At 42.8% G+C, this 131937-nt stretch overlaps 7 protein-coding genes across 14 annotated transcripts in view; 4 read left to right on the top strand and 3 right to left on the bottom strand.

Moving 5' to 3' along the window:
- The first annotated feature begins 29229 nt into the window (after positions 1–29229).
- On the top strand, positions 29230–31212 carry LOC121693330 (poly [ADP-ribose] polymerase tankyrase-2). The gene has a single exon (XM_042072688.1). The coding sequence runs from the start codon at positions 29350–29352 to the stop codon at positions 30925–30927; it is 1578 nt and encodes a 525-aa protein (XP_041928622.1). The 5' UTR covers positions 29230–29349; the 3' UTR covers positions 30928–31212.
- A 164-nt stretch (positions 31213–31376) lies between these two features.
- Positions 31377–61528, bottom strand: LOC121693707 (serine/threonine-protein kinase PAK 6). 2 transcript variants are annotated; one of them, XM_042073329.1, is made up of 9 exons: positions 61082–61528; positions 48637–48862; positions 42437–43162; positions 40154–40696; positions 38825–38958; positions 36020–36146; positions 34509–34634; positions 33454–33588; positions 31377–33063 (listed from the first exon to the last, which is right to left on the bottom strand). In XM_042073329.1, exons 1-9 carry the CDS (start codon positions 61360–61362, stop codon positions 32896–32898), a joined length of 2466 nt encoding a protein of 821 aa, XP_041929263.1. In that variant the 5' UTR covers positions 61363–61528; the 3' UTR covers positions 31377–32895. The 2 variants fall into 2 exon arrangements, with proteins under 2 accessions (XP_041929263.1, XP_041929264.1); XM_042073330.1 differs by having other exon boundaries at positions 60863–61177.
- A 4430-nt stretch (positions 61529–65958) lies between these two features.
- On the bottom strand, positions 65959–73527 carry bub1bb (BUB1 mitotic checkpoint serine/threonine kinase Bb). The gene is made up of 9 exons (XM_042073241.1): positions 73170–73527; positions 72346–72511; positions 72052–72111; positions 71810–71954; positions 70750–70946; positions 70303–70472; positions 68036–68220; positions 67102–67202; positions 65959–66859 (listed from the first exon to the last, which is right to left on the bottom strand). The coding sequence occupies exons 2-9, from the start codon at positions 72483–72485 to the stop codon at positions 66502–66504; spliced, it is 1356 nt and encodes a 451-aa protein (XP_041929175.1). The 5' UTR covers positions 72486–72511; positions 73170–73527; the 3' UTR covers positions 65959–66501.
- Positions 73528–73817: 290 nt separating this feature from the next.
- zfyve19 (zinc finger, FYVE domain containing 19) lies at positions 73818–80763 on the top strand. Of its 3 annotated transcripts, XM_042073118.1 has the most exons (12): positions 73825–73943; positions 74173–74179; positions 74316–74437; positions 74530–74586; positions 74665–74822; positions 74917–75059; positions 75534–75639; positions 76102–76320; positions 77198–77274; positions 77951–78052; positions 78713–78894; positions 80177–80763. In XM_042073118.1, the coding sequence occupies exons 5-12, from the start codon at positions 74732–74734 to the stop codon at positions 80256–80258; spliced, it is 1002 nt and encodes a 333-aa protein (XP_041929052.1). In that variant the 5' UTR covers positions 73825–73943; positions 74173–74179; positions 74316–74437; positions 74530–74586; positions 74665–74731; the 3' UTR covers positions 80259–80763. The 3 variants fall into 3 exon arrangements, with proteins under 3 accessions (XP_041929050.1, XP_041929051.1, XP_041929052.1); XM_042073116.1 differs by having other exon boundaries at positions 73818–74179; XM_042073117.1 differs by having other exon boundaries at positions 73823–74179; positions 74533–74586.
- A 5378-nt stretch (positions 80764–86141) lies between these two features.
- ppp1r14d (protein phosphatase 1 regulatory inhibitor subunit 14D) lies at positions 86142–94642 on the bottom strand. The gene is made up of 4 exons (XM_042073371.1): positions 94339–94642; positions 89080–89160; positions 88218–88250; positions 86142–86678 (listed from the first exon to the last, which is right to left on the bottom strand). Exons 1-4 carry the CDS (start codon positions 94510–94512, stop codon positions 86610–86612), a joined length of 357 nt encoding a protein of 118 aa, XP_041929305.1. The 5' UTR covers positions 94513–94642; the 3' UTR covers positions 86142–86609.
- A 4118-nt stretch (positions 94643–98760) lies between these two features.
- On the top strand, positions 98761–126402 carry spint1a (serine peptidase inhibitor, Kunitz type 1 a). 2 transcript variants are annotated; one of them, XM_042072520.1, is made up of 11 exons: positions 98761–98945; positions 99269–99720; positions 100428–100585; positions 101034–101175; positions 112725–112895; positions 115611–115676; positions 116330–116461; positions 117333–117383; positions 124317–124487; positions 124944–125003; positions 125532–126402. In XM_042072520.1, exons 2-11 carry the CDS (start codon positions 99315–99317, stop codon positions 125717–125719), a joined length of 1545 nt encoding a protein of 514 aa, XP_041928454.1. In that variant the 5' UTR covers positions 98761–98945; positions 99269–99314; the 3' UTR covers positions 125720–126402. The 2 variants fall into 2 exon arrangements, with proteins under 2 accessions (XP_041928454.1, XP_041928453.1); XM_042072519.1 differs by having other exon boundaries at positions 98763–98945; positions 100425–100585.
- A 2405-nt stretch (positions 126403–128807) lies between these two features.
- Positions 128808–131937, top strand: part of LOC121693114 (pleckstrin homology domain-containing family G member 3) — a 48974-nt gene continuing 45844 nt past the window's right edge. For all 4 annotated transcript variants that reach the window (XM_042072310.1, XM_042072312.1, XM_042072311.1 and 1 more), the window contains exon 1: positions 128808–128980. The gene's annotated coding sequence lies outside the window, so the exon portion shown is untranslated. The remainder of the gene's footprint in view (positions 128981–131937) is intronic.

Below are 131937 nucleotides of genomic sequence, written 5' to 3'. Positions count from 1 at the left end.
CATATTCAAAACAAGAAACAATTACAGTGCTCTGTATGTGCTTTGAGTTAATAACGATATTAATAATTCATGCTATTAACAATGGGTTGAAATAAACATGTTGGTAATTGAATTTGTCTCTGTGAATCTTGCTGTTTGAATATGGATGTGTACTTGTAGATTTCAGATGCTTTTGTTAATGCATAGTATACACAAACATACGGCATGTTTACAGGTAACAACGTGAAAGCTGAAGCCTACCGGAGTGCAGTTTAATGTGCAGCTAATGTCTTTTTGAATGCCATTTTTACAGGAGGTGCAAAAAGCCTGTTCAGGTTAGAAGGGCTAGTTTGCTATTTCAGGGAACAGTGATAGATGGCAGAAGAGTTTTGATTTGAAGGAGCGAGAGTGCACGACACGTGTAAACAAGCCCTCGTGCTGTCTGTGTGTGTCCAACCACCAGATCCAGTATGTCACGTGATACTCGTGCACACTGACACACACACACACACACACACACACACACACACACACACACACTGCACACTAGGGGCCCTACACTTAGGATACTGTTGTGCTGTTTTGTGGAGTGGAGCAATTCATGACATGATGGAACCTGGCCACATTTTCATAATGTCAGTTAATTACAAAGCTCTTTAACACGGCTTAATGACTGCATCCTGAAAGGCTTCATTCCAGATGACTCAAGGTGATGTGCACTGCACGTGTTTCTGTGCCAAGTGCATGCCTTCTGTAGACAGACACAGGAGAGAAAGAGAGAGGAGAGAAAGGGAGATGAATGGAGAGAGGATGAAGGAGAGAGAGTGTGTTTCTATTCTTTGACACAAAAGAAAGGGAGAGAGGGTAAGTGAAGACCCTGAGATCTTGTCTTGTTTCTCTCAGCAAAATGAGGTCACTGCCGTGATGCACTCACAAAGTCCAAGTGCTGTGATCCCTATGCTCATTTGAACACACTAATCTTTGGGGGAAAGATCCATGTTCTCCATGTTCCAATTCAACTGCTCCAAACAAGCCAGGTGTGAAAGGACCCTTATATTCATCCTCTGGCCAGCAGCTGGACACAGCTTACACTGGATTCGACATGGACACGTTCAGTGGTGCAAAGCTGAGACTGATTTTCACCTTGAGCAGGGAAATGTCATGCATATGGCATTTGTCATATTGGTCATCAGTCCAGATACCCCATGTCCCCATGATACCCCGTGTGTGTCACCTGCCATTCAGTGTGTGTGTGTGTGTGTGTTGTGTCTGTATCAGAAGAAACGGCATGATGGAATAGTTAAGATAGAGAGGACAGGTATCATATCTCAACAGAGACACACACTCATACAGTACATACAGGTACACACTCAACACACAAACACGCACGCATGCATGCACACACACACACACACACACCCGTAGGTTTGCTCAAACACACATAAACACAGCCACACAGACCTTGAGTGGGCATTGAGGGAGGAGGAATAGGGCAGAAACCTGTCATGTGTGGGCAGCAGCCTCACTGTGTGTGTGTGTGTGTGTATATTGTACAAAGATCATTAGGCTGCCTAATAGGGTGTGGTAAGTTGGCTCTGGGGGTGGGATGGGAATGACAGGTGAGATGGGGGTTTATTTTAGCGGGGTCCCATCTCCAGTAACAGAGGGAGAAGAGGAGGATTTCATTAGCATCAGAATTAGCTTTAGCATATTAGCATGGGCTCCTTCTCCCTCAGTGAGTGGGCACAAACACCCAGGGTTTCTCCACACAGAGTCATGCAGGCAGTGCTAAGCTAACAGCACAAGCTCAGCCCACGCATGACACACACACACACACACACACACACACACACACACACAGACATCACTGCTGTCAAGGACACACACAGGCCGCTATGGTGACAGGATGGCTGGGGGATAACTCTCTCTCACACACACACACACTGGTGTTCCACAGTGTCCCAGGGCTGGTGATGATGATGATGGCAAATGTGTTGTCAGAGCACCAGCTGGCATTGGGAACCTCCGCTCTGAAGAGTTGAGTTTCTATGTGCTGCTAGAGAAACACCAACAGCCAGATCCAGATCCAATGTGTGTGTCAACATACTTGGCCAATAAGACATGATTCTGATTCTGCTTTAGCCTTGCAGTCCAGATGGTTAAAATGTCATGTTACTGAGAAATTAGTGAATTATTGAAATTAATTGAAATTCATTTTATTCTCATGATTAAAAGTTAACAAAAACATGAAGACAAAAGTTAACATCAATATCAATGAAATGAATAATGGTCCCTGTTGTCATAATAAAGAGATCGATAGAGGAATTCATAAGTGTTTATTATTAACTTATGAATAGGTTTTAGTTTTGTATCTACTTATGTTACAGTGTTTCACAATTGCTAAAACAAATTTTTTGAAACCTGCCACCCTTTTCTCAAAATATAAACACAAATCCCAATCTCAAACTTCCTAAAACCTTTGCCAACCTCTGCAAAACAATCACCTCAAAACAGTTGTGCTCAAAACAATTCAGATCATGTCACAAAGCAATCTAAATGAAAACACTGACTGAGCAGTCATGATACACATACAGTGTTCAGGGCAGCTCATATAGCTCCAGGAGTTTTTGATTTCATTTAATCTAAAAAACAAAACAAAGCAAAAAGATTTCCTAACTCAGTGGATTCAACATTTACTGTAAATCCAGTTAACATAATATATTGAGAATGGGCGTTTGTGTTTACAGTTTTGAGAAAAGGGTGAAAGGTTTCAAAAAATGTGTTTTAGCCATTGTGAAAAACTGTATACCGGAAAAGACAGGCATTTCAGTACTGTAAATGAGAAGTACATTGCAGTCTACAGTCTAATGCCTCACTGATAGTCTCTGTCCATTGTTGATATGAACCTGCACTGTTTAGAAATCTGTTCAACAATCTGAACTAGCTTATATTGGTTGTGTCAAGTTGTATTTAACGTGACATCTGTGCTCTATTGCCACGTGTGGTTATGCATCACAATGCAAAACGTCTTATTGCATGACAATGTGTTTAGAGTTTTGCCTATGCCTATTTTTGTCTATGAGATCTGCAAATTGTGTTTTATATGTGAAACATGTTTAAGGTTTTGCCAAAAAGGGGATCGATTTAAGAAATGTGTTCAGGCAACTGAGAATTTGGTTCAGAGAATGGAGTTGAGTGTTTTAGCAATTGTGAAAAACTGTAAATGCCATTCTGATACTTATCAGAGACTATAATCCGTGTTTGCTTGACAGAAATGGCCTTCCATGTACATGTGTCTGCCAGTCTGAATGGACCAGCGATATTAATAACAGCTCATTAAGGACAATGGAGCTACCACGTGACTGAGCTGTGACTAAGTTCACTCTGTTTTCCACACATAGTGTTTACGATGGCCAGACCCAGCACGTGTGGCTCATGCACCATTCCAGCGCTTGAGGAGCGCACAACACTGAGCAGAGATGGCCCATGTGGTTGGCATGGAGGGTTGGGCACTGTAGGCCCACCGTACGCTTCATGCCAGTGTCCGTTTCCAGGCCACTGATTAAAAAGAATGCTTGCAATTCAGGAATAAGGAATAGACACAAACAATCCCACATGCCCATGTGTTCTGATTCATCTCCAGTTATCACCCTTATATTCTTATAAAGTTCCAACACCAGCAAAATAATGGTTGCATCTAAACTTTTATCCAGGCCTGTTTAACCTTTCTGTGGAAAATAATTCACATTCTGAAATCCTATTTGTCATGGTATATACATGATGACATACTGTATATAGGTTATCTTATACTCATGTAAGTAACTCAGAAGAATCGAACAGAGGTTTTTACAAAGTCCCAGTGTTTTGAACTGAATGAGTGTAGTCAGGTGGTGAGGACAAGCATGATGTTTGGTGCTCACGTGTCGACTGCCAAGAGGCCAGCCTAGAACTCAGCTGAGGGTCAAATGTGGCTCACACTGAGCGCACAACATGGACACACAGCCTCCAGCGGGGCACACAAGGCCACAACGAGACTAGAATAGAGACACTAGCCCCGTGGAGGGGGGAGAAGGGAGATGGGGGACCGAGGAGCGTCCTTTGTGCCGGATCCTACACACACGCTGCTCTGCTCCACTGCAGTGGCTTTGCTTTGGCTTTCTTTTCTCTGGTGTTTTTCAGCCACAGCCTGACATCTGAGTCACCCGGCATGAGTCCACGGACCTCCGCTGCCACACACACACACACACACACACACACAAACACAAACACACACATACATACTCTCTCACACACACTCACACTTGCAGTCTGCACTTCCTAATGGGTACTCAGTTCCAGAAAATGGACTTGGATTCCAGGTGTGCTGAAGCAAACCTCAGAGGGCTCTCTTGGCAGTACCTAATTCTAATGGACTGGTTTTATCGTTACTGGCTGCCTCGCCAACAGAGGTGTGTGTCATATAGTCTGCTGAGGTGATTAGTGGGTCTAGCTCTCTTTCTCATTCTCTTCTTTGCTTGCTTTCTTTCTCTTGCTAAAACACTAAATCCCTTTCTCTGAACCAAATGCTCAGTTGCCTGAACACAATTCTTGAATCAATCACTCTTTTGGCAAAATCATAAACAGTTTTCACATATAAAACACAATTTGCAGAGCTCATAGACTCTTTTTGCAAGACACTTAACACAATCTCATGCAGTAAAACACAGTTTGCACTTTGATTACTTGTGTTTGTGATGCATAATGGTAATGTAACCCCTTTTCTACCTATATGTTTCAACATACTGTACACTGTCACGCTCATAAAGAAAACAGGATCCTGGGTTTTCAGCTGGTGATGGTGAACTTAGTTGGTGGAATTAGAATAATACAAGGATACAAGGATACAAGGAAGTGTATTGTCACATGCATATAGTTACTGGAAGTAAGAAATGCAGTGAAATTATGTCTGGTGTCAGCCTATTTGTGCATTAAGTATTATACCTAAGTAATAACAAACTAATACAGTATGTTAGCATCAATCAAGTAAATAACTAGCACACTGAAGAATTGCTTTACCAGTGGCCCTGGTATGACGTGTAAATCCTCAGAAATGTGATTAAAAAGTTACTTTTGCATATACTGATAACTTGACCTAAATGAAGTAGGTTACTGTGCAACCACGTAAGGAGACGTAAAAGATCAAACATTTACTGTACTCTTAGTCTTTTAACTTTTTGAATTTTGGTTCAGTATGAAATAGCAAACAGCAAAATAGCAAACAGTTTTTAAAAAGTAGGATATCCTCCCACACTCAAAATTAGAATACAATAGCCTGATGCTATTCCACTAAGCAGATGTCAAATCTATTGCATACTGTACCACATAAATACAATGACAACTTTCTTTAGTCTTTGAATTAGTAGAAAGTAAATAAAACACAAGTTATCTAATCAAATTTAGTTCAAACCCTTTTTTTAAGTCTAACCACTCACTTTCAATGATGCTTCAATTAATTATGACCGCCGCACAGCGAAGCGGCGGTCATATAGGTTTAGTCAGATTTTTTTTTTTTTTTCTTTTTCGCATGTCCAAATTTCCGTCAAGGATTCCAGGGACACTGAAAGACCGGGGTAGACGAAACTTGGTGGGCATGTAACCCCATATGGATAGCATGGAACCATCGTTTTTCGTTAACCACTCATTTCATGTATAGCGCCACCTAGGTAAACACAAAAAAGTAAAAATGAGGTGTTGTAATCGCAGGTATCTGTGACCTAACATAGTCAAAACTGCACGAAATTGGAAGTGTAGGATCATTATGACACCCTGTGAATGCACGCCAAGTTTCGTCATTAATTTATGTTACTATACACCAACTGGCCTGTAGGTGGCCGGAGACAGTTTTCTGTGAATATCTCGAGAACCGTAGGGCCTAGGAGGTCCACCTTTTTTTTGTATGTTGGTCTTAAGGGGGCATGTCAACCCATCCCATTACCACTTATTTCATGTATAGCGCCACCTAGTTAAAAATTAAAAAGCAAAAAATTAGGTGTTTTCACCACAATATCTCTGGCTGACATGGTCAAAACTGCACAAAATTGAAAGTGTAGGATCATTATGACACCCTCCAAATGCATGCCAAGTTTTGTGAACTTTCGTTCATGGGGGGCCTTACAATAAAATAATTTATGTGTACATTTAGTGACCGTACACCAACAAAGATTCCCGGGACACTGAAAGACCGGGGTACACGAAACTTGGTGGGCATGTAACCCCACATGGATAGCATGGAACCATCGGTTTTCGTTTTGATCTGTAGCCCCCCCGCTGTACTGGACCCCCAAAAGGAGGGTAGGGCAGACACAGTTTTCTGTGAATATCTTGAGAACCGTAGGGCCTAGGATGACCAATTTTTTTCGTATGTTTGCCTCCAGGGGTCATGTTAACCCATTCCATGTGCACACATGTGCATAAACAGTTACACACGCACACACATACATTCACAGTAATCATACGTATGACACATACTCACACAGTAGACATATGTACGCATGCATGCACATGCACAAACACACATACGCAGGCAAACACACAAGCACGCACACACACACACACACACACACATAAACATAAACATGTACACGCACACATGCACACAATTCAAGAATTTCTCAGAATTATGAACAGGCAAGATGGGGGTGGGGTTGTATAAAATGAAATTTACATGTGAAATCTATGAACTAATCATGTTTTGGTACTTGTTGTCTAGCAGATACCAGTGAGAATTGAGTGTGGATAATGCAATTTAGTGAGACAGTTAGAATCATATAGACCTTTCAGCGTGATTTATTTTTGTGGAAAAAATGTGCTGGACTGGGCGGCGGTCATATTTTGTATCGCTCTGTGGTACATCTAGTTGGTTTTCACTTTAGTAGCAGAGGCGGACACAGCTTCATTACTTGAGTAAAAGTACAGATACTCTTTGCTAAATTTTACTCAAGTACAAGTAAAAGTACAACAGTCAGATGTCTACTTAAGTAAAAGTACTGAAGTACTTGTTTTTAAAAGTACTTGAGTATCAAGAGTACAAGAGTAGTCTACATTTTCTAAATATTGCATTACTACTGCCACAGTGCTTACATTTATGTACAGAAACGTCCTACATGGAGTTATGAAAAATGTTAATGTTAATGTTGACATGTATAGAAATAAATAAGTATGCCCTCAATTGTATTATAAAATAACTTTTATTTGTGGTTAAGAATGCTGGTGGGTAAGAGCCAATGGTATACTTTAGTAAGGGCACGTGATACGTGAGTATAAAACTGTGCGCAACAATAAACACTTTCTCTTTTGCTGAACTTCCCACAAGTTATGTGTCGAGTGCAGTACTTCCGTCAAGTTGGTTATAGTTTATTATCATAGTTAGTCTTTCTGAGTATGCACGAGTCTCCCTCGTATGAACTCTAACAACAGGTTATGGGCCCAGAGTTACCCAGAGAGATAAACTAAAAGAAAAATCGAAATTAAGTTCCAGGCGTGTTAGCTAACGTGAGCAACGCTTGAAGAACCAAAGATGGCAATCAGGAGTGAAAGGAGGGCCATGGATAGATCAAGTAGCCGTTGGTCCAGGCTAGTTTTCGACGGGGATGAAAAGAAGTACGAACTGTGGGGAAAAAAATTCTTAGGGCATCTAAGATTGCAAGGATTGAAAGATACTATTATTGGGGAACCTACTGATGAATAGTGATGTAGTACTCGAGTCCGGTCTCGGACTCGAGTCCGGTCTCGAGACCAATTTCTGCTTTCTCGGTCTCGTCTCGGACTCGTTCCTTCAAAGACTCGGTCTTGACTCGGTCTCGGACCACAGTGGGAGGAGAAGGACTTGTAATTTCAGACCGAGTCCTCGAGACCAACGCATTTTTTATGTTCATATAAAAAAACAGACAACACATAACAACAACAATAATAAAATGCAATGTTGACCGGCATTATTTGAAAATGACATCCCATGGTGCAATGCAAAGATACTGCCGTCAGAGCCGTTTATTTATCTCTATGGCTCTGCTGCCGGTGAGTGTCTGTAGGTCAGCATAGTCCATATTAAGACGTTAAGACTGCTCCTCTAAACAATTCCCAATCTAGCTTAGTCTGTAGGCAAACTGTTGATTATTAACTGGAGTGATATTAAATTATGAATATTAAAACTGACATTTTTTTATGGTCTTGGTCTCGACTCGGTCTCGACTCCTAAAGGACTCGGTCTCGACTCGGACTTGCTTCCTCAAAGACTCGGTCTTGACTCGGACTCGACTGTATTTGAAAACCAACAGACTCGGTCTCGACTCGGACTCGGCATAGGCGGTCTCGTCCCCATCACTACTGATGAAGAAAGCGAATAGGCAGTAGATGGAGTGAGAAACGCCGAGGCATATGCAGAGCTAATACAGTTTCTGGATGATTAAGAGTTTATCGCTGATTATGCGAGACGCAGTGGACGATGGTCGGAAAGCATTGCAGATTCTAAGAGACTACTACGCGGGCAAGGGACGAATTAGTTCGAAGACACGAATAGTTAGCTATTCGAAGCCACGAATAGTTAGCCTCTACACCGAGCTGACTTCACTGCAGTCGAATGAAGTCGAATAGCGAAAGCGTCACTGAGTACGTTATTCGCGCAGAGACTGTGATAACGGCATTGAGAAACGCTGGTGAAACATTAAGTGATGGATTGCTGGTAGCTATGGTTTTGAAAGGACTACCTGAATCGTTCAAACCATTTACCATTCACGTTACCCAGAACGATGTGACCATGCCTTTTGCCGAATTTAAAACAAAGTTGCGGAGCTATGAAGACACCGAGAAAATGCGTGCAACCGCCACCGACGACAACGTTATGAAGGCGCGAGCACAGCAGAGTTATTCGAGACCGTATGTGGCAAGTGACCGGGGAACCGAGGTGATATCGTGTGCTTCAAGTGTGGGCTGAAAAGACACAAAGCCAGAGCCTGTACACGCAGACAGTGGTGCAGTCATTGTAAGAGCAACACGCATCGGGACATCGACTGCAGAAAGAAACAGCGCAGAGACGACGCGCGGCAAGCTTCTGAGGGGCCAAACAAGTCGTATGCGTTCCTGGCAAGCAACAGGGAGGTGGAACCAGCCAAGGCCTATCAGCTAGGCCGCGGTGTCAAGGAGAAAGGACTGATGGTGGATACAGGGGCGACTTCACACATCATTACGGATACTGCAAAGTTCAAAAGATTCGACGAAAGTTTCCAGTCCGAGACACACTGCGTAGAGTTGGCTGACGGCACGAGGAGCAACGGAATCGCCGAGCACAGAGGAGATGCGGATGTGTGCTTGATCGACAGCGGAGGACGACGCCACAACGCGACGCTGAAGCAAGCGTTGTACATTCCTTCATACCCGCAGGACATCTTTTCTGTGAAGGCCGCTACAGCGAGCGGAGCCACTGTGATCTTCAGGGAGAAGGAAAGTGTGCTACAGGACAGAGACGGTACTGAATTCCACATTCACGAACATAACAGACTTTACTACTTACAGACTGTAAATGGTGAGTGTGATGATCAATGCAATGGGTGTTATGACATGCAGACATGGCACGAGATTTTAGGCCATTGTAATTACGATGATGTGCAAAAATTGCAGAATGTAGTTGATGGCATGACAATTAAGGGAAAGGTGAACAAGTCTGTCTTACGTTGTGATGTGTGCACTCAGGGGAAATTCATTCAGACTAGGAACAGAGAGCCTGGTGCAAGAGCCAAAGCAGCTCTACAGTTAGTACACACAGATCTAGCAGGGCCTATAGACCCAGAATCCAGAGATGGGTATAGGTGGGTTGTATCATTCACAGATGATTATTCCAGTGCAGTGTTAGTGTATTTTCTAAACCATGTGTGACACAATGCAAGCGACTGAGAAATTTCTAGCTGACACAGCCCCATATGGGAGAATTAAATGTATCAGGTCTGACAATGGTACAGAGTTCATGGGAAGAAATTACCGGGCACTACTCAGCAGAAATGGGATTAGGCACGAGACCTCAGCACCAAATTCCCCACACCAGAATGGTACTGCCGAGTGAAATTGGAGAACCTTATTCGACATGGCTAGGTGTATGCTTATTGAGAGTGAGCTACCTAATGGACCTATGGACCTATGCGGCCTATGCGGTACAGACTGCAGCTGTAGTGAGGAACAGATGCTTTAATAACCGCACAAAGCAGACACCCTACTTCATGCTGACGGGGAAGCAACCTAATGTCTCTAGGATGCAGAAGTTTGGGTCAGAGTGTTACACTTACAAACAAGACAAAAGAAAGCTTGACTCAAGGTGTGAGAAAGGGATCTTTGTTGGATACGACAAAATAGTCCAGCTTACATGGCCTAAAACGGGAGTAGAACAACAAACACAGACTGACATGACGCATGATGACGATGACTTTGATATTCAGGAAAGAGCTAACAGAGCCAGACAGGGTACTGATGTTAGTGCAGGACGCACTGAGAACCAAAGTCCAGTAACAGAATCTAAATCGAGCGACCAGACGCAGGATAGTCAGACTGACCAAGAGACTAAGCGATACCCTCCTAGAGAGAGGAAGAAACCAAGCTATCTGACTGAATATGTTACTGATTGATGGTAAGTAGGGGTGTGACTTTTGAAACCGACGTCTCGAATCAGTGTCGAGGCTTCGAAGCACAAGTGTTTCGAAACACTGCTTCGAAACGTGGTTCAAAACAGCCATGTCATGTGACCACTGCTTCGAAACATCGTTCAAAATCCCCATGTCATGTGACCAAAGTTAAGTGAACCTTCGGTGCATTTCACCGGTGTCGGCAGGCGTGCCTGCGCGTTCAATTAACAGTGTAGCTTTCTCTTAAGCAATAACCATGATGGTGTAGTGGTAGTGAGGCTGTTTTTTGCACGGTAGCCCAGGCTGCTCAAATGTGGTTCAATCCCCGTTTGATTTGTAAGGTATTGTTTCAGATCGTATCTGTTTGTGTTTTCTTACTTCACCATTAATCATACAATTTCAACTAAACTCTCAGAATGGTCAAAAATCGAGAGTTTTTATAAGAAGAAAGTGATTTAGAGAACACATAGTGGCAGCAATAAGACTCCCTTTATTGTGACTTCATGTGGTCTCCCATCCAGTAATTGACCAAGGGCATGCTGCTTAGCTTTTCACAAAGACTGAACACAGGTAACACAGCGAGCCACGAACTTTAAAGACTGCATCTCTAATACGAAGCATTTGACAGATTTGTTTCACCCTAAACAGCTCTGAGGTGTCAGAATTGTTTCAAAGCTTCGGAACAATTCGGCACAATTGCTTCGAACGTTTCAGTGTTTCATAAAGCCTCGCTTTGCCCATCCCTAATGGTAAGAAAGATCAAGTTCTGGCGAACATAGATTACTGTTACAGACTAGGGATGACGTCGACGCAAAAAATACGTCGACGCAAAATATGAGCGTCGATTCGTCAAGCATAACGTGTGCTGCTAAATATTTTTAATTTTACACCTTCAGTGTTTTCCATACGTTGACTAATCTGTGGCTGGGCACCACGAAATCAAAACCGGCCACCACACATTGATGTTCTATGTTGTAGGCCTACAATTTAAATTAAAGATAAGAATAATTTCATTGAGCTGCACTTTTTACTCACACAGCCTTTCCTCACCCCGCCCGCTCTCTCTCGTTACGAGCCCGCTGCTCCTCCTCATATACGCTCGTCCTCTGCATGTGCATTTAACAAAATATTCACAATTGTTGTTGCCACATAGAAGCACTGCATAGAACACAGTGGGCTAAATTGCTATTAAATCCGCTTAGCATCGTGACCATGCGGCGCTTGTTCAAAACTGCTGCATTAAAGTTAAAGTAAACTCTGCAACATAGTACATTGAGGAGACTAAACTAAGTTAAGTTACAGTATGCAATCAAGCAGTATCTCAGAGCTAACGTTAGAATACTGTTTGGATGTCAAGTTTAGCATGCTTACTTGCAGCTGCTTGTATTCGTTATTCATGCAGGGCTCATTTTATTGACTCTGAATGTTTGCAAAATCCCAATGTAAATGGAAGTGTTTTCCAAGACTCAAAAGTGCTTGTCCAAAGGAGAAGTACGAACCGTTATTTGAACTAACTACGTTATGAATTGCATCCACACATCAGCAGCCTTTTAACTGTGTTAATGTTAATTGCAAGGATTCCCACACGAACGTCTTAAAATGACAGGCACTCATTTAGACATAGGCCTACACTACTGAACTTTATTGAATGCTACCTCTGACTAAGAATGCATTACTTTGCACTTGTATAGTCTTTTATTTTGGAATCTTAAGAGCAATAAACATATATTGCAATGTTAAAGAATTCATGTTTTTTCATTCAGATATGTAAATAAACATGTATAAGGTGCTATTAGTGAATTAATGGGGAGATAATCGATAATCGAATCGAACTGAAAAAATTAATCGTTAGATTAATCGATGCATCGAAAAAATAATCGCTAGATTAATCGTTTAAAAATTAATCGTTTATCCCAGCCCTATTACAGACTGATGTGTAATGTACCCCTAACATTCAGAGAAGCAGTGACCTCAACTGAATCGAAACAATGGGTTAGCGCGATGGACGAGGAGATGCAATCATTGAGGGAGAATGACACGTTTGCCCTGACCAGTTTACCTGAGGGAATGGCTACAGTGGGGGGTAGATGGGTGTATACAATTAATCACGTTTGAGAGGGAAACAACAAATTAAGGGTTTCCGAGATTTTTTTAGAAGAAGTAGATAGATGATAGACTTTATTGATTCCCAGGGGAAATTCAAGAAATATAAGTAACGGGTACTCACGGTTATGGATAGAAATGCAGTGGAGTAAAGAGTACAATATTTGCCTCTCAAATGTACTTGAGTAAAGTCATGAGTACTCCCCAAAAATGATACTCGAGTAAAGTACAGATCCCTCAAAATTGTACTCAAGTACACTGTACTCAAGTAAATGTACTCCGTTATTGTCCGGCTCTGTTTAGTAGTAATAACGCAACCTCAAGCTGATGCAAAATGGCATGCTCACACAATAGGTACAACTGTTTTGAGGTGATTGTTCAGTTTTGCAGAGGTTGTCAGCGTATGCAAGGTTTCTACGTGTTTGGCTAGTAGTTCGCTAGTTAAGGACCAAAAACTCCATAATGCTTCTCTAAAGAAAACAGGCTCTGAAACAAACTGAAAAAAAAATGTTTTAGTCCTGATTTGAAATAATTACTACATAGACTGCAGAGTGGTGTGCCTTTTAGAAATATCCATGTTGACATGGTAACAGTTTGCTCTGAAACTCCTTCACAAAGACCAGGTGATAATGGGTTAATTTTGGATGATGTAGAAAAATGGTGGGATTCTATGCATGTTCATGTGTGTAAGGGACCGATTAGTGAAGGCATGAGGACACAAGGAGGTTTGGTTCAAAATGGAGGGTTTTTATTACGCAAAAAATGACCAAAGATTGACAAAGTCCACAAACTGACAATTAGGCCTATAAAAGAGATCAACCAAAAGTATAATGACACTAAAGGCACAACTGACGTGACGTAATCTGAACAAAAAACTGACCTGACACAATGAAACAAAAGGGAACATATATATCGGCTTGGCCAAACCAAAGGACACAAAAAGGGGATAAACTAAAAAATAAAAAAGGGGATAAACACAGAGCAAAGTAACTAAGGCCAAATTCCCCCCTCGGGCACATGGCAGACGTGGTACGGTCTAATATGTCGGCACAGAGACTTAGTGTTAGACTTACTCTCAGCCCTCAGCCACGCCTTTGCCCTACCAGGAAGGGAACGCCCCCAACGCTCAGCCCAGGTAACTCAAGACAAAAGAAACACATGATTAGTAACAAACAACTTATATAACCTTACAGTGTTAAAATGTGTGCACCCATATAAAACAATGTAAGGCTAAAGTACAAAAACGAATAAAGTAAATAAATGAAACAAAATGTTGCGTGAGTTATTTCAATAGAATAGCACATGTGACTGCAAACAATAAAATGTGCAGCAAATTCATGATGCACCAAAAGAAACTAATAATGTGCATTTGTGCCCCAGCTGTGGCGCAAGTGGCTGGGGCACCTTCACCATATGCCGGCGACCCGGGTTCGATTCCCGCCCCGTGGTCCTTTCCGGATCCCACCCCTGCTCTCTCTCCCATTCGCTTCCTGTCACTCTCCACTGTCACTATCATTAAAAGCATAAAAAGGCCAAAAAAAATATAAAAAAAAAAAAATTAATAATGTGCATTTGTAGAGTGAGGGCTTGTGTTACCATGTGCAGCTGTGGCCATCACAATGTGAAATTGACATGTATCGAAAACAACCAGACTTTTTGAGGTAAAAACAATTGAGCCCTGCTTTAAAGTTGTAGGTGTTGCCTTTTTTGTCACCTTTCTGTGGCTGACCAGAGGTAGGCTCTAAAAATAAAACAAAACACAAAAACAGTGTTCAGCATCTCTCCACTCACTTTTATCTTCTGTTCTTCCTGGCAGGATTTGACAGGTTGATAGTAACTCAGGACAGAAGAAAATGGCTTTTTCTCCATCACTCAGGCAAAATCCTGCTGAGTGACTTAATTTCCAAGTTCAACCTCCAGAGCAGAGTTGGCAAAAGTAGCCTATAAACTTTCCTCAAGGAGACACACAGATTAAAAACATTTATGAGCTCCGATTCAACTTCTTTGATCCAGTAAGTGCAAAAAGTGCAGACTATAAAAGTAAAAAATGAAAAAGTAAAAAGTATCAAGGACTATTTTACCAGCTGTAGTCTAGAAAGATATTCTAATCTAACAACTGTAATTTCTGAACCACTATGGAATTTCATAAATAAAAAACATATAGGGCAGCATCCAGGGAAGAGAAACACTTTAGCTGCAAAGGTTATAACAGTGCATCAGTGGTAAATATTGTGAGAAACTATGATTAATCTCATCCCAAAAAATTGATAAACTGACCTCCAATATTACCAAGTCAGCTAGTGGCACAGTAGTGGCATGGCATATGAGGAGAAATATGTGAATGGATTAATGCATTTTTTGAAACCTTCCACCATTTTCTCAAAACTGTAAACACAAACTCCACATTTCAATCTACATTCACAAAACCTCTGACAATCTCAACCACAAAAAATATTTCATTACTCAGTGGATTCAACATTTACTGTAATAAGTTTGTGTTTACAGTTTTGAGAAAAGGGTGGAAGGTTTCAAAAAATGTGTTTTAGCATTTGTAAAAACGGTATACTGGAAAAGACAGGCATTTCAGCACTGTAAATGAGAAGTACATTACAGTCTACAATGCACTCTAATGGCTCACTGATAGTTTCTCTGTATTTGTGATATGAACCTGCACTTTCCATCAACTTGTTTGCACTCTGAAATAGCTTATATTGGTTGTGTCACATCATTTTAAAACAAGTGTGATCAATTTTGAGTCGTTGTGTTTAATGTATGACATTTGTGCTTTCTTTGTGTTTACCTGGGTTTGCCACATGTGGTTACCATCATGCATCACAAGTGCATCAAAGTGCATGCAAAATGTGTTTTACTGCATGAGAATGTGTTTTGCAAAGAGTGAGATCTGCAAGTTGTGTTTTATATTTGAAAACTGGTTATGATTTTGCCAAAAGAGTGATCGATTCAAGAAATGTTCTTAAGCATTTGATTCAGAGAATGGCTTCCCACAGCAAAAAAGAATGCAGGATCCCAACAGCCAATCAGATTGCAGGATTCCCACAGCCAATCAGATTACAGGATTCCATCCCCACCCATATTGTAGGATTCTGAGAGCCAATCAGATTCCAGAATTCCAACAGCCAATCAGATTGCACGATTCTGGGAGCCAATCAGATGTCAAGGGTCGTGGAACAGCAGGTGCTCGGGCCCGCCATCGCCGCTTGTGGCTACATTTCTATTTAGAGTTTTGAAGACAGTGACTACAGATTGCACAACAGTATGTTAGTGCATGTTAGTGTTATAAAAAAACTGTAAAATCTTACTGACTCCATACATTTGTTGTTATTCATATGAACCCTCGCCTTTGCTTACATTTACAGTGTCATGTCCTGTGTAATATGTCAGAGCACGCCATTTGAAAATGCCTTGTAAGTATTGTTTGCCCTGCTGTTATAATTAGCCTGCAATGGCACTGGGTGATTGTCTCTAGGAGTGCCGCCATCTCCCTGATGTGTTTGTTTCCAATTGCATCACCTGGTCGCAGTTTTCCCTAAAAACAATTTCACATCAGCGGCTGCAGCAGCAGCTGGCACTGACAAAACAGGAAGAAGGCCGTGGCCGCAGGGCACACAGGTAATGGCATCTAACCACAGCACACAACATTAACATGAGCTGATGGAAAGAGAAAAATGTGAGGGGAAGAGTGAGTGAACAAGGGAGTCAGATAATGAGAGGGACAGTGAAAGGTAAAGGGAACAAGAGAATGAGGGAGAGACAAAAAGTGTGAGAGAGAGAGAGAGAGACCAAATGGACTGCAGAAAAAGTCAGTTTTCAAATGCCACGTCGTCTGTACTAGAAGCACAAGGTCGATTGCTGAGATTTTCAATAGACACTCTACAGAAAAAAACACTATTTATTAAGAGACAGAACACATTATTAAGAAACACACACCTGCCTTTCAGACAGGAAATTAAAAAAATGCAGTGTCATACTGGTGAAAGTCTGTAGCAGCCATATTTTTGTCAGGGTGCTTCTTCATCCTTGAGCACATCCATTAGATTAAGAACTATGCTGTACATTTCAATATTGAAACCCATTCACACCCATGATGCTTTATCCAGCCACATGCCATACAAAGTCGAGCAATAAGTCAATACGTACTCATCGGAGCAGACCTTTTGAATACCATCACATCACATCTGTATGCATGTGATTGCCAAGGCACATTCTAAAGCCTTACAGCCAAAAAGTCAAAAACGTAAAAAACTTTTCAAAAAGGTATTATAGCAAAGTAGCCTAATTATTGGTTGGGTTGGGGGTGGGGGTGCCGTCCATGGTGCTGGCCCGTCTGTAGCATTTGGTGCAGCAGAGGAATAAGGGGCACAAATAAAAGGCTCTGCAGCAACTGGTTTGCAGCACTAAAAGATGTTTTGCCGCAGCTTTGAGATATAGGCAGTGGAGTTGTCCCTGATGCTGCTATGTCTTTTAGTATTGCACAATGTGTTGCAGAGAATAGCATACACATTGGAATTTATCTAACCAAGTTTCTGCAGCAGCTTTGAACAACTGTTCAGCAAAGAGGTATTTGCATTACAGGAGCTTTGAGAAGCATCTGGCTATGAGCAGTAAGACGTGTTCAGATTTCTGTTGCAACTTTGAAGTAAACTGGACTAAAATATATTATCTGTTTAGCCTGGGTGCCAGCCGAACTTAGCCCCGCCCACAACATTTGAGGTTGGGAAGTTCAGTCTGGCATTGCTCCATTGTGGAGCAACTATGCTCGAACCAGAGCTGTTCGGACCAATCAAATCGGGTTTTACGATGATGGACAGGTGAGCAACAGTGCCTCGTCTATCACGTCATCTGAGCATGCTTAGGTTGATTTTGTTTGCAACAAAAACGCTGTGGCTAGAAGGAGACAGATGGCTTCTAAGACCCCATAAGGGAAAATGCATATTATTTAATTTAGGTTTTATCACTGAAAACGATTATTTCTGAAAACTTTGACCAAAGTTGAGATGTGGGAAAACTCATGGTTTCACTTTCATCAAGGGAAAAAAGCATGTTGCATTATTTGCGACAGACTTCCCCAGCTGTTTATAACATGTTTGTAGCATATTGGTGTTTTAGAATTATTTTTAAAAACGGAGGGGAAATATCAGTTTTTCCTAATAGCCTACCCTGCTACATATCTCTTAGATTTCGCTAACAAGTGTTGTAGGAGATATTGATGGTACAATAACTTTTACAAAAAAACAGAAAACAATGTTAAGGCATTTGTGGAGAAGAAGGATGGTTTGTGTGTTCTTCCTACATCTCACCGTAAGCTATTTCGTTGCTCTGATTGGTTAGGTCTATCCAATTGAGTGCAGAGGCATTCCCCCCCTGTATCGGTTGAAACACGCCCCATAATTACATCCCATTGGAGCCGTATCAGACTCATATTCTGACTAGAATTTGAGTATGACAACGTCAGGCTATTATCTGTTAGCTAAGAAGAGAATTACTAGTCACAAATTATGTTAGAATTCTAAAACGCATTGAACTAGAACTAGGTGAAATTACATCTAAAAATGCAACTGTTCCATTCCATTTGATAGATGTTATAGCAAATAACTTTCCTGTTGGAGAGAATTTAAGACTTTAGACACTGGGTGAAGTGTGTATATGTGCTGCTGACACTCTACCGGACATATCCAATGCACTCTTCTTATTTTAAAAAAGCTTTATTAAGTAGACTAGTGTGTGTGTGTGTGTGTGTGTGTGTGTGCGTGTGTGTGTGTGTGTGTGAGTGTGTTTGGGGTGTTGGAATTGGACATCTCCCCCCGCTGTTGTCGCTTCCTGTCTGCATTGTGGCGTGTGTGTGAGAGAGCCAGTGGAGCCACTGTGGGGACCATTACAGGGTCCAGTGGGAGCAGGGGCCCATCCCTCAGCGGTGCAGGCATGAGAGCCACACATTTGTTATCCAATCGTCCAATTTATGGAGCTGTCAGCTGCTCGCAGGAGAGAGCAGCACGCGATGGATGGAGGCTGCGGGGTGTGTGTGTTGGTGTGTGTGTGTGTGTGTGTGTGTGTGTGTGTTGGTTTACGAGTGTGTTTGTGTGTGTGTGTGTGTGTGTGTGTGTGTGTGTGTGTGAGTGTGTGTCTGTGAGATAGATAAATAGATAGATAGAGGAGGAATGGAGGTTTAGGAGAGAGGCAGGTTGCCTGGGGTTGCTTCTGTCGTCCTATTAATCTATTCATCAAAAGGAACCATGTCATTGTGAGCACTGGATTATCTGCAATGACTGTTTTTGCAGAATGTGTTTTTTGTGCATCACTGCATTAATGTGGGGGTTTGCCACCCCCACACCACACAACAGTGATTCACCTGAGTAACCATTTGTTGTTTTTGACTACAAGTAGATATGGAATTATTGACCAAATATGGACAGTGCCAGCGGACACAGGAAGTATCTGTGCTTCATTCAAAGCCGAGGTGTGGGAGATCACTGTCATCCAGCTCCAGCTAGCTTTGTGCCCTTGAACATTTTCGAGGTTTCCCCTGCTCGCACTCATCCCGGCCCCACTGGACAGGGTGCACACAGACAATTATTCTGGTTGCTGGATGGCAGAGCTCAGGCTGTTGTTGCACAGCCAGCCTTGGCAACTGTCTATGTGCAAAGACCTCCTGACAAGCGATGTGCCACCTGGAACCCGAGAGCTGGCGTCTGACTGCCTAGCCTGTGAATGGTGAGATTGCTGAAGGCAGGACTACCAGGCTCAGTCGTTGAACCATACAGAGTGCAAAAACCCTGTCCAGACAGTTCCTCTACTGTACTCTCTATCTACTGACGAGGTAATGTTTCACAATTCTCGCAAGATGTGTCCGGGTCGACAAGAGCTGAAGTTTCAAGGCTGGTTCTCCGGGTCACTAACTAGCTGTGCTCTATGGCTATGCTTTTATAAGTTTGTTTACCATCAAATTGGCTTCAAAGCTGTTATATAACCGTAAAAACGTTGACTTCCCATTGGTTAGCGTCTTGCGCTCTCCCTCAGAGAATCAAGGTTATATTCACATCCTTACGTAATCTTTGGTTCTTTGACTGTCCTTGAGCTCAGTCAGAGCAGGTGGATGGTTGGGCTGGTTATTGGCCTTCAGATTGACAATTACAGTTTTTTCCAGTTGCTGACATGCAAAGCACAATTACATGACCACTTCAATCAGGAAGTAAAGCACTATGAAAAGACCACAGGTGAGCATTGTGGAGCGAGAGGAAGAGGGAGGGTGAGAATGAGAGCGGGAGGAAGAGTGAGAGCTGGTAGAGGAGTTCATGGCCAAAGAAGAACATTTTTCTGCAATTTTCTTTTTTAGTTTACTGCTTTTTGTGAGCATATTTTTGTTGAAACATTAAATATTTCAACAACATGTATGTATATGCCAATATTTGTTTTAGTATTATGGCAAAGCATACTAAAGATGAGAGTGCTTTTCATTATGCCCAACAGTGTGTAGTTGGTTAGACAAAAATCTGGTAATATGACTGAAGTGTGTACCATTTGGTGCAAAAGTTTGATTTCGATAATGCTATACTGTATGTAGTTTTGGTTGCAGTGCTTCATTTTGCAGGCTATATGAGGTATTTTGCAGTTTGGGTGTGTGGTTTTGTGAATTGTGTTAAGTATTTTTATAAAACCACAATAGTTTGCAAAATAGTGTGCAGGATCCTTAATGGCTTGGTTAGATTTTGTCTTCCACGATGGTCTTTTAGGATTGACCATATCAGACTATGCGAGCATAGAACCATAAATTCTTGCCACGTGTCTTGGTCAGGAGACTGGACACATTACATAGTCTATATTTCACGTTGTGTGTCGTCATAAGGGCTACATACACACCGGTGCCGACATGAGTGTGGCCTATTCCACTTTCAACATTCAGTTACATTCCACTGTTCTCAGTACAACTCTGCACACCTTTTTCATGAATTTGGATTGAACTATTTTTGGCACAGTCCTTTTTTCACACTTTGGGGCCGATAAAAGTAATGTTTTCATTAAACTAGATTTCTATTGTTTGCTGCTGCATTCCCACATACATTCCCACAATCCCTTTGCTCTGCACATGGCAAATTCAACATTGCTGCTGTAGAATCACACCACCCCACATGTGCTCTCCTGATGTGTTATAGGAACCATAATTAGGCCAAAAATCAAATACATTGTTGCATGATGTGCGAAGACCGGCCTCCACTGCAGCAGCTCAGTCAGAAATGGCCCTTGGTCCTGTAATTTCCAGTTGTCAGGCTCAGCCACAGTGGAGGCACTAATATTAGACTCACCTAAATTAGAGAAGTCCTGCTCCCTGCTGAACACCATCTGCCCTGATGGGGATGGAGAGGGCTCTGTAATTGATAGGTTGTGGAGAGACAAGTAAGCATTTGGGGAGGCTGACTCTGTGATGGCTACCCTTTTATTATTGACAAGCAGGTCACTGGGGTGGTCCTCTAACAGTCATCTCCTCGTCTTCCACAGACTCTAGCCCATGTGTGCTTTTAAAACACGCAATGCAATGCGGCAAAAAAATACACTAGTGTACAACTAGTTTTCTGTTCATGTAACTGGGTCATACTTATTCTATTTTGTTGTTTCATTTTAGTTCTCTTCTTTTGTAGTGCATTATAGTTTTCTGGTATTTTAAAGTGTCCCCTTTAAAATATCAGAAGACTATAATGGTGTCCAGCAAATTTCTAATTTATTTTGAATGCATAGACTGGATGTCTGGTGTATTAATGTATTAATTGTAATGTTTCTTAATGTCTCACCGTTACTGTTTTGCTGATTTTTATACTGCCGTGTTAAAGTAGTTTTCTGCTACAGTATTTGACATAGCCTTTTTATATTAGTTAAGCACTTCTGTTTTGTGTGCTGTAGCTCCTGCTGCCAGGCATGGAGAGTTTCCCTACATAGAGAGAACAAAAGTATTTTTGTAGTGAGATTATTGGGAAATGTTTTTGTTGGTCTCGTGTGTTTTCTTCACTGCCAACATGTATGTGACGTATATACTATACTGCACATACATATATGTACAGTCTATGTCATCTGGTCTGACGAGCTCCGAAAACTCTTTCTTGCACAGATGCAGGAAAGACACTTTTGACTTCATGTTGAGCACTGCCATCAGTTTGGCTCCATGTTTCCTTTAGGATGTCTAGCAGAGGAAGTGTGATGGCAACCTCCTGTTGCAATGGTGCTGGTGTGAGCTTAGGACGGAAGATCACTCTGCTGATGAAGTACTTCCTGGCAGATACCATTGACCTCAAAAGCCCGGAATGCCTCCTTGTCCTTGGTGGACATGTGGTCCGGCACCGTGACAGTGTTCCAGCTGCTCACACCCATTCATGATGACAAAGTGTGAAACTTTCACTGAACTCAAGCTGTCGTGCGTCCTCACTTGGAAAGCGAAGGGCATTACAGGAAATAGACATAGAGAGAGAGAGAGAGAGAGAGAGAGAGAGAAGAAGAGAGAAAAGAAGAGAGAGGAAGAGAGAGAGAGATTAAGATGGAGGGATGGAGCCAGGAAGTGTGAGAAAGAGATGAGAGAGTGATGGAAAGAGAAGACCAGCAAGTGAGAGAGAGGAAGTGCCAGAGAGATGGAGAGAAAGAGAGGCAGACAGAGAGAGAGAATGAAGGAGGGAGGGAGAGTGACAGGTGAAAAACAAATGTGTGAGGTAGGACCAGACCTCGGGCTGACAGTTGCATACAGAAAGTTCAATCAGGCAAAACCCATTTTAACAGTCATGTCATGTTCCCTGTTCGCCAAGCAGACAAAGCTGGCACTTGACATTATGCAATAGTGGAAAAGCACTGAGTCAAAAGGAGAAATGAATGCAGCGTGAGATGTGAATTTCAGCCATGACAGGCATGAATAATCTCTCAGAGGTGGCGTGTGTGTGTGTGTGTGTGTGTGTGTGTGTGTGTGTGTGCTGCCAGTGATCACAGTACTGTGGTTATCTTGTTTTGAATTCATTTAGAGAAAGCCTCTTTGTTCTAGTCTACCCCACTTTATGGTGATGTTTGCGGGCCTAACATGCAATAATGACCATGACCAACAATCATTAGGGTTTAAAAAGTAAATAACTCTGACCTAAAGAGACTAATGTTTTCTGATTGAAATTTCTAGGGGGATAAGGGTTAAGGCTGCCAGTTGTTGTGTTTCTTAAACATCTCTATGTGAAGTCATACAATCACAATACATGTTAGCAAAGCCTATATATATTTCTGATATGTTGCTGATTGGATCATAAACGGCCACAGCAACGAAGAGGAATGACTGATAATGACTTTTCTCTATTATTGTGTTAGGCCTACATGCTCCAACTGTAAAGCACTTTGAGCTGCATTCTGTGTATGAAAGCAAAGGTGTTATACAAATAAAGCTTATTATTATTATTATTATTATTATTATTATTATTATTATTATAGATAATCTGGAAGTATGTGTTTTACTTTCTTAAAGAAGATGAAGTAACTAGCTGTACTTATTATTCTCCCAATGGAATTTTTAACAATCGCTAATCTTTTCGGTCGAGGGGACTTAAGAGGGACTTAACATTTCGGTCTCTTTACCTCTACCAAAAGAACCGATCACCATCCACTCTGTGATTTCTCAACTCTGAGCTGGGTTTCTGGGGAGAAACCCGTTTCCTCACCTTTGAGTCTGTCATCTTGTGCCAGTCATGGTGGGTGTCGATGTTACTAACGGCTAGTCAGTGGAAGAGATCCCGCTATGACACCTCCCTCGCCTGCCCCTCTCTCTCTCTTTCGGCCTGGCGTACTGTACCATGGAGACACGGCGAGACATGTGAGATAGGTCCTCTCGGCAACTCCTGAGGGGACTCATCTTCTCCAACGCAATGAGGAGGACGATAAGAGCCATCCCCCTGTGGTCAACACACTTCTTCAGAGGCACCCGAGACGAGATGAGGCATTAGTGCCAAACGAACTCAAATTTGAAATCATTTATTCTGCGAAGGCATCGTCTTTAATGACACTGAGCGAGGGGAACGTGAATATTTGTGTCCATCTCTCTCTCTCTCTCTCTCTCTGTATAGGTGTGTGCATACATCTGTGCAATTATAAGGCATGGCCACCAGTGGCATTCGATTCATTTGCCATTCATGACGATTGTTTGCATAATTCAGCGCTTATTTTTAAACCTCTATTAAGACGGTCACTTCACACTTTCAAAATGGGTGAAACTAATGGGTGATAATGGCGGCGAGTCCTATGCCCATGCTTTTTAATTAAGTCTCCTTTTCTGCTGTCACATGCTGGCCATGCTCATGCTGAGAGGCCCTCATTGCAGGTCCTATTTACAGAAAAGGATCTAACACCGTGGTGGTCAACTAACTAGATTTTTTCTCTTTGTCTCTTTTTAAAATAAAGAGTCCTTCAGAAGTTCCTTCTGACATGACTTGTAAGTCTTATGTAATACCATTTACACAGGCTGAAGTCTATGTGTTAAACAAAGCAGCGAGATCGCATTGACTGGAGGGAATTGAGCTCTTTAGACTATGCACAGATGGTATATATTGCAGGGCCAGTGCTATAGAGGAGGCATAGAATGCAGATGCAACCGGGCCCAGTGTAAGGAGGCGCAAAAAATGAAATTATATTGCATGACCTTAGGCAAGCTCTCCGTGTTCTCTCCACAAAATAAACCTATTCAGTGCTTTTAATCGGTGATGGGAAATGTGGCTTGAACTATCTAATAGCAGTGTTCACTGTTTCTTAGGCCTATTCCAGTGGGCCACATGGTTCAGGGCTCGTTCTCATCAAAACACATAATTGACACTGCACAGTTTACAACATACTGTATGTGCCGCCCCTATTGGAGCACTATCCTCTATCAGTTCTGAGCAAATAGGGTGTCTGACAGGAGGATCGCAAATGGCCTTGATATATTGTGAATTAGCAAAGATTCACAGAGAAAGAAGGATTCACTGCTTTCCATGCATCAGTATTGAAGACAGATTAAGGACGGAAGCACTGGGACCAGAGCTGTTTATTGTATTTTTTGTTGACAAAAGCCAGTAGCAGTAAATTATTGTTGTGCATTTGTAAAATATACCATTGTGCTGTAGCAGGTCTGAGTTCCACAATATCCACAACTTACATTAAACAATTCAAAAATTCCAAAACATATCCAAAAGAAAATATTCACAGCATGTATATATAAACACAAACATACACACACACACACACCCCTGTATCTCTGTAAGTAGAAATATTACAGTGTGTCAACCCAAACTCCTGCTCCCTAAAAATAGCAACTGGAGCATCCCTTAAGCTAGCACAGTCAAGCAAGGATAATCTTCCGTCACCAAAAAGCGACCGAAGCGGCACAATAACTCATCCAGAGCCCGGAGACAGGCTGAGAGGATTCTGGAGTCTATTTCTAGAGCGGCCGCTGTCTCTCTTAAGTCCCCTCGGCCAAAGCCTTTTCACTGCAAAACCAGATAGCGACAATGGATAGTTGATGTCGCTATCTGGTTTTGATCCCCCCCCCCCCAACGTAATTAAAAGTACTCTAATTCAGTTTTTTCTTTCTCTGACAATGCTGTTTATGGGCTTTGCTGTTGGGGAAAAAACACACCACTGCAGCCCCATGGCTGCTTGTCTATAGGTCAACTTGCCATTACTGACATTGACACGACAAAAATGGCTGTCCTGATCTTATCCAGCCTGACCTCATCGTACCCAGTTTAGATGAAAGTCATTACAAGTCATTATGTTGGCACATGAACGATTAGCTGGCGGGGGCAGCAGGGGTTTGACTGGGAGCCGTTGCTGGATGAGCGAGCGAGCAGATTTTGCACTGCCCTGATTAGGGCTGTAATGAATCAGACATTGGCATGATGGCTGCTGGATCACAAACACACTGCCACTGAATCAGACGGCAAATCCATTGTAGTAATTAGGGCGTGGGGCCAAAAATGCAGGACGGACTGGTGACTGTCCTGAGGAAGGAAGAGTAATTAACTGGGCCGAAGCAACAATCTCATGTCAAGGACTTTCAACCCATAACATGAAGCCAAGTAAAGCTCCATTTCACCACTTGTCATTTCTACAGTGTGATCAAATAAGCCATAAAGATGACTTTGTCAAGGGAATATGCATCACCAAACAGACACAGACAATCTGAATTTCACATGTCTGCTTCTGCCTAGAAGTCCTTTGCCCATTTTGCTAGCTGTATGACACCACAGTCAAAGGTTTGGCAGCATCAGGCCCCAGCCTTCAAACAAATTCCAGTGCATAGTGCAAAAAGGCATATTCAGGTCCTTAGTCTGCTCAGTGTCTTCAGAATAAGATTTTGCGTTCTTGGATCTTTTTACCATTGGATGTTTTCCAATGTTCTTTTAACTGTTTTAATGCTCTTTGCCATTTATATTCCTTTGTCTGCTCATTTGTAAAGCCCCTTGAGTTAATAATATGTGTGAACTGTGCTAAAAATCGGTTAGGTCTAGAGTTTTTTTCACATGCATGCACACAAACGCACATAAACACACACACACACACACCCCATTACCCCCACACACATTCACAAGCAAACAAACACACACACACAGAGAAGCACACATGTGCATAAAAGCAAACACACACATGCACACACTCATTTACACACACAAAAGTTGCAAGAGTAGGGGATGGAGTCGGAGATGGAGACAAATTGACAAGCGTGATTCATTTTTGCAGAGAGAATGTGCAGGACTGAGCGATGATCATATTTTGTACCACTATGCGGTACATCTAGTTAAAGGTGCTCTACCTTGCTTTGCTGATGAAGCCGAGACATTCTTTACTCATCTAACTTTAGGGGGCAACTGTGCATCTTAACAGTTCTGACCTCTAGCCCCCTCTAGCCTTCTGTAATGGGATGATAGATGTGGCCTCTGTGGACCCCTGCTGTGGCGTTTATTAAAGAGACATGTCCGAGACAAGGTACAAGGCACTTAGCAACAGCCGGGCACCAACTCTGCCAACGTTTCCTCGCCCCTACTCCACCTGCTTTTTTCTTATTAAGCAATTAAAATCTAATTAAAACAAAACCGCAAGGCAAAGATGACAATGTGACAATGTAACCACATGGCGTAATGGACAGTCTGAGTTGAGATGAAAGCATCGTGTAACCTATTATGTCACTTTCAAAACTCCGTGTTTATGGGACACTTTGACATTACAGGAACTCTGTGCATTAGCTGGAGCAAAATGAGATTACATCAATTGCAGTCATGAGAGAAAAGGACAAAAGGTGTTACTTTGCAAAAATTGTGTCATCCCTGAGAATTTGTGAAAATGCTTGTGATTTGCAAATGTAGGTCATGTGCAAAACATATCACAATTGAGCAGCATCTCTCTCACACACACAGACACACACACACACACACACACACACACACACTCAAGTCATTACGAGCTGAATTTGTTTCGGTGGTCAGATTCATATTGACAAACAGCATGTGAGAGCTGCTGGCAGGAAAGCAGAAGGGTACAAAGGTTACGTCCCTTTTACTTTGTTCTCACTTTCTCCTTTAGTGTGTGTGTGTGTGTACTGTATTTATGTGTGTGTGTGCTTCTAAGTATATACATATTATTCACGGGATCAAAAGAGTATACTTATACTTACTTACTTATACATAGGTCTTGGTTTATATAAAACAGTATGCTGTACATACAGTATGTCTCTCTCTCTCTCTCTCTCTCTCTCTGTGTACAATTTTAAATCAGCAGGCCTGTGTTTAGATTAGTATGATCTTCTGGACTGCTCTAACTACCAAGGGAATACTGAGGGATTAGCATGATCTTCTGGACTGCTCTAACTACCAAGCGAATACTGAGGGACGCAGGAGCGGCAGGAGATTATTTCATTACTTTGGAGGAGGGCAGCTTTGGCCCTCGCCTGTTATTCAGTGCCAATGCCATTCTCACCTGCTGTGCACTGAATGACTGTGTAGCTTCCACAGCAGTTTGCACCAGTGACACATCGTGAAAGGGACAGCTTAGGTGAACATTAAACGAAGACGTGTTACTTGTTGTAAAAAAGAAATAGAAAATATAATAAAAAAATAAGAAATATAAAATTGAATATTGACATAAAAATGGAAACAACTGTTAAGTAATTTAATCTATTCCCCTAAAATGTCACCTTCACCTAAAATTTCATCATGAAATACAATGATGTTTAAATGCAGTTCCACAGGTGATTCTACAGCTTCAATCACTTTAAAATAGTTGCTTTACTTCGACACACATCTTTCCAAATCACTTGAAAAAAGAAAAAAATCAGTAATTTTTAAATACAAATAGAGAATGTTTCATTTTGTCATGTAACTATTTATAAAACTATTATTTTGGGCATGGTGGAGCAGCGGTAATGTAAATTGTCACTGACTGACAATTACTGTACCCAGGTTTGATTCCCACCCTTGCAAGTCTGTGTGGATTTGGATAAAAGTATCTGCTAAATATCAGTACACTTTAACTCTTAACTTTAAGTAGCTTATAGTATTTACTTAGTCTCAGAAAGAAAAGAATCCATGACCTTGGGACACTAGTAGCGTATCCAGCACCTTATGACAACTAATTAAATAATCAGTCCAAATCAATCAATCAATCAATCAATCAATCAATCTATCTATCTATCTATCTATCTCAATACAGTAGCATATTTAATTCATTAATAAATGTAACATGACACAGCCTCAAGAATAAGAGTGATATGGACCTTTTAGAGTAAACTGTTGAGAACAGGGATTAATGCTGCAGAGTGCTGACTGACATTTCACAACAGAAAGACTGAAAATGGAAATTTCACCACATGCTCATTCCTTCTGCACGTGCCTCCTTGGGACGGCTAAACGAGTTCGGAGAGTGAATGAATGGTCACCTGGGTAACAGAGAGAAGACAAAAAGAGATATGGAGAGAGGAAGAGCAGAGGAGTGAGTGAGACATTGAAAAAAGGCAGCAAGAGTGAAACAGACAAAGAGAAGGAAACAGATGCAAAGACAAAAATGTGAAGGTGTTTTACTGTTTTTCTCTTGGTAAAGTTTGTTTTCCTATGAAGAGATTCAAATGATCAAACCCATGTTTACGATGTTCAATTTTCATTGAATAATTATCCACCTGTAAGTATGCTGTATGTATTAAACAGCATATTTCTTCTCTCGGAGAGAGAGGTAATGTTGAATAGAAGCTGAGAGCAGCATCACGGTCCTCAGATGACTGTTTCCTTGGCAACAAAGAGCAAACGCATGTGTGTGTATGTGTGTGTGTGAGAGAGTGTGTGTGTGTGTGTGTGTGTGTTTGTACGGAGGGAGGGTAGCGGAGAAAGGGAGGTATAAAACCAATGAGCGCTCCTCAGCCAGGCTCACAATTCCAAGCTCACTGCCAACTCTCTGAGAGAGAGTAACAGAGATAGAGAGACAGAGAAAGAGATAGAAAGAGAGAGAGAGAGAGGAGAAAAGAAACAGAGATAGAGAGCTAGAGAACTGTGAAAGAGACACCAATCAGAGAAAGAACTCAATTTACTCTGAGCACAAACCTTCCCGCTCCAAGGCTGCTCTGCTGTTGAGGTGGTTCAGTATGCTCCGACCAAAGGATCTGTGCCAGGGATCTGGCACCAAGACCTTCCTGGATGCCATGCACAGTGGCAAGCTGCACCTGGCCCGCTTCGTGCTGGACGCTCTGGACGGCCGCATCATCAACTCCAAGACAGAGAGCGGCCGCACACCGCTAATGTTCGCTGCCAGCTTGCAGGAGTCCGCCGGCAGGTCAAAGTTCATCCAGATGCTGCTGGAGAAAGGGGCAGATGTGAACGCGCGTGACGAGCAAGGGCGCACTGCCCTCAGCCTCGCCTGTGAGCTTGGACACCTGGATGTGGTCAAGCTGCTGGTCCAGTTCAACGCTGACCCTGAGATCATGGACACCTGGGGGAACAGCGCACTGATGTATGCCGCCTTTGCCGGGCACAACCAGGTGCTTGAGTTTCTGGTCCGGGCTTTCAAGAGGCTGGGGCTGCAGCTGGACCACACAAACCGGGCTGGACATTCTGCTATACAGGTGGCCGACTACTTTGGACACAGTCAGTGTGTCCAGGCTCTGAATGGTCCTGGAAAGAAAGAGGTGGGGTTGAGTTTGGGGAACTCTTGGAAAGACCAAGATGGAGAGTCACAACATCCAAACAAACTCCCTAAACAGATCCTTGAAAGGTTCTCCAAGCCGTTTCACAGTAAGAATGAGGAATCACTGCCAGCTCTGTTCCAGAGACAGGTATGTGTCGGGGACACCCGATTCAAGCGCCAGCCCCCTTCCCCTGAGAGAATGACTAATGGACAGTGCCCCTCCAAAAACAATTTTGGGGAAGAAGATGAAAACACTTTATTTAATACCAAACAGATCCAGAACTCTATGCTGAGGGATACCAGAGTCAGGAAAACCATAGACTTCAGTCCAGAGAAAGGCACAAGACATGACATAGGGGGCAGGCAGGAGGTGAACGGACACGTTCCCCTCTGGGGCAAAGCAAAGTCATTTAACCTAGAGCTCCTAACTGGCAGAAAACAGTCCTATCAGGGTGATGTCCAGGATTTGCGCCATTCCGCCAGGCAATTCAAGAGAGCCTCACTGCAGGACGAAAAAACTTTGATGAAGATCGACTACCTTGAAAAGATACATAGAACTCGGCAGTTGGCGAATAATAAGGACAATCCTATCAAACTTGCGCCACTTTCAAACGGCACCAGTCACTTTCAGGAGGAAAACAGCAGTGACGACGAGTCAAAAACCGTCGGGGGCAAAGGCGGGTGTTTTTTGGTGAGAAGAGACGCACTCAAACGTGGTAGCATTCCACAGGTCGCGCGACAGAACAAGCTTCTCCTCCACCGAGAAGAAATCCAGCCGGAAAAAATTACAGTCCGTCCACCCGGCTACCCCGGTCTGGGGACCAGGTTACTGAGGCGCTTCACTGCCCCAGAATTCATGAAATTCGTCAGAGACTGTCCTTTGGGAAATGGCAAAGGGAAGATTGCCCGGTCGGAGACCTTTCCACTGACACACACGCACCAGAGAGTCAGCAGTCAGCCGAGCGTTGACAGCATCAGTGGCGTGAGGTGTGAATTTGAGGGCAGCCCTCGTTGTATGTCTAATAATAATGCGAATTAATCTGTCACGTTAGCAATGCGAGTGCTTTCAGTAGGCTACAATACATGCAATATCGTGATTATGAATGAATAACTTTTTTGTAGAATGATGTCTTTTGCTTTGATAATTTACATTGAATTGAGTCGTTGAAGAATGATCCAATGCCAGCTTAATGCGCTCCAATGACTATTCTTTCGTACAGGATGAATATGTATAGGTGTGCCTATGTATAGTGCAATACATATCATGTGATTATATGCATACTGCAGTTTGCAATGTGTTTGGCTGTGCTTTGGTCGATCAAGAGACGTGATACACTACACAATAAACTCAATCATAAAAAAACGTGTCTGCTCAACTGGTGAAACTGGCTCACTGAATGAAAAATATGTATAATTACTTGATTTAGACAGGAAGATAATGGGTTGGGGATGGGCAGAAGGACAGAGTAGTGGTCTGACTCAGTGAAAATTAAGTTACTTACCAAATAGCCCTTGTTGAATATTCAATATGCATAATTTATTCATTTTTACAAAATTAAAATAATGCTTTTCTCTTCATGAATGACCTACATACAAATACAACCATGAAATGTATTCTGAAAAGAATACCAAGATGATGAACACTGTGATCTCAGCTGGTGAGGTCCTTTAGAATCATGTACCAAGCCCGTGTGCTTTGTCTAGATGCAAACCAAATGCAGAAAACAGTCTCACAATGTATTTTTTGTCGTTGTTCCAGTAGCAATACACACATCCTGGGAAAAAAGCTATCACAGTACCACTGATAGGATGCTCACCTAACAACATTAACAAAATGCATCCCCAACGTAAACACTCACACTTTCCAATTAAACTAAATTAAAATAACATAATAGTGATAGTGATAATAAATTGGGTTTTTGTTATCTCATAATTTGACTACAGCCATCTTGCAGACACATACAGGTTTATATTGATTTTGAAATATACATCACTTGACCTTCAGCTAGGATTTTGAGTCACAATTTCAAAATTAAATCACTGAGAGATCAAAGTGCCATATTTAAAATATCACATATTACAAACATCTTGTTTTGGAAAAGTATAGGGACCACTTTTAGGGAATAATTCTAACAATAATATCAACTCAGTAATCTCATTTGAAAAAGTCTGTCACCACAGCTGAAAACACCATTATGGTTGGTGACAACAAAGCATAATCATTTTTTTCTTAAAACATGGGAAGCTTTTATGCGCATTCAGATTCAAGCTAAATGTGCCCCTGATTTAATCATGCATATCATATGCAGAGGAAGTCCCAATCGAGCGCACAGTGTTCAGAGGAACACAAGGAAAGCGCTGCTCTTCATGACCCACGGCAGAGCAGAGCGAGAGTCACTTTAAAAAGTTTGCAGTTGGAAATAAAATAAAAAACAGCCTAAAAAGCATGATCAACTGAAGAACAATGGGGGCTCAGTAGAGCATTTGAAAAGAGAGAACCCTTTTAAAAAAACAAAACAAGTTTGGACCGATCAGTAGTTCAGGAATTTCCAGGGGGGACCTTCCACCACCACAGAGGTTCACTTGGTGAGGAACCAGTCTGGGAATCAAGTTCTCCTCGGTCTTACGCTTGTCACAATTACAAGGGAAAATTACTGTCTCTGAAGCGTAGCCCACAGACGCATAAAGTGCTTTCCTTCTCTCGTGTCATTGCATTGGATAACTCTGATGTGGTTACTCCGTACTTCAACCAACCAGGAGGGACCCATTCACGGAACCATGCAGGGAACCATTTTCTCTCCCCCTGCAAGATGCCATCCTAGAATTCCCACATGGGCACAAACTCGCCAGTGGAGCCGGACGTGATGACTTGGCATGTCAGAGGATGCCTGGCTGGTGAGCAGTGTGTGTGTGTGTGTGTGTGTGTGTGTGTGTGGCAGGCAGGCAGGGGGGTCTGACAGGACTCCAGCAGCACATTGTGAGGGTAGTGTAAGAGGGTGTTCCAGCCTCAGCATCGGGACATGCGCTTGCGGTACTGCTCCACCAGGGGGACCAGGCACTGCGGCGAGCTGCTCTTCAGCAGGAATGGGTGCTCCAGAAGGTCCGTGGCCGTGGCCCGGTCCAGTGGGTCCCGCGTCAGCATGCGGTCCAGGAAGTCCCTCAGAACTGGTGAGATCTGTGGAGAAAAAGGCCACAGAAGAAAGCATGCATAAACTGTCTTCAGAGGTGCAGAGCTGTACACACAGTATGTGTATAAGCCTTTCACTGTGGATGAAGCAAGTTGGTGTGTATATGTGTCCCTGCACTTGTCCCTTCATTAAACTTCTACATGTGAATACATTTGCTAATAGGCCTATATAATTATATAATAATTATTTGCTAATAGGCCTATATCATTTTGTGTGAGTGTGTGTGTGTCTCTCTGTGTGTATTTGTGTATTTAGGTATGTATGTACTGTATGTATGTATGTATGTTCGCATATATGTTTGAACATGTGCTTGTGAGCATACAGTATGTGTTTGAACATGTGCTTGCAGCCTGTGGTCCACATGTGTGTCCACTGACCTGATTGATGTTGCGTACGGTGGGAGCCGGCTCATCCCGTAGCCTCTTCATGGCTGCCACCGGTGTCTCGCTGAAGTATGGAGGCTCACCGTCCACCATCTCCACCACCATGATGCCCAGAGACCAAACATCCACCTGCCAAGAGCACATTCATCAACAAAGGGCACTGGCTACACACCCATCGGCCAACATAATACAGAGTTACGAACAAAGTATGAGGACAAAACCTTTACTTCTACCACTTCTACCTTCAGTTCTAAAAATGACTGTTACAGAAATGGCAAAGAATAACACAGGGAAAATATCATAATCTCATTTTCCCTTTTTAAGTGGATTACTTAAATGCCCAAGGACCACTGTGTCCACCTGCCCAAAGCAGTTACCTAACGTGAGTTACCTAAAGCCTCACACCAGACACCGCACACCTCTATACAAATCAAAACTGTTGTGCAGAGATAACACTCAGACTGATCTCGTTGAGATCAAAAGCAAGCCTGTGACACATATCTACACAACAGTTGCTATTCAGTGTTGTTCTGAGCAGTTATTTAATATGGTTGAGGGCCACTTTTGGAGAGGTCATTTAAGTCTATTTTTAAAACTATAACCACAAGGAGCTCAGTCATGGCTAAATGGATTTTTAATGTGTTATGAAAGTCAGCTGTTGGACATTGGGCACTTCATTCTGAATACATAGTGCTTTTCACAAAAACGTGTTACAAAATATCTTAAACACAATACAAGAAGCTTATGCAAGCACCGTGCACTCTACTTGACATAAGACTAACTTATAAAGTATACCTTACACATATAGGGCCAGTTTCCACTACATGGGTTAATTTTAGTTCGTAAAGCTTTTGTCAAAGGACATTTTCACTGATGTTCTCTTTTAGTTTAGGACTAGGCTTAAGCCATGTACAGGAAATCAGCCCACACTGTGTAGAGAGAGAGCAAAAGAGAGAGAGAGAGAGATAGAGAAAGAAATATAATTTCCTTTAAAGAAAATAAAAGAACTGTAGTAGAAATGTAGCAATGTAAAGCAAAGTAGTGTTTACCTCAGTGCCATAGGGTGATTTAGAGATCACCTCAGGTGCCATCCAGTAGGGCGTCCCCACTAGAGACTTCCTCTTAGGGATATCTTTACTGATCTGGGCACAGAACCCAAAGTCTGACAGCTTAACCTAGAGAAGAAAAGCACAAAGTACATTTGTGACACCTTAAAATAGCATGAACAACAACAGTATTACATAGCCTCACCGGCCAATATAAAACATTAACATGAGCTAACATAACAAGTTGACGACAATTGACGAGCCTTGAGATATTTTTTTACATTTATTTTATTTAAGTATTGGCGATTATAATATATAATTGAGAAACAATCGGCAAGCTAACCATTTTTTTTTTTTTTATCAAAATATGCTTTAATGGTGATCAACATTCATCTTTAATGCCATACTGATGCTAGCCCTGTCGCCTAATGTCTATGGTCCCCTTAATTCTCAGAACCAAACCTGGTGAAGTAGAGTTTAGCTGCTATGCGGTTCAGCTCTGGAACCAATTTCCAGATGATATAAAAATGTTAATAAAGAAATAATTTACTAGTATTTGCTATTCTCTGTTTCTGTCTATGTAAAGCACATTGGCTTGCCTTGCTGTATGAAATATGCCATATAAATTCATGTGTGTGTTAATAAATGAAAAAGACAAAAACATGACATCTAGATGTTGACAGCTCTTCTTAAGAGCTGTAAGTCTCTTGCTCATCGCGAAACAGCAGTGATGCACACTGTGTTTGTCAGTGTCACAGTTAAGACAACTGATGATTCATGTATAGTGGGTAACAGGCAATTGCCTCTGGCTTCCGAACAGCTTCACTAAATGCAGAGCAGAAGAGAACCATGGGACAGAAAGTCAGAGAGATAGACAACTTAATGGTTTCATTTGACACAATCCTTATGGTAGGGCCATTATCCCAACACAGTTCCTGCTAAACACATGTCCCGTGTCATTTCTGGGTGGAATGTCATTTGTGTCTTAATTGCTTTATCTGCTTTGCTTCCTCCTTCTCTATGTCATTAACCTGTCATGGTAACTTTGTTCAAATGCTTTAATGACCTGTCATGGCTTTGTTGGAACTTAGTCGCAAAGCCTGCTGATTTTATTCATTTAGTAAGGTTTGCAAAGGTTACTGTTGTACAGTACTATGTACTATACAGAAATACAATTTTATTGTAATATATTGCGCCAATGTCCTAGATGCACTGGGAAATATAAAAACCATTGCATACACTACACAATATAGCAAATAAATAACACTTTACAATTATTTTTACATCCTAGGACAGGATTTCTAATCTGGTGTGAGGTCTGGTGACTAGGTTATAGGCACAGGTAGATGTACACAGACATAGGGAGGCTAAATCATCCTAAAACTGGTTTAAAAACAGTTAAATTGTTGAATTGCATAATATATGATATATGCCACAGTATTTATATAACTTGAGCATTTTGTATTTCTAGTCTGTTCTCTCCTCTGCTGTTATACGCAAGAGAGCACGCTCACCCTGCCGTCCAGTGTGAGGAGGATGGAGTCACTCTTGATGTCTCTGTGGATGACGCCCTGTGAGTGCAGATAGGCCAGGGCTTGCAGCACCGCCTCGCACACTGTGGCTATCTGCTCCTCACTCAGCCTGGACACAACAGACACACAGGGAGACAAAACCATCATGGGACAAAGGAAACAATATGGAAAAGGTTTATGAAACCAAAAATAGGAATCACATTTCAGAACAACTGCATGATTAATCTGTTAATTACTTAAATTGTAAAAAACCCTGGTAGGTCAGATATACATTTAAACTTATATATTTTCTACTGGTATGTGTAATATATAATGTAAAAATGTATTTCATGGATTTTTTTCCATATATGAATACAACCCCTAATCAAAAAAAGTTGGGTTGTTGTGTAAATGTGAAAAAAAACAAAATGTAATAATCTGCAAATCTCATAAACTCATATTTAGTTGCAAAAAGGACACAGACAACATATCAAATGTTGATAATGACAAATTTGATTATTTCATAAAATATGTTAAATTTGATACCAGCAACACGTTGGGACGGAGGTAACAAAATGCTGGAATAGTTGTGTAATGATAAAGAAAACCAAAGGAGGAATATTTCACAACTAATTAGGGTCACTGGCAACATGATTGGGTATGAAAAAGAGCATCCCATAGAGGCAGAATCTCTTAGAAATAAAGATGTAGGGGTATTCATCACACTGTGCAAATCTGTGTGGACAAATGATGAAACAATGCAATTTAAATGCCTCTGAACATGAAATTGTGAAGTATTTGGGGAGTTCATCATCTACAGTACATAATATCATTAACATATTCAGAGAATCCAGGGAAATCTTTGCAAACAAGGGATAGAGCTGAAAAACAATATTGGATGGCCGTGGTCTTTTGGACCTCAGATGACACTGCATTAAAACCAGACCTGTTTCTCTAAAGAAAATCATTGTATGGGCACAGGAGAATATCTGATAACCATTGTCTATGAGCACAGTTTGATACTCAATTAAGAAATGCTAGTGCAAACCTTACCATGCAACAGCCAAAATTGTATTTAGACATGAGTCAGAAATACCACCATCTTATCTGGGCCTGAGCTTGTTTAAAATGGACTGAGGTAAAATGAAATAAGGTCCTGTGGTTAGACCAATCAAAATTTGCAATTCTTTTTGGAAATCATGGACTCATCTGGGCTAAAGAGGAGAGGGCCTATCCAAGTATCCAACCTATCCAACTTGTTTCAGTACTCAGTTCAAAACCCAACATCTATGACGGTGTGCAGGTGCTTTAGTGACTACAGCATGGGCATCTTGCACATCTGGCAAGGCACAATCAATTCTGAATGATGTATACATGTTTTGAGCTATGTATACTTCTATCCAGGCAATGTCTTTTCCAGGGAAGAAGACATCGGGCAGGAATGGGACAACATTCTCACTCTAGCAGCTGGTCCATTCAGTTCCTAAACATTTATAGAATTTTGTTAAATGAAGAGGTGAAGCAGCACAGTAGTAAATATTCCTTGTTCCAACTGTTTTTTTTAAATATTATCACATTCTGTTTTTATTTGCATTTTACATAACGTCCCAACATTTTCTGATTGTACATCTATAGTTACATTTCTATACTGTATTTACATTCATTCACACTTTTATCAATTAATCACATTGTCTGAGCTTTTCCAAGAACATAAACTTAGTTTGAAAATTTTCTGTGAATAAACATCTTTAGTCACATTAAAATGCCAGCAATATAGGGTTGCTGCATATTTAATGCCAGCCAATGCACACAAATTGCAAACGCTGCAAAATGGAAGAACCAGTTTTTAATTATCAGTCTACGAACCCAGCTTGGAGACTGGTCAGGACTGAGGACAACTTCATCTACATTCTGCTAAATAAATCATAGGATTGATTTCTTTTTTTAGTCTTTTTTTTCTATATCTCCATGGGGATTGCGAGCTTATGATTAAATAATAAAACTTGTGGTCACTCTTTCCGTGTGTCTGCAGTTTGACTTTCTGACACAGACAGACCCTGACACGTAACACAAACTGAATCTGCCCCCAGCTGTCATGTCAACTGTCCACTGTCTTAGAAAAAAAATCTGGCATCTCTTTCAATATAATCTTTCAATACTCCACCCTTAGGTCAATGCTTGTCTCCAATGCCAAAGCCATTTCTCACTCAATCGTAAACAGCAGTGAAAGGCTAAGATAATTTATGCAGTGTTAGCTGTTTACTTTCAGCACTGTTGAATAGGCTATTTTTAGGGGAGTGAATTTAGCCTGCAGAATAGAGACCGCAGAGGTCCGAGGTTTGAGATACTGACCCAGAATAAAAGGATCTCTTTTTTTGCATGACAACCTAACTCAATTTTTCCATGTCATTTCAAAATGTAATAATGCAATTATGTAATTAAATTTGCTAGGTTCCCATAGGAACAGAGGCTGACAGTGAGTGTAGTCTGTCAGAGAGTGCAAAGAAGACCATGCAGTGCACTCCACGACCCCTTCTAACACACAACGTTATAGTGTCCTCTAGTGGTGATGAAAGCACTCACAGAAAAAAAAATAATCCTGGCAGCAGAGTGGTCTTTTTTACTGATGGGAGGGGTATTTATTTACTGATTCCAGAAATCAATGAATTATAACAGTCTAATGAACAACTTATGAAGGCATGGAAGACATTGCCTATAATATCAAAAAGGAATGGACATAATTCCTACTGCAAATCCCTGTAATTGAATGTATTCAACTATCCATGGTGTTAACAGATGGACGTGTACCTGGTCTCGGAGACAATGTTGGTCAGAGCTCCACCCTGCAGGTACTCCATGATGACCCAAAGCTCCTCCTCGACCAGAGCGCTCTTGAACATCTCCACCACGTTCTTGTGCTGGTAGTCCCTCATGATCACCACCTGAGAGGCACAGCAAAGAAACACGCCCTGAAACAGCCTGCTTTAATACTATTGCTCTGTTACACTGTTTTACTATGCAGCAATTACAATGTTGTTATGGTTCATTTGGGGAGCTGCCAACGGTTTTACACAACTCATATAGTGAAGAGAATGTGCTGAGAATGAGGATTAAACATCTCTTGTGAACAACTCATCTCTTGAGTAGAGAATGGGAAATGATACTGCTAAGTGTGCTGTTAAGTGATTGGAACGAGACTTGGAGTGTGACAGAGAGGAATTCTAAAGAATTTTACACAGCTTCCAGGAATCTTTCCTAAGGGTCAAATAAAAGATAACATTTATTCATTATGAATCTTTCTATCTAAAGTGGATTTAAATGTAATTATTTTTCAGGACACATATTTAATGTTCTCTTAGCTGATGCATATTGTAGGGGAGCTAGATGTAACATTGCACACCAATAGTATTTTAGATATAATATTTAAGCCCTTATTATGTCTGGCTAGGGCAAGAACATATTTTACACTCCAATTCTACCAAAGCCATGCAGCATTATACTTGACACAGTGCCCTTTTGAAATTCACTGACTGGGTCACCAAGGCCCATTTCCATTTAGAAACCTTAAGGGTTATGAGCCAGTAAATTGCATTACATTACATGTAGATGCATTACAAAAGAATCCATTAGGTATTAAGGAATTTTTAGATATTTACTTCTTTCTTTTACTTCTTCATTCTTTTACATTACATTCTTAGATGGAAATAATATATCCTGCAAACTAATCTGTCAAAACATTACATTCAAATATGAAATCATCATATAAATATTTTTACAAAGAACCACAAAGTTACAGCTTTAGTGTTATACACATACTGTATTCATTTCAATGATTTATGAGTGAAGTATTGCATTCCAGGATGCAATCTCAGAATGGCAGATCTAAACCTGGCTCTGTCTCATTGCAACCGTTCTGTTGGGGTTTAAGCCTCAGTGACTCTGTCTTCGCTTTTTTACCACATGACAAATTGAATAGCATCCACTCTCCTCCCGTCAAAGGTGAGACATTTCAAATCTCCCTAAGGGACAGGGCTCTCTAGTCTGCATGCCACCATCAGCAGGTGGGGCATATATAGGGACGAGAGGGTTTGATTTTATTGCATTTTCCCCATTTTTTTAATCATTGGGGCGTTCTACCTCATTAAACAGCAGCTCCCTTCGCTGCTGCCTGCGCAGGTCCATCATCTTGACGGCCACCTGTCGGCCGCTGTGCTTCTCACACGCGATGCACACCACCCCTGTCGAGCCCTCGCCAATCTTCACAAAGTTGTCCAGGTAGGAGCGTGGGTCGCCCTTGTCCACCACCATCTGCAGTGCCGCCTTGAACTGCTCGTGGGTCACCTTGGGCGGGTCAGGCGGTGGCCGTGGCGACGGGTGCTGGGGCGGCCGGAAGGCGGGCGAGCAGGTGCCTGGCGGACTGGTGGCCAGCGAGCCCGTGGGCGAGGGCCGAGGCTGGGACGGACTGTCCTGCCGCGGGTAGAAGCCTGGGTTGGTGCTGGCCGAGTGGCGCAGGTAGGGCTCGGGCCCGCCGGGCCGCAGGCTGATGTTGGGTGACAGGCCGATGGTGTAGCTGGACGAGGAGCGCACGGTCCGGTGAGGTGGACGGGCGCCGCTGCTCATCATAGGGCTGTTGGTGCAGCTGGCGAAGAGACCAGGCTGGTGCCTAAAGACAGCGTCGGCCTGGGAGACAGACAGGAGAGAGGGAGGGAGGGAGGGAGGGAGAGAGAGAGGGAGAGAGTGAATATATGTAAATTTAAGTTAGATTGGGAAGAGGGAAGGAGAGGAAGAGAAACACAGAACATGTCAATCAGAGAGAAAGAGAGAGAGAGAGAGAGAGAAAGAGAGAGAGAGAGAGAGAGAAAGAGAGAGAGAGAGAAAGAGAGAGAGAGAGAGAGAGAGAGAGAAAGAGTGCAGAGAAAGCAAATACACACAGACAGACCTAAAGAGAGCAGACAAGAGAGAGAGACAGAGAGAGGGAGAACATGCAGAGGGATGCAGAGGGCATAGACAGAAAGAGAGAGAGTGAGAGAGAGAGAGTAAATGAAAGAAAAAGAGAGTTAGAGATAAAAAAGGACAAGCGTTGGCACATCTCCCAGAGGTCTTTGCCCTCCCCGGCTACGTCGCTGCATGCTAATGGAGGCTAGACACCTTGCCACCTCCGCAACCCCCCTGCCCCCCATGCTAGCACGCCACTGTGCCCTCTCATGCCAGCCCCACGGGACTCTGGGTACACTCGGAGACACTGCCAAAGGCTAGTGTCGTAATGTTTACAGCCCCACTGCCCTCCCCAGCCTGTGAAGCCTTTAGCTCCCAAATCATGTTTTATCACCTTGAAAAACTAACAGCTTTAATTGAGCAAACCTGCCGCAGTGAGAGAGGGAGGAAGGGAGGGGGAGAGAGGGAGGAAGGGAGGGGGAGAGTGGGAGTGTGCCTTTAGGGAGGGAAGGAGTGGGGATTGCATCAACACATCCTGAGATCCAGCAGAAACTTGTTTTCAGGAAGGATGGAGCAATGGGTCCTGGCATCAGAGTTAGCACGCAAAGCTGCGAGTCAGTGCCTGCAGTTCTTTTCAAGGCAAATCAATACAGATATGTTGCCATTAAGTAAAGAAATTTCATCATCTGGACTTCACCTGAGTTAGACTAGTGAGGCAATAACTTGATTTAGTGTCTTCACATCTGAGCCTCCCACATACATATTTGTACCATCAGAAAAAAGTGCTGGTAACGCTCAAAAGTATGCTTAAAGGAGCCTCTCAGAACCAAGGAGGTGAAATTAAACACTATCCTTATATTACACTATATAACTTCCTAACATTTACAACAGATGTGAAAACACAGTATTTTGTACCAGAAATGCATAAGTAATCATTTCCTGTGTCAGTGATGTCAGTTTTGCAAGAGATCTCAATTTGTACACAAGAGCTCTCATGTACGCCTACAAGAGTACAAGGGATACAAAGAGCTAAATGACACTTGTATCTCCATATCATTGGTATTCACCAGATGCAACATGCTGGATCAATAGTCACATTCCGTCTAATTTGAAGTTAAAGTTCTTTTCTTTGTTTATTTGTAACATTCTTTGTAAGTTTCTGTATCAAGCTAATTGCCTGTAAAATAGTTCTACAAGAACACCCTCATTAATAGATTCTAACTAGGATCTGCAAAGTCCTGCCAAATAACTTTATTTCCCCCGATTAGTGCACAGGAACGCTGTTTCCATCCTTCTGACCTCATTACACCATGGCTATTCCACTTGTCTGTCAAAAGTAGCCGTGCCCCCACACTGCGTTATATTCACCCTGTGAGTCACTCACATGAAAAACTGCAGTATGACGCAGCTGGGCAGAAAGAGAGAGAGAGAGAAAGAGAGAGAGAGAGAGAGAGAGAGAGAGAGAGAGAGAGAGAAGAGGTTCACCTTCAGGTCGTAGGACGAGTACGGCCTCCCAGGGCTGTTCTGTGAGTGGATGAGGAATCGTTCAGGGGGATGTCCACCAGGCTCCCCCATTGGTGGTGGCAGTGGTGGTGGCGGTGGCTGGACATGTCCGGCAGGGGTGTAGAAGCACGACATGGGCCTCTGGCCTGGGGGTGGCAGTGGCCGGGATGGCGGTGGTGCCACATCCCTCCGTGCCATCAGGCGCTCGGTGGGGCTGCCCATCTCGCCACCGCCTCCGCCGCCACAAAGGTACATGGGTGGAGGGTAGGGCACAGGGATGGGCGGAGGGGGCAGCGGAGGTGGGAATGGCGGGGGCCCGATGGCCTCCAGTGACGTGATGCTGACCTCGTGCGTGGACTTGGCGCGGGGCAGCATTCCATTGGGCTGCAGCGTCACGCTCTTCTTCATGCCCATGTGTGGCGTGCCACTCTCGCTGTGCACGATCCGCGCCCGCTCGCGTTCCCGCCAGCGCCCCTGTCCGCTGTCCGCGCACTCGCCGCCGTGTGGGTCAGCAAGCGCCAGGTCCTCGTACTGGTAGGGCTCGCCCTCGCGCTCCTCGCCCAGGCGGCCCAGCGACTGCGCCCGCTTGCGTGCCGACGGGCTGCTCTTGCGCAGGGAGTTGGAACTGCTGACCGACAGGCGGCTCATGTCGGACAGCATGGCGGAGATGTAGTCCCCATGGCCAATGAAACTCCCACGCACTATGGTCTGAGAGGAGGGAAGGAAGAGGGAGAAAGAGAGACACAATTAGAGAGAGCATGTCTGTCTGTCTGTCTGAGCGCATGTCTGTCTGTCTGTCTGAGTGCATGTCTGTCTGTCTGAGCGCATGTCTGTCTGTCTGAGAGCATGTCATGTCTGTCTGTCTGAGCGCATGTCTGTCTGTCTGAGCGCATGTCATGTCTGTCTGTCTGAGCGCATGCGCATGTCTGTCTGTCTAAGAGCATGTCTGTCTGTCTGAGAGCATGTCTGTCAGTCTGAGAGCATGTCATGTCTGTCTGTCTGAGCGCATGTCTGTCTGTCTAAGAGCATGTCATGTCTGTCTGTCTGAGCGCATGTCTGTCAGGGAAGGAAAGAGAGAGCCTAAGATGAAAAAACTAAATGGAGGCAGAGTCACAGAGATAGGGAAGTGAGAGAGAGAGACAGAAAGTGAGAGAGCCTGTCCGACAGATGGAGAGACAGAAAGAGAGAGTGAAGGAGTGCTTTCTTGAGATTTGCGTGCCACTTTGAGTGCAGTCGGAGCAGACCTTTGGGCTTTGGGCTTATGAGAGCAGATCTGAAGACATTGCTCTTCAAAGGGGAGCTAATTTGGGAACTCTGAAATAACCTCTTCAAACTCGTTCTGATAATCTGTGCCTCTGTTGAATCCAACCGTAAAAGTCTGAAATACTGGAGGTTACAACGGCGGCTCTGATACATGACCTGTGTGTGTGCATTTGTGGACGGACATATCACCTTTTACATCCCACATGACAACAGAAAATGCCCAATTCTGATACACAGATAATAACTGAAAGCATATGAGAAAACAAAAGCAGTGAAAAGGATCCAACTGACTGAAATCTGTTTGGCAGTTGACATTTGACACTGTTGGCAATAAACAGTGCAAATAAGATTAGATTTGCTCTGAGTCATCTCATCATAGTTCACGTTTGTTGACAGTTTCATTATGTGGTAAATAGATAAGCATCCATTTGGGATCATTAAATAAACCATTAAGAAATTACATGAATACAAAAATGAAAATAGCAGAAGAAAACAAATAAAGACTGATGCATTAACTACATAAAAAAATAAATAAATAAAGTCTTTTAAGTCTTGTATGAATGCAGACATCTTTTAAAAAAAGTGTTAGCCTAAAATGTGTTTTCTTTTTTCATAGTTTTATTTTCAAAGGCACCAGAGCTAGAAGCACACAAAAGCGGCTCCTCAGGCTAAAGAGGTAGAGCACTGTGCTGGGGATGGGAAGGTCACCATCATCTAGAGCTTACTAGACAGCTCTGCACTTCACTTTCAATAAAAAGCTGCTAACCCTTCCTTTTACAGTCCCCAAAAAATACTCAGCACTTAGTAAATACTCAGCACTAGTAAATACTAAGTAATTAGTGGACTGTAAAGGGAAGGGTTAAAAGCTCTATAAATATGTATCAACATGCATACTCTGTATTTTGGCAGTAAGGATGAATCTGTTCTGAATTTGTGTCTTTAGGGCATTTATTCAGGCGTACAAGGACGGATAACCTGCTGTGGCCTGCTACGTTCAAGAATTTTATTGCAACAGTATTTTGCTCAATGTGAGAAAACAGAGCATTTCTGTGCTTACATGTAGTATCTGTCAGGCACCGATGCTTCAGAGGGGACCAATCATGCACACGAGAATGTCCTGACGTTCCAATACTCCCCACGTCTGATGCAACACCATTCTGTCTCGAGGATGTTTTGGTGTGCTGTCACCTCCAGCTCACATCAGGGTGACACAAAAAGAATTGTGTGGCACATAGCTGTGACGCATGGCACACAACTACACTAGGGGGGAGGGGGTAATGAAACCCTTGGCATGACGCTGTGCTTGCTTAACTTCTCCACAAAAGTTTCCAACAGCCAGTTAATCAGACTCACAGTGAGGCCATGCTCCACTTAAATCTTGTGGAATATTCTATCCTTAATATACATTACGTACAATACGTTTTTCAAAACTCTTAACACAGCAACCCACATACAGTACATCGTGAAATTAGCCAAAGAGTTAGTTGTTTACTGTATTGTTTACTCAAATTGTTTCTCCTAGATCATTCTGTGAATGCATAAAATGATACACTGTAATATTGTCCTACAGGAAAGTTGAAATTGATGGCAGGGATCAACAACATACATAGCATTTGGACATTTGAGATTTTCATGTCTAGCATGCTGTGTGTAAGCATTTGCAAATTAGACCAGAAAGATTCATAATTTTGGTATTGGGTAAACTTGTATGCAAAGAAAATGTAAGTGTTCATTGCCTGCATATTGCGTGAAAACAACATGACGTGTGTTAATGGTATGGCCAAAACAGTAGGCCTTTGTGGTAACTGAGTTAGAGTTTTGAAAATGAATACAGATTGGTCAAAAGCTAGCCTGGATGCCAGCCAAATTTAGCCCCGCCCACAACATTTTGGGGACGGGAAATTCGGTCTGGTCTTGTTCCGTTGTGGGGCAACTATGCCCAAGATGTTCAGAGTCACGGTTTGGACCAGAACTCCTGACCGGTTTTGTTCAGAGCTGAATGCAACTGTGTTTGACAGAGGACAGATGTTGCTAGTGACAAAATATTAACTTTCAGTATGGTACGATGTCTTTGTAAGTGACATTTAAATAAAAAGCGTCTCATTCTTCCTAACAACATTCTTCCTAATGTCTGTGGTACAAGATATTGACAGCGCAATAACCAGAAAACAATGTTAAGGCATTTGTGGAGAAGAAGAACCCCTGTTGAAAAACACACCATAATCACATCCCAATGGAGCAGTATCAGACTCAAATTCTGACTAAGATTGAGTATGACGACGTCAGGCTAGTCAAAAGAATGTTAGCGATTGTAAAAAAAACATTAATTCTCAATAAACTGATTGATGTATTGATTGATTGAATAGTTGAATGATTGTGAATCAAAGTATTCTTTTTATATTAATAACATTTACAAAACGTACTTAGGTGTTAGTGTTACTGTTTTTAACTTATCTAAACATTAGCACATAAGCAAAAGTGCATTTAGTACATTTCAGAATACATTTAAGTGCACTATTTATAGAGTGCACACCTGACTTTTCTGCATCAGTGTCTGTCTTTCTGTCCGTCCCTGTTCTTGTCCTGTGCGACACAGATGCTCAGGTGCCGTGGCCACATTTCACATCTCACCTTGTCCTCTAACTGAGACACACTTGCACTGACGATGCGAATATAAACATGTTTCTAAACCAAAACACCACACTGAACTAAAACACAAGGTGCTCCTGCTCCACTGATGCTGCTTTTAAATCACTAGTGCTGCTGTACGGAGCTGTTCTGCTCCACTCCGGAGTGCTGCCGTGTAATATTGGTGCTTGTTTACCCTTTACTGTTTCCCCTCAGGACACTGCAGCACTTCTCAGCACGGCAGCAGATTATCCCACATAGTGCTGCAAATCCACATCTTATATCACAGCTCACAGCCATATGCCGCCGCACACATGGCCCCGAGCTGACAAGGCCGTTTCAGAACGCACACCCCGCACCCGTCCAATGTGCCGATGGAAACACATGAACTGATTTCCCCCACTTTGCTCTGTGTTGCGTGGTTGTAGACGTTCCAGGAGGAAACCCCAGGACCTGGAAGGTGAATCTCTCATTGTCTCTATCTCTCTTTTCCTCTCTTGCTCTCTTCTCACACACATACAGTAGGCTACAGTATACATACTGTACATTCAAAAGCACAGAAAATACACACTCTCATACACTAATACATATATTTCTTCCTTCAAACTCTTTCTTTCTCTCTGTCTTCCTTTCTTTCTTCTGTTCACTGTCCCCTACCCTCTCTCTTTCTCACCCTTTGTCTCTCCTCTCTCTTAATCCATATCTCTTTCTATCTCTCTTTATCTTCTCTCTCAACTCCATTTCTCTCTCACACATACTCCCATTCTCTCTCCTTCCTATTGTCTCTCTCTCCCTCCCTCCCTCCCTCTCTTCCTCTCTCTCTCTGCTGCTCCTGCAGTTTTTGGTGGCTGGGCCTGCTGTGGGTGGGTAGGCAGTAGGCACGGCGGATCGTTATTAATTGCCGTCGAGGAGTAATAAATCTTGCAGCCCCTCTAAGGACTGGCGTTGTACAGTCAGTGTACACAGCAGGGTCGTTAGCCCAGCCTCATGATAGATAAGAAAGCAATATGACAGCAAGTGGAGAGAGGGAGGGATGGGAGGAGAGGGGGAGAAAGGGAGAGAGAGGGGAGGGGAGCAGAAAGGGGGTGTTTGCATATGTGTGTGTATTTGTGAGTGTGGTTAATGTGCGCAAGTTTGTGTGTGTGTGTGTGTGTGTGTGTGTTTGTGTGTGTGTGTGTGTGTGAGAGAGAGAGAAATAGAGGAAATAGAGAGAGAGAAAGAGAGAGGGGGAAGGGGGGAGAGAGAGGGAGAGAGAGAGGGAGAGATGCTGTCCTCAGTGCTGTTTTCTGATCTCGCTTTTAAGTGAGACAATGGAGAGCGTTCAGCTGCAATGTCCTGGCGTGTACTCATATGTCACTGGATTGCACCATCCAGGGGTAGTGCCTGCTAATCAACGTGCCAGCCTGCCTCCTCTTAACTGGTAGCCTGCACCTTAAGTGTAATTGGAACAAGACAACAAAGTGTCCTTACAACATACTACAACTTACTCCTGACCTAAGAAAACACATAGAAACATGAACGGAACAGGCACAGCAGTAATCAGTGGGGAGGTAAATAAAAACGTCATTCTATTTCTAGGTAGTTAACTAAGAAAAAAGGCCTAATTGAGAGACAGGCATGACTACACACAACAGGCACTCTGCACCTCCAGACACCTGTGCAGTTACATAAAAACAATCTGGGCTTCATCGCCTACTCCATCCACCAGCTGATGCTAGAACAGATTCACAGTCTCTCACACGCTCACTAAGTAAAACACTTCTACACTGAAAGCATTCTAGCTCAATTTGATGAATACATAGAATGCTATATTTATAGATTGTATGGGGAAATTTGAAAAAAAATGGCAAAAAGCCATTTTTTCTAACAGATAAAAATGTCTAATGCAATGCAATGTATGTTTATGGCAATGTATGCATGACAGTAAAACTGTATGCTAGTAAAAAAAGAGAGACATTTATAGTGTAATTACATAAATATGACTTATATGTATAATCAAACACAGGAGGTAAGGAGTGGCTTCACCAATGCACTGGCATAAATGACATTAATATACTTCTGATTAGATAAGCAGTGAGATTAGAATGTCTCAGTTAACCTTTGCCCTACCAGGCAGATCAGTAGAGATTAAAAATGTCTCTCTCAGGAGACATGACCCATAAAGTCACATAAGAACATGAATGTACTGTACAGGCCAGGCAATCAAAGCATAACAGCCTCTCTACAGTACAGATACTCAGGACCAGGACACGTGATCCCAGCCATACGTGACCAGAGCCGTGCTGAGGTACCTTCTTTGGTTTGAGCTCCACCGGCGTTATCCTGGATGGGTCCACCATGGGCCGGGGCCTGCGCAGGTTCTCTATGATGCTCTGCCATTGGGTTGGCAGGCCCACGAAGCAACCACGCTTGGCATCGAACGACGTGTGGACCCGGTGCTCAAAGTTCTTTGGCGCTGATATTTCCGGTCTCTTCTTTTTCTTCTTGCGGAACATCGTCAGCTCTATACACGGAAACCTGTCAGGATAATAAAAAAAAGCGGTCTGTTAATCGAAGACACGCAATGTGACTTTGTTGTTCTTTCTCTGTTTGGTTTTGGGTTTTTTTTCAGTGCAGGTGCCACATATAGACACTTTTAATATATCTGCGCCGGATGCTTCGGGAAAAGATGAAAGGCACCTTGTGGGCTTAGAAGCAGGCTCATGTACCCTGATCAAGCATGGTCAAAATCCACAAACGCTGTCACGAGCTCGCTCCCTTGGCGCACAAGCACACCAAACACACAGCTATAAATGTTAGTCTAAAATTACACCAGTGCTGATTTCAAGCTTGCTTATGTTCCCTGGATTAGAACCTCCAGTGCTGCGCTTCTGCCTCTTGCAAGGCTACGCAATGAGCATTTTCTATCCCTCATCTAAAATGCTTAAGTCGGGTCGGACAAGCTTTTTCCTGTCTCCCTTAGTGGCATCTGAGCCTCTCTACTTGCCTGGGAGCAGGATGGAGGGTGGGGGGGGGCGGTGGGGATGGGTGTGTGTGCCCACACGAAATGAAGGATATCTGCTCAATTAGGGCTCGCTCTTCCTCTCATGGCCTTTATCTGACAGGCTGAGCAGAGCGCACTTGAGTGAGCCGCTGGACCAGGCCTGAGGGTTAGCAGTGCATTAGCCGAGGAGAGGAAAGGGAGAGAAAAGGCCCATGCCACAAAGACACGACATCGCCGTAACCTCAGACTTGCCATGCAACTGCTCCCAAGGGTACCCTGCCCACCAAGCGTCCACTTTCCTTATTTCCAGGGAAAATAGTCATTCAGGACATCTTGTGTTTTGTGCTGTTTTATCTTTTTAACCCCGTTTCCCTCTCCTCGTAGTTTCCCTCTCCTCGTAGTTTCCCTCTCCTCGTAGTTTGTCCTCTTACTCTGGAGGGCATTCAATGAGTCTTCTCCCTCCCCGCCTCACCTTTTCTCTCCCTCCCTCTCTATCCCTCTCTCTCTTTATCTCTCCCCACTCCTCTATCTGTCTATCCCTCTCTCTCTCTCTTTCTCCCTCTTTCTCTCTCCCCACTCCATAGTGATGAAGGGCCGAGTCAAGCACTTGTGCAAACACTCATCCTAGAAAGGGCCTCCTTTGATGGTTAATGTGACGCACAGTCTTGCTGACTTAGTGTTCGGCTGGACTTAATGGACGATGTAATCATAAATATTGATGAGGCGACGCAGCGTGGGTCCTGGGGACGGAGCGAGAGTGAGCACGAGTGTGAGTGTGAGTGTGAGTGTGAGTGTGAGCGCGACCGTGAGCGTCAGCGTGCCCGCGACGTCGCCTCCCACCCATGGAGCCAGCGCCCCTGTAGTGGGCGTTTGATGCGCCGCTCTTGTTATGATACGGCCCAAGAACTTGGACGCGACACCAAGCAGCTGAGCAGATGCTCGATTTTGAGATGGATGCGGAAACATGAGCCGAGGCCCCGGCCGGCCCTGGAGGACAGATCGAACGCCGACGCCAAGAAAGAATTTAACAGATAAGATGAGACGCTGAATAAATGAATGAGCACTGCCTCTCTTTTCCCCCTTTCACTCTTCATATTCATGTCTCTATCCCCAATTCTCTCACTCTCCTTTCGTCCCCTGAAGCCCCTTCTTCATCAGCGCTCTCTCTCTCTCCTCTCTTTTCCACTCTCTCTCTCTCTCTCCCCCCCTCCTCCTGCTCTGCCATGTCACAGTGCTTTGGCCCTCAGACACTGTGTAATCAGCTGTAATGGGGCCTGTTATGAGTTGTATCAGTGACTGAGCAGGCCGCCGGCCCCCAGCCTCCTCTCTGCCTCACAGGGGGGAGCACGGAGCAGAGAGATGGAGCCCGCATCCATGTGCAGGATCAGCCTGACTCACTGGGACAGGCCAGAGGAAGAAGAGAGAGGGAGAAAGAGAGAGAAAGGGAGAGAGAGAGGGGGGAGGGGGGGTGAAGGGGGAGTTCAATATAAGCATTCACATGATTGAGACACATACACACACAACTGAGACAAGTTATGAAAGAAGACACATACACACACGCAATGACATGCATGCAAGGGCACCCTACTCATATCTATAGATGTGATCTTTAAGACGCCCTTGCACTAACGTTAAACAATGGATCACATGCATGCGAGGCATGTAGGCTATAGCATGCGTGCACACACACACACACACACACACACACACATACACACACACACACAAATTGAATCACATGCAAGCAGGATAAGACTGAAACCCACACATAGGAGTGTCCCTTGGTCACACACACACACATACAACGTCAGACTCCCTAGTCCTTCATGGATAACTCAATAAGTGCTCTAATATGCTGCATACTGTATGCATGTCCTGTGGTCTCCCCATGGACCCACCCTAATACAGGACGGACAAACTGAACTGACCCCTTTAAGGATGGTATGATAAAATGATTTTGTATGCAATATTCTATGTGTGTGTGTGTGTGTGTGTGTGTGTGTGTGTGTGTGTGTGTGTGCATGTGCATGTGAATGTGAATGTGAATGTGAATGTGAATGTGAATGTAAATGAATGTATGTACATGTGTATAAAGGTTTTTTTGTGGTTGTTTTTGTGTGCGTGTGTGTGTGTGTGTGTGTGTGTGTGCGTGTGTCTGTGTGTGTATGTGTGTGTGGGTGGGTGGTTGATAACAAATGTGGGCAACAGTGTGTATGTGGTGGAGTGGTGCATTTCTGTGACAGGAACCTTGTTTTTTTTCTATTGGCCTAAAACACAGAAAGGCTTTTTGCCATCCTCAGCCCTGTGATTCAGACAGTTAATCCTGAACAACATGTTCGCAAAGTACTGTAAGTACCAGGAAAACTTAGTGATAAAAAATTATCGCATTGGAGAGAATAATCACCAACAGTTTACAATTTACATGAACACAACTCTCTCCCTGTTCAATATATGAAAGGCATGGGTCCCCATATGGACAGTGACCCATGCAATTCCCTAAAGCCAATTTAAGAGCAAGCTGTGTATTCCTAAGGTTAAATGTTTCAGATCCACACAACCCTGTCTATTTGTAAAACACTGCAATACAGCCCAGTCCCGAGAGACTGTGTGACTTACTTTAGCAATATCCTTCAGCTCCCTTCTCTCCCTATGGAGTGGGCTTCATGCTATCACACTGAAACGTCATATTGTATTTCTGTGAAGAGCTGTACTGATACTATCAACAGGAGCCTAAATATTTACTAGCAAAGCTTTTGTTTGTCCAACCCAAACAGATCGATAGGTGTTTATGGGGGGAGTGAAACTTGAGCCTGCCCCCTGAACCCTGGGTGCAAACCATAAGAGTATTGCCAACCGCTATCGCAAACACAATCTGTGTATACTGCATCAGTGGCCGCAACATTACAGACACTTCAACAGCAGTTAGATAGCCTGGTACATATAGATATATATAGCTATATTAGCAGAGGACGTAGCTCTCTATTGCTATTGCTTTCTATTGCTCTGCTATACTAGGTCCATTGCTTCTAAAGCCATTTTTCAAAGGATTTTTAACAGCAAAGATTCAGTCTTCAGTATGTTTGTTTGTGATTGTGTGTGGCTCTTCTCTCATGTATGCCCCCATTTTAGTTTTAGCTTTAAAGGGGGAAAGCTCCCTCTGGTCCCTCCACTTCCTCTAAAGCCTGCCCGGCTTCCTGTTTCAGAGGACTCGTCAATGACAGATTTGTGCATCAAGGAGCTGAAATCGGATTATAAAAAAGCATCTGAATGCCATGCTCTGCAGAATAAATTGAAAATTAGATATCATTATTAATTTACATCTTTTAATCGCAAGCACATGCCCTGCTATCGACCCCAGATAATCCACTAAGCTTATGGTGTGGCTGATAACAACAGATAATTGATTTTTTCATTCTGTAGGAAAGACAAGAATAACAGAACCACGGTAGTAAACTCAACCAGCAAAGGCATTAGTTACAAGTCCTATTTACTTATGAAGACAAAGCAACTTGACTAGATAGGTGCTATTGCCCTATGACATTCTCATAACAACATTCTTTCAGGAAATAACATCATTTAGCTATAGCATCTCTTGCTATAGTAGCAGTGACATTTTCTGTAACAATAATAAATAAAAAATCACTGAAATCCAGAAATTATGCCTGATGTGGTTAATTCTCCATTAACCAGATGAATAGTCAAATGAATTTTCCATTAAAGTACTGAGCAATACAACGTAACACAAAGCCTCTCCAACACAAGGTTTCTGTAGTCCTGTAAAGGACAGAAAAGATCTGAAGGTTAAATAAAAAATAATTTTAAAAGGTAGGTCATTATGGCATTATACTAAGAGCCTTGTCACTGGGTGCTTTGAGCGGAAACTGAAAAGCTACTCACTGTGAAACATATAAATGAGTAAATATTAAAAAATGAAATGAAATAAATAAACTTATCCAAATTATTGTCCAAACCATTAGCCACATGCAACATTAAACCAAGGCTTCACATTGCATCCCTGGAAAGAGCTATCTTGTAAGAACTTCCCTGTCAATCCTGACCTGGGGGATGAATGAGTGAAAGTGTGTGTAAGAGTGAGTAAGTGAGCCTGTGTGTATGTGTGTGTGTGTTTGAGTAAGTGAGTGAGAGAGTCAGTGAATGAGTGAGTGAGGGAGGGGGAGAACATAGAGGAAGGTGGTGAAATTAACCTCCATCTCACATTCAGAGAGCGAGAGAGAGCAAATGAGACAGAAATAGAGACAGACAGGCAGGCAGAGAGTGAAATAGACTGTATGTGAGACAGAGGGGGCTGAAGGAGATAGATAATACATACATACATGGACAAAAGAGACAGCCATACAGGGAGAAAATAGAGACTACTGAAAAGAGAGAGGAGGAGGAGAGATTTGCTATTAAGTCCTCTTTGCTGAAGACCAGAAAAAGAGGGGGGGTGATGTTATAATGATATAACTGATGGAACGTCTGCTAACGCAAGCAGGCACGCCACACAAGCACACAAAGAGCAGGCAGGTAGTGATAGCGATGCTAGTGAGGGATTAGCGCCGAGCCCGCCCGCCCGCCTTGCCCTGTGCTGATCCAATTTTGGGCTCGCGTTCACAGTTTCCGTCCTGGATCCGTGTCACATTGGGAGGTGTGGGTGGGAGAGAGACGCTCCGTAATCCTCTTTTTTTGTACTCGCCCGTGCACAAATAAGCATAATCCCGTCCAAATTACACACATAGATTTTGTTTGGCGGCAGAGATAGTGACCGGGTCGGAACAGCTGTTTTTCAGTGTGTGTGTGTGTGTGTGTGTGTGAGTGTGTGAGTGTGTGTGTTTGTGTTGGTGCACTGGTGTGGTGGCCGCACAAGCACAGACTGGTCCTCTGTCAGCTTCATCACAGTGACCGGTTTGACCTTTGAGTATAATGAGACTGCATCACCTCTCAAAGTGTGTGTGTGTGTGATAGGGATGTTTCTGTCCCTTTGTACACACACACACAAACATTTTCTGCCTCTTTTTCACTCACTCACACACACACACGGTATCAAAGGACAGGAGGGTGATACACTTAAACAGCAGTCCTATTTCCTATGATGGTTACATCTACACACATACGGTATGTACTACATATTTATCTGTGTAAAAAATTCTTGGTACAGAAACGTTACATGGTACAAAATCACAAGGAACAAGTACTGTAAACACCATAAGATCCTATTGTATGTGGTGTTGTTGCTGATCTGCCCGTGAAATCGATAGCTGGTTTACTAGAAGAGGAGACATTACTGAGAGCACTAAATTCTGCATTGGACTAAAATGTTAATTGGAGATGCACCATCTTATTTGAGAATCCATCCCATGAATGCAAGTGCAGTCAAAAAGCTGAGCAGTGTTATGATGAAGGTTACTGAGGTGAGGAAGTCACACTTCCTGACGCATAGCGTCATCATAAGACGTTGAGCCCATTTCCTGCAGAATATCAGAAGTTGAACAATTCCATCCTGACTAACATACAGTACTCCAATCCCATTAAAACCTGCCTGGTAGACCTGAAGGATCAGATTGGTGTCATCTGCTGCAGATCATCCTCTTGGCTGTATTTAAAACCTCCTGGTTTAGCTCTATGGGCTTGCCAAGTGAACGCGTTTTGTTGTGTGGTGGAGAAATGACCCATCTGACATCAATGTGTTTTGTGCTTGCGCTGAGGCGGCCCGAGACTCACTCTTCCACCCCATTTTGTTCGGGCGCAGTTATTGCCATCTCATCTTGCCCTGTCAGATGTGTCATTCTGTTAAATAAGCAAAAAAAAATTCAGAGGGCGCAGCATCATCCTTGATGCCCTTCTGAATCCCTCGCTCTCTCTCTCCCTCCCCATCACCCCTCCCCCTTATCCCAGCCCATGCTCTCATCCTCTAGCCTTTCAGAGACATTTCTTTCTTCCCTTTCTCAGGAGATCTCTTGCCATCTTAATGAAAGGAATCGCCTCAGGTGAGGCAGTGTACAGCGAGTAACTTTTACTCCGACACACTCGGCACAGCTGTCTGATGTTCAAGGGCAGACGATGAGGGTAGGAACACACACACACACACACACACACACACACACACACACTAACACAGGCCCTCCTCTCTGTTGTGTTTACAGAGACGTGGGCCGGGGCAGAAAAGCCCAAAAAGACAGAGAAAAACAAAGACTGAAAAAAAGAAAGATGGACAGAAAGCAAGAGAGGCAGGTAGAAAGAAGAAAAACAAATTCAGAGGATAGAAGAAAAAAAATGATACAAAGTAAGCCAGGCCAAAAGACAGAAATAAAGAGGAAAGAACAAATGAAAGAAAGGGGGGAAGAAGAAAGAAAGAACAGTCTGTCAGCAGGGCTTTTACTGGCTGCTGATGTCGTCATCTCTCTTACTCGTTTATTGTGTGCATTTGTGTGTGTGGTGTGGTGTGTGTCACTCTCCCTCTGTGTTTGCATGTTGTTTTCTTTCATGGGGACAATGTTGTTTCCTTGCACAAAACAAGGACAGCTGGAGTGGCAACCTCAAACCGACAATTTTTTTTATCTGGAAGCTGATTTGATAAAAAAAAGGACAACAAAACTACAACTGCAAACATCCCTGCACCTAGATCACACTGACACAGATACCAGGCAAACAAGCACAAGAAAAAGATGGGCTACAACAAATGTGTCCATCCCCAAAGCAGGACAGAGAAGCGGTGTTGTTGTGCTGTGCTGAGGACCTAATCTCCTGCAGGAGACGGGCAACGCTGGCACGCCTTCAGGGCCAATCACAGCCGCTTACACCCGGCAAACACACAGCCTCCACGCATGCACTGCTGGGAGGGCTTTACTCCACACTTTGCTCATATTTGTATTATTTATAAAAGAGCTAGTGACAGACTGAACTGAGGTCAGTGCCATGCGGGGTGGGAGAAGTCATAATGCCCATAGGAGAAAGTTTATTTCTGTGCTCCTGTGCTGAAATTATTTTAATTAAAGATGCCTCTTCGCCTCAACATCATATCCCCCTCAGCTAAACTCCCCAAACTCGTTCTCTATGGGCAGATGAAGAGGTATCATCTGCCCGGTCCAATCAGACAGGCCAAATGGCCTCTCAGGGGCCTAATTTATTGATGTGATGAGGCTTCCTCCAGAGCTTTACTACACCGGCCCCTTTAGAGAACCATCTCCCACTCTCTCACTCCGCCCTTCACTTACTCTCACTCTCTCACACACTCAGCCATTCACATACTCTCTCACACACTCAGCCATTCACATACTCTCTCTCTCTCACACACTCAGCAATTCACATACTCTCTCACTCTCTCACACACTCAGCCATTCACATACTCTCTCACTCTCACACACTCAGTCATTCGCTCATTCTCCTGCTCAAAGGCTCAGTCATTCCCTTTCTCTCACACACACTCACTCTCCTACATACTCACATACTGTCACTCACTCACACTCACTAATGTGCTCGCTTGTTCACTCATTCACTCACTCACTCACACACTAACTAACTCACTCACTCTCTCTCCCTCTCTCCAGTGGTCACCCCATCACTGTACAATGTCCAGTGAAGCCCAACTTTACCAGACACTGCCCTATTTTTAGTTCCCCCTGTCTGTTTTGACACTGGTTAATCCAAAAATGTTTCACATTTGGTGGCGCTTAGCCCCTGTAAGCTGTTAATGCAGGTTACCACCACTCCCGGTTTGATTATGGCTACATGGTGAATGTTCTCTCTCTCTTTGTCTCTGAATGTCCAGGTCTCCCATTCTCTCTTTTCTCTCCATTCTTTCATCATCTGTTTCTCCTTTCTCCATGCGTTCTTTCTCCCTCTATCCCCACATACCTCCTTGTTTGAGGTGACACATGGGACTTCTGACTCAAACAGCTGTGTGTGTGTGTGTGTGTGTGTGTGTGTGTGTGTGTGTGTGTGTGTGTGTGTGTGTCCATGCGCGTTTCACTGGGTCTGCTGCCCTGTGACAAGATGTGTCATTTGTCATTGGGGTGACAGTGGCATCTTTGTGGCTAAGGCAGGGTAACTAGACCGTGAAGACTGAGGATGCTCTGAGGGCAACAAGACACAGGGGTATCGAGTGTGTGCGTGTGTGTGTGTGTGTGTGTGTGTGTGTGTGTGTGTGTGTATGTGTATGTGTGTGTGTGTGTGTGTGTGTGTGTGTGTGTGTGTGTGTGTGTGTGTACATGTCTGTGATGTTTCCCTTGTGTGCATATTGCCCCCACTCTATCCTCCACGCTGCCATATGCCACTAGTTGAACTATAACATGTGTCCATTTTCTCCTTGTTTGACTGTCTCTGTCACCCTCTTCAATCTGTGTGTGTCTGACACAGTCATGTCATCTCCTACACAAACAGGACGTGAAATCTGAGAAACAAATATGAAAATATACAGCCAGCCTGAAGAATTGAAGAAACCTGAACACTGATTACAGTTTTTCTCGATTGCTTTTACCTGCTTAAGTAAACTAGAACCCACTTGGTCTTCATGACTACTTTCTTTGCACAGCAGAAGTCATCTCTTGCGAATGTGTTCACACATTTTCTTTGGGTTCACACATTTCTCACACCCTTTTGCAAAACAGTTAACACAGGTGTCATTCAAAAGCCCCAAACTCTATTGGTTTTCCCATGCTAAACAAAAGGAAAACATCTTTTCACAGGTGGTATAGATTCCTTGCATAAGTCTGAATTTCTGATACACCTGTGTGAAACTCCTTTGCACAATTCTTCAATCAGCAATCATTCATTCTACATAAGAGATGTCTGTTCTGTGTTGCTATTTGCAAGTATGAATCTAATGCACATTTAGACAAAGTACTGTATTGCCTATTTGGTGGAGAAAACAGTACAAAAGGTCTTTACTGTATGTCTATTTCGATGAAAGTTGTAATTCAATGAAATGTACAGTATCTTGCTAGGTGTTTGCTGTATGTCTTACATGTCAATGACAGTTACATCTTGGGAGGAATGAATCATTTGTTTTATTCAGTACATTTTGTCTTTTCAGAGTTTTTTTCTGATACCAGAAAAATGAGAAAGTAATGAAACAGACATAGCAAAAATGCTCATTTTGAGAACTAGATTTCGCATTTTGTTGCCCAGTGTGTAATGATTGATTAAAGAGTGTTTTTGAATTGGCAACAAGTTGTAGTGTTTGAAGGCAAGATTTGCTTTTGCTGCATGTTTTAAGTGTTTTGAGAGAGTAACAGCCTTTTGCAAGCAAAATGTGTCATTTTGTCCAGAGTGCTTTTGTTCAGACACAGGTGTTAACTGTTTTGAGAATGTGATGTCAGAGTTGACACAGGTATCAAAACGATCGAGAAAAACTGTAAATAAAGCCATTTAAAAACTGTTAAACGCTTAAACCAATTTTGACAGGATATCAATGGGGTGAAATATCCCCCAAATTCTGACAGTTTTAGCGAAGATATACAGTATGCAGAACAGAAGGAGATCCTTTTGTTAAGAAGACCAAATTCTGGTCCTACACACCTGTATGTATGTCATATACTTATCTTGGAAGTACACACTCACACTAATTTTACCCTTAAACCGAACCACAGCCACTATGTAAAACATGATAAAACACTAATGTTGACACTCATGCACCATGCTAATCAGTTAGACTCATATGCATAATACCTAATGTCACACAATATGGCCTATGTTTTACAATGACTTCTAAATCCTCGCAACTGATGCTTTAAAGGTGTCTGTTCAAACATGACCCCCACCCACCCCTCACCCCAACCCCACTCCTCTTCATAGGTGATTACCGTAGTTTCCTGATTACGAAGTAGTAACCTCTTCAATCAATTAATCTGAGCTAATGAACGTGTGGAGAGAAGGGGGTTTATTTCAGTACAAGTCCATTAGCTGCACCGCTAGTGTCAAATGTCTGTCACAGACCCCAGTGGACCGAATTCAAATGTCTGTCACAGACCACAGTGGACCGAATTAGCAGCTAACACGCGCGCCACACGCAGACAAACTACATGTTTGACATTCCCAGCAGAGACCTTGCGTCTGCATGTATTGAACTACTGGATGCAGTAAGTGTCCCTGTGCGGAGCAGTCACTGTCATCAGCTTACACTGAACAGTCCAACAGGTCAACATGCATGCTAATGGCTGGTTTCTGCAGTCTCTGTAACATGTCATTACCAGAGTGGTGCAGACAGGTGGTTCTCTGGGTTGCCTTAAGTATGGCACACATTCTGAAAGAGCATTCATAAGGAAAACTGACAAGATATATATATATATATATGTTAGTGTCAATATTATGATTTACCTGATATGTTTTAAAAAGGAACAGACTATTAGGCTCTTTGTACTTCTGGGTATTGTGCTGGGTATTGTGCTCCAGTAACATATTATCATCTCTAAGCACACATTTTGGTTACTTGGAATAAGAAAAGACTTTTGCACTAGCATAACCTCTGCTGTAGGCTTGCATTGACAACACAGCACTTTGTGTAGTGTTACCCAAAGGTGCACTCTGCTTTACCGATAAGCGAAAACTTGCGTGAACATACACACACACACACACACACACATTCACAAAGAGAAGAGTACAAAGGGGCAGGGAAAAGTGTTTTCGCCCTGAAGAACCTTGCGTGTCGGCCTGCTTCAAGTGAGTCACTTTTCCTCCACCTTCAGCGGCACACTTCCAGAGCATCTGGATAATTCTGGCTCCGGTTCAGTTCAGTGCACGTCTGATAAGATCGGCTCTGCCAAGCGCTCTCACTCTCTCACACGTACACTCACACTCATCTTCACACACATACACACACACACACACACACACACACACATACAGTACACACACGCATAAGATGACGGCAAATACTCAATGACAGTGCTAGCTGCCCCAGTTCCCAGAGGCTGAATCTGCAAAGCTGTGTCAGTGTATGCTTTATGTGCCTCGGCATCCCAAACGCACTGGCCTTGGCTACAGGCCGGCTGCTTGGACCGCCTCCATGCAATGGAAGGTAAGGATAGACAGACACAGTCAAACACAGACAGGAGGAGAGAAAAAGAAAGAGACAGAGGGGGTGGGGGAATAGGAGTCAGAAAGATGAGTAGGTGAAGGAGAACCCCGACAATCTACCAGAATCTGCTAGCTGCCTCTCCACCCCCACTACCACTACTGCCGCTGCCCCCTGAAGCTCAACTGCCTCCATCTAAAGCCCCTTCCTTTCATTAGCACCTGAGCTTTGCGCATTCACTCCTCTGTCAAGCCCCCACGATGCAACGCTGCTAGCACACCCCCGTCACCTCTGTATGCCTTCTGCCTCGGTACACTACCCGCTACTCATCAATGAAGCTCAGCCTTCTTTCTCTTTTTACTATAGACCCTCCTCACACACACACGCACACACACACACGCACTCCTTCTGTCCTCTCCAACCCCCACCGCACTGGCTCAATATCTTTTGTTCCCGGGAGGAGGAGAGCGGAGGGGGGTCTAGCAGGATAAATTAGCAGACAAAAAAACACAGGCCTCCTTACCTTGTGCTGAGAGCCGCGAGGAGGAGAAAGAGAAGGAGGAGGTGGAGATGGAGGAGGTGGTGGTGTCGGGGGCGAACGGGGGAGCGAGCGCAAGAGAGAGCAAGCCTCTCCTATGGGAGGAAGAGGCTTTCTTTTTGCGAGCGAATGTGTGCATACACACACAGACTCTTGAAGACTCACACACACACACACACACCACACACACACACACACACTCACTCGCAGATGAGGAAGGCTGGCTGGGCTGTGCTTTCAGGCAGAGGCAGCAGCAGCAGCAGCAGCAGTGGAGGCTGAGTGTGAGTCTGAGGTGGCAGCAGCAGCAGCAGCAGCCCAGGCGGAGGAGGTGGAGGAGGAGGTGGTGGAGGCAGAGGCTTGGGCGGACTGCAGGCTGCCGCTTGCCCGGGAAAGCCTGATGCGTAGCTCCCTCCAGGCAGACGCTCCGCGCTCGGCCATCTCAGAGGCTTCTGGTTGGGGGGGATCGGCACGGCATGCTTCCACATCCACGCCCGCTACGGCAGCTGCCCGCTAGTAGCCCCCGCGTGGGGGCCGGCTCCTGGCAAGGCGACTGGGCAGCTGACGGAAGGGAGTGAGCCATGCTGGAGGTGTGCTAGCATCCAGGTTTGATTGGGTTTATCCTAGCCTGACAGAGAGCTTCGCCGCCTTGCCCCTCTCTCCCTCCCTCCCTCTTTCTCTCTCCCTCCCTTTCTATCTTTCTTGTTTTGTCTCTCTCTCTTTCTTGCGCGCACGCTCACTCTCTATCATACTGATAGCTCTCTCTCTCTCTCGCTCTCTCTCTGTCCCTCTCATACACACTGCCTCCCCCTTTCTCAACCCTCTGTCTCTTTCTCACTCGCTCGCTCACTCGCTCTCGTTACGTCTGTCTATTACCACTCTCACCCCTCCCTCTCGCCCTCTCACTTTCCCCTCCTCCTCCCTTTCTCTCCCTCTCTCTCTCTCTCTCCCGTGGGCTGTCTTTGCAAAGACCCTGTAAGCAGCAGCCAGCATGTGTACTATACATGTCTGTATAGGCTGGATTCCAGAAGAAGAGGCCACCCCTATATCACCTGAAATCCCACCATCCACCTGTGCCCCAGCAAACCCACAACCCCCAACACACCAGGGTTGTGCACAATTCGAATTGCAATTCTGCTTCCTGTTTGCAACCTCAATTGAAATGCAAGTGAAATTCAAGAATTGAATTGGAATTTAAGAGCCAGTTTCAATTAAATTCTGGAATTTTGCACAAGCCTGCAACACACACACACTTCCCCATCATCATGTTTGGAAGGAGCCCTTTCACATGCACTGGAAACATGAGACAGCAGGTAGTATGTTCTATGAGGTGTAGCTACTGGCTATCTCTTTTCCTCATGTATTATCCATGCACGACAAGGGTCCAGGATCAGACTGGCTTTTTTATCTCTCTTTATTCTAAGTTACTTAGTCAGGATAGTGTGACATTTTGCCATATAATAATATAGGGCTTAATGCATAATTAATTCATAACATGAATAAAATCATACATGTTGTGTGTCATTAGAACATAATGGTGAAAAAATAGTTGAATCCTTATATTTTACGCATAAATGTTTCATCAACAGCCGGAGAGATGTCTTTCGTATTTCTGATTGCATGTATAGGGGACAAACACTGTCTCCTCATTTGCAGACATGGACATGGGTAAAGTGTTGAAGGACAGCCTAAGCCATTTCTTCATTTCGTGTCAGCTCACACGCAGCTCGCACCACTTCCCTCCAGGCTTCCCTCCAAATCCTTACCCCTTCTTCCATCAAACACAAATGCACCCAAAAGGAGAAGAAAATAAACACACACACACACACACACAAACAAACAAACACGAGAACATGAGAAAAAACCCTCGGCCTCGACCTATTTGCATTTCAATAATAGAAAAAAAAATTGCGCTGGCGGGGGAGCATGGCAGATGTGACCCCCCACCCCCACCCACCCCACACACACGCACACACGCACACACACACACGCACACACCATCTCTCCCCTATCCCTCTTCTTTTCTTGCCGTGGCTAATATTGATGACCCCACACGTGCCTGCCCCTGCCCCTTCCTCTCAGCTGAGTGCACTCAATGGGCTCAATGCTGCTGCATGGGATTACTCCTCTACTGCTCCACCCCCCCCCCTCTCTCCTGTGATGGCTGAGGGAGGCCTGGCCCAGTGAGGGCCCCGGGGCCTCGTTTGCATGTGACATACATATCACACTTGAGTAGCCATGTTGGGTTCTTCCATAGAAATAATCTCTCACACACACTATTGCATGCCTGTACAAGCATAGTACATACATCTCTCTCCCACACACACATACACACACACACAGGAACATAGGTGTGCATACTCACATTCACACAAGCACATAAGTAAGTTTATAAAACTCACACAAATACACTCACTCACTCATTCTGACACACACAGCAGTGAGTCTTTCAGAGCCACGAGTGTGTGTTGACCTTATACCAAGAGTTGCTTCAACGCACTCCCTGTAAAGGACGACTCCGCGGCAGAAATTCCATGACAATGGGCTTTGTCATCCCAGGATAAAGGGCTCCTGAATACCAAAGAGTGTAATTGGAAGCCCTAATGGCCAGTGTTTCATTCGCATTTTGCATGTCAACAGAGAAACCCAAAGTTAATCATGCAAGCTGACCGAATGAGATAATTCTCTTGATCCCCAAGAGAGATCCCTTCACACAGCAGTTCAACAACAAGCAAAAGTATTCAATAACAGTTTCTTTCCTCCAGAGCATGGCACTGACATTCATTTCTAAATATGTGGCACAGACATTTGAAGAACATTGGCCTCTGGCACTTGTTTGCTACTGGCCTGTTAATGTAAAGCCAGCCAACGCATGATGACATTTATGTTTACTTAATTAGTGCAGATAGCACTTTATCCACGCCAGATTCCATGGTTGGCAACCCACTAAAGTAAGCAGCTGACTCTGAAGCGGCTACGGCCTTGCCCAGAACAGTGGCACACCTGAACCAGATCAGCACCAGGTCGGGGTCAGAGCCATGCCAAGTCCTCACCAGCAACAGCCGCTATAAGGAAAGTGCTACACTCTATCAGTTGTCACAGGATGCATTAGTGATGTATACAACATGACATTTTTACATCTTTAGGTCCGATCTGAACAAGATCATCACTAGATTGGGGTCTGATCGGAGCCAAATCCTTACCAGCACAAGTAACCCAACACAACGCTCCATCAGTTGATACAAAATGAAGGTATACAGCATGAGATTTTTACATGTATGTGGGTCTGATTCTGTGTTTTCTCCCTGAATCTTAAAATGCACCTTGAGCTTCAATGTCATGTAAATTGTCCTAGATGTGGCCCCGTGGCTCTTTGACCTGTTACACTGCACCACCAAGCCTCCTCTGGCCATTACTGCAGTGGCTCTGATATTTCAGCGAGAATGAATGGATGGGCTTTTGGCTTCGTCATTTTGGCTGCTGGTCCCAGTGAGAACAACTGACAGAATGTTACAGGCAAAGACAGGAGCAACACTGGAACCCTTTCTGTCTATTTAAGTCAAAAGAAACTAAGCCAGGACAGCAGAGAAATGGTCCATGGCAAGTCTGTATGAAAACCTGTTAAGCACGCACACACACACATCAATACTCCTATTGAATGAGAGTGCTATTGATTTCCTGTCTATGGATATATTTATCTGAATCGGTTACTGGTTGCCTCTTAGCCTACAGGTGAGAAATGATCTGTCTTCATAGTCTTCACACAGTGATCAAAAAAACAATATAACTTAGGTTTTGTAGCCTATATTTTCACAAAACATTGAATAAATGTAAATAGGCCTGTAAGTACTCACTCCTTGTCGAGAGAAGAGAAAAAGCCGACAATAGCCTACCATTAACTTCTTCAGTGATGACAGGTCAGTTGATTAAAGTTCTCCGTATAGCTTAAGCCGTGAATGACGACTGGATGAAATGCAGTTCTCTCTCCTGCTGCTAAACACATCTGCTGTGGGGTTAGGTCCCAGGGGTACCATCAAGCCAGCCCTCTCCACAATGACCCCAAAGAGACTGCTTTTGACGTGCTAACAGCCAAAGATGCGCGGCACCTGGGTCTCTGCAGCCTAAGATGCTGGATTTGCAATCACTCAATTTCTCTCACCACCAACGCCAGCAACACACGGTTTAACATTCTACTTGGAGGACATTTGTTGAAGGGAAAAAAAGATTCACATAAACTTTACACCTACAGAATAAACGCGTAAGCTGCTGCCTGGCGTTATAACAGATTGGCAAAGTAAACACCCTCTTATGAGGAGCGGTAGGGTCGAACGCTGCTGTCAGAATTAGAGAGCGAAGCAAGAGAGAGCGTCGTATCTCTGCGCATTTACCATGCAAGACCGTAAGCCGAGTTTTCATATCATTAACCTAATTAGGACATGAGGGCAGAAGTGGATGCATTAGCCTATAGCCTACGCCAAACTGCCCAGTGTTCGTCTGACAGAAGTCCGCTTGCATCGCGACCTGAACGGTCAAATTGTTCTTCTCTGGGGAGCATATTCATTGAATAGGGTAGCACACTTCCTCTTCTTATCCAATTAAAGATTCAAATGTCATTAGTAGCCAAGGTACAATAAGTATCCATTCATAGGACTATGCTCTAATGAACCCAGGGCTGTTCGGTTCTTTCCCGCTCTTGCGCCCTCTGCTGTCAATCTAAGGAAACTCAGGCAGGCCACAAATCCAGAGCAGTGGTGGACATTGTGTCTACACATCATAATCAAAGCCTCCTGCCTCAGGGAAATTGTTTTATCAATACAGGCGACCAATAAAGTGTTCAAGCTCATCACTGAGACAAACCCTATTTTACACACACTGTGATGGCAAACGTAAAGGATGTTTTGCGAGACATTTAAACGATCACTTATGAATAGCTGCTGAATCATACAGTCAGTAAAAAAATGACTAGACACACCCACTGCTCCAGCTCTTGAAATGGAGATTAACAGCTAAAACTAAACAATGTTAAATCAAGGGACCCCATTTTCATTATTAACATCTAGGAAACAAAATAACCAAGTTAGAGCTTTGGGTGTCTGAACAACTGCTTTATTTGGGGATCTGAATGAAGGCATACAAAACTAGCGAAATATTGTGGTTCAGGAAATCGTGCAATTCTTTTTTTTTTTTAATTCTTCAAATTGCATTTGTTTCTGTTGAATTCTTCACAATGCATATGTTTCTTTAAGAGTACAAACAATGTATAGAAATGTCCCCTTAATTTACAGTAATTGTGTAACTGGGAAACCTCAGGACAATCTCATCTCAAACTCATTGCTGGGAAGGTGAAGCTGAATATGTAAATGCCCCTGTATCTGATTATGCACCAAACTGCAGCTTGATGCCAGATGGAGGAGTGTGAAGGTTGGTACAAAAAGTAAATGAGTACTTAATCCTGCTGCTTATATTTACAGTATCTCGGTCATCGCTCACTTTTAGACACACAGAGAGACAGAAGGAATAAAGGAGGAAGATCACATACAAAAGTAAAAAAAAAAAAAAAATGAGTTGCATTTACTGTAACACAGTAAGTGCACACGCACACGCACACACACCCTTCCTGAGGCCATTCACTGTGAGGGACCAGAGCTGGACTGTCCTGCACAGCAGCTCTCAGAAGCCGCAGATGTTGCTGCTGCGGCGCTCTGGCCGCTGCCGCTGGCTACCAGTCTCTGGGCGTGCTTTTGGCGGTAGCGCTCGGCGTGCAGCTCCTCGAAGCAGAACTCGGAGGCGCCGCTGAACAGGAGCTCCTTGCAGTACATGCTCTGCTCGCGGGGCTTGCCGTTGGTGCCGGGGGCCTGAGACCCTCCGGCCTGCTGCTGCTGCTGCTCCTTCCAGTCCTGCAGGCGCTTCAGTGGCGTCTCCTCGCGGTGCGGCTTACGCGCAGACAGTACACAGTTCACCGCCGGGTTGATCTTACACGGCGTCCTGGACACAACACAGGGAAAAGCAGCAGATTTTAATACAGAAATATAAATCCCAAATTACGACACCTACTATTAGTAGTGTTAATAGAAATACCATCTCCAGATCTGCTGACAGGGGGTAATTCTGTGTATTGGGACACCTATGAAGTAGATCTGGTAAATGAGTTTAAGCAAGTCTATGTGCGTGTGCAAGCTGCTTTAGCTAAACCCATTCAGTAAATCAGCAGAAAGATGTGCACTCACACAGCCGGAGTCTGCTCACACTCCTCCACAAACGGCTGGAAGGAAGGCTTGGCTGGGGCGGGCATCACCACCGGGAGGCCAGCCCTCGTCTTCTGGGGCAGCTACAAACAGTCGAGGGAAAATGAATAAATGAATAAATAAATGAATAAATGAATGAATGAATAAATAAATAAATAAATAAATAAATAAATAAAACGACTGGGATCCACCATTTCTCAGGACCTAAAGTGGACTTCCCACTGGTCACTGTACACAAGGCAGAGGTTATAGTTCCTGCCACAGCTCAGGAAGTGCAACCTGCCACAGGAGCTGCTGATCATGCTCTACTCAGCCATCATTCAGCTCTGCACTTCCATCACCGTCTGGTTTGGTTCAGCCACCAAACAGGACAAGACCAGACTGCAATGGACAATCAGGGTTGCAGAGAGGCTCATTGACGCTGACCTTCCCTCCATCCATGACCTGTACCGGTCCAGGGTCAGGAAACAGGCAACAAACATCTCTGCTGACCCCGTTACACCCTGGACACAAACTGTTCAAACTCCTTCCCTCTAGTAGGCGCTACAGGGCACTGTTTGCCAAAACCAGCCGACACAAAGACAGCCCTTTTCCCCAGGCAGTCGCTCTGATGTAGCATGTAGTCACAGAGCATGAGGGAAACCACTGTGCAATACGGTCCACTACATATTCGTTGTTATTTATATTCTTATTTGCTTAAAAGCCCCGCCTTATATTTAAAAATGTAATTCCTTTTATTTTAAAAATGTGATATTCTCTTTTAGTCTATTTCTTAAATTCTTTATGTATGTACACTGAGAGCAAAGCTTAACCAGAGTTAAATTTCTTGTTGTATACACAACTTGGCCAATAAAGCTGATTCACAATGGTGTTGAAATGACCAGAAATGACCATTTTGTTTTCTAGCGTGCGCTACCTTGGCCTTGGTCCACTTGTCTGGTTTTTGCTCATTCTCCTTGTGGCGGGCGCTGGGTGGACCCATCCAGCTCTCCAGCTTGGGCTCCTGAGACTCGGCCAGTCCCTTGTTCTCGTCGAACACCATCAGGCGGCTGTTCCTGACGGGAGCCATGGGGGCCTTCATCTGCAGCCCACGAGGTTGAGCTGACCACGAGAGAGAGAGAGCGAGAGAGAGAGAGAGACAAGAGAATGATGGTCTGCCTAGATTGTATCGTTCATTTACAACTAAACAAAGCCCACATGACAGAACTCATAGGGAATGTTCTTCCATCAGGAAACTTGCATGTTACTACATGATGTGGACTTCAAATGCAAATAATATATAGTACTCCAACAAAGCTTGAGTACACGAGAGCCACAATGCTTGCAGGCCGCTTCTGAATCTAGCAAAACGACCAACCGATGCAACAATTCAATCACTTAATAAATCAAAATTCAGTTTATGTATCTGTATGCCCAATGACCCTTACATTAGGCATAAAAAAAAAAAGTTTTGGTTCCTGTTGGTTGTCAGTTGAGGCCATGGGTCGTTTTTTGAGACTGTTACGACCTAAAATGCCTGGATGGAAGTTGCAGTGTTTTTAGCTGTTTCTTGAGGAGAAATTGCGGGAGGAAGTGAAAATTGACTGAGGTAATTCACAAAGCAGTATAACCTTTCGTAGAACTGTCCAAAAAAGACAGTCACCTAAAGAGATGGCATCATGTCATATGTTTCAATACATTCATATATTTTGTAATTCATATTAAGTTCATATCTTTTTAATAATTCATAGTCTGTGGCCTGCATAATTACTAATAGCCAAGTAAGTATCTAGTAATTTCATACTGATTTAAACTATTTGACTACACTTCTGTTTAATGTCATTACATTGGTGGTGTACGTCTAATTGACTGCCTGCCCCTTTAAGGACGTGAGAGTAGCCTAATTACATTTCTGAGTGGATTGGAAGGCTTGCATCTTACTGTGTTCGGCTACCAGTGTAAATCACTTTTTGCATAGTGCATTACGATATGTGGATGCAATTGGGAATGTCTTCTATGTCATTAGTTAAAATAAATGTTAAAAAAAAAAAAACAACTCGAATGAAATCATTCTTGGATCATAGAAGAGGTAAATGTCTTGCAATTTTATTAATTTCTATGATTTTGGTAGCACTACTCAAACTAAGCCCACAAGCTAGCAAACATGACATAAGCTAAAAGGACATATCCAGGTAACTTTTGCCAATGGGTTGCATAGCCTACTCAAATGTCAGTAAACCAAGTAGGCCTTAATTAACTTACTTTCATAGCCTAGGTAGGTTAGCAACACCAGGTTGAGAGATGCAAGTAAGCAGATCATTAACGTTAGCCTTCTATTTATTGTCATCAAAACTGTAGAGGAACGAACACGTTAGGGCAGTCTTTGGTGTCATATGCAGAAGGTGCAGAAGTAAGTGTGCCATATCTGGCTCAATATTCTGCGCGAGGGACTGTTGTGGTAGGTGAAATTTCACGGTGAAACTACGATGATTGGTCAAATTTGCGAAAAAGTTGCGGTGTTTGGACAAAATTGCGATTGCCTTGGTAAGTGACGAAAACAATCGTCTTCGTGAACAGCTGTGCATAGGCTACTTTGTAAAAGAGAGAATACGCTCATCCCTATACATAACGCAAGGGGTAATTAATGTAATTATAGTTCGCCTTTTATTTGTGGATTTATTTAATGTATTTAGTGTTATTTCTTCCCCAAGCTCATAAAATAAATTTGGGTCGCACATAAATTGACAGGGTCGGTCGGAAACCGGAACCCAAGAATTTTTTTTTATGCCTTACCATAAATCGGACAATCTTAACACAAGTGCACTCAAAAACAAAAACTTTCACTTTTAAAAGTGGTTGGTAAGAGGTTAATGAGCATCAATAACGCTGATGCTTCAAAAACAGTATTGCAACCAAAGAAAGATTTATAATTATGGCAATTCTATGAAATATGCTTAAATATACACATGTACCAGCCAGAGCTTTATTCAGAGCTGTAGAAATGACCCTAAGTGTGTTTACTAATGTTAATGACAAGAGTGTGATGACAAAATAGGTGACATACTCGTTCATGCTAATCTTAAGAGTGGCGGCTCCACTGAAGTGTAATTTTTACCGCCACTGGTTTCAGACCTGTGGGAAACGCTTAAGTGTTAATGTAAAGACATCATTAGGTCACGATGAGGAGGCCCTGGTTTCTCTTACTGTTAACGATGCTGCTCCCTCTGCTGATTGGTGCCACGGCCTTTTTCTTCCCCAAGGCTTTCAGTTCTGCCAGTGTCTTCCTGTTAGGCTCCTCCATCTCCATAGTGTCGTCATCACTTTCTTGACCCATTCCCAACATCACATGGCGAGTCACACGTGCCTGCAAAGCCCTGTGGACATACAGACACAACTTTATCTTGTGGTACTGTATAAGAGAAAGCAGAGTAAAAATTGGTTGATAAAAAAACAAAAAAGCAAAACATGCTTTTAAGGTGCACCGGCGAAGTCTTTGAATACACACACACTGAATTTTACCCCACTTCACAAAACGCTTTAGTGGTTTATTATAAAGGAACGCACCTTTAACAGAACTGCTAGCTGCTCCATACAGAAAGCATAAGAGCATAACTATGCTGGAGGACAGTGACGAGCTCATTAGGGACTTACTTGTGGAACTGTTTAAGTCGATCTCGAGGTTCTGCCCCACATTTCAGCCCGTCCTGCAATGTGGTGTCAGCGTTCCGGAAGTTTCCCCTCTTCTCATACTCCTCAGACCAGGCTATGTAGAACGCAGACAACATCAGCCCAATCCCCTGAGCGTGCATGTACCGGTAGATGTCCAAAGGCTCTGAACAGCTGTCCGCCTGAGGAAGGACAGAAGTGTTTAAGTCAACAGCATGCCTCAGGGATTTCAGATTAGTGAAACCTATTCTGACAACAGGATGGAGCACTTTTGAATCTGTCCATATCGAGTCAAAGGGGCCCAATTTAAATGCTGGGCAAAGTACAAGGTCAGTCTATGACTGCGTTTACATGCAATTCAGTGTCCCGGTTATGGGGCTTATCCCAATTTTGATCATACTCAGGATATGGTGTTTACATGAACAGAGAAACCCGGTTATTAATATCCCTGTATACATGATCAATACTTGTATTACGGTTACCAACAATAAAGTTCTATTAACACACATCGTCCCGGTTTATAATGCAATCACACATTTGCAAGACAAACCGGGATAAGGTGTATGGAACAGTATCCCGGTTCCTTTCGGAGTACTCCACCAAGCATAAAGTGCATGTAAATGCATTCTATGAGCAAAGTTCTCCTGCATGAACTAACGACATCATGTGGCATGAGGCAGCTTTTAGCTGACCCACCGCTGTTCATGCTTAGGATCTCTCTCAAGGTATTGAATTTGCAAACAGGTTTTGCCACTTATTTAAATACCGGGCAAAGTCAGTCAATGAGCAGACATGTGAGAGCTTTCAGTTGATTAACTGATGTTAGCACTTAAGTGTCTCATGCAGGATCCAAAGCAATCTTGTGGCGTGTGAGAACTTTTAGCTGATTAACTGATGTTAGTGCTTAAGATCTTGCTGATGATAGTTGTTGCCATTAACTAGATATAAAATTAGTTTTAATTCGATTTTGCGCTTTGTCCAGCATTAGGGCCCATACTGTCTACCAATCAATCAAATAAAAGTCAGCTACAGCGTTGTCACTTACAAACTTAATCCAAAGGTCAACATAACGGACATCATTGTAGTACTTCTTCTCTTCAGTAAACTTCATGACTGCTCTTTCCAAAAGCACAGAGAAGTTGCTTTCTTTCCCTCCTTGAGGGAAGGTCTGTTCTGTCCACTTGATGTACCTGTCAGAGACACAATTAATACTTGCAGGGACATAGAATGGGTAAATGAGCCAATATACACAATTTTCTTTCACCAAACAGTCGAAAGGAATCTCACCTATCCCATACATCTAGTGGATCGTCGCCTTCATATATGCGCAGCTCTGATTCAAATGCCCTGTAGACAGAAAACAGTATGACATTATGTTCAATGAACTTTTACCACATAGAAAATTCTCACTTTTTAATTTACCCGACCTCCATATCACTATGCTTTGCAAAGAATTCAGTAATGTAGGGTCACAAGATGAAGGGGGGGGGGGGTAGATGACACCATTCAGAGAGCATAGAGCACTGTTGCCCCTCCCCAGCATCTGTCCAAAACATCCCATTTATAAATGCAGCCTCTTACTGCTGGGTGCGCTGTGTGATGGCTGAGCTGCCCTCCTGCTGCAGACTGAGGGCCTCTGTCAGTGTTGAGATGGCGCGGCCTCGCCTCAGCGGCTGGATGTTCTCCTTGCAGAGCTCCCACTCTGCTTCTGCCTCGGCCATTGCAGGGGGGCGGGTAGCTGACCAGACTGGATAGGTGGCATTGCAAATGAAGTTAGTTAATAGTCAATACATAATATTTAGCATGTGTTTATCCACTGAAATAGTGTATTGTTGTGAGAATAATTGTCATTAGAAAATTGCATGAGAATCCACAAAAAATTAAAACAAGTTAATATAGCTCTTTACTGCAAAATGATCAATATCAGCATGAACTAAATTCTGTTTCAGTATCATCCAAATTATGCCTACACTCATACATATGCACGAAGACGTTCACTTGTCAACAAGTGGTTGACAGGCTACTGTAAACAGCAAACATTCAAAAGAAATCCTGGCATTCATTGGCCAAAGGCCTTCGCCTGTTAGCCAAGCCTGATCTTGCCCAAACCACTGTCTCAAGATTATCATTATCAAGGTAACCTAACATAATTGAGTTTGCAAAGTGACATTGTTAGCAAGCTTATTGCTATATTTCCACCACAGATCTATGATATCTACTGTTACCAGAGAACAGCCATCATTAACGTTATGCTATGTTGCACTGACAGGCTGGCTAGCTAGCTATCCCTACTAGCTAGCAGCTACCTGCAGTTGAAGACCTCACAATGAAACAAATCTAAACTGACTTGTAAACATAGATATCAACACAATAGATATACAACCACACAGATAAACACGTTTTACCTTGTTTCGCCTAAGAGATCAAGGAATTCGTCTCGAAAACCGTATACAATGTAAAATATCACAGTAACAGCAAAAAAGCTCAATTTTAACGTGGTTAGAAGACGTTGTTCCAAGTCTGTCTCCTCCCTTTTCTCATGCCTGGCTGTCTGACCCCCACAAGGCAACACATTCAAACGAAAACCGCCATCCCTTTTCACGAAGCTGATTGGCTAATCGCGGTAGCCACTGGTGGATAGCCACTAGATTTAAAGCAACTTTAGATAATATCTGGTTGAAAGTATGATTAAAAACAGATTGATATGTGACGTTTTAGTGACATGGAGACTTAGAGGCTGCTTGATTCCCTAATTTCTATGTATGTATTATTTTGAGCAACTTCCCTACAACAATTCTGGCCACGCCCATAATGGTGTTCGACGGGAAATCGTGTTTGACACTTTTCGGGTATAGTTCATTATTTGCTTACAACTGAGGATTTGACGAGTGATTAAATCATATTTATGCACAAGATAGCATATCAATATAGACAGAAACCTTAGACAATTTTACATTGCAAACAGTACAAGATATTTACTAGAATATGTTCCCTGAAAACTACATTTACCAGTGTTCCAATTTCCTGACAAACTTCCTGTGTTTTTCCTGATGTACATGAAGTGCTGCTTTGGCATTAGTAATGCACTCATAAGTTGGAAGTATTCACCTTCTTCAGAGTGATCTCTCTGTTCAAATTATATTTCATGTTCAACAAAGTGCCGTACATCTCATCTGAAGGTATCTCTGCAGGTCATGTTAGATATAAGTCCTGTCTGGCAGTTTTACAGCTGACAGAAATGTGAGAGTTTGCTATTTCTGTAGACCTAACGTTAGCAAACATATCTCAACGTGTAGTATAACTTAACCTATCATTGTTATTAAATTATCAATTATTTGGATCAGAGTCATTATTTATCGACATGGATAATCGCTGCTATGGCTGTGCTTCAAAATTCACCCTCTTCAGAAAAGAGGTAAGCATGCATGCTCCATTTCATTTTATGTGTTATGAAATGTCCCTGGCACACTAGATAGGTGGGTAATATACGTTTGAAATAATACCCCATTAAGGCAGTGTGAAAACCCTCACTGTTACTTATTATTTTTCAGATAGGCTGTAAAAATTGTGGACGGGGATTTTGCTCTGGATGTCTCACCTTCAACGCTCTGGTGCCACGCTGCGGCAACACTCAGCAAAAAGTCTGCAAGCAATGTCACGGGAATCTCACAAGGTGGTAGAGTAGACTTAGCATAGGATATGGCAATGCAGTAGCCTACTTGTGCCATGTGGCATTATTAACCAGTGACGCATTACTTTTTGCAGCAGTGGTGTCCCCAAAAATGATGCTGCAAATTGGTCACCACCTGAGAACTACAAGAAGTAAGCATATTTTTGTACACTGGTCTTGATTTTCTTGTCTTAGTATCTTTGTGGGTGGACAATTTATCGTCTTTACAGGCGGGTTGCTGCACTGGAAGCAAAACAGGCCCAACACCCTACTAGACCTGGTCAAAGTAAAAACAGCATGGTAGGAAATATCCCCACCAAAGGCTTAAGCAAGGAGGACCATGCCCTGGTGGAGAGGCTTGAGAAGCTGAAAGAGGACACTAAACTAAGTGAGGGCAACATTTTAACAGCATACCTTATGTAAAATGTGATGTTTAACCTCTGTGTGAACCTATCTCAGTATATACTGTCCATCCTCCATAGAGTCTTTACCATCAGACAAAGAGATTGAGGCACGACTAGCCGCTCTGAGGGCCCCTGTGAAGCCGGTGCCTTCTTCTGAGGAAATGGAGGATCGCCTTGCTGCTCTACAGGGCAGACCACCATCATCAAAGGCTCCCCCACCAGTAGGCTTATACAACAACTTTGTTTGTGTCCTCACATTTACCGTATTTCATTTGGTTTCAGAGATCTGTTCAAATCCAGTGCAATTTAGTTTTAAAGTAGCTGTAAGGGATACTTTTCACATATAATACAGCTCTGTAGATACAGTTAGACTAAAAAGGTGATTGTTTATCATAATCACTTGGGCATGGTAACTTGGAAGGCTATGTTCAGGTTGTAAAAAACAATCCAAAAAATTACATTCCACGGGTATTCCACTGCCAGCCATTTTTTCTGTGTGTTCATTGCATATTGATATGGGAGGTTATGGGAGATTAGGGAGGGGCTAGACTGTGGTAACTGCTAGTTTACTTCTGTTGGATCAGCAGCAAGAACTGATAACGTAACTGACTGTATAATTCAGCTGAGTCATCACAGCTCAGTACCTCTGTGGCTCTTCTGGTGGCTAGCCTACATCTGAGTCTTTTCTTGTGCAGGTGCATCAGCCACCTGATACTCGCACACAGACAGAACAGGCCAATGACCTCATGAAGCAGTTGTCTGAGGAAGTGGCCATTGACGGCCAACAGCCAGCAGCTGAAGGTATAATGCTTGTGGCTTGGAACAAGAGCTTGCTGAAATGTTACCACAAATCACAAAGTGACTGAGAACTTTGTGTTTAGTTTATAAAAACTTACTCAGCCATAAAGTCCTCGCATCAGACGATTTCTTCACATAGTGGCATACTTTGTGTAATATTATTTTTTCTTCTTTTTTGTAAAGACCATCATTTATATAGCTACATCCCAGATGTGTCTGTGTGGAAAGTCAATATCAAAGCTATTTGGCTTTTTCAATTACGTCTATGAGATGCTACGAAATATGTGCATGTTTTTAAAATGCACAATTTGAACCAAGTGCACTGTCCTCCTGACAAATTCATTCATCCACTGTCACATCCAGTAGCACATTTATCTGTGTATTTAACCATGCCTCAGTGCATTACTATGGTTACCGTTTTTCTCTTATTCTTCAGCTCTTTTTAATAGTTTTCCTTTTCCACAGCAAGTGCAGATGTTCTGAACGACCTGAACAAGCCCAAGGATGAGCTACTGGACGAGAACCTGGAAGATGTGCAGCAGGTGGCCAAACAGCTGGAGGCGGAGAGGAGCCGCGTGCTGGCCGAGGCCATGATGGAGCTGGAGAGGGACCAGCAGAGCCAGGAGCAGATCCTGCACATGGCCAAGAGACTGGCCCAGCTCAAGGGGCAGGACCCTGACAAAGGTGCTTATTAGTACCCCTCACTGCCAGTAGGGGGCAAGGGATATGCTCTCTCTCTCTCTCACTTACTCACTCACTCTCTCACACTCTCTCTCTCTATCTAACTCTCTCTCTCTATCTATCTATCTCTCTCTCACTCTCTCTCTCTCACTCTGTCTCTGTGTATGTATTTGTGTGTGTCGGCTCATATAACTTCAAATCTACTCTGCACTCTACACTTTTCATTGTGAGATACTGTATAGGCAGAGAAGAAGAGCAAGAGCGCTAAAGGAGAAATGAGCAATATGAGCGGATCCTCTAGAGGAGTTGTTAGACTGTACCTGCAGCACACTCTGGTTACTGGAAAAATGCAGCATTATTGACCACTTTTCTAAGGTTATGCAGCATGCAAAGTGCTTTTCAGATAGATCGCAGTAGTGTAAGAACCTGAATAATACATACTGCATGCAGACACAAGTAAGAGATGAAAATCCAATCTATTGAGAGAAATCCCTGTAAATGCATTAGTAAAAGTAATTACACTATGTAAAGCGACCCTGGGTTTGAGAAATGCGCTATATAAATGCAACTTATAATTTATAATTATTTAATTAGTGTATCCAACAGAGATAATAATTCAGCTTTTAATCCTAGTCCAAGGGTGTCTCAACAAATTCGAAAGTTTTATACAAATTAAATCTTCAAAACCTGAAGTTCCATCTATGTGAAAGGCCATTTATATAAGGGTTTTCAGCAGTTCCCAGCTGGGCTGTGAATGGATTCAGTGTTTTGACACGCTTGTGTTGGTCAGGCTTGGCCAGGCAGATGACCAGTGTGTATGTCATCCACACTTCCACTTTGTTGTGTGCTCTATCAAACTGTGTGCTCTGTTAAACCCTAGTCTCAAAGGAGGACTTCCAGCAGCCAGACAGTGATGAGGAGACAGAGGAAGAGGCCATGCAGAGGATACTGAAGAAGGTAGGTAATACACATGTGCCCACGCATTTACATGTAGTCACAACAACTTACAGTACAGATGCACATATTCATTGGTTGTTTCCAGTCTCCCAAGTACCCATGAACTTGGTGTTTGTGCCACAGCAGCATGTGATGGCATAGTTGAACAGGATATCATCAATCCAAAGTTTTAATTTCTATTTCTAGTTCTTATTTCTACGGAAGTAAGTAGAATCATTAGACCATGATCTGAGATTATTACATGTGGTTTAAAGAGACATCTGGCATATTAAAGCTCAGTAGACCAATCACTAAGTATTTTACTCTGACAATCATCCTAAACAAGGACCGTAAACAGAAAAAAGAAGAATGTGAAACCAACACTTCTCTCTGACCCTGTCCAGCTTTGTGAACGTTCCCTCGTAATTTGCACATCAATGTCCCCTTGAAGAGAACAATTTGCACATCGTCTGGCTTTCACATTTAAGCAAATAAAGAACACGATACTTGAAGGGGGGTCAAGGCTGTACCAATGACTCACTCTTTTTTTGGAGTGTCATTGGAGTGAAATTTTGTAAAGGGTTGCTTTCATCCCTGGCAATTAAGGTATTCAAATGTGCTTGTGTAAGTGAATGCAGATCTTGCACTTGCAGATCTAGTTTCATAACAGTTTTTTTCAATTATGTTTTCTTTCCAGCTTTCAGAAGAGGCGGCACTGGACGAAGCGAGTGGTTACAACATCCCCCCTGAGCGCAGCGGCCCTCGAAACATAGAGAGCACCAAGACCAGCAAGACAAAGGTGACTGAACAGGACCCACTTCAAGAGGAGTTGGAATTGTTTGTTGATGACTACCGTATATAAATCAAGTGTATTATTCTTTTCATCAGTCAGGCGCCATTATATCCTACGTTTGTTTTCGTGTTTTGCTGTATTACCAGAGTTAGATTATTACAAAATGACAAAAAGCAAAATTTGGAAGCATCTGTACAAGACCATGAAATACTGATCTCATGGCTGAGTTTCCAGGCTGCTTTATGGATGATCAATATTTGACTTGTAGATCTCTTCCTGGTTCAGTACTTTATAATAGTTTACATTTCTGAGGCTGTTCTATTTGAGTGTGTTAATGTAGTGTCTCTAAGTGTTGATATTGCAATTAATGGACATCCATTCCAATTGGAATTTCACACATTAAAGTAAAACTTGATGAATGATTGCAAGGTACAGAAATCAAGAAGCTTAGAAGTACTCTTGTTTTATCTTAGCGGTCCAGTATTTAGAAACTGACACCACTGTAAAATGCAGTTACTCAATATATTACTGATTACAGTTTTTTGTGACATACAGAAGATGTGATTGGTGACAGGCTATTATTATTCTGGACAAAGTAGAATTTTATGATGAAGTAGTCTGTAATGGCCACTGCTGGTTTTAAAACACACACACATCCTCTTGCAGGTCCCTGCTCAAGGACCGGCCCTTTCATCCAAGTCCAGGCCAGCTGCGACTGCCTCTGCTCTTCGGCGCTCAGACAGTGAGGATGACGAGGATGAGCTGCCCTGGTGCTGCATCTGTAACCATGACGCCACCATCCGTTGCCATGGCTGTGATGGGGACCTATACTGCAGTCACTGTTTCAGGTGGATGGTTGCTTCTACATTACTGCTACACACAGGAGTTATAGATATTAGCATTGAGTTTCAACTGATGTTTACTATCATTCATCTCTCTTGAGCTGCATCTGATTAGCTAATAGATAGTGGTCCTATACTGAGAAATGTTGATGAATATTTTACAGCTTAGAGAGAACTTTACCCTGATAATCAGTCACGTTGGAGCGTTTCCAGTTTCAGAATCACTCAGACTGCATAGTTTTACATGGTAGTCAGCTGGATTAGTTCATGATCAATACCCTAATGAACAATTAGGTGTGTGTCGGTCATGGGTTGTTTCTACATTTGAAACAACTGACATTATCTTGTAATATTACGAATGATGTGATTCAGTTGCGGTTTTAACTAATCCAATGTATGTCAGAGACTGAACCTGTCTGGTGTAGGTGTTGTCCAGGCATGCCATGCAGAACACAGCCTACAAATACAAAGATCAACACCAGTGTTGACAGTTAGTGTTCAAAACGTTTTGTTGGTTGGTTTGTGATTATTTGTGATTGTTTGTAATTCTATTACTTCATCACTACAGAGCTTGTTTGCTATCCCGGCCAGAGACTTTGAGAACAGGTCTCAGAGAGCTAGCTGCCTTCTCCGTCTTCTTTTCCTCTCCTGTGTCTACAGCAATTCCCACCGCGTTGCTCACATAGACTGGAATCGGTTTCCCTTAATGTGTGATAACAGAGCAGTTAATGCAACGCGTTTAATGTAGAACTATTAATAGCACTTAATGCAGCAGTCCCAATAAGTAGGTCAAGGAGGAATCAGCAAATCAGAAAGTGACTGAAAACATTTAGAAAATAGTCACACTGGTCTAGAACATAACAGCATGCACTGGTAATTATATTGCACTGGTGGTGTAATCACTGGTTGGAGGAGAGGGACAAAAGATCATGGATGGAGCCAGGTGACCCACAAACAACAACAAACGACATTGGAACCTCAGGAGCCATGGGTCACCTACATCTTAGAGTAGCGTTTAGAGTTGTGTAGAGGTCAGATAGATTAAGACATAAAGGACACTCATTTCTAAATTCTGACTAATCCTTTATATTGATATGTTGTGAATTGTTTAAACAACATGTTGTTGAACTGCCCAATAGAACAGCATTGTGCAATGGGGCGGTAAAAGCATTCATTTATATTTAGTCGTTAAATATTTATGAATGATTATATGTGTCTGTGTCTGTGTTATATGTCACTGATAATCATCAGTGGAATTCACCAGTCTCCCATTTTCATTCATTAACAGGGAAGGGCATGATGAATATGACAGGAAAGACCATCGCACATCCAAATACTCGGCACCAAAAAAGGCCAAGAGGAAGTCTTGAGAAGAACAGGGTTGGGCAGCAATTAGCGACTATCAACCAGCATTCTCAGAAACCTGGAGCTGTTAGTCAGTCAAGTGTCAACTTCAGGTATTGGCACATAGACTTTGTTGTAGACTGTAAATCACGCCGTTGCCAGTGTCATGCGAAAGGCAGCAGTCTTTGTACTGTAGCCGCCCACTGCACCACAGCCACTGTTGTGTCTAACAGAGTAGATTCCATAGTAGCACTTCAGCTGGTCTAGACAGTTTATTCATTGATTTTTAGCTTGGTAGGAGCCTTAACTACATGCTACAGTCTTAATAGGGTTCTAAAGCTTTTCATTTTATATTTTAATTGTGCAATATTTCATGTACTGCCTTAAATGATAATAATTGTTATAATGGTAAAAATGTCTGTGTCCCTTTTAAAACGAGCCATATACTGTAAGTATCAAATCCAGATAGGGCAAATAACACTCCTGAATGTTATTTCAGTCCTCAATGAAATAAACTCTTAAGCACCGAAACTGCCTCCTTGAACATGTGATATAACACAGGAATTCGTTAAAGATGGGTGTGAGTGCCAAGGCATGTGGGTGCATTTGCATGTTATCGAGACCTCAGAAGCCCCATCTGCTGTCATCTATTGCCTGGGGCAGAACTGACTCATTTGGCAAAACACAACAAATATATACACACACACACACACACACACACATATACACACACACACACACACACACACACACATACACACACACACACACACACACACACACACACACACACACACACAAGTGCACGCATATACACATTTCTCCAGCATGAATCGACTTCCCTGATATGGTGTGCATGTTTGTGTCCTTTTATGATCATCTAGTGTGTGACAACAACATAATGCTGATCTAAGCCAGGCATCACTGAATTAACTAACCATCTCTTTAACATGTGTCCACACAAGCACTATCTGATCCATGTTTGTAGGATTATCAGTGCTCAACAACACAATTTTATTTTATTTTTATTTTGGAACATCACATTCAGCTGTGGTATTTTATGAAACTGCCCTTATGTAGTGGGATACCTGAACTGACCCAGACTTAAGCACACGCACACACACACCTCCCAGTGGGGTTTTTTGATACGGGGAGATGGAGCAGGTGACGTGATGGGATTAGTGGATTTCAGTTGGCAGGCATCACAGTGGGAGCTCTGAGCCCTTTTGGGCCGCTTGTCTGAACTGTGCGCATTGGGCATTTAAACCCTTTATTTGGATGACTCACCTGCATGTAATAGTGTGGCCAGTCCGTCATGTCTCTCGTCTGTCTGATTAGTCCGAGCGAAACCCTCACTGTGACAAGTAATGCTTGTATTAGCATAGTTTACAGTACTGCAGACCTTTCACACAAACCCTTTCAGGAGCTTGCCAGTCTGAGCGATCGGAGGAAGACCAGTGGATCAGTGATGTCCAGTCAATCTAATGGAAATATGCCACTTACTACACAAGCAAACTGAAGGGTGATGGTAATTTTGATACCACAGATGAATAGATGCAGAACATTAAACCACATATTGGAATATTGGACATAATGTTCTATTCCACATTCTGTCAAGGGATACAACTGAAACATGCATAGCAACATTGTAACACTCATTTTAACCTTAGAGTACTATCAGAAATCAGACTATAATGAAGATTTCGCACAACTCATGTCTGGACTACATACAGACTATGAGTTGTTTTGGAATCACTGGAAATGTTACATTGTTTTTTCTCCCTTTGAACAGAAATCAGAAGTGGGCAATTGTATAAACTCTGAAGGAATGCCTAGACTCATATTCATGCTAGATGAAGTTACTGTATGCCATTAAAGGGAGACGTCATGTTTTTTATTGATTGCGAGCATAAGGGTAAGAGTGTTTACAATTCGCTGGAATGATGAGCTTGCAGAGCAGTGGCCCTGTTATAGATTTTTCCGCCTGCTGTTTAAAAACAATTAAGATCCAATCAGTGGCGTGGGGATGATGTTGCACAGAGGCGTGGACAGCAGCACTCTCAGGTCACCGGGGGTACCCACAAGAGGATGAGGAGTCAGGAAGAGCGCTGTCGCCAACTAGTCTGTCAGAGACACTGATGGAGAGGGAGGGAGGGAGATTGCCACGGAATGGGAGAGAGAGAGAGAGAGGAGGAAGAGGAGAGTGCCAGAGAAAGAGTAAGTGCCTCCACATTAGTGAACATTACTGTCAGTCATTCCCAGTGGGGACATAATGAAGATTGCCCAGAGGACAGGAGGGGGCCATTATGGGCCAGATGGACACTCTCGGTGCCCACACACCCCTCCACCCCCACTGCTCCTGTAGTGGACTACCTCTTGAAATACCCCTGAACACAGCCAACAGGAAATGCATCTTGCTAATGGACTTCCTCATTGCAATGTGGATGCCTGTCAGATATTGCTAAAGCACACTCCTACTGTGAACTGCGAATTAACTAAAGCTGCATTTGTCACATTCCACCACACACAGCTAATTCGAGCTTCAGTTTAGTGTTGACCGCATACAATGTAATGTGGGGAGAGAAACACGCAGACACACAAACACTGACATCTGACCGCTCATCTGTCTTAGATGTCTGCCATGCTCAGTCTCAATGAGTAAGACTCAAATGAGTAAGTCCAACAGTGCAACAATGCAGAAATAAAGTAAAGTAAAGTCTATATATCTATATATTTAACTATTTAAGAAAATGTGTGGCCACAGTTCGGCTGTGGCATGGAGGGGGGGGGGGGGGGTATACATATGTGCTAATGTGCTAATATAGCACGCAAACAGTGAGGCATAAAGACAGTGGTAAAAGTGGCTAGTGGACAGACAGTATCCAAACATGGAGGGGGTGAAGAGGCAGACAGACTATGCAGAGAAGTCTATCTCTCCTCTTCCCTTAAGTGAGGCATTGAACAGTTCAATGGCCCTGGGGACAAATTAATTTCTCAGTCTCAGTCTGTCAGTTGTGCAAGGCAGTGAGCGAAGTCTCCAGCTGATCAGGCTCTTCTGCTTAACAATAGTGCTGTGGAGTGGGTGACACTCATTGTCCAAGATGTTGATCAGTTTGTTCAGGGTCCTTTTGTCAGACAGTGAAGTGATGCACTCCAGTTCAGCTCCCACTACAGAGCCAGCTTTCCTTACCAGCCTGTCAATTCGCCCCGCATCCTTCTTCCTTGTGCTTCCTCCCCAACATACTACTGCATAGAAGAGGACGCTGGCAACAACAGACTGGTAAAACATCCTGAGGAGCTTACTGCACACATTGAAGGACCGCAGCCTCCTCAGGAAGTACAGCCTGCTCTGCCCTTTCTTGTAGAGTGCATCAGTGTTGGCTGACCAGTCCAGTTTATTGTCCAGGTGGAGACCCAGATACTTGTAGGTGCTAACCACCTCCACATTGACCCCATCAATGTAGACTGGTAGCAGAGTGGGCTTAGACCTGCGGAAATCCACCACCATCTCCTTGGTCTTTGAAGTGTTAAGTTGAAGATGATTGAGTTTGCACCATTGCACAAAGTCCTCCACCAGGCTCCTGTACTCCTCCTCCTGCCCGTTCCTGATACACCCCACAATTGCAGTATCATCAGAAAACTTCTGCATGTGGCATGACTCGGTGTTGTAGCAGAAGTCAGATGTGTACAGGGTGAACAGGACTGGAGAGAGCACAGTTCCCTGTGGCGCTCCGGTGCTGCAGATCACAGTGTCAGAGAGACAGCTCTTCAGTCTGACGAACTGTGGTCGCTCGGTCAGGTAATCTGTAATCCAGGTTACCAGGTGAGTGTCCACACCCATCTGCAAGAGCTTGTCTCCCAATCTGAGGGGCTGGATGGTGTGAACATGATTCTCACAGCACTTTTCCCCTTGTCTAGGTGAGAATGTGTCCTGTGTAGAAGATAAGTGATGGCGTCGTCCACGCCCACTTTCTCCTGGTATGCAAACTGTAACGGGTCTAGTGCATGGCGTACCTGGGGTCTGAGCATGCCTAAGACCAATCGCTCCATTGTCTTCATCACATGTGATGTAAGAGCGACAGGTCTGTAGTCATAGGCTGTTGGCTGTTTACCAAATGTATAACCCAATATAATGTTAGAGGTATTTTCCTCACAGACCCAAGAGTTGGCCTTCCGCATTCTCCCCATCTTCAGATTGTTTTTTTGGCCCTGCTTTAGAAATCATGTTTTGGAACAAGTCTAAGCTGTAAAAAGGGTTAATGACTAAACTATATAATAAAGATAACAAGGTTAAACATCTACATCCTGAAAATGTTTCTTTTTTATTGTTATTATATTGACATACAACACTGGTCAGAACAAAAAAATATATAAATAGGCAACCAAAAATTTGTCGTCATTCACAGGTCACTGAAAAAAAATCATACATTTAGAATAATAGACATTTCCCATTCCCAACGATACTGACGTCTGCCAGAGAGAGGTGATTCTGTTCAACATGTCCTTAAATAATAAAACCATTCCTGGAATCTGTCGTTAGCAGAGACCATTATTGACCCACAGAGCATAGGGAAGAGGGACATGTACTTTTTATGTTCCACATTACAGGGTTTCTAGATACAGGTTACTATGTGTGTGTGTGTGTGTGTGTGTGTGTGTGTGTGTGTGTGTGTGTGTGTTGAGCGAGGAAAAGAGCAAGGGAGCTGGGGGTGTTAAACTACATTTGGATATTGACCTAATCCTCATTTCTTCAAGGGTCCAGACATCTTGCGGAGGCCCTTCATTCGGTAAAGCAGGCCGTTGATGAAGTCCTGAGATGAGAGGAGAAGAGGAGATTTTTAGCCAGTCCAGGCGAGCCCATCTTAAAGGAGAATTCCGGTGTGATATTGACCTAAAGTGTATTGAAACATGATACCGAGCTTACTGCACACATTGAAGGACCGCAGCCTCCTCAGGAAGTACAGCCTGCTCTGCCCTTTCTTGTAGAGTGCATCAGTGTTGGCTGACCAGTCCAGTTTATTGTCCAGGTGGAGACCCAGATACTTGTAGGTGCTAACCACCTCCACATTGACCCCATCAATGTAGACTGGTAGCAGAGTGGGCTTAGACCTGCGGAAATCCACCACCATCTCCTTGGTCTTTGAAGTGTTAAGTTGAAGATGATTGAGTTTGCACCATTGCACAAAGTCCTCCACCAGGCTCCTGTACTCCTCCTCCTGCCCGTTCCTGATACACCCCACAATTGCAGTATCATCAGAAAACTTCTGCATGTGGCATGACTCGGTGTTGTAGCAGAAGTCAGATGTGTACAGGGTGAACAGGACTGGAGAGAGCACAGTTCCCTGTGGCGCTCCGGTGCTGCAGATCACAGTGTCAGAGAGACAGCTCTTCAGTCTGACGAACTGTGGTCGCTCGGTCAGGTAATCTGTAATCCAGGTTACCAGGTGAGTGTCCACACCCATCTGCAAGAGCTTGTCTCCCAATCTGAGGGGCTGGATGGTGTGAACATGATTCTCACAGCACTTTTCCCCTTGTCTAGGTGAGAATGTGTCCTGTGTAGAAGATAAGTGATGGCGTCGTCCACGCCCACTTTCTCCTGGTATGCAAACTGTAACGGGTCTAGTGCATGGCGTACCTGGGGTCTGAGCATGCCTAAGACCAATCGCTCCATTGTCTTCATCACATGTGATGTAAGAGCGACAGGTCTGTAGTCATAGGCTGTTGGCTGTTTACCAAATGTATAACCCAATATAATGTTAGAGGTATTTTCCTCACAGACCCAAGAGTTGGCCTTCCGCATTCTCCCCATCTTCAGATTGTTTTTTTGGCCCTGCTTTAGAAATCATGTTTTGGAACAAGTCTAAGCTGTAAAAAGGGTTAATGACTAAACTATATAATAAAGATAACAAGGTTAAACATCTACATCCTGAAAATGTTTCTTTTTTATTGTTATTATATTGACATACAACACTGGTCAGAACAAAAAAATATATAAATAGGCAACCAAAAATTTGTCGTCATTCACAGGTCACTGAAAAAAAATCATACATTTAGAATAATAGACATTTCCCATTCCCAACGATACTGACGTCTGCCAGAGAGACGTGATTCTGTTCAACATGTCCTTAAATAATAAAACCATTCCTGGAATCTGTCGTTAGCAGAGACCATTATTGACCCACAGAGCATAGGGAAGAGGGACATGTACTTTTTATGTTCCACATTACAGGGTTTCTAGATACAGGTTACTATGTGTGTGTGTGTGTGTGTGTGTGTGTGTGTGTGTGTGTGTGTGTGTGTGTGTGTGTGTGTGTTGAGCGAGGAAAAGAGCAAGGGAGCTGGGGGTGTTAAACTACATTTGGATATTGACCTAATCCTCATTTCTTCAAGGGTCCAGACATCTTGCGGAGGCCCTTCATTCGGTAAAGCAGGCCGTTGATGAAGTCCTGAGATGAGAGGAGAAGAGGAGATTTTTAGCCAGTCCAGGCGAGCCCATCTTAAAGGAGAATTCCGGTGTGATATTGACCTAAAGTGTATTGAAACATGATACCGAGTGTGAACGTATGTCTCATAGCCCATCTCGACTTGTCCCCTGCACTCCAAAATCTGGCGCTAGTTAGCCGATGCTACCAACAACTTTTTCAGTAGTGGTGCTTCGGCATCGGGCTAGCCATGCAAATAAATCACTGTTTTACACCCATTTACGAGGCTCAATGTATCTCCACACTTCATTGGTAGACTTCCTAGGGCCCTGACATTTAAAACGAGACATTGAGAACTTTGAAAAAGCACTGGTAGTTTACTTACAAGACGATTTATACAGACAGTATCTTCACGAAGTTTAACGTTTGCAGCCATCTTGAATTTAGTCACGATAAGTCGAGCAACGAGTAAGAATGAACAGGTATGATAAGGGATCAGATTCCAAAAATAATTCAGTGGAAATGCATGGATTCCAGTTTCTTCCAGTAGCAGCAACTGGAATCCATGCATTTCCACTGAATTATTTTTGGAATCTGATCCCTTATCATAGCTGTTCATTCTTACTCGTTGCTCGACTTATCGTGACTAAATTCAAGATGGCTGCAAACGCTAAACTTCGTGAAGATACTGTCTGTATAAATCGTCTTGTAAGTAAACTACCAGTGCCTTTTCAAAGTTCTCAATGTCTCGTTTTAAATGTCAGGGCCCTCGGAAGTCTACCAATGAAGTGTGGAGATACATTGAGCCTCGTAAATGGGTGTAAAACAGTGATTTATTTGCATGGCTAGCCCGATGCCGAAGCACCACTATTGAAAAAGATGTTGGTAGCATCGGCTAACTAGCGCCAGATTTTGGAGTGCAGGGGACAAGCCGAGATGGGCTATGAGACATACGTTCACACTCGGTATCATGTTTCGATACACTTTAGGTCAATATCACACCGGAATTCTCCTTTAAGTCTATAGCTGCACCAATACCACTCTCTTCAAACCAAGTGTGAGTGCAAGTACTTACATTTGTGTGCTCACATACCACAACTTAATAAGGCAGATAAGGAGGGCTACTTGATAAGGGAGTATTTCTACCATAAAAATATCACTATCAAAGTGCCATGAATTTGATTTGAATGTTTGCTGTATTTTCATCAGATTCACTCTGGTTGACATAAAATGAAATAAAATGAATTTCAAATTGATTAATTCAATTAAGTAATTTTACCACAAAGTGGTATCAGTGCATTCATTGTGCTGAGGGAACACAGCACTAAAAGCTTCAGCTTGCTTGAATCCCTGACACACACCTTGTTCAACTTCTAAGCCACCACATGGCCTCAATAAGAGAGAGAGAGACTCAAAGCAAATGCAGTTTTATAGTCCTGGGCAGTGAAGACTTGCGTAACAGTGCTAAAATAATTCAAGAAGTTATGCAATAAGTTTGTATTATCTTAAATCTACAAGCTGTGTCACAGGGCATGGGAAAATAAAACCTTATTCGTATCTTACCTCTTTTGGCTTGCCACATTCCTGTAGTAAGTCCTGCAAAATAACAAATGTTTGAAAATGAGCAAGGTGGACAGTAAGTAACCATTATGCCTGTATCATTATGTATAGTCTAACATGGGAATTATAGGGTAGCATAACACCACAATGATAGGCTGCTCTGTAGGTAAATATATCTTAACGATCCCAAATCCTGTTCGATCCCAAATCCTAACCTAAACAATATGTAAATAGAAGGTATCAGTGTGCTGTACATCACTGTATTACACCATGAACCCTAATTTAAAAGGGCAAAGTCTTAAGTCTTAACTAGCTCATTTAAAAATGAGGCAAAATGATTTTGCTAATTTAATATGATGTGCAAGATCTTAAGCTTTAACATTGGTGGATCAATTCAATCCTCCCACAGCCAATGCAATAGCTTTAAGTCCTGCATGAGACATGAGTATTGTTGTTACATTATGACAAGGACACAATAACATGACGTGTGACCAGACAGGGATGTAGAAAAAAAGATTCAAGGAAGAGGTGAATCTGTGAGGGTGTGTTTGGGGGGAATCTCTCAGGAAGACTGAATGGCAGTGGCACTTTTTTGCAGTAGGAGCACTCAAATATCGATTACTGCTGTCAGTGTGATGCATCGCTCCCCAGCACTTCACTCGATTGGTCGGGTGGCCTTGCCATGATTCATTCATCGTGTCGCACATCCATAGAGGCAGCTCTCTCTCACACACACAAACACACACACACACACACACACACACACACACACACACACACACACACACACACACACACACACACACACACACACACACACTAGAGTGTGTGGTGGTGACGGGATGCGAGTATCAAGGTGACTCACCTGTAGCCGTGATCTCTGCTCTGCATCAGGAAGCTCGAGGAGCTCATCAATGTCGATTTCCAGTTCAGGAATCTCCTCTTCCTACACACACACACACACACACACACACACACACACACACACACACACACACACACACACACACACACACACACAGCAACAAGGGGGATCAACTCAACATGCCCACTCCATACTAAACAGACATTTTTGATATTTGTCTACCTGTCATATTTCTTTTGCTCAATTTAGGTTTAGCTCAAACTGCAGTTCATGCCAATACTGGTAATATGCAAAAAGGTGTGCCAAAGCTAGAAAATCAAATGAACAATAAGGGGAAACATAGTTGAATAGTATCAACTTCCTCATCACTCTCACAATCTGTGTCCATTTTCCTCTCTCTCCATCTCTCCACAATTCATTAGCATTGCTCACATCCATCGCCACTTCCTAATGTTTTACTAAATATACTTCATGGAACATTTGTGTCTGTCTCTGTCTCAAGACATCCATGAAAGTTCTCTGGGTAATCAGGCCTGGCAGGAAAGAGCAACATCTCAGTGATGACTCACCTCATCTGCCTCCCTCTCCCTCACTAGGGAGACAGAGTGAGAGAGTCACACAGCAGCTCCAGCTGCACATTTGGATGTGTTGGCCTCCTGTGCTAATGATAGTGATCGTTTTTCTGTGATAGAAATCTCTGGATGGATTTAACTAGAGTATGTGTCATCTCATCTGTCCACTCTTTCTTGCCCTGATATGATTTGTATACTTCATGGGGCAATTTGTGTGTGCAACCTCTTAAGGGGTTAGTAGAGCAAAATTAAATGTCAAACTTGGCCTTGCGACCTCCAAGTGAATGAGTAAACGACTTCTATATTCACCTACCATCTGATCACCTGGGAACGCTACAAAACTGTGTTAAGAAAATCCAATGCAAAGCCAGCCCTTCAAGGCGTTAATGAGTAACCATCTACAACTAGCAATAACAACAGTCCTCTAGCAAATCAGTGCTGCACTCCTCTCCTCAGCTCCTCAGCAGAGCTGCTATGCACAGAGACTGATGTGGCCGACGGAGGAGACATATCCTGGCTGTGGTTTTAGTGAGATTTTAATGGTCGATTTCCTCCTTGCTGAGGGCTGCAGGCTGCAGTGCAAGTGTTGATGAGCAGTGTCACTGTCAGCACAGGGCTATTTTTAGCCAACTCATTTTGGGAGAGTGTTTTTTTCCCACTCGGTGGGTTTTTAATGCTGGCTGGAGAAAAAAAAAGAATCTGTCAGGCCCACACATACATCAGTGTCTCTTTTGTCCTCCTTTAGTGGCAGAGGTGACAGGAGTCTAATCAGCTACGCTGACAACTGACAGGGAGGATGCACAGATGTGTTTCTCTCTCTCTCCTGCTTTCTCTAGTTCTCTCTCTCTCTTTCGTCTTCACTCTGTTTCTCTCTCTCTCTCTCTCTGTCTGTCTCTGTCTCTCAGCGGTGTTGGGTCTATGAGCCCCTTCACTGATGAGTGATCATTTGTGGCGCAGTGGCCTGCATCTCTCGCCCGCTGAGACTAAGAGATTTATCTCTGGGGGAGGAAACAGTCGCTGATGCACCAAATCCACCCTCTTACGTCCACATCTCCTCCCCAAACAAGTAGCACACTATTAGAGCTGTCCATCCACCTGTGTGTTTGTCCCAGTCTCCCTCACCCACGCCCTCTCTCCCTCTATCTATCTACTGTATCTATCTATCTATCTATCTATATATACAAATAAAGTGATAGATGATATGCATAACCCAATTCAAACACATGTACTCAAATGAAGACATTTTTTTCCAAGTATTTTTTTGAATTCTGGAGAACTATGGAGAACTTGACTTTGAAATAAGATATCCCCCACTGCATGACTATCTGAGCAACACGGGGAACAAAATAATGTTTTAGATCTACACTGCTGCAAGAATATTGCAAGAATGCTGTAAGAACAGCCCAACCCCATTATGGAAAATAATACTGGGAATGTAGTTTCCTCAAAGCAATATATATTCATTTTTTATCACTCTAGAGTAATATTCTGGTGTAGACTCTATAGGTTATAACTTGAAAACTCACTGAATGGTGTGAGGAAGATGATTGTTCTTTGTCTTCTATATTGTACTAGTGGGCCTGTGGGTCAGGCAGACAGTATTATTGTTTGATGGGGAGCAGGGATGTGTGGTCAGGACAGGATCCCTGCTCAGTGTCAGCACAGAGAATGCGGGAAGTCGGACAAAGGCCGCTCGCTCACTCACTCACTCGTGTGTGTCTACCACTAATCAGATTTCCCTCTCCTCGCTTCCTGCACTGCGCTGCTGAAGCGCCTACTCATCCAATCGTAACAAGGCGAGAGGTGACAGGCCAACCTCCCTAATGTTGTTCTAACCCCATGGATGTGTAGGAATGTGCGTGCTTATGGCCAAGCGTTCACACTGTGTACGTGCTCTGAGCCCTTCACAGACCCTGGAGGGCCTTTGGATCTACCTCATCCACATCTCCCCATGGATGTGCATGCAGAGATGGACTCCCACATCTCAGAAGCTTTGACCAAGGCACATAAGTACTTTCATATTTCTGTGCTCAGTAATATGTGAATCGGTTGGTATAGTATTATAGACCTGTGCCTCATACACTGATATTGTTAACAATGAAGAGGAAGGTGAGATGTCAGGTTTTGGGGATAGAGGGAACTCATTCCGACCCAGCATCAGCATGGCCCTGCTGCATACGTATGAATTAGAAATGGAGCTAAATTATTAAGCACTTGACACAGGGGGCTGGCTGCACCTGCTTCCACACGGAAGAGTCAGGATACCCACAGCGTAACCTTTCCTGCGCCGCCTATGCAACATTTATGGCCTTTGCCCAACACGTGGTGGTGGTGGTGCTGCTGAGTCCTGGTCCACTCCTACAGTAAGTAGGCATTTGCCCCCGCACCCCAACACACAGGACAACTCTTGTTAGTTTGATTTTCAGAATTTGGGCTCTCTTAATGGACATGGTGGTTTTGATATCCCCAGATAAGGAGAAATATTTCATTTGCAAGCATGTTAAGTCATATGTATGAATCTGCACTTCTGTACAGTTAAGCCTAATTTCCTATTTCCTCTTTATCATTATGTCTACAGTATGTCCATTAAAATGCAATCAGCCTTAGTCTAGATGTGTGGCTGATTGACCAGCATCAGTATGTGGTCAGCTTGTGTGCATACACTCAAGGAGAAACTCAACAAAGACTCTGTTGTACCCCCAGCAAACAAGACACAGTTTGTCTGAAATAAAGGCTTTTCAAATAGAAGAATACATTATCAAATAAATTAATAAATAAGTGTTTAAATAAATATCATGTTGTTTTGCTGTTGCTCACATTATCATACCACAACCTCGGTACGAGTCTTCAAAAGTCACCTTACATAATATTTTTTTCTTATTATTAAACGTATTAAGTAAGTAACAAAAGTAAGATGTGTCCTGTTCTGAATTGGGTGCCCCATTCCCTTGCTGGGTGTGGAAAACAAGGGCTTTCACAGCAATCAAGATCATATATTACCTCATATTCCACGACTGTCATTGGCCAGTCCTGTGGGGAATCTTGTCAAGACTAACCCAAGAATTCAATTTGCTGTTGTACCAATGAAACAATCTAATTTGAACTAATTTAAACAAATCTATTTGTCTTTGTGTCTTGACACAGTGTATATAATTGTGGTGTACTAAAGAGATCTATAAGTCTACCAAACCTCCAACCAAGAAAAGTAAATCGCTAGAGAGTCCAATTAGAGCTGACCATGAACTGACCTCAGCCCACACTTCCCCACTACATTCATCTCTGATCCAAAACCAGTTCATGTCACACTTGACTTGTCCATGATATGGCCAGGCTCAGAGGGGAGAAGGTCATCTCTCTCCAGGTCTGTGTCATCGGGTTCTTGCTGTTTGAACACATGCCTTTTATTCCTGCTCTAGAATCCTGTTGCCATGACATCCCCAGAGATGGCTCAGTGCATCAATAGAGCTCATACACCTCACCCCCCACCACCACCCAAGTCATCAACACACACACACACACACACACACACACACACACATAACCCTTCCTGATATAATTGGATTTCCCATGGTCGGATAAGAACACAGGGACAACACAAGCGAGGCGCTTGCCAGCTAAACCTCATGGTCATCCCTTAAGTCGTCCGGCGTCCAAAATCAATCAGTTGGCCTTAGAAGTCAGAGGGTGCAGCCCTGGCTGGAGGCAATCACTCAGACAGCCACCCTGCGGGGCCCCTAAACCTCTCAAGTTCTTAGATGTGCTCAGACAACAAACTGTAGGGAGAGCAAAGATTTACGATCTGTCTGAACCCCCCCCCCCCCACAGCAGGAGATATATTTACATCTTTTGCATAAAGAGGCTTTCTGAGGTTGCTTGTTTGGGGTGGGGTGGTGGGGTTCTCTGTGAATTGCAATTGAGGGAATTCACTCCTCCATGTGCTCCTGATAAGGCACAGAGAGAGTAGTGTTGTGAACAGTGCCTTCTGCATACAGGACATGCTGTCATTGTTTTCTGGCTACTTTCTTATGCAAGATTCAATTAGCAATCCTACGCTGAAAACGTCCCATTCAAATACCAGCCCCTCTCATATGGGAATTATTAATGTTGGGAAAGTCCTTTCATTTCAAATAATGATCATAATAATCTGGACCACAGATTCCCGGCAGGTTCTTATCTTATCGCCCACGAGGTCCCAACGACGCCCCAGAGCAAAATACAGCGCCGCTGATACCGTGACCAGGGCTGAGCAGTACAAACACCCCTGAGAAACAGAGACGGCCGTGAGACGCTCCATAAAAAACAAGAGCTGCACAAGGCAGTTAAACACAGAGCAAGCCCAGACGTGTGGCTGCTCTCCCACCCCTCTACCCATGAACAGCTCTCTCTAGTCTGCTCTGCTGCTTTCCCCCTCGCATGTGAAGAATGCACTAAGAAGGCACACACTAGAGACACACGCACTAGAGAACAGCGAAGAGACAGATGTTGTTATCCACCTGCTGTGAGCCCACACCGTTACATGTGTGTACATGTATGTGTGTGTGTCAGTGTGTGTGTGTGTGTGTGAGTGTGTGTGTGTGTGTGTGTGTGTGTTTGTGCATGTGTGTGTGTGTGTGTGTGTGTGTGTGTGTGCACATGAGAAGGAGAGGAGACAGAGAGGGAGAGATGATGCGTGCATGTCTCCGCTTACCTCACAGTCGAACAGCAGGTGCAGCTGGCCGTCAATCCACTCCTCAATGTCCAGCCTGCGCTGCAGGTCCTTGCGGTTGTATTTGACCGTCAGCTTTCCCAGTTTACGGTGAGGGGGCTCTTCCTCTTTGGTCTGGAACATCACCCTGGTCTGGGTGCCGGCCTCCGACGCCATGCCTGCCACGGCCGCGGTGAAGCACTGGATGGCCGTGTCTCTCCGTCTCGCACTCGCTCTCTCTCTGTTTGCCTCCCTCCCTCTCTCTCTTTCTCTCTCTCTCTCTCTATCTCCGTGGTAAGTCTGTTCCTCCCTCCCTCCCTGTCTGAGTATCTCTGTCTCTCTCCCTCTGCCTCTATCAGCTGCTGTTCCAGTCTGAAGGTCCCTCTCTATTTCTCTCTCTCTCTTTTGCTTGCTCCCTCCCCCTCTCTCTCTCTCTCTTTTTCTCTCTCTCTCTCCTCCCCCTCTATCTCTCTACTGTTCACTCCCTCCTCTGTGGTAGCTTGCTCACTACCAGCATTCTGGGAAGGATTGCAATAAAAATTGCTTTTTTGTTGTGTGCGTGAGTGTTTGAGCGGATTTCTTTGATCAGTCTAAAGCAAAACAAACACATTGTTTACCCATTGCTTTTCCCTGTAATCTGTCCTGAAAAAAAATACTACCTCATCAGATCATTTTGTTTTCCCTGCTATTGTGAAAAGGGAGTAAACATTTTCTCAATAAATCAAATCAACCAGGTATGCACTGTAAGTATAAAAAAACTATGGGATTAGGATTTTATTAATCGGATCACAAGACACTGAGGAGCTGATTTCAACATAGTCGAGCACCTTTTCCTTCCTAATGGAGTTTTCTGTTGTATCCCATACCAGGAAACAGCTGAGAGTAATGGATGGTATCGACCCCAGATTCTCTAATTAAGAGTGAGACTAGAGTAATAGCATATATGCTGAGGATTGGAACCAGGCATATTCATTTGATATGCTGACTTTGCCAAACGTTGCCTCAGATTGAAGCTCTGTTGTTGCCAAAGTATTTATTATGCTGTTGTCATTATTCTCCCTGCTCAGATAATCCTGCTCTAAGAACAGTGCTATACTTCTCTGTAGTAGTCTGAATGAGGGGATTAGTACTTATAGAACAGACGATTAATCTGAACTGCTGAGAAGAAGAGCCTGATGCTTGTTGGTGAGGTGACTAGAAGAAAGGTGTGGTTTTGATTTCATGTCTGCAAACTGGCCCAGGCTCATTCCAGTCTGAACAGCCAATTAAACCAGAAACCAGAATTGTCTGTGATGCAGGATGCCTTTGCATATACATGTTGGCTTCCTGCAGAAACCTGAAAGCCACCACACATTGGGGAACCCTCTGATACTTGTAGTATTGATCTGCTGCATCTGCTTTGACTCTCTGATTAGTCATCATCCATCACGATGTACTTCGCCATGAGTACATGAGACACCAAGCGTGTCCTTTATAAGCCGCCATTATCAGGTGTGCGTTTAATAAGCCTTGAAGCTAAATTGGCAGCCTGGGTTACATGTCAATAAAAGATGGATGAGAAAAGGTGCACAACCAGTTACTGCCATTAACACTCAGGGGGTGATAAACATGACAAAGACTTCAGATAGGACAAATGAATGGAACCATTTTACCCAAACATCACTACGAGCAACATAAAATACAATAATGTCCAAAGCGTGTGGCAAACTATTACTAGCCAGAAGAGTGTCTTACAAGGGTAAGCCATGGAGTTTCCAGGGATCCAGTTACTGATCATAACAATGGCTTCCCTTCTCTTTTTGTGTGTGTTTTGGCAGAGTGTGTCAATCACCTACAGCCCTGTCCGCTGGGTAGCTGATGCACCGTCTGTTAGCAGTGCTGAATTATTAAGCACCTTGGCAGCTCACCTTTCTCAGACAACAAATTCATTCTGCCCGGCCCCTTACGATCAGTTCTACTCCATCTGTTTCCGTGAATGGGCCTAGTTTGTGTATATCCATCATTATGTTAATTTACATAATTATGCAAATTAGGATGGAGTGGAAATTCTCCTGTAGATGCACTGGCAGAGCAAGGTAACAGGTCATCGGCTCATGTGTCTCGATCAGCATATCGGCTCTAACTTAAATGTGCCATGCTGTTGTTTTTTTGGAAATTGTTGGTGAGTAATATGAAGGTAGGCCTGGAATTGGAGGAATAGGAGTGTGTCCTGTCAGGAATTCTAATTCACTTCTCCATTACTGTGTATTGATGAGATATACAGTTAGTTGCTTTTAGAATTGCACATTGCAAACTTTGAGTCAAGGGTAACCCCATGCTTTACAGATACAGACACATTTAGCATATTTATGTGGATGTGCTACTTTTTTCACTTTAACAGCGTGAAGATAGAAATCTTGAATGAAGTGAACTGCCTCAGTGCATGGGTGCAGCAACAAACATGACTGTGTCACAGAATATTCTTCTTCTGCAGTGATGAAGATGTTTTATGTTTTAGTATAGGCCTATGTTTATGTTTATGATATTTAGCAGACACTTTTGTCCAAAGCGACAAAAAATATATAACAAAAATATAACAATTCAATAGTAACAATACAAAATGAACAAAACACAGTTTTAAAAATTAGATTACATTAAGTAAAATAATAATAATAACAATAATGTCAATGCAATATGATAATGATCTCTGATATGTTTGCTTGTCTAAAAAACATAGAGCTATATATACCAATCCACTCATATATGCTGCAACCTTTTTGTATTGTACAACACATGTTTTTTTAGATGAATTTAGTCTAGTCTTTATGTAGGTCATTTTGTCTTGTTCTCCACCTTCTCAATTAAGTATAGTAACCTTGGGTGGGTTAAAATTGTCTACATTGGCTACATTTACATTTAATGATTTAGAAATACAATATGGAACAAGGTTTTCAGGAGCAGGCCTAATACTCTTTTGGTTTAATTGATTATTATTGAGCTCCAGTAACTGCTGTAACCTACTGAAATAGACAAGAGGTTCAAAGTCTCCATTTCTTAAAACTGTGTAGTTCACTCAAACATCATATCTTCATTAATTACATACATGAGAGGGTGTGTAGTGTATAGTCAAACTAGTCTTTGCAAACATTTGGTTGTCTGGAGCACGGGAAATTCAAGGGAAATTCAGCCCTTAAACTATCCACAGGCAACTCTCAATTTATGCCCCCCTCTACTGTGAATGACAGTGCCATCTTGTGGTTGATGAAATCAAAAAGCACATTGCTGATTGAGGTTTATTTTTGAATGAATAAAGAATGTTGGGTCTTGGGTCATAGACTCCCTTACAAAAAAGAACTATAGTAATACTATAAGATCTATAGTAGTCCTATAGTGATGCTTCTATTTTGTAATACCTCTATAATATCCTTGCCCTCTGTAGAGTTCCTAGTCTTATAGGATTCTTCTATGTCCCAAAATACATTATATATAAAGTGCTGTACATAGGTTAAGACACCCATGCTAAAGTTGACTAAAAAGAGGAATAAAAAATCTTTTGGAAATGGATCTGGGGCAGCCGGTTAGCCTACTGGTTAGCATTTTGGACTTGAATTAGTGTGTGCTTCACCTCACTGTGTGTTCACTGTGCTCAGTGTGTTTCACTAATTCACAGATTGGGATAAATGCAGAGACCAAATTTCCCTCACGGGATCAAAAGAGTATATATACTTATACTTAATGACTGTCTTAATTAAAAGAAAAAATCCAACCTATTTTCTTGCCATGGTTTTATTTCAGCCTTATTTTGCATTGATTAGCATTGAGAGATGATCTTATGGAAAGTACCCCATGCCAATCTCTAGGTATGGTGAAGGGTAGGCCTATGTGATGATGTGGGGCTATTTATTTTATTTTATGATTCATTCAAAAAGAAAATTGGTTCGAAAATTGGTTTATTCCTCTTTTTAGTCAACTTTAGTGTAGGTGTCTTAACTTATGTACACCACTGTATATACAGTACCAGTACATACACACACACACACACACATTTTATTGGAATATATATATTCCAATAAAATGTTTTTTCATAAGTCTGCAAATCAGGTAGTTCCATTAGATGAGTGTTGGTTGTTTAACTGGTATAATAGAAATGATTGTGTCACTTTCCCCATCAACTATGTGTGGATATATTTGTGGATGTCTTTCTCTGAGAGGCTTAATCTGGGTTGCTCTGTTCCCTTTTAAAAACAAGGTAGGCTAGGCTTATCAATGTAGTAGACATATGCATAGTAGGCCTATGGCGCATTTGTTGTAGTGATTCCATATTTTCCTTTTTTTTCATAAGTCAAAGATGGCAAAGATACGAGAAAATTTCATAGGAACTACGTCCCAAGTGCAACAGCCATGGTCGTGAATCACAGTGGGCGTGGTCGAATAGAATTTCACTTCCTGGATATCACAGGTATCCGGACACACCTGTACCTATACACAAGAGCGTAGTAGTCGCAATCAGTCGTTTTACCTTGGTTGATAGACCTTTTATTTCGAAATCGGGCATTTTGGTGGATTTCATACACATTTAGCAGATGCGAATCTCCAGAACGCGTGAGACTTGAACAAGTTTGATTTAAATGGTAAGCGTGAAATGTCTTTTCTTTCGTCTCTGGCAATCGGTAGCCTAACCCATTTTCACACTCAGCGCCATAGTGCTGCGGAAATAGATCTAGACGGCTACTTCACATCCTCATTTAGGCTACACTTTATTTTAAGCAGATTGACTTTCAGGAATTATTATTAGGCTATGTTATTATTATGCCCTATAAGGGAAATAGCTAGGCGTAGGCCTACTGAAAAGTATGGATAATAGACAATCGATACAGATTAGCCTAATGTTGATATTGAATGTCCACTCACTCATTTAGCTTTATAAAGTTGCGTGTGTTTACGGTTTTCACAGGTCCTCATCTGAGAAGTATTTGATCAAAGAACTGTCTATAAGAAGGATGACACTTTCCCGGATAGAACTCTTGTTCGGCACCGTGGTGTTGCTTCAGGTATTTACGGGGAGCACAAAGGCCCAATCATCCGGTGAACAATGTCTGACGACGTTCAAGCAAGGGAAGATAGATTTTGTCCTGGACACCGAGGAATCTCTGAAAGATGGCGCGACATTCATCTCATCTCCGCCTGTGACGGTCGTTAATGACTGCATAGTGTCCTGCTGCAAACACCAATACTGCAACCTGGCTTTGGTGGAGAACGGCGACACAGAAGGATCAATCAAGACATGTTATCTGTTCAATTGTTTGTACAAACAGAAGAAGGTTTGTCGATTTTGGAGGAAGGAAGGATTCAATAATTATGTTTTAACCTCAGTCTTCGGGAATTACCTGGATGATCCAAATCCAGGTAAGAGCACAACCCTATTGTATCTTGCAAATAGCCTGTTTGTGTGTGTTAGTGTATCTGTCTGAGCATGTGTTTAACAGACAGTCAAATTCAGCATACATTCAAATAGGCTGGTGTTTGTGATGAAGATATGAAGTTCTAACTAAAAATATGCAAACACTGATAGTTGAGTAGCCTATAGCCTGATGATTTGTCTCCCTGTTTGGTTTGTCTCTCTAATGATTTGTCTCCCTGTTTAATGTTTGGAGTTCTCAGAGGCCTGCATAGTGGCCTTGGTAAGGCTTCACAACAAAACATTATCAGGCATGTCCTCACACGAACATCCTCCTCAAGTAACCCCCTCGCATATAAGGTTTCGTTTGTAGGCTACTTCAGTTTTCCCACTTTGAGTTCCTTACGGGACTTTGACCACTGCAGTGCCCATTTTTTCCAGCGATTGAAGTGTCCTCCTCAACAGTGTCTATTGAGCATAAGCTATTCTTAATAAATCTGAGCCATGCTTTTTCCGTATTAGTGTTGATCTGCTTTGTGGTGAAGGTGAAGTATGTCACTAGAAATTTGGCAGTTCTCATAAGATGAGTGTTGGCTTGGTATCACAAAAATGATGCAACTTTCCCTATCAGCAATGAATCTCTGAACATATTTGTATCGGTGCCATATTTCCTGTCACACAACTGAGATCACATTATTTTATCACACCTCAGAAGATGAGGATGACCACCCCCCGATTGCCAACGGTGGCCAGGACCGAGTCATCCAGCCTCAAGAAACAGTGACCCTCGATGGCTTTCAGAGCAAAGACGACAAAAAAATTGTCAGTTACCAGTGGCGTATGGTATCAGGACAACCATCTGCTGTTATAGAGGTGCGTGAGTTCATTAAGAAGACCTGGGTAAACCCCTAAACACAGTCACAGATTTGGTCTTTTCCAAATCCATTATACTTTTGTGTTTTGTGTGATGATGAACTTTATCAAAAATCTTTGGTATTACAAAAGGATGGAGGGGTTTGTTAGTGTGTTTAGGGACCATCGAACCTAGCGACACTTTCACTGTATTTGAATAGGAAATGCCATTGAGAGATAATCCAATGTGTTTTGCACAGGTTACATGAAATTAAAAAAAAAAAAAAAAAATAGATAATAGATTGTAGATGTCAAACGTTAACATTTAGCGTTATTGTTTAATCTTCTGAAACAAATATTGGTTTATTTAAAGCAGTGACCGTACTGAGAAATCTGTGTAAACCTTAGTTAATGTGGTGGTCAAAAAAAAATTGAAGTGAGGCATAATCCATTTTTCATATCTCCACAGAAAACAAACTTTGAGGATCAAGTGAGTGTGTCCAACCTGTCCTCTGGTGTGTACAAGTTCCAGCTGACAGTCACAGATTCTATCGGCCAGTCCGACTCTACTCAAGTCACCGTCCTAGTGCTTACCCTTGAACAGTCCAACCGTAAGTCCACTGTGGTCGCAAGTGCTTTAAAGAAATGCATTTGTACATTTGCTACATAATGAGACACTGCACTTAATATAAACAATGCTTTGACAGTAACAACCATCAAAAGGGGGAAACAATCCCAAAATGAAAAGGAAAATGTCAAATGAAATCACTATATTTACCTATAGCATGGAGTGTTTTGCATGTTTATTACTGTGCATGAAAATGCACTGTACTGTTCTTCCTAGGCTTCTTTTTCTTATTATTCTGCTGACCACTTTTCCCGTAAGCTACACCCTAGCAACCATCTTAATTATTGTAGCAACAACCTAGTAATCACCACTATAATGTCATCCTAGAAACTACCATAGCAACCAACATGATTACCCTAACAACCATCATAGCAACCACTTTATTTAACATAGCAACCGCCATGTCTACCTAGCAACACCATAGTAACTATCTCTGCATACTTTATGGTATTTTACATTACCGTTTTTGCATTTTCATGCACTGGTAATTCCCTTGGAATTTCATCTCTAGTTTAAAAAAGTCTAGTTAAATAGATGGACTACAAGGACTTACTTCTGCTACCCAACAGCCTAAGTTAGGTTAGAAGTTGTTAAAGGGACTGTGATTTCCAGTCAACTGGTTATTGTTTAGTGTGAGTCTGGTCCTGTAAGTGCTGATGACAACAGACCAACTGTTTCCTTCTCCATTTATGGAAGTAATGTTACTTCAGAAGACTTTTTGGTTTTGCTTAACATTGATACTGCCATACAATAGTGTGATTTCATTTTTTATAAACATAGTTTAAACATGCTAAAAACGTAGTTGCAAATGTGTTTTCTTTTGAAAAATGCTGTCCACTTTCCGTTTTGGTTTTGATCATCCTGTCCAAATAACTTGTTTGGGCTGGACTTCTGTTCTCTAGATAAAATCTGCTTACCATATTCTAGCAATGTTCTCAAGACTGTGTTGTTAGAACGTCCTTATTTCTGACGTCAATTCATGCATGATTTTTAAATCTGGGATGCAGACAGCCTATTATTGCCACAATATATTTCACTTCTTGTAGGTGTGAATATGAATGGACTTATAGTTGTTATTAACAATTGCTTTGTCGTTGTAATTACAATTACTTTGTCGTGTGTATTCAATCACACGCAGGGATTAAGATGTCTCTGTGAATAAGTAAGTAAGAAGACTACCTTTTTCGGTAGAACTCCTTCACCCCTCCCCTACCGTCTCAGAACTGGTTTGGTGAGTTTGTAGGCAGTTTCACATACAAGGTAAACCACTGATACCCTTGGTGGGTAACATTGTCGTCACTCTCTAGCTCATGAAACCCTCTCTGGTTGGCCTTTTTGTGTACACGCCTTCACAGACATGCACATTGCTCAGGCCTACCTCATTTCCTCAATGGCAAAATTCATGTGAAGGTTTTTCAGCTATCTCTGCTATAACACAACCACACAGAAAGAAACAGCTGTCTGGTTTAGTCAGTTAATCTTCTGTGGTATTGGTGGGAATGTATTGCAGTGCCAAGGCACGCTCCCATGACGCCAGACAGAAAAGCGTGTTCTTAACACCAATGAAGCTCTGTGTAAACGGAACGGCACTTTCAACAGTTTAAGGCGGACTGGTTAGACAGAGGATGTTTGTTATTTTAAAACGGTCACAGTGCCTTGGAAAAGTATTCACCCCATGCTAAATCATCTTTTTGGAAATTGATCTAATTAAAAAATAAAATAAAATCCAACCTTTAAGGACACCAATTTTATTTGCGTATGAATAATGTATAGTAAATAAGGGCAGCCGTGGCCCACTGGTTAGCACTCTGGACTTGTAACCGGAGGGTTGCCGGTTCGAGCCCCGACCAGTGGGCCGCGGCTGAAGTGCCCTTGAGCAAGGCACCTAACCCCTCACTGCTCCCCGAGCGCCGCCGTTAAAGCAGGCAGCTCACTGCGCCGGGATTAGTGTGTGCTTCACCTCACTGTGTGTTCACTGTGTGCAGTGTGTTTCACTAATTCACCGATTGGGTTAAATGCAGAGACCAAATTTCCCTCACGGGATCAAAAAAGTATATATACTTATACTTAAAATAAATCAATGTTCTTCATTAAAATGCAGGGTGCATAAGTATTCACCCCCTATGTTGAATTCCTATAAAGGCAAGCAGATTTTTATTTTTAAAGGCCGGTTATTTAATGGATCCAGGATACTATGCATCCTGATAAAGTTCCCTTGGCCTTTGGAATTAAAATAGCCCTACATCATCACATACCCTTCACCATACCTAGAGATTGGCATGGTGTTATTTCAGTTAGCCTATTAGCTGGTTTGATTTGCATTAAGCTCAAGCCTAACCAGCCTACTCCAAGACCGCTCCCACCATCACACCAGCAATCACACATGTAATTAACACTTCTCTGGCTTCTAGTACATTCCCAACTGCTTTCAAACTGGTTCAGGTAACTCCTTTGCTTAAAATCTTCTCTTGCTTCCACCCAGGTGGAGAACTATCGTCCTGTCTCACTCCTACCTTTTCTCTCTGAGGCTATAGAAAGGGCAGCCTCCAAACAAATCACAGAATGTCGCTCACAGAACAACCTCCTTGATCCCAACCAGTCTGGGTTCAAAAGTGGCCACTCCACTGAAATGGCTCTGTTGTCTGTGACCTGAAGCCTTAAAATCTGCCAGAGCAGCTACTCAGTTTTCAGTCCTCAGTCTTCATCTTGCTTGACCTATCAGCTGCTTTTGAGACAGTCAACCACCGCATCCTATCCATACTCTCAAACATGGGAATTACAGGCAAAGTGCTCTCCTGGTTTGAATCCTACTTGACCGGGCGTTCGTTCAATGTGTCATGGCTAGGAGACAAGTCTGCATCTCATAGCCTTGCCATAGGAGTGCCCCAAGGCTCAGTGCTGGGGACCCTTCTTGCTGTGTGCACTACCTCATTGGGCCCAATCATCCACTCACATGCCCTCTCATATCACTGCTACGCAGATGATGCATAACTTTATCCTTCCCATCTGATGCCACAGTATCGGCACGGATCTCGAACTGTTTCTCTGGTGTATCTGCTTGGATGAAACATCACCTCCAGCTAAACCTGTCTAAGACTGAACTACCATTCTTCCCAGCCAAACAAACCATACATCACATCAACATCAAAACTGACACCCTCTCTCTTGCACCTACCAAAGCGACAAGAAACTTAGGGATCATGATGGACCAACTAACCTTAGTCTGGACCAAACATTGAAAAAAGGCCTCAGAAAAGAGGCAGTAGGCATTTTTGAGGAAAAGTTGTTATACAGCATTTTTAGATAGTTCAAAGGGTCCTTAATACAAATCCACCATATAACATTTTGTTTAGTTCCCAAGTTTCTCAGAATTTTCCTTCAAAAATGGATGCCTTAGTCTCAGGCGAGAAAATACTGGTAGATAGGGTAAAAATTTAAACCTTTATGGATCACCACAAAACGTTCCCAGTTTGTCACGTACATTAAGACAAGTATTTTTTGTATTACAAGTTTTCTGAAATGTAATGTTTTAAATATGCAAATGAGGCTTAATCTACTGAAATATGCGCTAATATGCACAAATTTCCAAACTTGACATGTACACATTGGATGAAGCATCAATTGCATTTTTGAGGAAAAATTGTTATACAGCATTTTTAGTTCAAAGGGTCCTAAATACAAATCCACCGTATAACATTTTTTTAGGTCCCCAGTTTCTCGGAATTTTCATTTAAAAATGGATGCCTTGCTCTCAGACGAGAAAATACTGGTAGATAGGGAAAAAAATGTAACTTCTATGTATCACCACAAAACTTTCCCAGTTGGTGTCTTACATTAAGATAAGTATTTTTGGTATTACATGTTTTCTGAAATGTAATGTTTAAATATGCAAACAAGGCTTAATCTACTGAAATATGCACTAATATGCACACATTTCCAAACTTAGGCTAGGGTACAACTATGATCGCATCAAAATGGCTAGTTTTAAAATACTAAGGCGGCTTGACACAACTTGACACTTTGCTTGTACTATTATCAGGCTTCCTACATATGAACTCGAGCATTGATAACATGGTTTGTTGCAAAGAGTTTACTTTAAAGACGTTTTTGTTAGCACAGGACCTACATCGCCTTGTCTTCCGGTTGTTGCCATAGGTAAGGTCCAGTGTTGTTATTTTAAGGAAACTTCTTCTAGGCTACACAAACAATATTCCCAATGCTTGAGTTGATGCTATTATAGCAGTGCCCCTAGCGCTCCCAATCAAAAAGCGAATAGTTTGGCCAGGGACCAGATGATGACTACATCCATAGTGAAAAGACAAAAGGCAGAATGAAACGGGACAATGTAGATGAAGATGCTTTGCTTGCAGTCTTGCAGAGGTTTGGCCTTTTCTCTGCCAACCTGTCCCAGACCCTGCAAAACATTGCAAACAAAGACTTGGCCACGCAGGATATTGAAAGCGAGCTGTTGACAGCACCACAGAAAGGTCAAAGTCAATTAGATACATTTGTTGTTGAGAGGCTTGTTGCCATCTGGGGGGGGGGGGAGGAGTCTCGTTCAGGGACAAACTTAAAAAGAACAAGTATTTAACGTTTGCGTCTTTGTTTGAAGTTAAGAAGTCAGATCCAAAAACCGGAAAGGTGAAAACTGTCAAGGCAGACCGAAACATTCTGCAATGCCTCATTGCTGCATATGATGCAGGGCGCCCAGTCAATCTTGACAGCATTATGATGCATGAACTATTTGTTGTGCCCTTGTCTCTGGCAGATGTAAATAGACAGCTTCGTTCAGGTTCAAAGGCAGTGTTTACTAAGATTCTAGCTGCTGGCATTCCATGTCCCAACCACCTTGATAACAGAGACCTTTGGGATGAACCAATGCTCATCATTGATGGTCAAGCTCTGGTCATTGCCATTGGAAATCCACAAGCAGCAAAGAGTTTTGGGGACCTTGCTGACGTTTTTGTGGAATCAGAAGTGGAGCACAATTCCAGCGAATTGATGTTTTGTTTGATCACTACCACACACATTCTATCAAAAGTGGAACACGAAAGCGCCGTGGAAGAGGCTTGGTGGCAATCAGAAGACCAATTGAGAGCAGAGATTTGCCTCTTCCTGCAAAGTGGGAGAACTTTATTGCTCATGCAGACAACAAGGCTGATCTTGCACACTTTTTATCCCAACAGCTGATTGTTGGAGCTCCAGCAAATAAGATCATAGTTGCTGCAGGTGGCTTCAGTGATGAATAGAGAGTTGAAGCCTCTAATTCAACCTTTAACACTGACTGCTTGGAAGCCAAGCATGAAGAAGCAGACATAAGAATTGTTCTTCACTGCATTAGAAGCAATGCATCAAACATTGTTGTCTCAGCGAGAGGCATCGACATCTTGGTACTGCCGATTGCCCATTTCCACATGTCGTCATGCCAAAAGATCTGGATGAAGGCACGTACAGCAAAGGACAGAAAGTACATTCCACTTCATGCCATAGTGGAACATTTGCAGATGGAACCACAGGTCCTCGATCTGCTTTCAGGTTTTCATGCGCTGACTGGAAGTGACTCAACTTGAATGTTGACCACATCAGTGATGTTCGAGTAATCATGTTTGTGAAGGGCATGACAATAGAAAAACTGCCACCCACCAGAGATTCTCTCTACTTCCACATTCAGCGTTCTCACTTCCAGGCTTTGGTCTGGCAGCAGGCCCACATGCAGCAGCCAATTCTGCCACCCCCTGAGACCATGGGATGGAAAATGGAGGAAAGTTCACTTGTTCCTCAACTCATGTCACTACCTCCGGTTCCGGATGCTTGTAAGGAGTTTATCTCCTGTGGTTGCACCAAAGAATGCAAGACAGCTAGATGCAGTTGTAAGCCTAACCCATGTACTGCTGCTTGCAAACGCAGAATGTCATGTGATACTTGTATGAATCAATAATAAGTAAAAATAACATTTCAGAAAACTGAGTTTTATGGTGGTATCTCTTAGTTTTTTTCCCCCCATTCATACGGTGGTGTTTTGAAAGTGTCTGAGACGCATATTGTTTCAGTACAAAATATTAAGAACTGGTACCCTAATGAATATGTTATATAGTGGATTTATATTCAGGAGACATTGAACCTTAATATCAAAATATCATGTATAACAACTTTCCCCCTCAAATGGCTTCATCCAATGTGTACGTGTCAAATTTGGAAATTTGTGCATATTAGCTCATATTTCAGTAGATTAAGCCTCATTTGCATATTTAAACATTACATTTCAGAAAACTTGTAATACAAAATATACTTGTCTTAATGTAAGTGACAAACTGGGAAAGTTTTGTGGTGATTTATGTCCCTCTTAAAAAGTCAGATGCTTACAGTATTAAGCCATTGCTAGAGTGCCTACATGACATTAAAGGCGAATTCCGGTGTGATATTGACCTAAAGTGTGTTGAAACATGATACCGAGTGTGAACGTATGTCTCATTGCTGGTATGATACAGGGATCAGATTCCAAAAATAATTCCGTGGAAATGCATGGATTCCAGTTTCTTCCAGTAGCAGCAACTGGAATCCATGCATTTCCACGGAATTATTTTTGGAATCTGATCCCTTATCATACCTGTTCATTCTTACTCGTCGCTCGACTTATCGTGACTAAATTCAAGATGGCTGCAAACGCTAAAATTCGTGAAGATACTGTTTGTATAAATCGTCTTGTAAGTAAACTACCAGTGCTTTTTTAAAGTTCTCAATGTCTCGTTTTAAATGTCAGGGCCCTCGGAAGTCTACCAATGAAGTGTGGAGATGCATTGAGCCTCGTAAATTGTGTAAAACAGTGATTTATTTGCATGGCTAGCCCGATGCCGAAGCACCACCATTGAAAAAGCTGTTGGTAGCATCGGCTAACTAGCGCCAGATTTTGGAGTGCAGGGGACAAGCAGAGATGGGCTATGAGACATACGTTCACACTCGGTATCATGTTTCAACACACTTTAGGTCAATATCACACCGGAATTCTCCTTTAAAGCCTGGATGTCTCTTAACTTTTTTAAATTTTAATGAAAAAAAGACTGAAGTCATGGTCTTTGGTGGCACTTCTGTGACCCCCCTGGTTGTTTTGGGTTTGTTAGCACAGTACCACAAGCCAATCATGACAAATTTGGGGGTAAAAGTGGACTCTGACCTTATATTTGACAGCCAGATTAAATCTGTGGTAAAATCAAGCTTTTTCCAGTTGAGGCAGCTGGCAAAAATTAAACCAGTCCTTCAAAAACAGCACTTTGAAACAGTAATCCATGCCTTTGTGACCACCCGGCTGGATTACGGCAATGCACTTTATATTGGGGTTAGCGGGTCCTCCATTGCTCGTCTGCAACTGGTACAAAATGCTGCTGCCCGTCTTTTAACTAGCACACGAAAGTATGAGCACATCTCACCTATTTTAGCTTCACTCCACTGGTTGCCAGTCCATTTTAGAATTCATTTCAAAACTCTTTTATTTGCTTTTAAAGCCGTGCATGGCCGTGCCCCACCTTACCTTTCTGAGCTGCTCCACCCATACACTCCCAGCCGCTCTCTCAGGGCCTGTCCACACGGAGACGCTTTTTAGGTTAAACGCAGAGGTTTTGCTTCGTCTTGGCCGAGCGTCCAAACGAATCCTGTAAACGCACTGCCCGAAACCGCACTTTTCTGAAACCTGGTCCCAGAGTGGAAAAATCTGAAACCGTAGCCCGTTTGAATTAGTTTAGACAGCGAAACCGCACATCCTGCTTGTGTATCGATGATGTCATCGCCACACCTCAGCTGCCCTGGACTTGCACTTATAGTATTGCCTAACAATACTAGTTTTCATACACGACATTACCTACGATTACACTCCGTAAGATAAATATCACAACTGGTGCTGCGCAGCGCCGATAGCTTATGACTTGCTGGACTGAACACTGTTTTTCCCGGTGTTTTTTTATGCATTCTAGCTACTGTCAGTGACGCGAGAGAACTTAAGTTATTAGGTAAGTGCGGTGTAAGTTTAGGCTACATTAATTTGTGCGTAGTGCCAGTGTCATTCATTTATGTCTTACAACAAATATACATGCATTCACAGTCGAGTGAAATCAGATATAAGCATACAAAGACGCTTAGAACTCACGTTAAGCCGATGGTAGCACACTGAATGCAAATGCGCGATTTGATGCAGGCAAACGTATTGACTGTTACTAACGAAGGTTTTATAGCAATATTATAAATGTGGCGACAGAATAGCCTAGAACTTGGGTAAGCCTTGCGTTTAGTAGCCTAATTGCTGTGATAGCCAAAACTAATGTGAATCACGGACTATCCTACAACCAAAGGAAGTAAAGGTGATTAGTAGGCCTACCTGCGTTAGCCAAATAAAGGACGGGACTGCACCCTTCACAAACCGTAAAATAAAGTTTATTAGTTTTGCAGTTGGCTACAGTTGACAGTTCACCATCAGTCCACACAAACAATTCTGGTTTCCTTGCACTAGCCATTTCGTCGTAGCCTATTCTGTCTGTTTGTAAAGCGCAAGTTTTGGTCAATTTCTGTAAAGAAACAGTGCCACCTATAGGCCTGGGGTATGAAGTAACGTCTTGAGTCGTGTTGAGATGGATCCGTTTGGACGCAAATATTCTTGATACGGTTCCAGGGAAGACGGAGGAAAAAAAGATCGGTTTGGTACGTGTGGACGGCCTCAGGTCAGCTGACCAGCTGCTCCTGACAGAGCCCAGAGCCAGGCTAAAATCTAGAGGGGAACGAGCTTTTGCCGTTGCAGCTCCAAAACTATGGAACGATCTGCCCCTTCACATCAGACAGGCCCCTTCACTGTCTCTTTTTAAGTCCCATCTTAAAACTCACCTCTCTTCTCTGGCTTTTAACCCCAGGTAGTGTGTTGATGGTATGTAGATGTGTTATGTGGGCAGTATATTTTATTTATTTTATTTTATTTTATTTATTGGATTTGAGTTGGTTTTTAATCTCTTTTTACTTTTATTTTAGTTTTTATGTCTTTTTACTTTTATTTTTTTACATTTATTTTAGTTAGTTTTTATCTCTTAATTTTAATACTTTATCCTGACTACCTTCTCCGACCATGTCGCCTCTGTTGTATTATTGGGCTTCTGTGGTGTCTTGTGTTTCTTATCTTGCTGTACAGCACTTTGGGAACCTTGTGTTTGGGAACCTTGTTTAGATAGGGTAACATTTTTAACTTTTATGCATCACCAATCCAATCCAATCCACTTCATTTATATAGCACAGTTTAAACAAACACAAGGTTCCCAAAGTGCTGTACAGCAAGATAAGAAACACAAGACACCACAGAAGCCCAATAATACAACAGAGGCGACATGGTCGGAGAAGGTAGTCAGGACCAGATTTCAGGATTCTGAAACCATGTAGGCATTTTTGAGGAAAAGTTGTTATACAGCATTTTTAGATATTTTTAGATATTCTTAATATGTAGGCACTGCTATCCTCTAGTACTAGTGTTGATAGATACAGCGATACCTCGCTAGCTATATTCTCCTCTGCACTGTAGTTATTCTGCTGTAGCTGAAGCCCAGTAGTTTAAAAGTTTAAATGTTAAAATGATTATATGTTAAAGGCACCTTTAACAAGATTTGCTCTCAGGGTCCCCCTCTGGTTGAGAAGTGCAATTATAAACAAACTAAATATATTTTTTTTGAAACAAAGTATGAACATAACTCCGATATAAGTATATACTCTTTTGATCCCGTGAGGGAAATTTGTCTCTGCATTTATCCCAATCCGTGAATTAGTGAAACACACACAGTGAACACACAGTGAGGTGAAGCACACACTAATCCCGGCGCAGTAAGCTACCTGCAACAACAGCGGCGCTCGGGGAGCAGTGAGGGGTTAGGTGCCTTGCTCAAGGGCACTTCAGCTGTGCCTACTGGTCGGGGTTCGAACCGGCAACCCTCCGGTTACAAGTCCGAAGCGCTATAACCAGTAGGCCACGGCTGCCCCCAAAGGTAAAGCACACACTAATCCCGGTGCAGTGAGCTTCCTGCAACAACAGCGGCGCTCGGGGAGCAGTGAGGGGTTAGGTGCCTTGCTCAAGGGCACTTCAGCCGGATAGAGGGAATGCACTGACACCAGTGTAGAAATATCTCATAATTCCTGTAGCATAGCAACTCTTTTGCGTTTAGATTTCCTACCCAAAACTAGAATGTCTGTAGGTCAGTAATCGCCTACAGAGGGACAATGGCAGAAGTGCTGTTCGTCATGTTATGATGTTATGCCATCAAAATGATTTTTTGGAAATGTTATATTAAGGCCTTTAATGGCTTACATTTCATTCTATTGCTGTAGTGTAGCTCTGTAGCTTAAATCTAAAAATGCAAATGCGTTAATAACCTAAATGTTCTATTGCTGTAAGTCACTTTGGACAAATTCGTCCGCCAAATGAATAAATCTAAATATGGTAAATATCATATTTTGAGCATATGTCATAAGTAAAATGCTATACACAATTCAAGGCTTACTAGACTATTGCTCAGAAGTGTTTTTTCTTCCTGATGACACCTGAATGCTGAATGCTGGTGATGCATGCTGGACTTCTGTACATTGTAAACATGCCTTGTGTGAAGTCCATCAAGTTCAGCCAGATCTGCGCAGTGATGCATGAAGTCTAATGAGCCTATTATTTTAGCAGGCCAAACCCTACTAGTGTTTGTCAGTAGCCTATATGTCACTTCCTCTCAGAGAAGCTGTTGATGCTTTTATAGTACACATCTGATCCATACAGGACCAGGTGTTATCATGGATATAAATAGAATGGGAAGAACACATGAAAGCCACGCTTTCCCCCTCACCTTCACACCTTCACACATTCACACACTATCCCACACATGACCGACACTACCACTGTCCAGACATTCAGTGCGGCCACTGGTTTGTGTTGGAGTGCTATAAATATTTGCACTTCCCCCTTAAGAAATGACTGATATTTTGTGAACTCGGCACTTCATGAGCATTAATAATGTATTTGTTAACGGTGTGATGGGCAGTTTTCGTCACCATATTATAGTTAATCAAAGGTAGTGGATGAAAAAGTAAGCATTCTGAATGGTAACATTATTGTTGTCTTTAACGACAGTAAATGGTTCCCAGTGCATATTGAGCAATCCTGGAAGAAGATAATAAGCACCTGATTCCCAATTCAGTCGGGGTAGATTATTCATTTTACACTGAACTCCAGAGTGCGTGGATTTCTGCGGACATCAGCACAGGCTCCAGCTCTCACACAAGGCAAACGCTGGAAGTTGCGGTCACTTTATAGTGGGATACAGCATCAATGCTAAATGGACTGTGTACACTCTTCTACTCCTCAAAGTGCTTCAGAGATAAATGCTTCACAATAACACATTCATACACAGACATCAGAGGCAGCCATGCAAGATGCCGACCTACACATTGGACCCCCCAATGACCCCCCCCCACCCCCCACACACACACACAACATACAACATGCATTCATTTACAATCCTTTTCTTGCAGACCACTGCCTAGTGCCCATGAAGGTGGGCCCCTGTCGAGGCTCATTCCCCCGCTGGCACTACAACGCTGTCACAGAGAAGTGTGAGGAGTTCCGCTTCGGAGGATGCAAGGAGAACAGCAACAACTACCTGTCCGACGCTGAGTGTCAGGCCGCATGCGATGGAGTATCAGGTATGAAGAAGAGGGGCAGGGGCAACACAAGACATTAGTACCGTAAATCCTCAAATTATGGCTGGGATTCTATTTATAGCCGGGCCTCGGAAAATAGACAGGGGCGTGGTCGATTCAGACAAATAAATGTCGGTCCCCAAATGCAAGCCGGGGTAATAATTGCCTACCAGTATCAGTCCAATAATTGCCTACCAGGGCTATTGGTCCTCGAGCACTAGAAGGCATTGTTTCGATTTAAAGGTGCTCTAAGCAATGCCACACGTTTTTTAGGCTAAAACATTTTATGTCACTTACTGCAAACATCACCTAACCAACCGCTAGCTATCTGTGTCCTGAATACACTATAAAAAACGTGATCTCTGTGGACAGCCCAGGCTCCAAGAACAGCAACAAAAACAACCTGGGCAAACCTAGCCCATTAAAACATAAACTGTTCCAGCAAATCACAGACGAGATGCGCGTTTAGGAGAGTTTTAATTGCACGGGAGCAGCACGGGAGGGAGGGAGAGGAAGTAGCGAGCTAGCTCTCTATTTTGTTTGAAAGTCAACAGAAGTGTCGTTGCCCAGCATCACTTAGGGCACCTTTAACTCAGTGAAATAAAAGAGTTCTTCTTAATATTTTATTTTGTTGGTTGGTTTAATAGCCAATGAAAAGTCGTTGTCCTACACCATGGTCTCCAACACGTCGCTCTCAAGCTACCCGTCGCTAGCCGCCCCCTTTTGAGCTTGCCAGAGGCTGAAGTAGTACTACATTTAAGCAATATTGAGAGTGGGGTTGGTCATGGATATTCCCACGGGTGTTGTTCGGCCGTAGCCACGAGGCCGGAGGCCGAGTGGCGCAGGCAACAACAGCCGTGGGAATATCCATGACCAATCCCACGATCACGAGTGCTATATTGCTTTTATACAACAATTCTACCACAAACTAAATCTGAAAACATCCCGTTATTGTTTAAAAATGTTAATTTCGACATCGTTCTTACGCACCAAAAAATAGTTCCCTTTTCAATAGACAGCGTCTTGGTTGCTAGGTAACCAACATTCCAGATCCCTCATTACGGGTCTTTGTGGTTTACGCAGAGACGGTTGATAAAGCGAGACGATTCATAAGAGGGTAAATTCTGGCACGTTGTGACGTGGGGTTCGAAGCAGTCACGCCCATTTAGGAGTCTAGCGGGAGGTCCAGTGTCTATGTATTCCTATGGGAGAAATGAACATTTTCACGGAATATGACCAATCCCTTAGCCCTACATTCAGCGATGTAAGTTTTGAACCCATTTTCTAGAAGCCACATGTCTCCCTAACATTCCGACATTGAAATTGTATTTTCCAACGAAACAAATAAAGACAAAAATAGCTTTGTTCGTGATCTGTCACTGTCTCCTCAAAGCTCTGGTGCACAGCCACCTGTTCTCAGAGGCTCTAGACTCAGAGATGGTTGATAAACTAACCTAACATATTTTTTGCTAGAACTAGTAGACTACCACAAAGTTGCTGAACATATGTTATTTCAGGTTTGTTTGCAACAATATATAAGTTTAACCAAAGTTCTTAGCTGCTAGCTAGCTAGCGAACATTCCCATTCACTTTCCGTTTACTATGCTAACGTTAGCTAGCTAGCTCGGTTAACGGGGCAAAATGAAATTATTCATTCCGTGTCCGAAAGAGTGTTTCATTGGCATCACACACAAACAATGACTGTAAAATAGTATACAAAATTATATGTATATGTTATTATTGCTTATTCAGAGAAAAGTTTATGTTTTGACACGCCTATTTAGGAGTCCGGAACTAGTGCCATTTCGTTCCATTGATGAATCGTCTTATGATTCATCTTAGTTAACTATAGAATCTTTGGTTTACGTGTCTTCTTGAAAGAAATGTTGAAAGTCGGGCTGAAATCACATTCATATCTGGAACGTCTCTGGGCCAATCAGAAACAAATAAATAGTTCCATAGAACCCAATTGTTGTATAATTAAATACAATTGTTGCCGCGAGGCATTCTAGCCTACGAATTTAATAAAAAGTAGTTAATTAAAAAATAACTCAATTTAGGCTACTTGGCTTCGCAATAAGGTTTCCATTAGCACAGCGCACGTTCATGAGTGAATGAAAGCGGCTGCCTTGTCTCGCAATAAACAACGGGCGGAAATCCTGACACTCTTTCAACTACATGAAACTTATTAGTGAACCATCAAATACCCCCCAGATTTTAGTGCCCATCAGTCCCAACATTTAGCAATATAATCAAACAGTCCAAGAGTAAATTAAATCCCAAACCAAACCGAAAGTCTGCTTTTGATAGCCTACGGGTATGCCACTCCAAACGAAACACGTCTCATAATAAAATGCCCAATGTAAGAAATAAAGGCCTGCCTCGAATACAAGCCTGCCCCAAATAAAGGTCTGTGCTTGGTGCAGCCTAAGTAAATAAAAGACCCCCATAATTTGAGAATTTACAGTATTAGCCTTTCGCAGTACAGCATGATGTGGACTTTCAGAATTGTGGTGATTTGGCAACACAAGGCAAAATCAGTCCTATTGCTTTGTCTAATATCTATATTTTGACTTGGTGTTGTGAAGCACTAAGCAGTCTTATTCCCAATATAGATTATACAGATAACAGTAGTATTAGTCTTTCGCAGTACAGCATGATGTGTAGACTTTTGCGATATCAGAATTGTGGTGATTTGTTTTGTTTTCTGTTGTGCAGTTATGCCAAGCGGGACAGGGACAGGAACATCAACAGGAAGAAGAGTGCCTGCTCCAGTCCCTACAGGTAAGCAGTGAGAGGGTTCTGCATTTGAAATGGTGAAGGCTACTGTTTGTGTGCCTGAAGAAAAAAAATTGTTTTAAAAAAAAAAAAAAAAAAGACCTGTGCTTCTCTAATTTTACCAACTACTAGTTCTCAGTTTTGGTTGTGTGGATATAAGGCAATGTCTGCCAGGGATGCAGGAGATATTTTCAAAGTGAGGGGGACTAAATTGTCAGCAAAAACCCAGATCGTGAACTCAGGCTTCCAGATATTATTTAGCGTGTAAGGCTTTTTTTCCTTATCAAAGGTGAGAGGGATGATTGCTTTCGCTTAAAAAAACTGTGTCATATCTCTGTGCCGCCGGTGTGCCTGCTAATGGCAAATGGGCGGGCATGTCTGACCTTTATATAGGGCAATGTCTGCTATAGGCAAATGGGCAGGTGTCAGGTCAGAATTTCAGACTATTTGATCAAAATCCTAAAGGAAATGACGACTAAGATATATAGATTCATTTCAATTGTTTACTGCACTTTTTCATGGTTCACACTTAACGTTTAAATTGACGTGATTGCGTGATTGCTGTGCTTACACTGTACGTTTGACTGCTCACATTGTATACATTACACATGCCACCCTTTCACTGTTGTTTGTGTGTGTATGCACGTGCATGTGTTCAGTGGAGATGTGTGGGCAATCCTGCCATTCTGATCAGTTCACATGCGCTAATGGCTGCTGCCTGCACCCGGGGCTGGAGTGTGATGGAGAAAAACAGTGCAGCGATGGCTCAGATGAGAACTCTTGCGCAGAGTGTGAGTGTCTCTCTCTCTCTCTCTCTCTCTCTCTCTCTCTCTCTCTCTCTCTCTCTCTCTCTCTCTCTCTCTCTCTCTCTCTCTCCGCACAGCTTCTCCAACACACATCCCCAACATACTTACAGCACACTGCCCCCCCTCCCCCCCCCCCCCAATACACAGCACATTGTCTCATGAGGAAGCTTCCCCAACACACATATTGCACACTGCCCTCTCCCCACATACACAGCACACTATCCCATCTCCCCTGTCATCCCCCCAACACACACACCAAGACCCCTGGCAGTTGGGTTAGCCCCTTGAGCCGTGGATCTGCCCAAGGTTTCTTCCTTGGTAAGGGAGTTTTTCCTTGCCCCTGTTGCTCTTGGGTGCTCCTTGTTGGTGCCCCCCACCCAATCCCAATCCTCCCCCATCTTTTTTATGCAGCCCTTGCCACTTAATCTACTAAACCCCTCTTCTACTGCACTCTTTACCCCCCCCCCCCCCCATTAATGCACAAATAGGCTGACACCAGACATAATTTCACATAATTTCATTTCTTACTTCCAGTAACTATATGCATGTGACGATAAACTTCCTTGTATCCTTGTGTGCGGTTTGTTGCCTCTATTTCTGTAATTATTGATCTTCCTATCTGTCTCTTAATGTCTGAGTGTATATTTGTGTATCTGTCTTGGTTCCGAAAATACATATCCGCTTGCATATTGTTGATGTATGATATATTGTTATTATTATTAGATAAACATTCATTTTAATCATTTATTTCTTAATTAAGAAATACAGTATGCCTAGCTGTGCAGAGTAATAGTTTGATGGCTGTCCATTCAGAGGATAAGTTTCCTCTCTCTGTTTCTTTTGTTTTTCTCATCAGTGAAGGATCACCTCACAAGGCTTCTCGACATCAAAGTGAATGAGGGGAAAGGTAGTATATGTAGTTTTTTCCCTTAATCTTTCATTCATCCTTTCTCTAGTTACCGACCCTCCTCAACCAAGTGTGAGAGGTTGCCTTGCCTACATTAATTATTGTTTTATTTTCAAATTCTGTAATTAAGGTTATACTGTTAAAGGTTACACTGTAAAAGTTAATGATTAAATATTTCAAATTGAAAAGTAGCTCGAGATATTGTAATTAAATTATATATAAGCCTATTCTTCTTCATTTGACATTGATCCGAAACATATTTGACGGGGTCATTGCCCGATTATGGGTAACACTAAACTATTCGGTTGTTACGTCCGACGTCTAGGGCCCAGCAGCTTTTTTTTTTAACCAAAAAAAAACATTTACTAGCACAGCCAGCTGGTTTTCACAACTTGTAAACCTTGTCACCATAACCTCCGTTTAAGTGAGGGTAAAACTAAATCACTTAACTTTAACAGAGTAATCAGTGTAGCTGTGCAGCTAATAGCCGATGCAGATGATCTAATTAAGGGTAACGTCCAGGCTTCCGCGTAACATAGGATTTTATTAGGTTGAGGCAACAAGTGAGTAGTAGGATGACAATTTTCTGAATAGCTTTAGTTTAATAATAGTTTATTTTACTGTTTATGGATATTCACAAGTATGGAACCTGAACATGATCCCCTGCCTGTCTGTGTGCTGTGTTAACCTGTGTTAACCTGTGCTCTAGTTCTTCACTCTCTCTGTGTGCTGTGTTAACCTGTGCTCTAGTTCTTCACTCTCTCTGTGTGCTGTGTTAACCTGTGCTCTAGTTCTTCATTCTCTCTGGGGTCATTCCACGTCAATTTAACCAGGGCCCACGCACTTAGGTCTCAAAAAATTCTGAAAAAATTACCAGGTGTACCTATGTTATCCAGGAGACACTGTAAAATTACTTTTATGTAAGATCAATACTTTCCAAGATACAGCCAGTTTTTCAGGGGGAGAGGGGTGTCGATTTTGTTCAGCCTCTTTTTTTTTTGTCAAAGTTCACAAGCCCATAGCACAAGAACTAAACCATGTAGGAGGCTCAAATTTTGCATGCTGGTACATACATAGGAATAGTAGGTATCAAAATCATCACATTTGGTCTGGATGATCCTGCATGGTCATAACTGTCCCTCAAAGTTGATCAAAATGTTATTGGAGTTTTTGGCTGGGCTCTGTTTAGGCCTTCAGAAGACATATTTGTACTCAACATAGGGTCTTGATTTATTTTCCCTATTGAGATAAGTAGAAACACTCTCACAAAAAGCAATGAACAGAACATGCATTCCTTCAGGGTATGAACAGCAGACCTCACAAGTTCACAATGAAAAATAATTTTGGATCTCATTTTCAGAGCGCCTTAACACCTTGTGGGAATATACAAAGATTTTTTTATATTGTTTCCTTCACTCCATGATCCCTTCTTTTTAAAAACACCAGTTTGACTTGTCTTATGCAAATCGTTCTTTTTTATTTTCCACCCTGAACATGGGAAAAATGCACCATTGAGATCAATATGTTTTGTGTAGAGTTGCCACAGTGCCACCTGTGGTTGTATAGAGTAACCTGTGGTAACTGCATGTAGTGCTAGCAGAGGAGGTACCCTCGAAAGAGTTGGGTCTTCAGGAGGTTATTGAAGATAGTACAGCACCCATCTGGGTGATGCACGGCAGCCATTATGCACCAGAACGCTCACCACACACCAGCTTGAGGTGGAGAGTGAGGGAGTGTATGAGCCAATTACAGTGGGGGATGATTAGGGGGCCAGATTGAATGAGCCAGGTTGGTAATTTAGCCAGGACACCGGGGAATCCCCTACTCTTTGCGATAAGTGCCATTGGATCTTTAATGACCACAGTGAGTCAGGACCTCGGTTTAACGTCTCATCCGAAGGACAGCATCTCTAACTGTACAGTGTCCCCGTCACTGCACTGGGGCGTTGGGATTGATCTTTTTGGCCAGAGGGAAGAGTGCCACCTACTGACCACCCACCAACACCAACCTAGTTTTCCAAGGAGGTCTCCCATCCAAGTACTAACCAGGCCCACACCTGCTTAGCTTCAGTAATTCAGCTAAGACAAGGTATCCGTTGGTCTGGCTGCTGGCACGTTTAACAAGTGTCCTGTGAGGTAGGATTCAAACCAGTAAAGTGTTGAGCCAGAGCTGCCCATGTTTGAGAGTATGGAGAGAAGGAATACAGTGGCTAACCATACCATAGGCTGCTGATAAGTCAAGCAGGATGAGGACTGAGCACTGATCTGTTGCTCTGGCTTCTTTTTTAAGGCTTCTGTCACAGAATACACAATGGCTAGCAGAGCTAAGGGCTGAACACAGCCACAGCATGAAGAACTGGACAGCACCTGGACTAGACATGGTCCATAGCTGCTAGAGATTAACCTCCCTACATGAGCGTCTGGCCACACATATGAACCAAATACTGAGTGATAGAACCCACCCTGGATGGCTGACTGAAGGGTAAACAGTCCTGATCCTGAATGACCCCCAGAAGTGGGCAACCCCATCCAACTACAGACCAATAACATGCCTCTGTACAATGTGGAGGCTCCTCTCAGGCATCATAGTGGATGTGTGGTAGACTACCAGAGTGGTGAAGGAGAAATCAGGCAGAGACAGCAGGTTAAAGGTCTCTTATGGCTAGGCTACATACCACTATATAAAGCAGACCTGACCGCATGACTCACACCAGCCCCTTACCGTGCGTCACAAAACTTTGAACCCTGCATAGAGAAAAGCCGGCGTTCAAATGGCCAATTAACGAATTACTTCCGCCGACACCGGTGAAGTCTAAACACCCAAAACGGGCACACCGCCCCTACCTGGCGGACATCTAAAGCAAACGTCATGACATCAAAAATGACCATAGCACACCCCCAAAAACACACATGATCAAATATTAAAGCAACACCAAAGAATTTTTGTATCTTAAAATAATGTTTCCAAAGTTGTTTCCGTGGTTCATCAACTCGTAACAGGGTGAACGGCACTTCTGCATTTGCTTCGCGGCCCTCTATCGGCTATAACCGCACTATGTAAGTTTGCCAGATCGGGTAGCGGATCTGTAGTTCGATGGAATGAGACATAAGAAACTACAAATTTGATTTGCATGATGTTGCAATACATCGTAATTTCATAAAATCATGCAACATATTCTACCTTGTCTATGGACATCGTTATTTGCAAAGCAGTTGCTGGATAAACAAATAGCGTGCGTGCGACAGAGGAAAAGTTCTTTGGTGTTGCTTTAAGCAATGCTCCTCGCGCGCAAAGGAACGCACCCAACACATTGAACACGCACAAATAATAAAGTCATGAAATTGACATAACATACATCATTAATTAAATAATAATGAAAGAACCATAGTGCGATGTGCTGCTGAGGCGGCACATCATCACAGGATATGATGAGTGGGCACATCAGAAAATACATGAGTAGAGCACAGAAAGGGATTGGCAATAACACCATAGGAGCCAAGCAACCGCTACTGGTGGATAAAGCGGTCTCCAGAGACTGCCAGGGTAGACAGACCAACCTGTGCACTGCCTGGATTGACTACAAGAAAGCCTTTGACTCAATACCGCACACATGGATCCTGGAATGCTTGGAACTCTACAACATCAAAATGAGAAGAGCCTTAATCAAGAACTCCATGGTGCTGTGGAAGACAACCCAAGGCCAACTCTTGAGTCCATTGCAAGGTCACCATCAAGTGTGATATATACCAAGGGGATGCTCTGTCACCACTACTGTTCTGCATAGGCCTAAACCCCCTGAGCCAGATCAATGACAAGAGTGGCTATGGCTACAAACTGCAGAATGGATCCACAGGATCTACAGTAGTGACATCAGAATGACATTCAGGCTAGACAAGTGTGGCAGGATGGTAACAAAGAGAGGTGGTCAGAACAGAGGGGATAACACTACCAGAGGGCAACCTAGCAAATGTGGGGGACAGCTACAAATACCTTGGAATGCCACAGGCCAATGGGAACCAAGTGGACTTAGCAAGGAAAGGTGCTTCTGCCAAGTATGTACAGTGTGTGAGATAGGTCCTGAATAGCCAGCTGAATGGGAAGAACAAGATGCAGGCCATCAACCTTACCTGTCATCAGGTACCCTGCAGGCATAATAACCTGGCCAAAGGAAGAGATAGATGCCATTGACATCACAACAAGAAAGCTCTTCACAATGCATGGAGGGTTTCACCCCAAGTCCAGCGTCCTGAGGCTGTACACTAAGAGGACTAATGGGGGCCGAGGACTAGTGAGTGTCCAGGATGAAACAACTAAGATCCACCAATACATCCAAAAGATGGCCCCATGTGATTGGATACTTAGTGAATACTTCAGGCAGCAAACACCTGAAAAAGAGGAGTGTGAGGAGGAACCATCATGCAAAGACTCAACCCTGTACGGTATGTACCACCAACAGATAGAGGAGGTAGCTGACATTGAGAAATCCTACCAGTGGCTCCATACAGCTGGACTGACCGATAGCAAAGAGACACTGATCATGGCAGCACAAGAGTAGGCCCTGAGTACAAGATAAATAGAGGCTAGGGTCTACCATGCAAGGCAAGATCAAAGGTGCACACTGTGTAAGGAAGCCCCTGAGACAGTCCAACACATAACAGCATGATGCAAGATGCTGGCAGGCAAGGCATACATCAGGTGGCTGGGATAGTATATAGGAACATCTGTGCTAAGTATGGGCTGCAGTCAAAATGGGATACACCTCCAAGGTGGTCAAGAATGACCAATACTGTGGGACTTGAAGATATTACCTTGAATTTCCCCTTGGGGATCAATAAAGTATCCATCCATCCATCCATCCATCCATCCATCCAGAAAACACTACATTTGAATTAAATCTAATAGCAAAAAAAATTTGTTTTGTTTTGTTTTGAAAGCAATTTAAAATAAACATGGTTATGTCATATTTCGTATTACCTTTTCAATGTCCGCCTACATTCCATGTATGTTGAAGGGTATGTTTTTGCTACATACTCATAAAAAATAGTTAATTTATCACATTTTATGGGCCAACTACCTGGGAACATACAGTCCAAATTTGGTGAGTTTCTGATCATTACTTCCAAAGATATATGTAACAAAGCAAATAATGTCCTTCCTGCAGAATCCTAAATTTTCACAAGATCCGGTTTTGGGGAGGATTCAAATACCATCCAAAAAGCTAGTTGTGCAGTAAAATATTTTTATACAACAATCCATTTCATAAACTAGACATATCAAAGATATAAAAAAACATGATTGGGTGGAGGTATCTCAAAAAATAGGGCCATTTGGCCATTTGGCCCTGGACTAATAGGGTATTCTATTTGTCCATTCTATTGGCTCCATTCTATTTTGAAGACTTGTGCTGGCTACACAAGTCTAAAAAAAGGCTCTCACAAATAAATAGTATGGCTATATTGTATATATTGTACATTTTCTGAATCATCAGAGTGCCTTGAGTATTGAAGTTGTTGAGTTTTGTGTCCCTGGTGTTCTTTCAAGCCACAGGGATAAAAGAAAGCATACAGTTTAGGCGGAAATTGTGAGAAAATGTGTGTTATTTCTGGTTTAAAGAAGTCATGTGACGTCTGTGTTTGTCAGACAGATTCAGCACTGGCCTTAAATGAAAGGTCCCCTTTCCAATGATACCAAGCACCATATTATAGAATATTGACAATATCCCTACCACCACCGTGATTTCGCTACCACCCCTGCACTGCTATCGTGATTTTTCTAGTACTAGGGGTGTATACCTTGCCAAAAATCACTATGAGAATTAGTCCCCCCAGATGATACCGATGGCCCAAATTTGGGGCCCTGGCTCATGGACTATATGACCATGCAGGATCATCCAGTCCAAATGTGACAATTTTGCTACAAACTATTCCTATTGATGTACCAGCATGCAAAATTTGAGCCTCCTACATGGTTTAGTTCTTGTGCTTTGGGCTTGTGAACTTTGACAAAAGAGGCCGAACAAAATCGACTCCCCCCCCCCCCCCCCCCCCCTCCCCCTGTAAAACTGGCTGTATCTTGGAAAGTATTGATCTTACATAAAAGTAATTTTACAGTGTCTCTGTAAATTACACCTGGTAATTTTTTCAGAATTATTTGAGACCTAAGTGCGTGGGTCCTGGTTGAATTGACGTGGAATGACCCTCTGTCTCCTCTCCCTCCTTTCCTCTTTTACTTTTTCCCTCTCTCTGGCCCCCTCTCACATTCCTAATGTCTCTCTCTCACTCTCACTCACTCACTCACTCACTCTTTCTCTTTCTCTCTCTCTCAATTAAATTTTTCAATTCAATTTAAAAAAGCTTCATTGGCATGAACGGTTCAGGAACATTATTGCCAAATCTCAATTACATGTACACGTAAGAGGTTGAAAAAAACAATAAATATAAGAGGACATAAAAGTAGACATAGAAGACAAAAAAGTAAAATGACAATTCTGATAATAAAAACAAATATACAACATTGTTGGTGGTCGTGGCCTCACCGGCTGTCCCTCAGGTTGTGGCAAGCTGCTACAAATTTTGCAGCCAGAATGGCCACATCCTCATTCTCTCCGAGGATGTAGGGCAATTTTGCCTCATTTGTCCAGGTTTGAAACTCAGGCAGGGTTGAATTTTTAATTTATTGAATGATATAATATCCGTATCCATATAATATCCGGGGTTACTCATTTTAATGTGTCGCTAGAATGTAAGGGCTCTTTTTCGAATGTTGATAATAAGGGGGTATTGGCCTAATTCTGCCCTGCATGCGTTGTGCATCTACATCTACATACACATACACATACATACTGTACATAATGCAGTCTGTTGTTCCTTTTCTGTACATAATACAGTCTGTTGTTCCTTTTCTGTAATGCAGTCTGTTGTTCCTTTTCTCCAGCGCGTTGCACTGAGCCCCCGGTCACTGGACCCTGTAGGGCTAGCTTCAGCAAGTGGTTCTACGACCCTTATAGCCAGTCCTGCTCTCGCTTCAACTACGGTGGCTGTAGTGGAAACGACAACCAGTTTGAAAAAGAGGAGGTCTGCTTGAAAGCCTGTCAAGGAGTAACTGGTGAGAGTAACTAGCGTTTCATGATTATAAGAACACGGTTTTAGCAGTAGGCCTATGCTACAATTCTCCCCCTTTTGCTATCATTGTAAAATTTATTTTGATGGTATATGGACACATGAAAGACAAGATGACAAGATACCGGCTATTCCCACTAGCTATCCTGATGTCCTATATGTCTGTGAGTCTCAGAATGGACCACAGTGTAAAAACATTAGAAAAACGTTCTCTACAGGCTTTTGCCATCCATATTGCCAAAAGACACCAGTTATATTTGTATGACATTTGTCCCCATTGTGCTGTTGGTAGTGTGTGTAGGGTTTTAGGTGCTTTTAGACCACAGCTCTCTCTACTGCTACATACTTCACACGAGACTCCAGAGACAGAATCTAGTCACCATGGAAAAGAGGTTGCATTTGCTAAATGGCATTTTTGTCTGTTTTGTTCTAACTTGAACAGACAGGGATGTGTTTGAACGAAAGGGGCAATTCCAACCCCTGGAAGGTGACAGTGATAAAGGTATTTTTTTCTCTATCTTGCACCACTTTTCTTTATTTTATGGCATGTTATGTCATATTAGTACCATAAGAAAAAAGGAAGAAAGCGCTCGCTCTGTTTCTAGATGCAGTACACATTTTGCCAATGTTTTGGCTGTGCTCCCCAAGCGCCGCTGTTGATGCAGGCAGCTCACTGCGCCGGGATTAGTGTGTGCTTCACCTCACTGTGTGTTCACTGTGTGCTGAGTGTGTTTCACTAATTCACGGATTGGGATAAATGCAGAGACCAAATTTCCCTCACAGTATCAAAAGAGTATATATACTTACTTACTTATACTTACTTTTGCCATGCCATATTAAAGCACATCATACTAAATATTAGCATTGTTGCTACAACAAACTACACCATGTCATACCATGCCATACCTTACATTATTACTGGTGCTCCATGTCATTACATAACAAAACATAACAAAATACACCATTTAGAAGCGCCCCATTCCACCCCATGCCATCGCAGTACCTAACTGCTGTTGTGGTCTCTACTCAGGCCCCATGATTATCGCTGTCCTGCTGGGTGTGGCCATCCTGGTCCTGCTGATCGTGTTGGGCTACTGCTTCCTGAAGGGCAAGAAGAAGAACCAGTCACACCACCAGCGAGTGGGGGTCAACGGTACACATGGCACTGCTGAGTACACCGAGAAGCTTGTCTACAACAGCACCACCAAGCCCATCTGATGGGGTTGGTCAACACCAGCACCACTACCTGATGACCTACCTGATGCCACCACTGCCTTTCAATTTCCCTCTCTTACGTGTGTGGACATTAGGAAGGCTAGGAGGTAGCTTTCTGTACACAAACTCTGGCTATATATATGTAAGTGTTTTTTAGCAGGTTTGTCCACAGTGTGTCCCGGTGCTTTGGATTGTTGGTGAAGGGACAGTGGGTACAACCGAAACTGTGAGGCTTTTTTTTAATTTTTTTTTATTTTTTTTAATTTTTTTTTTTTTAGAAGTGGTCTGATTTGTTATGCTATAACAAATGTGCTATGTGAATATTTTTAGGGTTAACATGAACTTTATTTCCTACCAAATATAAGCATACCGGTAATTATTTTAAGTGAAGTGAGCAATCTTAAGAAGCTTCATGATTCCTTATTTTCACAAGAAATGTTTTTAATAGTCATGTCTGTATGTTTAATCAGGTTGTTGTACAGCAACTCTGTTCTCAGGGTACCAGTGGTCTGTGGTTAAATGATATACATGGCTATGGTGTTACTTTTAAAGCCCCTTCACACCTATAAAAAATATTCGCCACTGTATCGACAGCTGTCTAGTTCTTGCATAACAAATGTATCTCTTTCTGACAGAAGAGATTTTTGTACATAAATACAAATGTTGTGTAGTACAGTAATGCTATAGTATTAATTTCTATGATTTGCTCAATGTAAGAACAACATACATGTCTGGAACATATATTTTATCTCTCAGTCGTATGTGTATAGAAGGAATATGTTACTTCCCTTCCCTTCTCCCACCTGAGCCTCTTTCTGCATTTGTACATAGTTTTAAAATATCCTAGAAGTGACTTCCTGAGAAGAACTGTTGCATCACCTTACTCCAAGAACTGAAATAAAATCTGAATGATAAAAAAATGACTGTGTGGAGTTTGTATAGATGAGGTAAACCATCTTGGTGATGGTTAACCTCATTCATCTTTTTTATGCGTGCCTGGAATTATTTTGATCTAGTTGAGGTTTGTTGGACATAGAGAAAGATGGGAGATGTCTCAACTCATCTTTCATCACATCTTCAGGGTCAATGCTTTCAGAAAATATATTGTGCAATTGGTTAAATCAATTTTCCCTCCATGAGATGCCAAAAGAGAAGTCCTACACTCGATTCTACCTACACCATCTTATGCATTTGCAACAAGGTAAATAGGAGGATGAAACTTCTCAAGACATGTTAAATAACATCTTAAGGGAACATCTTTAGGTGGTTAAATCAGCTTTAGCTAAATGAAAGGATATTAGCCATACACCTGATTTCCCTATACCCAATGTGTTATGCATGGGCAGCAAAGGCATGAGGAGGGTGGGAAATGTCAAAACGCATCTTAGTTCAAATCCTGGGGCTGGGGGTATATGCCTAGACTATATATGGTTTAGGTGGTTTAATTAGTTTTCCCTTCATGGTACAGTCCAAAATCTGTCAGCCATACACTTGATTTACTAATACCCAATGTGTAATGCATGGGCAGCATACTAATGAGGAGAGTGGGACATGTCTCATGTCATGTGAGATTACATCCTGAGGGTATAAGCTTTCAGAAAAAAATAGGGTTTATATGTTTAAATTGGTTTTCCCTTCATGAAACAGACCAAAATATATTAGGTGTACACTTTTTTTCACTTATTTACTTAAGAGGGTGTAGAAATCTTCCGCTGTGAGTTTAGAAAGGCCATCACACATTTTTGTCATGTGGGGGCCATAGATAAACAAATTAAAACAGGTTTAGTGCCCTCTCGTGGCACCAATTTCTCCTGTCTCATAGACTGAAAGGGTAGCCTAAGCCTGAAATTCTTTGTAATACTGTACACTACAGGGACCGTTTAATGTAAGACTACATTTCATAATTTGCAGAGTGCATCATAATTATGTTTTTTAATAAGACTGACATTGGATTTAAACCTGTTTTGTTTGAAGAATTTTCTGTGGCCTTCTGGTTTTCCTGTGAGGTAAATTATGCCCAGAATTCACCAGCAGAGGGCAGCCTTATTTCAAGTTTTACAGCACAAGTTTCTCTCCAAGCCGTTGTAGTTTCACTGTCTATGGTTGTAGTCTAGTTCACAAACCAAGTTCAGAATGTTGTCTGTTTACAAACCCATACTTGAATAATTAAACACACTTTTTGTAGTGGCGTTCAGGGACATAATTAGTTGATATTTGAAAGGCATGTTCACATGTATCAGAGGTTAGCAAAGGTAATGTGGGTCCATGTAATTTCATTTTCACATGAATCATTTTCAATAGGCTTATGGGCATTATTAAATGGTAAGAACTGAGTCAGAATTTTCAGCTAACTGGCTGGAGGTAAAGTAGTGCTTCTGAACAGCATGTGTCACTATGACTTCACCAAGTCTGTAGCCTAATGATCAATCCATGATTAATGTGTAGCTTTCCACTTCTAAATGTATTTAGGAAAGCTATTTTTCCTTTAGGAGTTATTTACGTTATATTTATTACAGCGGCCAGATGTGGTACAAAATGGCATAGCAAGAGAGCCGGCCCAGCGGTAGTATAGGTTTGCATGTTGTCTTTTAACATTAGCCTTTTAACTAAGCATATACCTGGTTGATCAAATGATGGATGGAAAATGTCATCACTTGCAGGGTTGATATCATTATGCATTCTTTCAAGATGTGTTGTCTTTGTGTAGTCTGATCACAGACCAAATTTAAAATTCTGCTTCAATGGAATTATGGACATACCATGCAAATATGTTCATATACCAAAACAAATGAAAGAGGAAACCAGATTAGATAAAATATTGTTGCTCCTTTGCTTTCCATCAACCCTTTCACATTGTGGAGAGAAGCTTCTACAAATATAGTAATATTGAAGTGGGTTGAGATGGAGAGAAATTGTTGACTTCAATCCATGTAGGTGACACTTCAAGTTTCGACAACTTTCAAATGAATGGCATAAGCAGAAACATTATGAAAAGGTGCGCTCAAGGTGAAGCAAGCAACTCTGTTGTTATGCCAGTGACGTAATGGATGTGGGCGGGGTGGTTCTCGCGCTGTAATTACAGCAAAGTGGAGTCAAGTCGCGTTTTGAGCAGGATGAGAGCGGGACATAACTTGAATAGGATGGTGCAATGATTTCAATGGAACGGTGTGATGACCAAGTCTTTGCGAATGTGAATACATAATCGTATCGCTCATTTTTTTGTTTGGGGACCTAACGCGCAAGAGCCAGATCTAAAGTAAACTGGTAAGTGCAATTTGGCAACTGTTGACCAGGCGAAATAGAAGCGCCCTCCTCATTAGTGGCTTGCACAATATAGCTTAGTTTGGGAATATAACGCCAACGGCAGATGTTAGGGTATCTGACAGTTGCATTTATCTTAAACATTTTTCAGTTTTTGAGTTAGGTGTGGTGTGAGACTGTCAAACTTCACCGTAAGTTGATTGCGAGAGGGCATAATGTTGCTGTAGTGGTGGTGGTGAAGACAAGACTGTCTTGCTCACTGAATTCCTCAACCGGACTTATTGCGTTTACCTGGAAGTTTTGTGCCCGTGAATCATGAAAAAGACGTATTTTTTTTTTTTTTATGAAATTCTTTGAAAGGACGTTTTGGAAGTCTTTCAGACTAACATCTAGATGGCTATTAGTCTGCCACTTTGTGTTTCGTTACTGTTCTTGTAGCCTATCAAATGTTTTTTTGTGTTTCCTTTCATTATAGACATTTACATATGTTTTGTCGGTGCATTTATGTTGTCATGCCTTTTGAGGGTCAGGCTGCCATACTTTTGCCCTTTTCAGATCTGTTTATTGTTAAATACCTTTACTGATACCCTGAAGGATAAAATGCATTTTTACCTTAGCCAAATACTCTGACGATATGGTGACCTACATCTATACTGCTCTCACTCACTCACACTCACACACACTCTCTCTCTCACACACTCTCACACTCACATACACACACGCCACAACGACGACCCAGAGCCCTGGCAAGGGTAAAAGTTTCTGGGCAGATAAGGGCTGTTTGTTTTATAAAAGAAAACATTACCATTAGCAGCTGAGCTGAACTTTGCTCAGCCCATCAGCACAGTGTGCTCTGAAAGTGAGGGTTGACCTTGGAAAGATTTTTATCCACCTCCTCCCCCTCTGCTACCTCCACCTCCTCCACCCATCCCCAGAAAATATCTACACCCTCTACTCTGTTTCAGTGAGGAAGGACTGCAGAGTGGTTCCTTGCTATCTGATCGTGCATCTTGTTGTGTCTGGGGGGACACATTCACTGCAGCTGGAAGGGGAGGAACACAGATGGGGAGAGTTTGTGGCTTCTGCTGTGCTGTCAGAAGAAGGGGAAGATTGTTATCTATGACCCAGACATTTTGGAGAAGGGGAAAAAAAGAAATGTTTTTGCATTTCAGAAAACTAACCATAAAGGAACTCCACCTCATACCCCAGACATAACTACATGACTCTGTGTCCCAGAGGACACACACACACACACACACACACACACACACACTTGCAGCCAGCCTGCTCCAGCACATATAGCATTGTTAATGAGAGGATATGTTTTAAAAACTAAAGAGCCATAGTTAAGTCTAGTGCAGTTCTCATATGGGAGGTGGGGTTGTGGAGCAGTGTGCTCTAGTGTGTCCCATTGTTTGTGGAGCAGGCTGCAGAGCTCAGCAAGGGCCTGTGGCGTGCCTCACCCCAGGGTGTTGAAGCATCGTCTGCTTCCTGATCTCGGCACAGATAGGTGCTGCCAAGGGAGTGGAGCTCTTCCGCCTCACACTGCGCTCACTTCCCCTTATCGCTGAGCACAAAGCCAAGTGCCTCACACAGTCATCACCCCATCTGATGGTGAAAACCGACTGCTGGCTACCATAATGCTGACAAAGGCACATGTGATAAATGGTGATGCTCAAAAATGCTGTGTAGGGTGTGGAGTATGTTTGTATGTTAATGCTGGATGGTTTTTAGTATCTCTATGGAAATTAGAGTCTTGTCATGTGTCTGGTTCTATTTCATACAGTCGACGTCTATGCCGAGGATTCTCTTTTAGGACCAAATTTGATACCATTTGTGGAATTTAAAGGAACTGTATGTAAGATTGTGTTAAAAACTGGTACTGCAATCACTTTCAAAATACTGTAGAACGATGTATCCCCTCCCCCTCCCCACTGACTGGCAGAGCTGGCAACCCGGATGCCGAAACACTGACTTTGTGATTAGCTGATAGGTGGAGGGTGGCGCATCAGGCCAAAACACAACATGACAACATCAACATCAGTTGAGGGCTGCAACTTCACTTTTTAAATGACAACAATATCCTGTCCGGACTACTGTTGTCAGTGATATAAGTATTTGAAATTAACATGATTTATTAATGTCTAGTGACATATCGGGGCCATTTTATGATTAATTGAAATACATTTCTTACGTTCCTTTAAAAATAGGCGTACACACTTAATTGCTTCTTCCCACAGAGGTAAATTTAGATGTTTTACTCATAATCTGGCGTGGAATGGTTATTTATAGAACATGGCTGGCACTCTTGGGCTGACATCCTTATATAAAAAAAAAGGAACCTATGAGGAACCACTCTACCAAGAGAGTCCAGAAACTGATGAAAAGGGTTCCACGGTGCATTGAACACAGTGTGTGATTTCTTTTTTATTCTGTGGTAGGAGTTCCTTTATAAGAAGAAACGGAATATTTTCCTGAAAGAATCCTTTGTAGAAGTATAGTTTGGAAAAGTCCTTTTTGTATTAAAGTAAGTTGTTTCCTGCCCCTCATTCGGTAAGGTTCAGTGAAATTGATACTGGGTCTGTACCACCAGAGCCCCAAATTATAACAGAAGTTGAAACAGACTCGGTAACTGTCACTTTGCTTTGGAAAAGAGACAGAATGACTTATATCTGTGTGGAGCAAAGTGAGATCATCAAATAGGTTTCTAGTGTTTCGACTGTAGAGCCTTTCTAAAAGATGCCAAATGGAGCCATTTAAATCCAGGCAGCTGGAAATTGGGTAGCAACCCCTCTGGCATTTATCCAAGCAAAGAGGACTGAGTTGCCAGAATTGAGTCTGGACGTTCCAGGTTTTGACTATTTTATAAGGACTTAGTGGTGGATTACATGGACAAGATAAGAAACCCTGGGAAGGTCTGATTGAGGCTGAACGAGGATTAGTCTTAAAACATACATTCG

This window comes from Alosa sapidissima, chromosome 19, assembly GCF_018492685.1.
Source record: "Alosa sapidissima isolate fAloSap1 chromosome 19, fAloSap1.pri, whole genome shotgun sequence".
Classification (NCBI taxonomy): domain Eukaryota; kingdom Metazoa; phylum Chordata; class Actinopteri; order Clupeiformes; family Clupeidae; genus Alosa; species Alosa sapidissima.
This window is presented reverse-complemented; position numbering and strand designations above follow the sequence as displayed.

Excerpts from the sequence above, each read along its gene's own strand:
- LOC121693330 (XM_042072688.1), top strand. The coding sequence starts at position 29,350 with ATGCTCCGACCAAAGGATCTGTGCCAGGGATCTGGCACCAAGACCTTC.
- LOC121693707 (XM_042073329.1), bottom strand. The coding sequence starts at position 61,362 with ATGTGGAAGCATGCCGTGCCGATCCCCCCCAACCAGAAGCCTCTGAGA. Across the intron at positions 36,147-38,824 it reads AACATTGTCTCCGAGACCAG|GCTGAGTGAGGAGCAGATAG; the intron begins GTACACGTCCAT and ends TGTTGTGTCCAG. Across the intron at positions 33,589-34,508 it reads AATCACCCTATGGCACTGAG|GTGGATGTTTGGTCTCTGGG; the intron begins GTAAACACTACT and ends TGCTCTTGGCAG.
- bub1bb (XM_042073241.1), bottom strand. The coding sequence starts at position 72,485 with ATGGCCGAGGCAGAAGCAGAGTGGGAGCTCTGCAAGGAGAACATCCAG. Across the intron at positions 70,947-71,809 it reads TTGACCTTTGGATTAAGTTT|GCGGACAGCTGTTCAGAGCC; the intron begins GTAAGTGACAAC and ends GTCCTTCCTCAG. Across the intron at positions 70,473-70,749 it reads CGACTTAAACAGTTCCACAA|GGCTTTGCAGGCACGTGTGA; the intron begins GTAAGTCCCTAA and ends GTATGTCCACAG.
- zfyve19 (XM_042073116.1), top strand. The coding sequence starts at position 74,126 with ATGGATAATCGCTGCTATGGCTGTGCTTCAAAATTCACCCTCTTCAGA. Across the intron at positions 78,053-78,712 it reads CCAAGACCAGCAAGACAAAG|GTCCCTGCTCAAGGACCGGC; the intron begins GTGACTGAACAG and ends ATCCTCTTGCAG. Across the intron at positions 78,895-80,176 it reads TACTGCAGTCACTGTTTCAG|GGAAGGGCATGATGAATATG; the intron begins GTGGATGGTTGC and ends ATTCATTAACAG.
- ppp1r14d (XM_042073371.1), bottom strand. The coding sequence starts at position 94,512 with ATGGCGTCGGAGGCCGGCACCCAGACCAGGGTGATGTTCCAGACCAAA. Across the intron at positions 89,161-94,338 it reads ACCTGCTGTTCGACTGTGAG|GAAGAGGAGATTCCTGAACT; the intron begins GTAAGCGGAGAC and ends GTGTGTGTGTAG. Across the intron at positions 86,679-88,217 it reads AATGTGGCAAGCCAAAAGAG|GACTTCATCAACGGCCTGCT; the intron begins GTAAGATACGAA and ends CTCTCATCTCAG.
- spint1a (XM_042072519.1), top strand. The coding sequence starts at position 99,315 with ATGACACTTTCCCGGATAGAACTCTTGTTCGGCACCGTGGTGTTGCTT. Across the intron at positions 112,896-115,610 it reads CGCATGCGATGGAGTATCAG|TTATGCCAAGCGGGACAGGG; the intron begins GTATGAAGAAGA and ends TCTGTTGTGCAG. Across the intron at positions 124,488-124,943 it reads AGCCTGTCAAGGAGTAACTG|ACAGGGATGTGTTTGAACGA; the intron begins GTGAGAGTAACT and ends TAACTTGAACAG.